The sequence below is a fragment of the Vipera ursinii genome, assembly GCF_947247035.1.
Source record: "Vipera ursinii genome assembly, chromosome: 3".
Taxonomy (NCBI): domain Eukaryota; kingdom Metazoa; phylum Chordata; class Lepidosauria; order Squamata; family Viperidae; genus Vipera; species Vipera ursinii.
This window is the reverse complement of record NC_139516.1, coordinates 164,395,183-164,530,965: the sequence shown is the minus strand read 5'-3', so window position 1 is coordinate 164,530,965 and position 135,783 is coordinate 164,395,183. Positions and strand designations below refer to the sequence as shown.

The 135,783-nt window shown below is 37.8% G+C and overlaps 3 protein-coding genes across 13 annotated transcripts in view; 2 read left to right on the top strand and 1 right to left on the bottom strand.

Annotated features, from left to right (window-relative positions):
• SMCHD1 (structural maintenance of chromosomes flexible hinge domain containing 1) overlaps positions 1–33,491 on the top strand; it is a 90,112-nt gene extending 56,621 nt beyond the window's left edge. Inside the window, exons 27-43 of the mRNA XM_083360311.1 lie at positions 2,090–2,247; positions 3,832–3,929; positions 4,641–4,702; positions 5,266–5,353; positions 7,684–7,815; positions 11,386–11,538; positions 12,312–12,438; positions 13,286–13,405; positions 15,323–15,408; positions 17,046–17,168; positions 18,230–18,420; positions 23,401–23,504; positions 24,664–24,734; positions 26,763–26,934; positions 27,832–27,990; positions 31,405–31,513; positions 33,153–33,491. Of these exons, the coding sequence (XP_083216437.1) occupies positions 2,090–2,247; positions 3,832–3,929; positions 4,641–4,702; positions 5,266–5,353; positions 7,684–7,815; positions 11,386–11,538; positions 12,312–12,438; positions 13,286–13,405; positions 15,323–15,408; positions 17,046–17,168; positions 18,230–18,420; positions 23,401–23,504; positions 24,664–24,734; positions 26,763–26,934; positions 27,832–27,990; positions 31,405–31,513; positions 33,153–33,210 (2,011 nt within the window). The 3' untranslated portion in view covers positions 33,211–33,491. The remainder of the gene's footprint in view (positions 1–2,089; positions 2,248–3,831; positions 3,930–4,640; positions 4,703–5,265; positions 5,354–7,683; positions 7,816–11,385; positions 11,539–12,311; positions 12,439–13,285; positions 13,406–15,322; positions 15,409–17,045; positions 17,169–18,229; positions 18,421–23,400; positions 23,505–24,663; positions 24,735–26,762; positions 26,935–27,831; positions 27,991–31,404; positions 31,514–33,152) is intronic.
• A 13,172-nt stretch (positions 33,492–46,663) lies between these two features.
• On the top strand, positions 46,664–91,374 carry EMILIN2 (elastin microfibril interfacer 2). Of its 3 annotated transcripts, XM_083357862.1 has the most exons (9): positions 46,664–47,166; positions 51,775–51,897; positions 60,983–61,158; positions 62,569–64,452; positions 70,457–70,927; positions 75,581–75,616; positions 76,341–76,469; positions 80,963–81,187; positions 90,507–91,374. In XM_083357862.1, the coding sequence occupies exons 1-9, from the start codon at positions 47,051–47,053 to the stop codon at positions 90,518–90,520; spliced, it is 3,174 nt and encodes a 1,057-aa protein (XP_083213988.1). In that variant the 5' UTR covers positions 46,664–47,050; the 3' UTR covers positions 90,521–91,374. The 3 variants fall into 3 exon arrangements, with proteins under 3 accessions (XP_083213988.1, XP_083213987.1, XP_083213986.1); XM_083357861.1 differs by lacking the exon at positions 90,507–91,374 and having other exon boundaries at positions 76,344–76,469; positions 80,963–83,855; XM_083357860.1 differs by lacking the exon at positions 90,507–91,374 and having other exon boundaries at positions 80,963–83,855.
• LPIN2 (lipin 2) lies at positions 83,993–129,718 on the bottom strand. Of its 9 annotated transcripts, XM_083357864.1 has the most exons (23): positions 129,625–129,714; positions 123,276–123,473; positions 121,516–121,611; positions 118,379–118,680; positions 117,400–117,507; positions 115,799–115,925; positions 113,468–113,804; positions 112,009–112,108; positions 110,481–110,668; positions 109,323–109,416; positions 107,219–107,288; positions 105,928–106,017; positions 104,866–104,945; positions 101,970–102,114; positions 100,604–100,752; positions 100,259–100,345; positions 96,935–97,087; positions 94,517–94,631; positions 90,184–90,287; positions 87,640–87,821; positions 87,115–87,222; positions 86,630–86,746; positions 83,993–84,178 (listed from the first exon to the last, which is right to left on the bottom strand). In XM_083357864.1, exons 2-20 carry the CDS (start codon positions 123,462–123,464, stop codon positions 87,677–87,679), a joined length of 2,679 nt encoding a protein of 892 aa, XP_083213990.1. In that variant the 5' UTR covers positions 123,465–123,473; positions 129,625–129,714; the 3' UTR covers positions 83,993–84,178; positions 86,630–86,746; positions 87,115–87,222; positions 87,640–87,676. The 9 variants fall into 9 exon arrangements, with proteins under 9 accessions (XP_083213990.1, XP_083213991.1, XP_083213992.1 ...); XM_083357865.1 differs by lacking the exon at positions 86,630–86,746 and adding an exon at positions 126,784–127,016 and having other exon boundaries at positions 87,115–87,821; positions 129,625–129,718; XM_083357866.1 differs by lacking the exon at positions 86,630–86,746.
• Between the last annotated feature and the right edge of the window lie 6,065 nt (positions 129,719–135,783).

Sequence of the window (135,783 nt, the reverse complement as noted above, 5' to 3'; positions counted from 1 at the left end):
GTGATTATCAGGGACGTTAAGCTCATTCTTGTATTATATATATATATATATATATATATATATATATATATATATATATATATATATATATATATATATATATATATATATATATATATATATATATATACACACTTTTTTTGGATTGCTAACAAAGAATTAAAGGGAGACTGATATAGCCATTTCAAACTTATTTGTCCTCATCAGTCAGCCACACCCTTCTGACATTTGAACCTGGGCTGATTGCACATTAGGCAGTTGTTTTAAGCTCTAGGCCACAGGCTCTTTCTCACTTTGTCAGCTGCATCAGGGAGGGAAGAGGCAGGGGAGATATGTCTTGAGTATTTTGAACACCTTGCTGCCCCAAATACGGGCCAAATTTTTTTGCCTGTATCAGCCCAAACTCAGGCCGTCTACAGGTGGTAGTCGCAACTGCGACAATCATTATTTGCGTAAAAATTTTTTGGATTGCTAACAAATACACACACACAAACACAAACACACTCCTGCTATGAAGGAATTTATGTATTTATTTTAAAAATTATTCTGTGTATGCCATAAATGGGATATAAGGGTAAACAAGAACAATACCAACAGTGAAACACACAAGAAAAACAAGATTGAAAGAAATAAAATCACATGGCTAAAAACCTTACAAATTTTCTTTAAAAAGCAGATGTTGCAAAATGTGAGATGTGAAGCCCAGGTTGAACTTTTTGATCATTTCAAAACCACATATATAATACAGCTCACAATATATTAACAGCAAGTATAATAAAAAATAGACAATCATACTAAAATCATTATTACAAACTCAATTCAGTACAAAAAGTCAATAGGTTAAATATCAATACATCCAATTCAGTATATTAAACAGGCTCACCGCTGCCACCAGACTCTCAAACATTGTTCCATATCCATGCTTTTAGGGCTTTCAAAAGGGCCAATAGAGTAGGGGCCAACTTAAGTTCTGGGGAATGACATTTCAAAGGATAGGTAGCAAGGTAGAAAGGGATCTCTTTCCGAGTCCTGTCAGATGAAATTATTTAGTAGACAGTACCTGTAACATGCCCCTCCTTCAGATTCAGTGAGACAGGTAGATATAACAGTGGAGGTGTAATTCCCTCAGATACCCTGATTCCTTACCATGTAGGTCTTTATAGGACATTTTCAGCACCTTGAATTGCACCTGGAAACACACTTTAAAGGCAGTCCTATGTAACGCATGTGACAGTAATATTTGGTAGGTAATTGGGGAGTGAGTGACTGAGAACAATGTGTCCTGGTCCAAGAAATGGTATTACTGGTAACCAACACAAAACTGCATAAAGGCCCTCTTTGAACAGGAGTCTGGAATTCAGGAGGATGTCCAGAATGCACACAATGTTTGGGGCTGTGCCACCGCATTATAAGAACAAGAGATGATAAATCCCTAGAACCAGAAGTCCCCAAAACCTAAAGCCACTCAATGTAAATAGAGTTAAGCTGAAACCTGTTGCTCCCATCCAGACCCTCACAGCTTCCAGTCATCAAGTGACAACATCAACAGCATCTTTTAGTTTATTATGGACAGAGATGTTAAGCTGAATATCATCAGTGTACTGAAGACACTTACCCCATAGTGATGAATGATCTCACCCATCAGCTTTATGTAGATGTTAAACAGGAGAGGGGAAAGTACCAAACCCTGTGGAATCCTGCAAAGCAAGGACCAGGAGCTTCAGACACAGGGAAGGAAGAGGAGAATCAACACAATACAGGGCCACCTATCCCTAATCCCTGAATCCAGTCCAGAATGATACCATGGTTGATGGTACCAAAGGCTGCCAAGAAGCCAAGAAAAGAAAGGATGATGAGTTAGCCTCATCCCTCTCCCAGCAGAGGTCATTCAGGTGCCCTTTACCATTGTAAATACATGCCAGTTGCCAAGTGTCAAAAAATTGTTCACATGACTATGGCAATATTGTGCCAGTTGTAAAAAATGGTTGTAAATCAAAGGCTACTGTACATTGGAACTCCTATATTTCTATTTAAAACTTTGAACTGTTCAGTAGAACTATATTAATGCTTAATTATTGTGGTATTTCAGGGGAGAATACACTTTGCAATTCAAGGCTTCCTATAACGAGAGTGCACTAAGCAGTCCAGTGATCAAGATAAATGTTTTACCTGACTCGGAGAAACCTGTACGTTTAAATATTACATATGATGAGAATGCTAGCTTTACTGCTGGAAACACTTTTCCTGGTGAGTGCTTTAACATTTTTTTTATTTTCTAAGGATAACCCATTAGAAAGTTGGAATGCTTTTTTCTTATCTTTTATTTATTTTTCAACAGAATATTTTGAGCCATATTTTAAAAGATAGTTTTCCCTGTCTATGTCATTTTTAGGTTATAAAATGGCTGTTCCTCTGTAGCTTAACATAGCAGTCTGCTGGTGTCTTGGTGCTAAATGCTGTTATATTGAATTATCTGAATTTAGGCTGCTTAAAACCTTTTTTTTTTGGTCCACAGCACAAAGTGTATTGAATATGATAAAAAGATTAGGGGTAGGCCTATGGAAAGAAATAAGAATTTTCAAGACCTACATTGAAGTAGTGCTAAGAACATTTTATAATCCGATATCAAATCTAAGACTCCAAACTCTGAAAAGCAATTATCTGTAGGTATTAGAAATATTGTTTCTCCATTTGTACCTTGCATTACTGAATTTGCAGTATACAGATTACTCTCCCATTATACTTCCATTGGGAATATATCTTAATATTCCATTCTTCTTTAGTGTAATCCTACCAAAGTTAAAATTATTCTAGTCTATTAATTACTTTTGGAAGTAACTTACTATTATTCTTTTCAGTTTTGTTCAGCAATTGTTCAGCAATTCAATTGTTTTTATTTGCTTCTGTAGTCATTTCTTAGTGATCTAAATCTCCAATCCAAATGAATTTATGCATCCAACTGGTAGCCCAGTTTATGACTAGCTACTAACAAAGCCCAAGATTTATGAACATATCCCTTGTAGAGAACCACAGTGGTAATTTTGGAGAAATTGTTCAGCAACAATTACAAAAACTTGTACAGCAGTATGCTTTAAACCCAAGAAATCAAAGAAGACTTAAGAAAGAAACTCAGATTGGCTATTGTCTGACTCAGGAATATAAGAGGGAAGAAAGAGAAGATGCAAATGGGCTTTAAAATTTTATTTCTATAGCCCAGGGGTATCAAACTGGTGGCCTGCAGGCTGGATACATCATGCACAGGCTCCGCCCACCCTGGCTCCACAAAGGCAAAAAAGTCATGATATGTCACAATACGTCACGTGACGCAGTCGAGTTTGACACCTGTGCTATAGCCTTTATCAGTAAAATATAGTTCCAGTCAAAATGGGGAGTCAGTTTCATGGTTTGGTTTAGGTTGAAGTGCTGACATCAGTCTTGAAGCCTGATTGTATTTTCCTTTCTGTTCACTATAAAAAGTATTTGTCCTATGATCCTGGGCCATGGCATTGGATGCTTTAAACCACTGGATGCTTTGGCACCAATGACTCGGTAAACCACTTAGAGACGGCTATTTTGAAGCCATATATATATAAGTCTAAGTGTTATTGTTACTCTGGATTATGGCACTGGATGCTTGGCTATGATGTGATGTCATTAAATGTCTGGAAATATGGTAATGCAATTTTATGGAATATACATCATTATAGTATCCATATTAGTTTCTTACATTCTTTGACATGTATTTCTGACTAATAATATTTTACTTCAGAGTTTTAATTTGAAAATTAAGTTTAGCAACATGTGCGAAAAACATTTCTTTCCCTGATGCAGATTTCATGGTTAGTGTTATTTCTGAAGATGGCACCAATATTAAAAATATAAATCCACGAAGGATTTGTATGAAAATCAGGGAAAAAGACAGTGATGATGTAAGTAACAGGAAACAGTATGTGCAACAGATAGACAGATACTTTACGTAAGCATGCAAATTTAGTTCCATTTAACCTCATCCATCAATTTATGGATAACTATGTTATTTTTCCACCATATCAGATGTTTCACATTATTGCCTTGTTCAGTAATACATAAGGTTCCAATGCATTGGTTTCACTATACTTAAAGCCCAAAGAGGTTAGAGATGAGATTACATGAAGAATCACGTCACAATTATCTACTTGGATCATGAGATAATTTTATAAGCGCTTTTGAGTTTGAAATATAATACTTTTTAGTAGGGGAGTCCAATTATCGAATTTATTCAACCGAGAAGTTTGACTAGTATCTATGGTTTATCCTTTCCTATTGCTATATCCTCATTAATTTTAATAGTTGTATGGATTTGTTCTGTATGCATTTTATTTTACACTTTTTTAAACCTAAATATCAACATAATTAACATTGAACTTTGATTTTTTAAGATAGTCCCTTGATTTGTTTTTGGCTAAAAAGTAAAAACAACAACAATGAGCTTCATTTATACTATATATACTCTTTTTTTAGATTCCTCGTTTTAAAAATGTCTATCATTTTATTAAGATTTTCAGGGATTCAAAGTAACTTAATTTAATAAAATTAGTTTTAAATGCCTACATATATAATGTGGCTTTCTCTAAAACCCTATCTTTTTTCTTTTTTTTTAGTTTGCAACATTTGAATGTACCAAAGCAAGCAATGACAAGGATGATGGCTTTTTTTCCGTCAGGTTAACAAATAATGTTGTTGTGTTATAGTAATTCTAATATAATGATGCTTAGAAAAAACTATAATCAACTTTGTTTTAAAATATAGTTTGGTTTGATATCAATAATTTCTTTTTATTAAGGTTGAAATTCATATTGCAGGTATGTTTTTTTCCTATCTAGGTATTGATATGTTGTCTGTTAAATACCTGTGTCTAGTGTTTAAAAATTGAGAATATACATGCAAAAATATAATTTTATTTGAGATTAATTAATTAAAGCATATTGATGTCACGAATGACATAATAGAAAGTTTAAGGGCTGAGAACTGACAATTTCAGGAATGGGGTATAGCAAGTATTACAGACATTAAATGTGAGGATTCCATTTATTTATTTCTAATCAGTCTGAGTATTTCTTATTTTTAGACTGAATAAGATATATAATAAAAAAGTTAACTTCAAAAAATTGATTTTGGTTCATTTGTTTCAAAGAGTAACAATGTTTTACTTTAATAATGAAAAATACTGAGAATTTAAGTATTGTAAATTTTAAAGAAATACTAACATTACTGTTTATAATTTAGGAATGAAACAGTTCCAGTAAAAGTGGGCAAATACAGCATCCATTTTGTATTTGTAATTGACAAAACAAATGTTCTTAACAGTAAACAGGTGAGTTTTTGAAATAATACGTAAAAATGTGTTTTACATTTTTAAAATTCTATTTTATTATTTATGTAGTAAAATTTTGCCCAACTATAAGTTTTGCATTGATTTTTATAACATGCATAAATAAGTTTTATCTTTGTTAGATTCAGAATTAAAAAGGTGCATCAGAAGAATCATCTAATCAACTGACATCTTTGCTGATATTAGATTTCTTGGTCCAGGACAGGGCTAAAAAATAATAATAATAAATAACAACTTTACATTGTTTAACGAGGCTACTAGATTTAAAATTGGCTGTCAGATATCCAATGGTACCACTTGTTTCAATTTTTTATCAAAAACTGTAATGAAGCCATACAGAACTGCTGATTGTTCTTATCAGTGACAGTTTATTTTTTTTTATTTTAATTTTAATTCCATTTATATCCCGCCCTTCTCCGAAGACTCAGGGCGGCTTACAAGCTTAGCAGTAGCCTTCATTCTATGTATATGCCTGCTTATTAGGGCTTTCATACACCCCCCAAGCGGCATTATTGCAAAGTCAGTTTATTGCCCCCAACAATCTGGGTCCTCATTTTACCTACCTCGGAAGGATGGAAGGCTGAGTCAACCTTGAGCCTGGTGGGATGCGAACCTGCACTAATTGCAGGCAGCTGGTGTTACTTAAGGAGGCATTAGCCCACTGCTCCACCAAGGCTCTTATACCTCTTATACTCGAAACAGTTTAAACCTATTGCCCCTCCCTCTCTATCTGCATTACATGATATTAAAACAGAGGTTGTTAGTTGTTGACATAACTGATATCTTTGCTCTGTGAGAACTACTGGCTCTTGGCTTCACATAGTTGAATACAAAATTGCTCATGAACTATCCAATTGGACCTTTCTTATACTGTGATGAGGGGGTGTGCCATAAGCTTCATTGTGTAGAGAATATTTCCTATATGCAAATAGGGATTGTTAATTTTGTAAATAAGGCCTTTTGTTTTGCAGAGAGTTAATTTTAATCACTAAGTATTAATTCAGCTATCGCCCTTCCCGGCCCTGCCTTTTATTGGCACACGTTTGAATTCTAGCAAATATGTGTCACATGCATTCTGGGCCAAAGGATCAGGACTTGTTTCAGTTGGATTTGGAGAATTTAGGCTGGCAAAGTAAAGAAGTTGGGATTTTTCTATGGCTTGATATGGATTGTCCTCCTGTTTCCAGCATTATCAGTTGACATTATCAGAGGGCAAGACTGTGTAAGCGAATAGGGAAAATAGAAATCACTATAAGATTCCTTACATAATTTAGTGTCTGTGTTTGTCTATTTGTTGATACCGTAGCCCTCAACTTACAACTGTAGTTAAGGCCCAAATTATGGTGTAACCATGCCGATTGTTAAGAGATCATCTCGTGATCAATCCAGTGTTATATTTTTGGAGCATTAATTAAATACAATGGCTATTAAGTAAATCTGTAGTTTTGGTGAGCCGTGATAGCACAGTGGTTAGAATGCAGCATTGCAGGCCAATTCTGCTGACTGCCGGTTGCCAGCAGTTCAACAGTTCAATCCTCACCTGCTCAAGGTTGACTCAGCCTTCCATCCTTCTGAGGTCGGTAAAATGAGGACCCGGATTGTTGAGGGCAATATGCTGACTCTGTAAACTTTAAACGAAGAAACCAGTCTTGTCAAAGATTATCTGTAGTTTTCAATAAGTTACACAGAAGGTCATAAATTCTTAGCTGGGCATGTTTCTAGACCATTGCTATCATGTGAAACAGTGAATAAATGCTAATAACATTCTCAGAAAATTATTTGAATGAGGGAAGTTAGTTCATGCTGCTTTTGTATGGCCAGTGATAAAATTTAGAGATGAATTAATCAACTGTGCCACTATTTTCCGGGATATATGCTTTGTGATTTTAAAAAAGCTGCAAAGAATCAAAACATAAATTCAGACAAAGTTACTTAAGCGTTGTGAAGCATTTATTCTAAAATAGTTTACAGTGTATTTTAAGCAAAACGACAAGCAGCACAATTTCAATAATGAAATAGAATTGTAACAATCATAAAATTGCCACACCACCTTTAACCAAAGTGGGATTAAACTTTAAAAGTTCAAAGGATCTAGTTCAGGCATATTATTGAAGCATGATTACCTCTTTTTGAGGAGAAATTCTGTGATACTAGTGTAGTAATACATTGCCAATTGCTTCATAGGTCCAAACTAGAAACGAGTGAAATATGACAAGAATATGAATGGGTACTTCTACAATTAAGGCTAATGTTGTTAATAAATTTCTATATTGTACATTAAGTCTCTATATTTTGTGTTTTTTCCCCTCAAGATTATAATTGATGTGGTGCCAAATCAGCCAGCACTGTTGCAGCCACTAACTTTGCCACATACTCCTGCTGTTTCTAATGTTCAGGAGGTTGACAGTCGGACCCTTGTCAAGAACTTGACTTTCATTGTAACGGTGATTAAACTGAATTGTGGTTTAAAATGGGAGTTATACATACACACACACACTCACACACACATATACAAATAGCAGGCAAGATCTGTATCAGATTCAGAAAAATCCAAAATCAAACTAGGTCAGTTTGTTAAAAGTTTTTAAGCAAGTCTTTCTGAACCAACTAGAATTTTGCAAACCTTCATGATCACTGACATTTTAAGGAGCTTTTTATAGAGATTTTACATCTCTATAAAAAGATTATTGTGTTGCTTTGCAGCTCCATACAGATATGATACCAAGATAGAGAGAAAGAAGAAAAAAATCCATTTTTGTTAGCCTACATCATTTAAGCAAAATATTATTTGAAAGGATTTGTTAAAGTTTTGAAGGATTTGCTGAGAGGAGACAAAGAGAAGATAAAATAAATCAAGTTCGAGGGCATTATTTAAAGGGATTAAAACCAAGATTATTAAAAGAACAGGGAAGAGTTTGCTTATTTGATCAAGGTCAAAATAAATATGCAGTTATTTTTGCAGTCCTAAATGGACTTTTGCTGCCTAGGAATGAGTAATGAGGCTTTAAGATTTTTTACAAAATTTAAGAGATGAGTTATGGAATCTAGACAGCATTTGTTGTATTTTAAGAGATGGTGGTACATTGCCAAAATTGTTCGTAAATTTGATGATTAAGAGGAAAGTTATTTACTTTATTCTACTTTTTTCCTTTTCTGCGCTTTGCTTTTTATTTTTCCTTTTTATATTTAGATTCTATTTTTATTTTTCTAAGTATGATATTTAATAATAATAATAAAGTTGGAAGGGACCTTGAAGGTCATCAGTCCAACCCCCTGCTCAGGCAGGAAATGCTATACCATTTCAGAAAATGGCTGTCCAGTCTCTTTAAAACTTCCAGTGTTGGAGGATTCACAAATTCTGGAGGCAGGTTGTTTCACTGATTAATTGTTGTAGGTTGCTTCTCTCTGATTAATTTCCAACCGTTGCTTCTTGTCTTGCCTTCTGGTGCTTTGGAGAATAACTTGACTGCCTTTTCTTTGTGGCAGCTCCTGAGATAGTGGAACACTGCTATCATGTCACCTCTAGTCCTTCTCTTCATTAAACTAGACATACCCAATTCCAGCACCCATTCCTTATATATTTTAGCCTCCAGTCCCCTAATAATCTTTGCTGCTTTTCTCTGTACTCTTTCTAGAGTCTCAACCTTTTTTTACATCATGGTGACCAAAACTGGATACAGTATTCCAAGTGTGGCCTTACCAAGGCATTGTAAAGTGGTATTAACACTTCATGTGATCTTGATTCTATCCCTCTGTTAATGCAGCCTAGTACTGTGTTGGCCTTTTTGGCAGCTGCAGCACACTGCTGGCTCATATTTAAGTGTCCACTAGGACTCCGTGATCCCTCTCACAGATATTACTATTGAGCAAGGTACCACCTATACTATACCTGTGCATTTGGTTTTTCTTGCCTAATGTAGAACCTTACTTTTTTCACCATTGAATTTAATTTTGTTAGATAGCGCCCAATGTTCAAGTCTGTCAAGATCCTTCTGTATCTTAAGCCTATCTTCTGGAGTTTTGGCTATTCCTGCCAGCATGGTGTCATCTGCAAATTTGATGAGTTCCCCATCTATCTCCTCATCCAAATCATTGATGAAGATGTTGAAGAGCACTGGGCCCAGAACACAGCCATGGGGCACCCCACTGCACACTTCCCTCCATGTAGATGCAGTTCTATTGAGGAACACACGCTGAGTACGGCCAGTCAGCCAGCTACAAATCCACCTGGTGGTGATGCTGTCTAACCCACATTTTTCTAATCAAGTAGTAGGTTGTGGTTTACTTTATCAAATGCCTTACTGAAGTCCAAGTAAATTATATCCACAGCATTCCTCCGGTCCATTAATTTTGTCACCTGGTCAAAGAATGCAATAAGATTTGTCTAACATGATCTGTTTTTGACAAACTCATGTTGGCTTTTGGTTATGACTTTGTCTGCCTCTAGGTGTTCACTGACTTGTCGCTTGATTATCTTTTCCAGAATCTTTCCAGGTATTGAGGTCAGGCTGATAGGTCTGTAGTTTCCTGGATCCATTTTTTTCCCTTTTTTGAAGATGGGAACTACATCATCTCTTTTCCAGTCATCTGGTGGTTCTCTAGTGCACCAGGATCTTTGAAAGATTTAGTTCAGTGGTTCTGAGATCACATCTGCCAGTTCCTTGAGAACCTTGGGGTGTAATCCATCTGGTCCTGGTGATTTGAACTCATATAGGGTGGACAGGTGTTCACTTACCATTTTCTTGCCTATCTTAATTTGTGTTTCTAATCTGTTTTTATGGTACTGTTTTTTTCTCTTTGTGCAAAGAGATGCAAAAAACGAGTTTAGTAGTTCTGCTTTCTCCCTGTTGCTTGTCACCTTCTTGCCACTTCCTTCCACTAATAGACCAATCATTTCCTTAATTTATTTTTGTTTTTTTACATGTTGAAAGAAGCTTTTGTTGTTATTTTTGACTTTTGTCACAAACCTTAGCTCATTTTGAGCCTTAGCTTTCTTCTCTTCATCTTTCCAGGCTTGGGCTATTTGCTGATATTCTGCCTTAGTTATGTGCCCCTCTTTCCACTTTTTATACTTGTCCTTTTTGTCTTTCAATTTATCAGATAGTTCTTTATGTAGCCATGCTGGTTTCTTTTGAGAGCTGTTATTTTTCTTCTTCATTGGTTTTGTGCTAGACTGGGCTTTTATAATCTCACTTTTCAAAGCTTTTCATGCTTCTTGAGTTGTTTTCCCCTTGACAATTCTCATCCATGGAATCCTTCCCAAGCTCTCTCTTATGTTTACTGAAATTAGATCTGTTAAAATCTAAGACTCTAGTTTGACTATGTTCTATTGCTTGTGCTTGCATAATATTGAATTCCAATATTGCATCATCACTTCCTCCCCCCAGGTTCCTGCGGCTTCAACACCTATCATTTCATTTCAATATGGCTGATCCCCTAGTTTCTTTTTCTATTTTTTGGGAGACAAAGTTGTCTGCTAGGTTTGTCAGGAATCTGTTTGATCTTCCACTTGGTGCAAAGTTTGTCTCCCAATTGATGTCAGGGTAATTAAAATCCCCCATTACTATTGCGATATGCTTCCTACATACCTTAGTTAACTAACTAGCAAAAAGTTCATCTATTTTCTCTGTTTGGTTGGGTGGCCTATGGTATACACCTATGACAATGTCATTTTCCCCCTTTCATATTGACCCAAATGCATTCAAGACAGTTTGTTATGCTGTATTTCTGTAGAGATGTAGTTATTTTTTATAGAGAGAGCAACTCCACCTCCTCTTTTATTTGGTCTGTTTCTTTTAAATAATTTAATAAAATGGTTTAAAAATTATAATTTTCATGTTAAACTCAGGATTTTGCAAACAGTCTGAATGGTGTTCTATAAAATTCAAAAAATTGTACCATAAGCAAATTGAATACAAACCCCAAATGTAGGTACATTTCATATGAGCTTTAAGATATGTATTAAGCATTTTTTAAAAAATTCAGTTCTAATTCAAGTGTCTTCTTAATTTAAGGATAAATACAAAAACCGTACCGGAACTGATTTTCATGGAAAAATTGTAGCAAAAATTGAAAGTTCAACTGAGAAAGACATTGATATTCCCCTGTTTCAGGGTAAAAAAAGTACAGTTGAATTTTGTTTTCATGGAGGAATTGTTGAAATTAAGGTGAGTCTCCTTAAATAATCTTCCAATTAATAGTTTAGGAATGGAAATCAGCAGTCTACTATGTTCACGGGCATATTATTTTCTTAATATTTACCTTTCTTTTCCTAATTTTTCTATAATTTAGAAAATGTTGTAAATGGACATGCTTCTATTGATTAACCACCATTCAGAGTTACAGCTGCCTCAGCAAGGGTGCTTTATGACCTGTAAAGACTTTGGGCCATCATAAAATATCATGCAATACACCCCTGCAGTTACATGACCATATTTTGGGTACTTAGCAACTGGGTCACATTTATGATTGGTTGTAATATCCTGCAGTTACAATTCATGATGTTATCTATTTGGAAGAATGGATTTGCTTACCGACTGCATGATTTACTGAATGATTGCCACTGAAAAAGCTTGTAAAAACAGCTCTCATCATTGGATGATTTGCTTTACAACCATAATGATTTAGGATTGGAATTCCAGTCCCTATCAGTCAATGATTGCCTGTAACAATATTTGGGGTTGTTGGTTTTGTTCTTCTGAGTAGTATATATCTGGTTCTGAGGACATTACTTTTGGGTTATTTTTAAATTGGGAGTAATAATAAATTTCAGCTGCTTATTGTTAAAAACGTGCTATTAATAACAGGTGCTGTTTATTTTGGAAAAACATTTTGCAGTTAGTATTTAATAAAGGTTAGGGTTATATACTAATTAAATGTATATTCATATTAGGTAAATATGTCTTAAATGTATAATGCAGATCACACTGTTCTTTTTCAGGATCTTGTGCTAGCAGAAAATAGTCCAGGAAGACATAAAACTAAGTATAAGCTTGTATTTGAGCCAGTTATATCTACTTCGAAACAATATTTACAACCTTATTGTTTACCCTTTATTTTTTGTAATGGTGAGTTTCACTAATTCCAACTTTTTATTTTCTAAAATTTATCTTTTTCCTCTATACTGTTTAAGAAACTATTTCTGAACCAAATGTACAGATATAGAGTAGATGGAACCAGTCTCAATAGTAGTGCCTGTGAGAGGGATGGAGTCCTAGTAGTCAATCACTTAAATATGAGCCAGCAGTGTACTGCAGCCACCAAAAAGCCAATGCAATCCTAGGCTGTATTAACAAAAGGATAGAATCAAGATCATGTGAAGCATTAGTACCATTTTATAGTGCCTTGGTAAGAGCACATTTGGAATATTGCATCCAGTTTTGGTCGTCATAATGTAAAAAGGGTGTTGAGACTCTGGAAAAAGTGCAGAGAAGAGCAACAGTGATGATCAAGGGGCTGGAGACTAAAACATATGAAGAAAGGTTGCAGGGATTGGTTATGTCTAGTCTAGTGAAAAGAAGTTCCAAGGATGACATGATAGCAGTGTTCCAATATTTGAGGGGTTGCCACAAAGAAGAGGGGGTCAAGCTATTTTCCAAAGCACCAGAAAGCAGGATGGATGGAAACTAATCAAGGAGAGAACCAATTTAGAATTAAGGAGAAATTTCCTGGCAGTGAGAACAATTAACCAGTGGGTGTTCCATCACTGGAGGCTTTTAAAAAGAGATTGAGAGGAATTTGCCCAGAATGGCATAGGGTCTCCTGCTTGAGCAGAGGATTAGGCTAGAAGACCACCTAAATCCCTTCCAACTCTTTTACTCTGTTGTATCTTCTTTAGGTTTATCATCATTAGTTAATTCATTGTATGTGTGTTTATTATTGAAGGAAAAAATGAATTATTTTTTTCATCTGTAGATTATGAGAGTCAACAGCAGATGGCAATTCTTACAAAAGAGAAAGACATACTTTCACAGTCAATAAAAACATATAGAGATTATTTCGATGTTAGTGATCAGCTTATTGCTGAAATAAAATGTAAGTACTATAAGGATATTCTATTCACGTACACATAATTTTGCAAATCAAACAAGCCACATTGTTCTCAAGTAACTGATTTTCATGTTTCATCAATGAACATTTTTATGTATAGGTTTTTTATATGTTTTTAGTACAACAGAGAAGCTCTAAAGTTGATTGCACCCTTACGTATATCCCAACACGTGCAGTATATCTGTTACTTGCAAAGATGATACCATTAGTTTTTGGTCATAGTACCTACTTGAAGAGCAACCAAAGCCCAGATTTACCCGAAGGACAGTCACACAGTTATATGGGAGCTAGGATCACCTACCAAACCAAAATATTGTTGCCCATAACCCATCAACTAGAAAGTATAGACAATATCTTGACAAATTTGGAAAGACCAGGCTTTTTGAAGACCAATGTATAAATCAGTATATGGATGTGGTGGAAGTAAGGAAAGAAATAAATGAATTGGTATACTGAATAATATTTGTATAAATTACTTATATTACTGTATGTTTTGTTTGATTTATACCACTTCTATTTTTTTTTCTTTGCATACAATTGCTTATTCTGAAATTAGTGATGCATATGTATAGTTCTTTTTAATAATGCTTATAGAAGTTTTTCAAAAATAGATAACAGTCTGACTCAGTTATTTCTTCTGGGTGGTCCTCAAAAACTGTCCCATATAGAATGTGTTGCAGTAATAGTAATCAAGCTGTAAGGTGACTAGGTCATGAGGGCCCCCAATCTAGGAAATGGCGCAACTGGAACACTAGGTAGAGTTGAAGGTCTTCCTGGCCACAGCTGACACCTGCTCTTCAAGTAGGAACTCTGAATCCAGGAAGACTTTCAGATTGCATGATAGTCTAGAAAGGGGGAATGCTTTGCCATCCAAGGTTAGAGCTGGAATATCCCCAGCTCTGTGTGGCTCAGTCTTGGTAGCTGCTTTTTCCATGCCAGACCAGAATAATGAATCCACAGACATTCCATAAGTAAAATATTAAATAATTCCTTTCTTTTTTCATCCTTCTTAAAATACTTCACAAAAGTAAGATCTGTTATGAAGTAATATCATTAGATTTATGAAATTCACATACCATCTAAAATTAGCTAATTTATTGTTTTTAAATTCCAAAATGATAATTACTTGAATATGATGAAGTCGGAGTTGGATTAACTGAGGAACCACAGTTGATCCCCCAAACCAGGAAAAAGAATTATCAGTTGAGGGTTTGTAAAATACAGTGTTGAAAAAACATCTCTGGAATATTTCAGAAATGTTCTTAGTGGGGGCATGCAAACTAAAACAGTAGACACACTGGCTAACTTCGCATTCAACAAAATAAAATATCCTTCAGTTCCACAGTAGTAATATTCCATGTAAATTTTAGAACTGTTATTAAACACAGTAGCTGCTCTGTGTAATTTATTTGAGCATCTACCTAATATAGATATGGCCAGTTCATCTCATAAGCACACACAAAAACAGCTTTTGGGGTAGGGGGAGTGAAATGTCTGTTTTTCACAATATATCTGGCTGTTATTTTTCCAGCTTCTTATAAATTTGCTCCTTCTTAATCTAAGTCTGTTTACATTCTAGTGATTACTTTAAATGCTATGCCTCCATGATGTGTGAAATATTTCTCAGGGTCAATTTCCCAACTACATAAACATCTCATACTGCAGCATGCATTAAAGTAGCAAATAAAGGGCAAAACATTTAAGTGATGAATTTAGATCTAAATAAAATAGTAATAAAAATATGATTAAAGAGTCCCTGCATTAATATTGAAAAAAGCAATAAAATTCCATTTTAAACCTCTGGCTTAAAAACATTAGTTTAGTTTTTCTCTGATGCTACTTTCACTAAGCAACGAATTCAACTCAACTTAGTCCAACTTGTTATGCTGATTTATTTTCCAGGCAAACTACAGGAAGCTAAAATAAAGAAGTTACAGCTCAAACATAAACTGAAAACACATCAGATTGACATACCTGAGGCCAATGTGGTATGGTCTTAATTTTCATTCATTTTTAACCATCACAACCTTCATGTAGGGTAATTATATCCGAAGAGACATAATAGGCTTCTCGTTCTTTTATACAGACAAAGTGGCCTGACTTTAATACATGTAGTCCTTGACTGCCCAACACAGTTGTAAGACACGTCACCCATATTGCCGACCCCATTTTATGACCTTTTTTTGCAGCAGTCATTACATGAATGCCATAGTCATAAAGTGGCCACCACAGTCATTAAGCATGCCCTGGTCATAAAGCAAACCAGTGGTTCGTAATGAGCTGGGTTTGCAAAAAATTGGAAATAAATACTGGGTTTGGGCAAAAACGTTACAAAACACAGTAGTGTGATTGGGGAGATTGCAATGGCCATAAATGCAAAGTGGTTGCCAGGCTCCCAAAGTGCAGGCATGGTCCTGCGGGAAGGGCCCAGCCATTGGAACTTCAGAACAGGATCATAACTACTGTCAAGGAGGTCCATTGTAACTTTGAACTATCCAACTAAGGACCAACAAAGTTAAGGACCACCTTTACATTATTTAACATGAAAGAACAGTGTTTAATAAGAAGTTAACCTGAATATGGAAAGTGCATAATACCTTATCTCTGTTAGGTTGCACGTCTGTTGGCCCTTGATAGAGTACTGTATCTTTAAAACTAGACTGCTCATCCAAGAGGGTCAGTTTGGTTAGTGCTTAAGGCAGAAGTCTTCAAACTTGGCAACTTTTTAAGACTTGTGGATATCAACTCCCAGAATTCCTGGCTGGCTGAGGAATTCTGGGAGTTGAAGTGCACAAGTCTTTAAAGTTGCCAAGTTTGAAGACCCCTGGCTTAAGGTATTAGGCTAGAACCTGGGAGACTTAGTTCTAGTCTCATCATATGCACAAAGCCAGCTGAGTGAGTTTGGGCCAATCACACTCAGTCCTAGGAAGCAAGCAGTAACAAACTTGCTAAGAAAACTGCAGGGCTTGTCCAAACAGTTAGCAGAAGTCAGCACTGACCTAAATGCACCAACTCACCCATCAAAATAGGTACACTATGTAAATCAATTTAAAAATAATTGTCAAATATAATGCGGGGTTTAGTTTCAGGTAAGCGTACATAAGATTGCAACTTTCCTATTTCTGTGTTAATACTGTAATTTGCTTATATTCCAGGATGGAAGAATTCCTAGATTCACTTACAGATCATAAATGATACCTCATGTAATTTGTTTTCATTATGGTCTATTTATGCACCTTGCACATTTCGCTTTGCTCCAGCTTTTGACTTTTTTGTTGTAATTCCTTTATCTGATTGAATCTAACACTTTGATTTCATTTTCAGAATGTAAAACCAATTTCTAAGAGTAGTTTAAAAAGCAAAAGGGAAGTACATTCCCAATTCCATGGCTACCAGTTCGTTGATAAAATAATATCAATGTGAACTATATTTAGTATCAATTCCTACTTTTCCTCGCTGTTTTAAGAAACAGCAGTGATTTTTACTACTGTCCAGTGGAAGCTTGCTTAAGTAAGATAAAAAGTCATAACAGCTTTAAATTAATTGTATGTTTGTAAGTTGTTTCTATGTGTTGTAAAGTACATTTCTATAATAGTACATAGTGTTATTCTGTCTTAATTTTTAGCTGCAGCATATTCAATCCTCAATAATACGTAAGCAGGCTGAGAAGGAAGAAATATTGAACCAACCTAGAAGAATATGCACACTTTCCAAATACCCCAAATGTGATCAGGATATTTTGGGAAAGGTCAGTTTGTTCTCAATTTTCTTTAAAAAAAACTAATATTTTTTATTTTTATTTTTCTCTCCTTTTGTTCTGTCCTCACTGCACGTTACTCTGTGTGAAGCTTGACATGCAGCCAAACCCACCTATCCTCCAATAAAGCAGAGTGCATAGTGTGTGCATAGATCTGAATGCTTTATTGAAAGAACAGGATGGATGAAATTGGAAAAAATAGAAATACATACAATAAGAACCCAAATACAGAATAGGCAGTAGTGAGTTGCTGGTGAACATAACAACAAATACAGATAAATCTAAATCTCATCAGTGATACTATGTGTATGGGATGTGGGTTTTGTTCTCAGATACACATTATTGTATATTTTCAGGCTTTATTATCAGTAGTTGTAGCAGTAGTAGTAATAGTACTATTTTTCCCAATATTATCAGCTTTAGGGAATCATAATACATGCCTGCCAATTCTAAATGAAGAAAAGAGCAGAAATGGGTATTATTATCAATATTTTAATTAGGTGTGCTTTAATATGTAATAATACCATCATAGGAGCGAGCAGTTTAGTGGAGGCATCAGGGTAGAAATCAGGAGATTAATCCTACTTTAGGTACAAAGCCAGCTGGGTGACTCTGGGCCAGTCATTCTTTTTATCCCTAGGAAGCAAAGCAATGGCAAAATCTTGCTGAGAAAACTGTAGGGATGTCCTGGCAGCTGCAGGAGTCATTATTGACTTGAAGGCTCTATGTGTGCTTGTGTGAAAAAGTGATAAGTAAAGATGTCACTTTTCTTTCACAGTACTTAAGTAAAAACTGCATAATTGTAAGTGTGAATAACCAATTCTTTTTACATTTTATTAAATGCAACTTTTTGTTGTAAGTCAGAATTTTCTTCAGTAAAGGCTTCCGAGATTTCTTTCTTGATGTTGGGAGATCTAGCATATAAAGTTTAGCCTCAAAACAGGATTGCATAATCTCTCAAATAGATTAAGCACATGGAAAGGCTAAGTTCTTACTTTTACACATACAAAATAACCCTTAATTTTTAATTCATTGCTTATTTTTTGTGCAAGATTTCACACTTAGCAGAGATTGAAGACGATGAAGTAGCAAAGGTGATTTCCTGGCATTTGGCAAGTCATATGGATTGTATAGTCACTTTGACAACAGCTGCTGCATGTCGTATCTTTGATCAGACTCGAGGTACACAACAAGTGTTGCCTCTTGATTCTATTTATAAGAACGATTTTCTAGATTGGAACAGGTAAAGTTTTGTTTTCTTTTCCAAATTTAATTAATATTTTACTTCCAAATGTAATAATTACAATTCTAACATCTTTAGATTACTTTATTTAGTTTTTTTCCCTGTTATGGGAAGTGATATACAATATTGGACATCATTAATTTGTATTCCTGCACTGAGAATGAGATTGGCTTAAATGGTCCCTTCCAATTCTGTGATTCTATCAACTTTAGTTTATTTTTTTGCTTAAAACTAGAGCTGAGTCAGAAGGGATCAGGAAGCGTGCTAGCTCAGAAATTTATTTCTACTTTTTCAGGCTATTTTTAGAATAATAAAAAAATGATTAAATCTTATTTTAGTAGCATGAATTATTGATTAGTAGCCTAATCAACTTCTTAACAAAATGCAAGATAGATAGTATTATTCTCCAGTCCAGGTTCGACCTCTTAAATATAGGTTATTTTGAGGGTAAAGGTAAAGGTAAAAGTTCCCCCACACATACATGCTAGTCGTTTCCTACTCTAGGGGCCGTGCTCATCTCCACATGACCACAGAGATGAGGACGTCTCTCTGGTCATGTGGCCGGCATGACTAGACGCCAAAGGCGCACGGAACGCTGTTACCTTCCCACCATAGTGGTCCCTATTTTTCTACTTGCATTTTTACGTGCTTTCGAACTGCTAGGTTGGCAGAAGCTGGGACGAGTAACAGGTGCTCACTCTGTTACGTGGCACTCGGGATTCGACCCGCCAAACTGCCGACCTTCTGATCAACAAGCTCAGCATCCTAACCCACTGAGCCACCGCGTCCCTTATTTTGAGTGTAACAGGAGCCATACTTTCCCTTTTGCAGGTCCTTCATCAAGAAAAGAAAAAAAAGAGGAAGGTAAAATGAAGGACTTGCTTCTGGGTGCACTACAAGGCTCTTTCAGAGTGCATTAAAAAAACCTTGCTTTTAAAATGTAAATCCCAGGATAGCTGGGAACAATTTTACCTAAAACACATCATGTTTATACCATATTTGCGCTTTACAACTATATTGCTTAGTGTCAGAAATTCCATTCCTAATTGCTGTTGCAACCTGGGGATTACCTATATATTTCATAATTTTTATAAATTTACATTGAACATTTTATCACATAGGAATTTTGAGAATAAAAACTCTCCTAGTGGAAACCAAATTCCTACTTTTAAAACTCCCTCAAATATATAAATACAGGTAATCCCCAAGTTACAAACATTCACTTAGCGCATGTTTGAAGTTACGTGATAAGTGCCCCTTAATGTTTATAAGCAAGCCCCGAAATTAAGAATGTTGCAGCACAACATTGTTCGTCCTTACAAATGATCACAGAGGCTCTGCAACATTCACCCTATATCCCCCTCCCCACAACTGTTTCCCATTCCCATCCTGCCGCGCCAGAATCACTTGCCTTGCAAAGTTCTGTTTCCCCTCTGCCATGATTTATTTGCCTTTGAGGAAGAGGAGAATCAGCCTGGGAAGGATTTTTGCGCCAAGCGTGAAAGGTTCTGGGGCTGTGATCAACGCAACTTCAGCCACCCATCCGCTTTTGCAGAAAATGGCTACCTGAAGTCACACAAGATCACGGCCCCCAGAACATTTCCCTCCCAGCGCAAAAAGCATTTACAAGCCAGTTGTGTCACTGCCAGGGTCCAGCCAGCTTGCAAAAGCTTTTCGCTCCAAGAGTGAAAGGTTCTGCAGGCCATGATGTCGCATGACTTCAGCCATCCATTCTCTGCAAAAGAGGATGGCCATCAGAAGCTTCCATTCTCCGAGGGAAAAGTGTTTGCTTCATTTGCATGCCTGTGGGGCAAAGTCTCCCATAGGCAAGCAAACGAAGCTTCCATTCTCCGGGAGGGAAAGTGTTTGCAATGCCTGTTTACTGCTCCTTCCCTCCTAAACTCCTTTACACTGTGGCAGGGACTGTCCACGCTCACTAAAATCCTTCCACTGGGGACGGAGCTCTTTCATAACCTCACTCCCATGGCCGGAGCCCAGAGAGTCGCCGTGGAATCGGAATTGGCCGGGTGCAGGAACCAATGTTGTCCATGGCCCGGGTGTGCTGCTCACTCATGTGCACCAGCCTTATTGTTTGAGGGCAAGAACGAAACCTCGAAAGGGACTTCCCCATGCAGGGGTGGGTAGACAGGAGATGGCAGAGAGATCTCAGGGACTGCGCCGTCCATCTCACCTCTTGGAAGGGACCCAATGGAATCTCTCTCCATTCCCAGCAGAAGGATTTTAGCAAGCATGTAGCGTCGCTGCCACGGCAGAGGCAGAAAGGAGTTTGTGGGGAGAGAAGCAGCACACAGGTATCACAAACACTTTTCCCCTGGAGAATGGAAGCTGCATTTGCATGCCTGTGGGACGCTTTGCCCCATAGGCAGGCAAATGAAGCAAACACTTTCCCCTCAGAGAATGGAAGCTTCTGGCGACTATCTTCTTTTGCAGAGAATGGGTGGCTGAAGTTGTGTGACATCACCACCCCCAGAACCTTTCACTCTAGGCGCGAAAAGCATTTCCAGGCCGACTCTCCCTCAAAGGCCATGGCAGAGAGGAGAAAGATCTTTGCAAAGTGAGTCCGGCACGGCAGAATTGGAGTGGGGTAAGTATGAGTATCTCAGTGGGTCGAGGAGGCCTTGGGGGCCTGTTCCATCACTAAGCTTCCCATGGCCTTTCCCACCCTGAAATACCTTAACTGCACTTAATGATCTGCGCATTTGATTAACGAATGAGTGCATGAAAGCAGAGTGATTGCATTCAAGGGACGCCATTCACTCCTACGAATCCTTGAGTTACAAATGGAATGGGCAGGCTCCATTACATTTGTAACTGAAGGGCTACATGTACATCAAATAACTCTAAACTTTCGGTTTCATCTCTGCACAAAATTATTTATTTATTAATTGATTTTTCCCCCTGCCTTTATTTTTGGTCAACTCAAGACATAGTTTCTACTTCTAATTTCCCTGACAACAACAATCCTGTGGGGTGGGGTGGGCTTCCCAAAAGTCACCTAGCTAGCTTTCATGCCTAAGGAAGGACTAGAACTCATAGCCTCCCAGTTTAGCTCAGGACTTTAGCCATTACATCTGAGTAGTTAAATAATAGCTGCCGATTTGTTTTCCTAAGTTCCTAATGGTTATTTACTTCTGAAAGAATGAATTTACAGTTGCAAGAAAAAGTATGTGAACCCTTTGGGATTATGTGGTTTTTTGCATGAATTGGCCATAAAATGCGCTCTAAACGTCATGTAAGTCACAACAATAGAAAAACACAGTCTCCTTAAAATAATAGTACACAAACATTAGCTGTTGTCTTGTTTTAATTGAAGATAAGATGGAAACATTCACAGTGCAGGATGGAAAAAGTATGTGAACCTTTGGATTTAATAACTGGTTGACTCTCCTTTAGCAGCAATAACCTCAAGCAAACGTTTCCTGTAGTTGCAGATCAGACCTGCACAACGATCTGGAGTAATTTTGGACCACTCCTCTGCACAAAACTGTTTCAGTGTAGCAATATTCTTGGGATGTCTGGTGTGAATCGCTCTCTTAAGGTCATGCCACAGCATTTCAATCGGGTTGAGGTCAGGACTCTGACTGGGCCACTCCAGAACGTGTATTCTGTTCTGTTGAAGCCATTGTTTTGTTGAATTACTTGTATGCTTTGGGTCATTGTCCTGTTGCATCACCCATCCTCTGCGGAGCTCCAGTGGCGGACAGATGGTCGTATGTTTTCCTGCAAAATGTCCTGATAAACTCTGGAATATATTTTCCCATCAATGACAACAATCCGTCCAGGCCCTGAGGCAGCAAAGCAGCCCCAAACCATGATGCTCCCTCCGCCATGTTTTACTTTGGGGATGAGGTTTTGATGTTGCTATGCTGTGCCATTTTTTCTCCACACATAGTGTTGTGTGTTTTTCCCAGACAACTCAATTTTGGTTTCATCTGTCCATGTTTGAAGTTTGCAAAAGAGCACCTGGATGTTCCACAGCATTACTGGCAAAATATACTGTGGACAAATGAAACCAAAATTGAGTTGTCTGGGAAAAACACACAACACTATGTGTGGAGAAAAAATGGCACAGCACAGCAACATCAAAACCTCATCCCCAAAGTAAAACATGGCAGAGGGAGCATCATGGTTTGGGGCTGCTTTGCTGCCTCAGGGCCTGGACGGATTGTTGTCATTGATGGGAAAATGTATTCCAGAGTTTATCAGGACATTTTGCAGGAAAACGTACGACCATCTGTCCGCCACTGGAGCTCCGCAGAGGATGGGTGATGCAACAGGACAATGACCCAAAGCATACAAGTAATTCAACAAAACAATGGCTTCAACAGAACAGAATACACGTTCTGGAGTGGCCCAGTCAGAGTCCCCGACCTCAACCCGATTGAAATGCTGTGGCATGACCTTAAGAGAGCGATTCACACCAGACATCCCAAGAATATTGCTACACTGAAACAGTTTTGTGCAGAGGAGTGGTCCAAAATTACTCCAGATCGTTGTGCAGGTCTGATCTGCAACTACAGGAAACGTTTGGTTGAGGTTATTGCTGCCAAAGGAGAGTCAACCAGTTATTAAGTCCAAAGGTTCACATACTTTTTCCATCCTGCACTGTGAATGTTTCCATCTTATCTTCAATTAAAACATGACAACAGCTAATGTTTGTGTACTATTATTTTAAGGAGACTGTGTTTTTCTATTGTTGTGACTTACATGACGTTTAGAGCGCATTTTATGGCCAATTCATGCAAAAAACCACATAATCCCAAAGGTTCACATACTTTTTCTTGCAACTGTATCTCATATTCTGTTTCAAATCCTGTACATGGTAAAGTATATTGTAACATTTAAAATGCAAACTTCTCTTTAGTATGCTAGCAGTCAACACTAATATCTAAATGGTTGCCAAATGTTTTTGTATTTATCTGACAAAAGTCAATAACGAAAGAATATCTTTGTTTTAAGCAGACCTTTACCTCATGAAAGAAACTGTTTCAATCCTATTGGAAATCCTGTATTTGCTAGGAACTTGCTAATATTTCCAGAGCACAAGGAGAGTTGCCAAATGGGTAAATACCATAGAAAGAATGTTTGTTAGGTTTTTATTCCACTTCTTTATGAGCTCATGAGTTTATGTGGGTGTCACTCTTCATTTTAATCCCACAAAACAAGTCTGTGAGGGAGGTTGGGATAAGACTGAATAACTGAGAGTTTCCATGTTTGAACTTAAACTTTAATTTGGGTCTCTGTACTTTCAATACCTGACCCGTTATCCCAGGCTGGTAATTGAAAGAGCTTGAAGAAACTGATTCTTTGGAAAGTCTTCTTCTCCATCAAATAATAATGCCATCTGGCTATTAGTAACTGCTACTGAGAAGTTTCTCTTTAGCATTAAATAAATAATTTTAATTTATCCCACCTTTCTTATAAGAAACGTATTACATTCTCTTCTCCCTTTCCTTTTCTTTTTTTAATTAAGATCTTAAACACAAGTTAGTCTGAAAAACAAAAAAACTAACTCAGGCTTACATCAGAGCAGCGCACAAACTTCCTGTTCCCCCTCCAGATTATGTTGCTCTGAACAATGGGCAATTCCTATAAATTTTCCAATATGGAAGTGATTCAAGGTATTTCAGACCAAATAGGCTTCCAACACCTCAAATCCCTTCCAGTTCAGAGGATTTACTTCCCAATACCACTGAACTTCTGCTGAAATGGCTTTATTTGCTGAAACATTCCTCTTATAGTGAGGCTTACATATCCCTAATAGCTAGTAGCACCGCTTTTCCCCACTTTAATTGGGGAAAAACCCCTCCTTTATATAAACTTCCAAATGTGACCTTTTACATGCGCTTCTGCATGAAATATTACATAATTTTGCATAGCTGACATCTTGGAATGTAGCAACTAGAGAACAAGGCACAAAATGAGTATACACATGCATGCATGCCTTCAATTTACATACAAATATTCAGTTTCTGAATACCTGTAGTTTATCAAAGGGGTCTCTATCGAATCCAATGCTTATTACACATAGTGCAGTTGTTCTTACCCTGGATTATCTTGACAAAATTTCTTTCTAATTTAGAGGTAATTCTGTTAACTATCAAGATGTTAACATTGTATTCACTATTGATGTTTCACAATAAATAGGTGTGAATAGAAACCCCAGTTTATGTATTGGTTTATATTCTAAATACTGTATTAATATTTCATATATCTTTACAGTGTTTGAGATGCTCTTGGGTAATACAATTATTATTGACAATTTGAATGCTGCCACTCACTACAGAAAAGAGGTGTGTATTACAATTGTAAGGTGCTTTGTTTATTACTTTATATACATAAGAGTGACTGAAAAAGAAAAAGGGTTAGTCAAGCTCCATTTATATTTTAGTCACAAACTTATAAAGGCCTTCTTTCCTAAAGGGCTTGTTTGATTTTGTGATGTCCATTTTCTACTATGTAGTAGATCTTCCTATGATGTACGCTCCCTGTTAAGGTTAAGCCTGTTCTGTCAAGACCATCGGGTGTGATGGCTCAGTAGTTAAAGAGATTCTTGGCTAGAAAACTGACAGCCCGGATTTGAGACCTGAGTGCCACATGACGGGGTGAGCTCCTGTTGCTTACCTCAGCGCCTGTTCACCTAGCAGTTTGAAAGCATATAAATGCAAGAAGATAAATAGGTACCACTTTGGTGGGAAGGTAATGGCGTTCTGTGCACCTCAAGTTATAGTCATGCTGGCCACATGACAACGGAAATGTTTTTGGACAACGGTGGTTCTCTCAGCTAAGAAACTAAGATGAGCACTGCTTCCTAGAGTTGGACATGACTGGACGGGAAACCTTTACTTTTTATCCAGACAATAATAGCCATCAAATACTGAGATAAGACTTCTCTAGGATTACAGTGTACAATTGGGCATCATCAACAAATACATGTTGTCCTTACTGCATGACCACAGTGGTGCTGAACTTGGCGTACTTATGATGGGCCCTTGCAGTTGCAGCTGTCACAGCGTCCCTGCAGTCCCACGATTACCATTTGTGATATTCACTGCCAGCTTCCAAAAAGCAAAATCTGTGGGGAAGCCAGCAAGAGATCACATAGTATGCTATGGCTAAGCGGTTTTGCTTAATGAAAGAGCAACTGAGATTATAAATTGACATAGTCATGTGACATTACACTTTAAAATTATATTGCTTAGCAACAGTTGGTGGTCCGAATTACCATTGTTAAGCAAGGATTACCTAGATATTAAAAGAGAGACCACTTGACTTTCAGTTCCTATCATAATTAAGTCTTGACAGAAAAACGCTCACCTGAATCTTAGCTAATCTGAAACAAGCCTAATTTAAAATAAATTATTGCAGTAAAATGTGTTCTTTTCAGCACATTTTTTTCATCCAACTTTCCTCCCAAACGCTTATTTTTTAATCCACCCAGTGTTGAGCTCTTGTATTTTCAGTACAGATAGTACATCTAGGCTTCACTTCCTCAGAAAATTTGAAGAGAAACCTTTATAAACAGTTGGCATAAGGGGAGAAGCAAATTCAAGAATAAAAATATGTTGAAAAGAATGCAGGATTCATGTTGAAATTCAGATCCTTTGGATTCTTATCCTCACTGTCAACTATAAGTGCCTTGTGCTTAGACTGGTTGCAATGTGCTATAGGAGAAGGGCCAAGCTTAGGACTGAAGGAATAGGTTTGCCTCTTGGTTAGTTGGAGTGAGATTTCCACATTGTATGTAACAGAAAGGTTAGTGTACAAAAAGGATAAGATCATGGAAAAAGAGCTATAGCCTGCTTCCAATCCGACTTGTCAGAAGCTGAGATTGGAAGGGAAGAAGCTGAAAAATAGGTGTCTGCACTGTAGAAGTGGGAGGAGGAAGGCAATTTTTTCTTCCCCAAATACCGAAAGCGTTAGAAGGTGTTCAGGTTACTTATTGTCTTCAAATATAGTCCACAAGTTTGATATTTGGGGTAGGGGTGGGAGGTCATGCTCATTCTGAAGGTTGTAGAATGGGCAGATGCAGAAAAAGGCTGCTGGTGGTAATGGAGCATGCTTTTGCACCTCTCTTTTAAATCAAACAGGATTTGTATAAAGTATATAATAGAGGAAGAGTTCTTACAGGGCCCAGTGAGTTCATACAGAGACTCCTATTTCATCCTATATCATTTATGTAGCAATTCTTTTTTTAAAAAAAAATACAGCTTGCGTTTGTTCTAACAGGATCACAGAAAAAGCTTGCAGAGTTACTTTTGAACAATAAAATACTGAATTTTGATAGTAGATTCTTTCTTTATATATATATATATATATAGGTTGTGAAAATGACGCGTTGCCCAACTTTATTAACAAGAGACGGGTACAGAATTCACAATAATGGAAAGTTTGGAGGCCTTCAGAATAAAGCCCCTCCTATAGAGAAGCTTCTGGGGACGGTTTTTGGAGCACCTCTGCCACCGCGTTGCAAGGCTATCGACCTACACATAGGTGCATTCAGAATTTAATAAATGAAATCAGCTATTACATAATATTTTCTTAAGTGTTTCCCTTAAGAAATCAATTAAAATTACTGCTAGATTTTAAGAAATTGATTTAACGAATTACTGCTGCTCTTGTTATATATTAAGCTAATGAAATAGAGGTTTTTAGCTGGCTTCCAGTATGATGCACATTGCAGCTATTAAAAAAACCAAACCATTATAGAGTAATGTACATTTTATTGTATCATAGGTGAACAAAATTATTTTGATTTTTGCTATGCATTGATATAGAATAAGAAGTCCACTGCTCTTAATTTAGTAGATTTTTTTTCCTACTTTTAGAAAAGCATTTTAAGAAAGCAACAAGGATTATATACAATTATTGAAATATAAAGTTGAAAGGTTTGTCAGGTGCCAGGTCTTGGACAAGATGTTTTTACGATTGTTACTTCACCCTCTCCCCACCCTGCTCTCTTTCACACATTCTCTGTAACAGGGGTCTTCAAACTCAGCCCTTTTATGACTCATGGACTTTCCTCAGCCAGCGTGCCTGGCTGAGGAATTCTGGGGGTTGAATTCCATGAGTCATAAAAGGGACGAGTTTGAAGACCCCTGCCCTATAAGATATGAGCTTCCTTCAAGCAGGAATTTCTAGCTTAATTATATTTAAAGGAGGAAGGGGGAGAATGAATCCAAGCATCACATGATAGCTCACTGGTAAATAAAGCACTTTCTTACACTGAATTTGTATACATTTAGCAAAAAAAAAATTATTCATCAAGCATTGTTCCATACTTTTTATTTAACGACAATGCATAGTGACTTCACTGTTTCTGCTAATTACTATTACAGATTATAGTGTTGTATTTTATTAACATATAAATCTTTTCTCTTTATATATTAGAACTCCTTCAGCAGTACCGTACAGCATTTTTCCAACATTCTAAAGTAAAGACTGAACTTGAAGAACAACTACAGTCAATTAATACTTCAGAAACGCAGAGTAAGAAAGAAGAGCTTGCTGAGCAGGAACAGAGACTTGCATTAATAGAGCAGAAATTAGGTATGTGTGTATTGACACACACATATATTACTAAAAGGCATTTTGGCACACCTTATTTTCAAATATAATGGAGTATAAATTTCTAAACATAAATAATAAAGTCATGTATAATTAGGCCCCAAGTTTTAATGAATCAAAAAGGACCTTCTATTCATATATAGGTACTCCTCAGCCATTTGTTTGGTGACCGTTCAAAATTGCAACAGCACTAAATAAAGTGACTTATGATCATTTTTCACACGGCCGTTGCAGCAATCCCATGGTCACATGATCAGAATTTGGATGCTTGGCAGTTGGCATGTATTTATGACAGATGCAGTGTCCCAGGGTCACAGGATCCTCTTTTGTGACCGTCTGACAAGCAAAGTCAATGGGAAAGCCAGATTCAATAAACAACTGTGTTACCAACTTAACAACTGCAGTGATTCACTTAACAACTGTGGCAAGAAATGTCATAAAATGGAGCAAAACTCACTTAACAACTGATTTCTTTAGCAATAGAAATTTTGGGCCCAATTTGTGGTTGTAAGTTGAAGACTTCCTGTCCTTCTAGATAAGAGAGCATCACAGGTAGTTCTCAACCTACAACCATTCATTCAACAACTGTTGAACAGTGGTGTTGAACAACTGATCCTTCAAGTTCTGGCTGTCCATGGTCACATGATCATGATTTGGATACTTGGCAACCAGTTTGCACTTATCGCTAGTTGTAGCATGCCATAATCATGAGAATATCATTTGCAACCTTCCCTGCTGGCTTTCCTAGAAAGTGATGGGGTAAGTCTTCCCAATTTATGCATCCTTCCCAGACACTCTGTGCTTGTGCCACCCAGGCCACTCACATACCGTCTCCGTCCTGCATCATACCTCTTGCATACTCTCTCGCACTTTTCCTGAGCCGCACCTCTCATGCCCTTGCAGCCTTTCGGACCTGCACCGCGCCTCCTGCACAGTCACTTGCATTCTTCTGAGTCCTTCCACTACACCATTGTAAACTGTCTCCAATCCTCCCCTGCATCCCCATGCACCCCCTGATAGCAGCCATTTACAGGTCTGCCAGCTTGGGATTTATAACTTTATAACTTTGGTTGAGGGAAACCAACAGGAGATTGTTCATCTGATAGCCATGGAATTTGATTAATAATACCAACTGGGACTCCAAGGATTGCAGTCACTAAGCAATGGAGTCACATTTTATGACAGCATCAGCAGTGGAAATTCCAGTCCCAATTGCTGCCATAAGTTAAGGACTCCTTGGAGATATTTGGAGAGGAAGGGAAGCAAAAAATATATTTTTTGCCAGTTCCCATTATATTGTAACTTTTGCCAGAGTGTTTTCCCAAACTTGTGGAAGGATTTTGAGATTGAGGAGAATAATTACTGGAACATATAGTTTTACTATTTTTGTTCCACAAAACTTTGGATCAAAGCCATAGTTCCTCTTTTTTGGTAGTATTAGAAGATAATTATTTTACCATATAATCCATAAAATAGTTTTGTATTTTAAAAAATGGGTTTTCAGTGCTAGAGATTTACTTTAAAATATGTATTGGATTTGGGTGAAATCAAATATATTGAACTGTCATTGTCACAGTTTCATAGTTATTTGTATATTATTATTATTATTATTATTATTATTATTATTATTATTATTATTATTATTATTATTAATTCAATTTCTCCCGAAGGACTCAGGGTGGTTAACGGGGCATATATAAATAACAATACAGAAGTTAAAAAGAAATTAAACAATGCCCAATTAAAATACAATAACAATAAAAACAATAAAAAAACCCATTAAAAAACCCTAACCCCATCAGGCCAGACCAGCTAATTCAAATAAGTGGGTCTTCAGGCCGCGCCGGAAGGAGCGAAGGTCCGATGCCATCCGGAGCTCAACTGGCAGTTGGTTCCATAATGCTGGAGCGCCCACAGAGAAGGCCCTCCCCCTGGGGGCCACCAGTCGACATTCCCTGACTGGAGGCACCCTAAGGAGGCCCTCTCTGTGGGCACGCACAGGGCGGAGGGGAGTTGACACCGGCAGCAGGTGGTCCCCGAGGTATCCCGGACCCATGCCATGTAAGGACTTAAAGATCATAACCAAAACCTTGAACCTCACCCGGAAGACAACTGGTAACCAATGTAGCTCGCGGAGCAAAGGTGTAACATGGGAGTACCGGGAAACTCCCAAGACAACTCTCGCGGCCGCATTCTGTACCAGTTGGAGCCTCCGAGTGATCTTCAAGGGAAGCCCCATGTAAAGAGCATTGCAGTAGTCCAGGCGAGAGGTCACGAGCGCATGAGTGACCGTACACAGGGCATCCCGGTCCAGATAGGGCCGCAACTGGCGCACCAGGCGAACCTGGGCGAAAGCCCCCCTAGTTACGGCCACTATATGATCTTCCAGAGTAAGTCGTGATGTACAGTTAACCTGGAAACATGCATAAAAGGGTAATATAATTTTTCTATTAAATTGTTATAAAGGAAAATACAATTAACCCTCCACTCTGTCTCTGAGGCTGGTAAGGTCAAAGGCTACTCGTAAAACATTAACACAAACAGTGTCAGAAAACCTTACTAGGCAAGATAGAGCAGCATAGTATAAGGCAGGGGTAGGCAACCTCGGCTCTTTTATGACTTGTGGACTTCAACTCCCAAAATTCCTCAGTCAGCACTGACTGAGGAATTCTGGGAGTTGAAGTCCACGAATCATAAAAGAGCCGAGGTTGCCTACCCCTGGTATAAGGAACCGAGGCCTACCGGAGATGGGAATTCAGAAGGTTGATTGGAATTTAGAGGGCAAAGTTCAGTTCTCTTCCTCATGCAGTCTGGAAGACAGTGCCCTGGGCCTGGGCTTGAGCCTAACTAAGCCTTGTTTCAATTTCTACAATTCACCATGCTACTTACACTCAAGAGATAGCGGTTTGAAAACAATTGTTAAGTGAATACTTCCTGACAAGTGTTACTGTCAAGTTTCCGACGTATGGGCTTTTCAGGTGACTCTGAGGCATTGTTTACCTTAACATCTAATGTTATTGCTTGACAGTTACGTGATCCAGTGGGGTGCCTGCAATTCCCACCTCATATCTTTTCTTTATTGGAAATGAAATGATGCAGAATGATCAATAGGAACAAAGGACAGGGAAGGGAGAAAGCTGAATGGGCCAGCTTGGGCGCGGTTGTTAGAGATAAATGTAATGGATTGATTTTATGAAGGGGTATTTTCCAAGCCAGTTTCACATAAATATACCACCTTTTAGCATCAAGTGCAGTTGTACATAATCAGGTATATTTGAATATGCAGAACTTTATACACACTATTCTATTTATTCTTGAACTGCCCATCTCCCTCAGATACTTGCAGCTATCTAGTATCATAAATTCTAAAATTAAAAGTAAGTTTTATCTACATAGATATGACCTCAAGTCAATGCAACAAATCATCACTCCCCTCAGAAGAGCTTGATTTGTCGGAGGCTCCAAGCCATTCAAAAACAGGAAGAGAAACAAAACGTTCATACAGGTTTGTCTATCAGGTCGGGGGTTGGGGCTGGGTGGTAGTGGAAAGCAGGCCCAATGCCTGCGGGGATCCAGTGGAGGGGATGGGGGGAAGAGAGGCAAGGGAACTGCATTGTCCCTGCAGTTGCCCGTAAGGGCAAACAATTGAGGGGGATGCTGCAGGGGCCAAAGCTTTGGGACTGGGTCACAAGCAGCTTTTGGGGAGAGTCCACGGTAACTTCAAAAGGCCTCTAAGTGAGCAGTCATAAGTCAAGGACTGCCTGTATCATTATTTTGTAGACATTGAGATGGGTATGCAAAAGCATAGTTTGCCCATCATGGGCTTCCAGAAGTATAACAAGTAAACGAGAACTTCTAATGTTGAAAAGATAATTGTAATAGAGCTATATAGTCTTCATAATATGTGACAGTGACTCCCCAAAATAATTTATGTTCTTTTTAGAAACTTAGAAAAGCAGCAGTTATGTACTGAAGTAGTCCTTATCCAGCCTGTATTTATTCGGAAATAAACGTCTGTTTGGTTATCAATGACCGACACTTGCAGATACAGAACTTTTATTATACACATTAGAAAACTACAACATTACATTACTTTTTGATATAATCGCCATTCAAATTGAGGCACTTGTCATAACATCTTACAAGTTTTGAAATTCCTTAGTAGTAGTCATTCGGCGCCAAATCTGGGATATGGGGATGATCAAAAACATCCCAACAGAACTACTTCAGAAGTTCTTGGGTGCATCTAGCAGTGTGCAGGTTAGCATTATTGTGAACCAACGCCACACCGGAAGTGGTGCCATAGAAAATCCCACCAAATGCAAAGATGGCAAAGAAGTACCACTAGTGAAGTTCATGGAGCGTGGTTTGACCCTCAGTTCAGATGTCTACAGTGAAATGTTACGAAAACTCAGGCAGGCCATCCATAACAAGTGTTGGGGCGTGCTGACTTCCAGTATGATGTTGGTTCACGTTAATGCTCGCCCGCACACTGCTAGACACACCCAAGAAGTTTTGAAGCAGTTCCATTAGGATGTTTTTGATCACACACCCCCTATAGCCCAGATTTGGCACCGAGCAACTACTACTAAGGAATTTCAAACTTTGTAAGACGTTAAGTGCCTCAATTTTTGAATGGCGATTAAGTAAAAAAGTAATGTAATGTTGTAGTTTTCTTATATGTATAATAAAAGTTCTGTATCTGCGAGTGTCATTGATAACCAAACGGAGATTTATTTCTGAATTGCCCTCGTATTTTTTAAGATTCTTTGTTGGTTGTACAAGTGAACCTGCAAATTTGATGTATGTTTATATCTAGATCTATGAAGTTCTATGGTAGGATATACAGATACTAAAAAGTATAAAGACTAATAATATGTAATGAATCCATGTTAATTTTACTTATTTTTAAAAATAAAAATCTTATGTACTTTATCATTTATTTTTCTCCTTTACAAAATGTTTAATCTGATCAATGTCATTTGCAGATTAAACTTGAAAGATATATTTGTTCATCATAGTTATTGGCATAAATGATATGCATTTATGATTTACAAACTATATTTCTATTATAAAAAGCATACATAATATTCTAAATTTAAATTATTAATAATATTTAAACTAATTTATTCATATAATCATAGTTCAAAAGAATCGGATTCAGCTCCTCCTATGAAGAAAAGAATAGGAAACAGCAACTAATGAATTATCTTCAAAGAAAGAAGACATAGATTATATTTGTTAAAATACAATTGTATATTGAAATGTGTATATTCTACAAATATATGTTACTTTCATTGATATTTTTATATTCATAAAAGAAATGTTTTTAATAAGAGTTGAGTTATTTTTTAACAGAATAACCTTTGTTTTTTATCAGTCTATAATATATATAACATATTATATGTTGCGGAAATATAACAATGCTTCGACTACATATGAACATTTTCAAATTTGACAATAAAAGTTTGGAATGACAACCATTCTCCTAGTACAATATAATTTAAATTAATCAATGTGTAACAAATTATCATTTTTAACTGAATTATGATTCATATACAGGAATGATATTTATTAACTGAAAAAGCATATTACTGAATGTAATAATACCCTGCCATGCAAAGCATCTAAATACTTTTCCTGTTTGTAGAATATGCTGAAATAAGATTATGTGTGCAATTAAGATTGAGAAATTGATGTTATATCCTTACTGATTGTTTAATACAGTAGCAGTAAGAGACTCCAGTTAGTGAATACTTATAACTTAATGAAATAATTTTTGAACAGCCTGGTGGCACATTGGTTAGAATGCAGCATTGCAGGCTAATTCTGACTGCTGATTGCCAGAGTTTGGCAGTTTGATTCTCATCAGCTCAAGGTTGACTCAGCCCTCCATCCTTCCGAGGTCGGTAAAGTGGCCCAGATTGTTGGGGGCAATATACTGACTCTGTAAACTGTTTAGAGAGGGCTGTAAAGCACTTATATAAGTCTAACTGCTATTGCTATTGCCATTGAAGTCTGTTCATCCTCATTTTCTCTATCAGCTGTTCAGTGCTATGGTAAACAACTATTTATTATGTAATTAAAGCACTTTATGGTTTTTTAGGGTTACAATACATCCTTATCATTTATACTGATAAGTGGAAAATGCAAAAAAGAAAGATATACAGAATACATTAAGTATGGGGTTCCCAAAGAGTTTCTTTGGCAATCAGAGCAACTCAGAGGTACAACTCAGCTTGTGCAAGCAAAGCAGACAGCAAAGCTTGGAGTTAATTTTGTAAAGTATCCAATGCTATGGTCCTAGTCTTTCATCAAAACATCCACAAATTGTGGCATTTAAAAAAAATACTGTTGAATTTTGTTTCTGATTGGGGGTGTTATCAAGTGTAAACACAGGATTCAGAAGTTCCTTACTGGTATGAAGTTAGTACAGCAAGAGCTCTCCTGTTTGTGGGGGGCCACTCAGAATCACACAGGTTGGGGCATCCTATAAATATATAAATTAGTTATCTAGCTATTTAAGGCTTTGATCTGAGTCAGGGGAAGAATATATTTTCCTATTTCCCTTTCTTTGAGGGTATTCTTCTGAAACTAAATATGAACATAAAAATGGGTTAAAAAAATAATTATGTGAGCAGAGAACAAAAATCATGAAAAATTTCCACACAGCTTCTTACTTGGTCCCACAAGTGTCCTTTCACTAGCTGACAAGTAACTTAATGAGTTGACAACGCTCCCTACAGTTGGCCAATTGGGAAGCCCATAAATTGGCACTTCAGTCAGCACCTCACATGTACTCCCCAACTTTGAGATTTACTGTACAGGAAAATGCTATCGGTGTTTTTGAGCTTTTACTGCTGAAAGATATTTTTCAAACATCTTACCTTGGAAAGGTCAAATTTAATAATATTTCTTTAAAACCCTGAATTCTCTTGCATGGCAATTTAATTATTATGAAAAAGATTACTGGTTTGACTTTTCAGGAGTTATAATGTTCAAATATTAACCTTACTCTAAATTGAAGAACTTAATAGTGGGAAATTACAACTGCACTTAGCAATTCTGAGAAGTGTACCAATTTTCTGTGATACAGTGGTATACCACTGTAAATTGGTACAAAATTGAGGTAAAATGACTGGATTCAGTGCTACATTGGATCATAATATTAACTGTTTGTTCATATTAAATTAGAAAAAGGTGTTATTCTGAAAAATTCATGAACAGTAGTCCTGGAAATCAGCAAAGATATTCTGCTCCGGATGTTATGTTTGTTACAGAAATCTAAATTCTCTTAGATTTCTTCTTTCCAATCCATTCTGATCTGATGATTGATGAAAATAACTCTACAGAAGTTTCCACCTATGAATCAGCACAGACTGGGCACTTTCCTTCAGGAGGAAGCCAACAGACTATATATGGGAGAAGACTAAAAGGAGGTGGTCTGAAGTCACCAAGGCTGTTTTGGCAAAGCAAACTGGGTAATTCTGCTTCAGTGAAATAAAGCATTTCAGAACATGGAGGTAACTAACAAACCAAATTGTAGTGCTTCTCAAACACCTACTAGAGACTAAAATTCCTGCACTGAGCAGAAGAACGTCTAAACCAGACATGTCAAACACAAGGCCCGGGGGCCAGATGCGGCCCGCAAAATGGTTTCATGTGGCCCGTGAAGCCATCCTGGAAACAGTGAGGGAATGGCCCCCACTGCCTTGGCCCTGGCCCAGAGACCCTCCTTCTGCCAGAGACCCTCAGATCTGTCCCATTCCTGCCCAGGCCCCCATAGGCACTCTTGATGCCAACGATGTAGAGCTGGCCACGCCCACCCACTAGGCCATATGCACTCTAGCCACGGCCACCCAGTAGGCCATGCCCTCCCTGGCCACACCCACCCGGCCCCCTGAGGGCAACCGCAATGCTGATGTGGCCCTCAATGAAATTGAGTTTGACACCGCTGGTCTAAACGATCCCTTCCAACTCTTTGAGTCTTTCATTCTATAAAATCTTAACGTTACTAAAGGTATTTCAGTAGTGCCTAAACATTCAAAATGCCTCTTTGGCTTTTTATGTCTGTTTAGGTTTTTCATTGGGATCTTGATTTGCTTTCTAAGCCCATAAAATCATCACAAACAACTCACATTGACTCTGAATTTGGCTAATTATCTCTGCTAATTTGGCCCTTGATTATGCGTCCTACAAAATCTTCAGGAACTGTTAAGAATTTTGCCCTCAAGAAATGCAGGCTGTAGTAATACTGAAAAACAATTTGGCTTTATTGCCTTGTTCAGACATGGCTTTGGATGAAGATTTATATGAGGCCTGCCAATTATATTTTGTAAATCATAGATTATGGCATAAACTTACATTACATTATGATTTATTCAACAAACTGATTAAATAAACTTGACTTTGCATGATACACCTATCCAGTTAGTTGGGAGATTTTTCAGCTAACATGACAAAATTATTTGTTTTTGGGAAGCTCACAACTAGTGAACAATTTTAGAAAAAAAATATTGTTTAGTTAATCCCAGTTCTAGAAGTGAAAGAATTTTTTAAAAAAATGACCTGATTTGATTCTGATACAACTATTCTTGTTCAATAACTCAGAACAAAATTACCTCCCATTTTTTTATTCTCCCTCAGAACATAACTATAATTGGTTTTGAAATGTAGAGAATAATTTAAATACTTTTTGTTCAACACAGATTAAGCTAGGCTGAGATATTATCATATACTGCTTGCTTGCTTCATTAACTTTTTGAAACAAACTACTTTCTGAAGAGTATTTGGAAGAAAGACTTATGTTTAAAACTCATTAATTTTTCTCAGTGGTTGAGAAGAGGTCCATAGATAATTGAAATAAATATTCATTTGTCTGTATATTATTCTTTTATCTAATCAGAATGGTTGCAATTGTAAAAAAAAACCTCAGCCTAAGATACTAAATAAAAAACTGAAGGAGACATAATAAATATATATATAAAATACTAAATAATCATAAAACAGTTCACAAAATCTGGTTGTGAAGCATTCACATCACAGAATCTTATGTGAAGAAGTTACCTTTTTACTATAACACTGTTACCAAAAAAGGAAACTGCTCTTAAAAGTTGCAGTTCTTTTATTTAAAGATTGAAATTGCAGCATTAAACAAAAAACTCTTAATTACATGTTTTTTGTTGTCTGTCTGAAGACTATCTTTGGACCATGCTTGTTATCTCTTAAATGCCACCCCCTCTCATTAAGGCAGCAGCTTAAGATTGGTGCTTCCAGTAGATTTTTTTTTTTACACCAAGGAAGGATTCTGGTTTAATTTAAAGGAAGAATGAATTTACATTATTCATATACTGGCCACATTCTGCAATAAAATCTTTTAGTTTTAGACATTGCAGCCAAGCATTATGTAGTTAAAATGGCAAAATATGTGGGAGTGCACACAGAAATCATGTTAGGAGTCTCGACGTTGAAATAATTTTTGTACTACTAAGGCCGTCTATCTGGAATTATATGTCTTTGAATTCAGGGGATTTTTTTTTTTTTGAGGCGTGTGAAGTATACTAGAAGTGGTGAATGCTCCAACACTGGAAGTTTTTAAGAAGAGACTGGCCAACCACTTGTCTGAAATGGTATAGAGTTTCCTGCCTGAGCAGGGGGTTGGACTAGATGACCTCCAAGGTCCCTTCCAACAACTTATTATTATTATTATTATTATTATTATTATTATTATTATTATTATTATTATTATTATTATTGATTCAAAGAAAGGTTATAGGTTTTCTTTAATCATTTCTACCACCAGATCAGAGATTACAGGAAAGGACCAATTTTACTGGAAAACTCTTAAAAGGGAGCTATTTATACATATTAGTTTTCTATCTATAATTTCGCATTGTTATTATTCCTCATGAAATGCACTTAATGTTTTTAAGCAGGCATATTAAATATGAATTTAGAGGGAGAATTCTTAAAAGTGAAAACCTAAAAAATTTTGAACACTCATACATTTCAGGGTGAGTAATGAAGTCGATACAGTTGTTTTCCAAAGATAGTTTGCCATTTAAGGCTGCAATCCATACTCCAGACTTCTATTCAACATGACGCAATTATTGTAGCCTTGCTACTGCCAATGGATGTGTTTTCCTTTACAGTGCAGTTAGAAATTTGGCAGCTATGTAAATATGTAAGGCTTAATATATGATATGGTTTCATCAGATATTTGTGCAGGTATCTCCACTAAAGCAATTGCATCTATAAATGAGGTACTTGTGATAAAATTTGGAAACTTAGAATGGTTTATAAGTCATAAACCATTATAAGTTTATTTATAAGTTAATATAAGTTAAGACTTGTTTGGTACTGTATTTGATTAGCACATTGTGTGATTCCAGTCATTCGTAAGCAAAAGATAATGGCTTAAAAAGTGCACAAACAAACAATTGAGTTTTATTTAATAAAACTTTAAAACAATGTCTTGGCATGATAACAAAGTGACAAGATACAAAGTAACCATCTTATTTTTTTAAATATTTCATAGAAAATGGAGGCTGTTGCTAATATAAACAAAGAAACAATAGAACAGTTTGGTATTCTGGGAACCAGGCTTGCAATCTATTCTGCAACTTAACAAGGTTATGAAGGGTGCTCTATTGAAGTATTTAACAGAGTAACAAAGTTGGAAGAGATCTTGGTGGTCTTCTAGTCCAACCCCCTGCTCAAGCAGGAAACTCTATACCAGACATGTCAAACAGAAGACCCGGGGGCCGGATCCGGCCCGCGAAGTGGTTTCATGTGGCCCACGAAGCCATCCTGGAAACAGTGAGGGAACAGCCCACACTGCCTTGGCCCTGGCCCAGAGACCCTCCTTCTGCCAGAGACCCTCAGATCTGTCCCACTCCTGCCCAGGCCCCCATAGGCACCCTTGATGCGTAGGTCATACGCACTCTAGCCACGCCCACCCAGTAGGCCACGCCCACCCTGGCCATACCCACCCGGTCCCTTGAGGGCAACCGCAATTCTGATGCGGCCCTCAAATTGAGTTTGACATCCCTGCTCTATACCATTTCAGACAAATCGTCGTCCAGTCTTTTTTAAAAAAAAAACCTCCAGTGTTGGAGCATCCACAACTTCTGAAGGCAAATCATTCCACTGATTAATTGTTCTGTCAAGAAGTTTCTTCTTAGTTCTAGGTTGGTTCTCTCCTCGATTAGTTTCCATCCATTGCTTCTTGTCCAGCCTTCAGGTGTTTTGGTTCTCTCAGAACCACTTCCCATTTAAAAAAATTATGGAGGTCGCCCCAGAGCTAATAATCAATATTATTATATTTAAAATTAAAGTTGTGGCTTTTGCTGCTACTACTGCTTCTCACAATGGATGGGATTCTAAGATATTTTTTAATATAGGCTAGCAAATAATTTTGATTTTGTGGACGCTTAAGAGGATCCTGAGGAACCCCTGTATATCGTTGGATCATGCTTAGAGAAACATTGCTCTACTGTATCAAGCTTTTTCCCAGTCTTCCATTAAAGTTCCTGTTTTTCTTCTGTAGAGGTATGCCATGTTCAGTGACTGTTGTTAAGCAAAGTGGTCGCAAAGTGGAACTGCAGTTGTGCTGATGACCTTACAGGTAGTCCTGGAGTTAAAATGGCAATTGGGACCAGAATTTCTGTTGCTAACTGATGCAATACTACAATATGTCAGATGACCGACCACATTGCTTAATATCCATAATCCCTGTAGTCCCCGATGCAGTCATTAAGTGAAAAATTGTAGGAAATTAAGCAAGTACTCCCTCTAGACCTCAGTTTTCAACAACTAAATTCAGGCAGACAAGCCAGCTGCAAGTCCCAGGTTACCTGCAAACAGGCCAGCAAGCAGGTAAACGACTACTGTCAGGTGGGACTGCTGAATGGCTGGGGAGGCATGCACAAGCACAATGGGGTTGAGGTGGCTGCTACCAGGTGGGAGGGTGTGCAAGTAATGGGGGAGGTGCAGCATGAGTGCAATGTGTCTTGGGATGATTGGTGGCAGGTGGGAGAGGGTGCGCAAGTGGCCAGGGAGGTGTGGTGTGAGTGCAGAGGGTGCTAGGGAAGTTTGGTTAAGGTGCTGGCTTAGAAACCGGGAGACTATAAATTCTAGTCCTGCTTTAGACATGAAAACCAACTGGGTGATCTTGGACCAACCATTCTCAGCCCAACCTACCCACAGGGTTGTTGTTGAGAGGGAAATAGGAGAAGGAAGTAGAATTATGTACGTTCGTCTTGTTGAGTTATTTATAAAAATAACAAATGCAGGATAACAAAAAGTTGTGATCATGTTGCGGGATGCTGCAATCATTGTGAATCAGCTCCCAAGTTCCCAAATGGTGATCATATGACTGCAAGGGAGTTGGTATGTCCAGACCTTGAGGACTGGTGCTAACCATCACTCCTTTAGCACCATTGTAGCTTTGAATAGTTGCTGAACAACTCATTAACTGAGGACTACCTGAAGTTCAGCTTTCCTTTGGTTTACAGAACTCCAAAGGTCATAAATGAGGACCCAGATTGTTGGGGGCAATAAGCTGACTTTGTAATAATGCCGCTTGGGGGGGGTGTATGAAAGCCCTAATAAGCAGACATATACATAGAATGAAGGCTACTGCTAAGCTTGTAAGCCGCCCTGAGTCTTCGGAGAAGGGCGGGATATAAATGGAATTAAAATAAAAATAAATAAATAAATAAATAAATAAATGCAAGGGCTAATCATAAAGCTACTTTTTCAGCACTATTGTAATTATGAGTGGTCACTGAAACAAAGGCAGCTACTAAACAAGGACTACCAGTATGTTTGGTTTTGTGTATTCCTCAGTTTTACAAATTTAAATACTAACAATATTATCTGTATTTTATTATGTTCTGAATTCAAGTTTCCACTCAAATTGCATGATAGCTTTTAATGTTAAAATTTATGTTTGTAAGGAACAAATAAATCCTTGTTGGTTCAATAGTAATAGCAAAACTAGCAAACATTATACTACATATGGAAAGTGTTTTTACATCTTGGGACGACTTCAAAGAAATGAAAAGAAATTAGTCGTAAGTTGAGGGCATAGGCACATTTTAGAAAATAATGTTTAGTTTCCCTCATAGCCCTAAGTAATGGGGACAAAATCCTTATGAAACAATTGATTGTTTTAAAGCTCTATTACTTCCACTATAAGAAAGAAATTGATACTTCACTATTAATTTTCTCTACTATTTTGATTATACAATAAAGCTTGCTATCTAGAATCATTGGAATTTGGATGTAATTTTCACCACAACTCAAAACAGATTGTACTTGATGGGGTAGTAAATCAAGGCAAATGTTTTCTATATACAGGCATGACAGTATTTCCTGTTATTTTGATCAAGTCACAACTGATGTTTAATCATTCAGTACTGAACATAGAAAGAGCTTCAGCAAACACATTATTTTGGCAATTACTTTGTCATAGAAGCATTTGAGTGATTTCAAAAAAGCTAAGGAAGGATTGGACCTATTTAGCATTTGGATGAGAGCCCATTGAGAAATTCCAGGGAAATGTGAAACTGGAAAAAAACTTTCCTGAGTAATGTTTTAGAGGCGCTAGAGAAAGAAAAGAGAAGTTTTAAAACTAGTAAATTCATACTTGGCGAGTAGCTGTTCTTTTTAATGGCTGCCTGAGATGAAAAAATGTGTAAAGGAACATACCAAGAATCCTTCTTTCCTTTCATTCTTGATTTCTTTGAGCTGTTATAAGTAATATAGTTTGCAGGACCTTTAAAAGAGAATTATAGTAAATTAAAAATAGAATGTTCCTGTGCTAATCTAACACAACTTATTAAGGCATGGTCTCATCCTGAGGCATCTGATAAATTTTGACAAATTTGAAGGCCTGGTGGTCTTATATCCAGCAGAAGTACAAGGAGGTGCTGCAAGCGCTCTCTCTCTCTCTCCCTCTCTCTCTCTCTCTCTCTCTCTCTCTCTCTCTCTCTCTCTCTCTCTCTCTCATTAATGTCACCCATTTGTTTATATAGTGAAAGCTTGTGATGTGCCTCTGTTCATACATGCAACCCTCCTATCTGAAGATGGAATGAGAAATTACATTCTCTTTTTTGTGGTCCATTTAGACCAGGGGTGTCAAACTCAATTTCATTGAGGGCCGCATCAGCATTGCAGTTGCCCTCAGGGGGCCAGGTGGGTGTGGCCAGGGTAGGCATGGCCTGCTGGGTGGGCATGGCTAGAGTGTGTATGGCCTACTGGGTGGGCGTGGCCAGCTCTACATCATTGGCATCAAGGGTGCCTATGGGGGCCTGGGCAGGAGTGGGACAGATCTGAGGGTCTCTGGCAGGAGGGGGGTCTCTGGGCCAGGGCCAAAGCAGTGGGGGCCATTCCCTCACTGTTTCCAGGATGGCTTCGCGGGCCACATGAAACCACTTCACGGGCCAGATCTGGCCCCCGGGCCTTGTGTTTGACATGTCTGATTTAGACGTTTGAAATACAGATGTGTTTATATACAGCTGTTGAAGAATCAAGAATCAGGTAGTCTTCTGGTTCTGAAGGCAATTCGGACTGGAATTACCATTGTTAAATGGTGTGATCATAAAGTGCAACGTCATACAGCTGTATCACTTAGCAACAAATGCTAGTTGCCACACAAGTCATGAAGTGAGAAGCAGCAGTGAGCCTAGGTAAGGAGCATGGAAGTGCTGCAGGGGGGGGAGATTGACGAGGCCCTGGTACAAGCCTTACATGAGTTGGGTGAGGCTGGGGATGAGGGGTGCTGTGGCAGGGCACAAGCACAGGAAGGCCAGGAGGGGGATGGCTTAGTGGGATGCAAGGATAGGAAGATCAGGGAATGGGTGGTGCAGCAAAGCCCAAGGTTAGGTAGACCAGTGATAGATGGTGCAGCAGGGAAGCCAGGGGATGGATAGTGCAGTGGAGCCCATGTGCTGGGAGATTTGGAGGGACATATCTGAGTGACTTATGACCTTCCTTGCCAATTTCCCCATTAACTTTGTTTGCCAAGAGCCCAAGTAGTGATCACATGAGTGCAAAGATGATGCGATGGCTGGAACTTCAAGGACAAGCATTATGTACCACTCAGCACTATCCCAACAGTCACTGAATGACTGGTCAGTAAGTCAGTAAGAATTCAAGTATGTAACTTCAATAGAAGTACAGTATTGCACTTATTGGTAATTCTGTATTGGTATTATTGGTCATGATTTATGAAATTTGGCTAGCATGTTTATGCTCTGTGTACATATGTTCAAACATTAATACTTTAGAAAACTGCTTATTCAAGCTAGTAACATCAGCATTAACTCCTCATTCCTTTCCTCCTATTTATTAAAGATATAATTTTAAAAACATATTTACACTATGATGCTGTTCTATTCTTGCCATCAAGTAAGCTCCATTGAACTCTAGGGAACATACTATTATATTGCCTAAAGATGTACTAGATTGTATTATTAATTATATGCATGCCATTCCATTTACCAGATTTCACACATTTGTCATATTTTTTTTCCTTTCAAAATAAAAACACATGCACATTCTGCAATTTGTTATAGCCTATGCTGTCACTATTTTCCTCATCAAAACTTCTAGCTCAGTTAAAGGCGTTGTTGTTAGCTGCGAAGTCGTGTCCGACCCATTGCAACCCCATGGACAACGTTCCTCCAGGCCTTCCTGTCCTCTACCATCTTCTGGAGTCCATTTAAGCTCACGCCTACTGCTTCAGTGACTCCATCCAGCTACCTCATTCTCTGTCATCCCCTTCTTCTCTTGCCCTCAATCTTTCCCAGCATTTGGCTCTTCTCCAGTGAGTCCTTCCTTCTCATTAGGTGGCCAAAGTATTTGAGTTTTAGCTTCAGGATCTGGCGTTCTAAAGAGCAGTCAGGGTTGATCTCCTCTAGGACTGACCGGTTGGATCGCCTTGCAGTCCAAGGGACTCGTAGGAGTCTTCTCCAGCACCATAGTTCAAAGGCCTCAATTCTTTGCCACTCAGCCTTTCTTATGGTCCAACTTTCACTGCCATACATTGCAACTGGGAAGACCATAGCCTTGACTATACGCACTTTTGTTGACAGGGTGATATCTCTGCTTTTTTGTGTGCTGTCTAGATTTGCCATGGCTTTCCTCCCAAGGAGCAAGCGTCTTTTAATTTCTTGGCTACAGTCCCCATCTGCAGTGATCTTGGAGCCCAGGAAAATAAAATCTGTCAGTACCTCCATTTCTTCCCCATCTATTTGCCAGGAATTGAGAGGGCCGGATGCCATGATCTTGGTTTTCTTAATGTTAAGTTTCAACCCAACTTTTGCACTCTCCTTCTTCACCCGCAACAAGAGGCTCTTTAGTTCCTCTTCACTTTCTGCCATTAGAGTGGTATCATCTGCATATCTTAGGTTGTTGATATTTCTCCCGGCAATCTTAATTCCAACTTTTGATTCATCTAGCCCTGCCTTTCTCATGATGTGCTCTGCATATAAGTTAAATAGGCAGGGCGACAGTATACAGCCTTGCCAGACTCCTTTCCCAATTTTGAACCAATCAGTGCTTCCGTGTCCAGTTCTCACTGTTGCTTCTTGGCCCACATATAGGTTTCTCAAGAGACAAATGAGATGGTCTGGTACTCCCATCTCTTTAAGAACTTGCCACAGTTTGTAGTTAACCACACAATCAAAGGCTTTAGCATAGCCAATGAAGCAGAAGTAGATGTTTTTCTGGAACTCCCTAGCTTTCTCCATGATACAGCGTATGTTGGCAATTTGATCTCTAGTTCCTCTGCCTCTTCAAAATCCTGCCTGTACTTCTGGTAATTCTCAATCCACATACTGCTGGAGTCTAGCTTGTAGGATTTTAAGCATAACTTTACTAGCATGTGAAATGAGTGCAATGGTGTGATAGTTTGAACATTCTTTGGCACTGCCTTTCTTTGGAATTGGAATGTAAACTGATCTTTTCCAATCCTGTGGCCACTGTTGAGTTTTCCAAATTTGCTGGCAAATTGAGTGTAACACTTTTACTGCATCGTCTTTTAAGATTATGAATAGCTCAGCTGGAATACTGTCACCTCCACTAGCTTTGTTGTTGCTCAGCTTTCCTAAGGCCCACTTAACTTCACATTCTAGGATGTCTGGCTCGAGGTCAGTGACCATCTCATCGTGGTTATCAGGGACGTTAAGCTCATTCTTGTATAGTTCTGTGTAACTTTGCCATCTCTTCTTAATGTCTTCTGCCTCTGTTAGGTCCCTGCCATTTCCTTCTCCAGTGGATCACGTGTTATCAGAACTCTCTGCTATGACTGGTAGAAAACCTTAAATTCTTTCTTCAAAGTATATTAAAAACTAGCTTTAAAATTACTAATACAAACAAATATTTATTGAGATGGAGCCTATGTGTAATTGCTTTTCATGGAGCAAATATTTCCTCACAACGTACAAATGTGTCCTAATTTATATTCAAAACATCTTCTACATCCAAAGTAGTAATTTTCATGCCTTCAAGGACATTGTTCTGTTATACTGAACTAATTTCTTATTTCAAGTTTTGAAGAGCCAGGGTGGTGCAATGGTTAGAATGCAATATTGCAGGCTAATTCTGCCAACTGCCAGAAGTTCAATTCTCACCAACTCAAGGTTGATTCAGCCTTCCATCCTTCTGAGGTCGGTAAAATGAGGGCCCAGATTGTTGGGGGGCAATATGCTGACTCTGTAAACCGCTTAGAGAGGGCTGTAAAGCACTATGAACCTGTATATAAGTCTAAGTGATATTGCTATTGCTATTGCAAATTGTTGTCAACAAGCATATAGTTCTAAGTTTATTCAGCTAGACAAGTTTGCATGCTTTTGTTCAGTAACTTTGTATTTGATGTAAAAGCAGATGATTAATGAGATTTCTTCAAGTAAGAGGTCTTATGACTGTGCAAAAGTTTGCAGATTATTACAATAATTAGACTTTTTAAAGAAATGAACCATAATGTATCTTCAAGGTATGACAGCAAAATAAAGTGTGCAGCATATGCATGCCTTTAAAGGATAAGGAACTTTCTTTGGCCTATCTATGTACTACTAAAACACTTATTGTCATGACTCATGACCTTTAAATGGGGAAAATGCTGCATCACGGGGCAACAGTTTTTGAGCCAAGGCATCTCGAAGTGACTTTCTTACGGAATATGTCCAAAATCCTGAAACAATGTCCCAAGGAGGCAGGGGTTGTCTAGCTGCTTACTAAAGTGCCTAAACATACTGAGCGCTTGTTTTGGACGTGTTTGCTGCATTGTGTAAGAGTATTCTTGGAAAAGGAAAAGGTTCAACCAGTCCTCAACTGAATGGAACGAAAAGGGCCAGGGAGGGGACGGTTTGGAAACTAAAACTCCTTCTGGTCGGAAACTCGCAAAGCTTTCCCCAGCAGAGAGAGATTAAAGAGGCCTCCTGACAAAGGGCTCCGTAAGCGAGGGGATGGAGGCGAGGCATCCGGGGTGCTTGCGTGACTGCTCGAAGAGCCAGGAATAGGCACCAGTCTCAAACCCTTCACTACCACTTAGTTTCTCACAGCCACCACACGCTGTTTCTCCTCAACTCTCCACACGCTCTTCTCAGAAGAACGCCGAGAGCAATTTGTGCCTTTCTGCTTAGCAAGAATGAGAAAGGGTTGCACGCTGTTTGGTCAGAGAAGAAGGGGGGGTGGAGGAGGAGGAGGAGATGGAGGCTAGCCACCCTTCGGGTAGGATGTGCGAACCGGAGGGCGGAAACTTTGGAGGAAGAAGAAGGGAAGAAGCGAGCGGGCTGAAGGGAGAGTCGGTGGGATTTCTTGCGCCGGTGGAAAATCTCAGCGGGAGAACTGAACCGAAGTGAAGCAAAAAAAAAAGTGGCGGGAGAAGAGAAAAGGCGTGTTAAGAAGCGACGAAGCGACGAACAGAGTAGCCAGCGGGCAGGCGAATCCCACCACAGCGGCTCTGCATCTTCTTCACGCCTCGTCGCTTCCCACGCGAGTCAAGTGAGCGGGTGGCGCGCCAGTTCGAGCGGAAATGGAGCTGCTTGGGAAGCCCTTCGGCTGCGCTGTGGCGCTCGTCTTGTCTCTCGGGGGCTGCCTCAGTCTGGTCTCCCCCCACTCGGCTCCAGGTCGTTCGGGCGCCAGAAACAAGTAAGACTCCTTCCGCCCCTCCGACCCGGCTTTCCCCAATCCACCTTCCCTTCTCCGGGCCTCGGGAAAACTATTTGAACATTTCAGGTCTGCCTCTGGGCCGCGTACAGAGACCTCTGGGGGCTCACAGATGATTTCCCTGCCATTTGCAATGCTGCAGGGTGAACAATGTAAAACCCAGAGTCGACGGGTGGAGTTCCCCCGTCTCTTGGATACCCGCTGACTCCCGGCTTTTCTCCCTGGTCTTGACAGGTCGGAAGAGGCGAGGTCAGAGGCGAGTTTGATACTCTCTTCTCTGTTATGTATTAAGCTACCCACTACACAACATTCTCAAACCTGCCAGTTTGGAGCAAATGGTGGCAAAATGGAGAATGGGTGGATTGGCGAGCCTAGGGAACCTCTTCCCTGATCCATGTAGTCAGTTACACCTTCTGGGCTGGGAAGCACGGCCTGCCGGAGCTGCCATCTTCTGAAAGAACTTGGGCTGAGTTCACACGTGCCTTCCATGAGTTTCCGTGTACGACTTGAATTGGCTGATTCCTTCTACAACGTTTATTTTGTGATTCATTTCTTCCTTTTGAATATTTGTACAGTGTCATGCCTTTGACTGAATTTAGAGCTCTGGTTCCTTTTTAGCCAACCCAAAACAGTTCGCCTGCCACTGAATTTCAGTACCAGTCAGGTACTTCTGCTTATTTTGACATTGTTGTGCTTTGTCCCCGCCCGCCCACCAATGACTTAAGGTTAGGATTATTGATTGACACCTGACAGTTCTCCAATGAATTTATGTACATACAATGTACATACAATGAATTTATGTCATACGAATCTATGGCAGGCCAAATTTTCTGGACAAATGATTTTAGCCCTAGTGGCTAACAAAAAACAAACAACAGTGGAACCAATTGCAATGAATGCAGCGTATGCACTCTTCAGCACACAATCCAATAGTTATTCTCTATGTGATATCTAAATTCAGATTGTGCTTCTTGTCAGTTGGAGATTATTATTTCTGATAGCAAAAGAATATTCTCTGCTGTTTCTATAACGTATGAATACTATCAGGCTGGTCTTCCCTTTGGTGAAAACACATGTTGACATTGCTTAGACTATATGTTTAGCTGTCAAAGTGTCTTGTCTTTATTTATTAAATTTATATGTCACCCATCTTGCCATCCAGAGATGGCATTTTTTTATTGGTTAATCAAGGAGAGCCCAATCATCAATTGATATCAGTAATACTTGAGTTCTTTTGAACATGAATTTAGTGCTATTCCCAGACAGCACTAAACATGTTCCAAAGCAGAATGAGCACCCTGGATGCAATATTTATCACACTTGGAATACTGCATCCAGTTTTGGTCACCACAATATAAAAAAGATGTTGAGACTCTAGAAAGAGTGCAAAGAAAAGCAACAAAGATGAGGGGACTGGATGATAAAACATACAAAGAACAGTTGCAGGAACTGTGTATCTCTAGTTTAATGAATAAAAGGACTAGGGGTGATATGATAGCAGTGTTCCAATATTTGAGGGGCTGCCACATAGAAGAGAGGATCAACCTATTCTCCAAAGCACTTGAAGGCAAGACAAGAAGCAATGGATAGAAACTAATCAAGGAGAGGACCAATCTAGAAGTAAGGACAAATTTCCTGACAGTTTGAACAATTAATCAGTGGAACAACCTGCCTCCAGAAGTTGTGAATGCTCCAACATTGGAAATTTTTAAGAAGAGACTGGACAACCATTTGTATGAAATGGTATAGGGCAGGGGTCGGCAACCTCGGCTCTTTTATGACTCGTGGACTATGCTGGCTCAGGAATTCTGGGAGTTGAAGTCCACGAGTCATAAAAGAGCCGAGGTTGCCGACCCCTGGTATAGGGTTTCCTGCTTGAGCAAGGGTTGAATTAGAAGACCTCAAAGGTCCCTTCTACCTCTGTTATTCTATTATTCCCTCTTTACAATCTGGATTGGAAATAATCAAGGAACAAGAATCCAAGAGCTCTAAGAGGATTTATTATAAATAAAATAAAAGTTACAATACAATTCAAGCAAGTATCTATTCTCAAATGGAACAAGTATATATAGGTAGTTTTAGGGCAGCAAAACACTTGTCTATTTTCTCCTACTGTTTCTATGGAGAGTGCTAGATACGCTCTTAGCATTTAGCAATATCAATGGCATTTAGGCTTATATACCACTCCATTGGGCTTTACAGCACTCTCTGAGCAGTTTACAAAGCCATGATATTGCCCCCCAAAATATAGGTCCTCATTTTATCAACATCGGAAGGATGGAAGTCTGAGTGCCCCATCAGGATTGAACTCCAGGCTGTGGGCAGAGTTTGCCTGCATTCTAACTGCTGCACCACCAGGGCTCTTCTTTTGTAATAGGCAAAAAAAATAGAAAAAAGAGTATGGAGTATGTCCTGCCATGGTTATGTGCAAGCAGGGAAAAGTCCTGAGTAGAGCCGAATGCCTCTTGCTACTGGGAGTTGTAGAGTGAGGATAAAGCAGTTGGAAATGGTACTGTGCAGATGTATAAGATAAAAAAGTACACAGTTACACTGTACGCATTAAGATATGTTTCATCTATCTATGCTTACATGAAGAAGCCATAATTTACTAGGTGCCTCTGTTTTGCTAATATCCCATAGTCAAATGAAAATGTATATCAGTGTTCCATATTTTGGTATTCGCCAGATGTGAAACTATAGCTTCCATAATCCTCAGCCTGATTTACAGCATACACTGTAAAGACACCAAATTTGTGAACATTGTCTTAGATGACTTTATTAAGTGTTCTTTAATTTTATCACATTTTTGTCGTTCCATCTAGATAGTGTTGACATCTGAAGTAATGATTTCAATAGAAATTTATGTTTCACTTTGTCTTTCTAAATGGTATTCCAGTTGGGGATGAGATTTTTTTGGTAGTCTCTCTTGCAGGAGGTCATCCGAGTAGGCAGGTGTAATTGTTGAGCTACCCCCATGTCACTTTTGTGTCTATTGTTCCTCATTTATATAAAAAGTTGTGTGAAAAATCTACATTACTTTAGATAGCACTTTATTTATTTATTTTTTATTTTAATTCCATTTATATCCCGGCCTTCTCCGAAGACTCAGGGCGGCTTACAAGCTTAGCAGTAGCCTTCATTCTATGTATATGCCTGATTATTAGGGCTTTCACACACACCCCAAGCGGCATTATTACAAAGTCAGCTTAATTGCCCCCAACAATCTGGGTCCTCATTTTACTTGGCACTGGAAACCTACCATTTTTGTATAACATTTATATGTAGTCCTCTACTTACAACCATTTGTTTAGTGACAGTTCAGAGTTTCTGAATGGCACTGAAAAAAGTTACTTATGACCAGTTTTCACATTTACGACCATTGCAGCATCCCCATGGTCACGTGATCAAAATTTGCTTGGCAACTCGTGTGTATTTATGACACTTGCACTGTTCTGGAGTCACATGATCACCATTTATAATCTTCCCAGCTAACTTCCAACAAGCAAAGTCAATAGGGGAAGCCTGGTTCACATAACAACCTCAGTGATTTGCTTAACAACTTTCACAATGGTTCGAGTCAGGGATGTCCAATCTTGGCAACAACAAGACATTTGGACTTCAACTCCCAGTTGGGTGAGGAATTCTGAAAGCTGAAGTCCACAAGTCTAAACGTTGGCAAAGCTGGACATCCCTGGTTTACAAAAAATAATTTGTTTTAAAAATAATAAATATATCTACTGTTTTGGAGACTTGAATTCTTGAATGCCTGTTCATGCTTTTTCCAGGGCTATTGTTATTGAGAGTAGCCTGACACTTAAGTTTTTTTTGTTGTAGTTGAATGTTTCAAAATTTTATTAAGCAAAATTCCACACAGATGGCAATACTTAATCTTTAAAGAAAAGAATAGAGTTCTATTAGAATAGGAAAATTTAATTCCATCAAGCAAAACAGTAAACAAAGGTATTGAAATCTGATTTATGTACTTAAAATATTTGCCTTTTTTCATTTAGTTTCCTACAGTTGTTTGGCATGCAGAGTTTGCATCGTGATGTATTTGTATCATTATTACTCCACCTGTTCTCACCCCCACAGACACTGTTTGACCCACTGATAATCAGCCACAGCTTATAAAACATAAACGTTACATTAGTCCTTAAGTAAAACCATATTATGATTTAGCACAATGTGTACGAATCCTGTCTCTTTTGCATTTTGGAATGGGATTTATGTCTCCGTATCTCAAAATACAAAAACACAAATTCTGTGTCTACTTATCTGGGAACATGGCTCATCTTGCATTTGAGTAGACATACATAAAATGAGCTCTTATCCTCATACATTCTGTTAGTCTCTGAATTTTATTTAACTCCTATATTTGCATCCAAAAAGAACACATGCATTATAGCTAGAGGATCTTCTGTGTTCCTCATGTGTTGGACCAGTGGTAGGAAGTGGAAGAAAATAATTGCTTCTCTGCTTTGATTCTCTCTTGGGTAAAACATTTGACCAATGTTACATATTTGATTTAGACAAATAGTTTAATAGTATGTACTGTAATGTGTGCCTTTTCTGTTCTTGCTGTCTCTACAGAAACTGGTGTGCCTACGTAGTGAACAAGAATGTGAGCTGCTCTGTGCTGGATGGCACTGAAAGTTTTGTTCAAGTTCAGCATGTATGTCTTTGGAACCAAGAACCCTGCCCACATGCTCCTGTGTAAGTAAGAATACCAATCTAGAATGGGGGAATATTTGATTATCTTTTTCAGCAAAGCAGTATGGCCATAAGCAGCATATCATGAGGATCTGTACCATTTTTTTAAAAAAAAAATTGAAACTGCAGCATAAAATATTTATATTATAGTCCAAGACAGCTGAAGCAAATTAGAGAAGTTGACTCAATAAATCATTGAACAATTTATTGTTACATTATTCAGACTAAAGAAGGAAATTGCACAAATATTATAATTACATAACTAATTTAAGACTAATACCAGATAAGAGTTTTTTCATAATACTTCAATCAGAGTTAACATATTTAGTACCTAGCGTTTTGTTCAGTTTACTGTTCAATCTGTGTGACCGCTTGTTGGTGGAAACAATTTTATTTTTCAGCTTTTATGTTTTTCATTTGCAGGTTGCAGGTATCCTGAGCAGTCATAAACTTTGTTGTAAATCACTAGCAGTCTTTGAAATAATTGGGATGAAGCCAAAATATACCCATAATTTTTAGTCTGTGTGTTTGAAATGTGTGTTCCCTTGATATCCAGAAATACATATTTTGGAATGTAAAGTGTTACACTTTTATTAAATAGAAACCACAAACCCATTGGAAGAGTTGTGAAAATAGAAATCTTAGCTAGCCATCTGACCAACAGCTAGCCATTTGGAAGTAGTGGCAGGGGATCGATGTCAGACTGATGTGAACAGCATAATAACACAAGCCTCACCCCCTTTTTTTTGCATGTGTGACAACACATGCTCAAAAGAGGCAGAACTTGTAGTGAAACTTCATGGTATTGTTTTCATCAGAATAATCCTGTGGGTGCCATTGCATCTGTCCAAGTGGATCTTCTATGAAATATAGTACCAGAAACCATTCCATTACTTTGTTCTCAAATTGAGAAATACTTAGAAGATACTTTATTCCCATATTTGAGAAAGTATAGCAAGTAAATCACACTGTTTCAATGCCAAGAGTCTTGACTATGGTACATAGTCTTGGTCTGGCTCTCAATCTACTAACCCCAATTTTTGTAATATTCTGAATTTCAAATATAAAATTATATCTAAAGCAATAGCAGAATTGCAAATGTGATTGTAACTAGCTTGTTGCTGACAAGGGAAGTGGCAGTGTGACTAATGGAAGGCACAGGATCCCTCTGTCTTTTCTTTATGTCAGTTGCCTCTCTTCTAATTAAGGATTTGGGGATTTGTTTGCCAAACAGGTAAGGCAAAGTGTCTGAGTTGTTCCTGGAAAAAGTAGGGAAGAAGTGTGAACTGTCCTGTCTGCTTCTCTAACTGCCTCCAGACACAAAAGTTCAGCTGTGGTTGATGAATCCCATGATATCACCATAGGTGCATTTTAACCTCGAAAATATGTGTCCAACTACGGCTTGAGAATTCTAAAAGAATGTAAGGAGGGTATATATTATATACTCTTTCCCAGGGGTGGGATTCAAATATGTGAACAACCAGTTCTATGTGTGGATGCCGCTTCCGGAAGTCCATTCTGGGCCTGGGCAACAAAGAATTAGCTACCGGTTCTGCTGAACTGGTGCGAACTGGCTGAATCCCACCACTGCTCTTTCCCTGTGGTGTTTTTTTTTCCTTTTGTGTCTTTTCCTCTGTAAATTACTTTTACCATAATCAGTACTACTTAAAAGAAATTTTCTGTTGACTGGGTTGAAACAATGTAAAGCTACATACTCAGAAGTGGAAATAAAACTCTCCAGTTTCCTTTTTAGCTTATAAAAGGGAAAGAAGGGGAGGGAGGAATACCTGAGGCTAAGATGTTACCTTACATCAGACATGTCAAACACAAGGCCTGGGAGCCGGATCCGGCCCGCGAAGTGGTTTCATGTGGCCCGCGAAGCCATCCTGGAAACAGTGAGGGAACAGCCCCCACTGCCTTGGCCCAGAGACCCTCCTTCTGCCAGAGACCCTCAGATCTGTCCCACTCCTGCCCAGGCCCCCATAGGCACCCTTGATGCGAACGATGTAGAGCTGGCCACGCCCACCCAGTAGGCCATACACACTCTAGCCACGTCCACCCAGTAGGCCACGCCCACCCAAGCCACACCCACCCGGCCCCCTGAGGGCAACCGCAGCGCTGATGCGGCCCTCAATGAAATTGAGTTTGACACCCCTGCCTTACATGAACATGAACAAACTTGGATAAGGGTTACATTTGAACAAACAGCATTACGTATGCATCAATTTCTAACATATCTCTGTCTTTATAGGTGAAGAATTATATCATTTTTAATAATGCATTCAAATAGCCCAATATGTTTTAAAATACACACAAGAAAATATTGTTGGAGAAGTACTAGAATGTACCAGAAAGAACCAGGAATAGATTTTTTATATATTCTAGCTTATTAACTAAGGCATTAAGTATTGAAAAGACAGAAGATGTAAAGTATTTTAAACACGTATTTCAGTCTTTTGAGATTTTTGTTTATAAATCCCAGATTGCTGGGTGGAATGAACTTTTCATCTTACATCCTCTGACCTAATATTACTTATCTCTATCTACAAAGAGCAACAACACACCTCTTTTATCTTATTTGCACAGAGGTTTATACTCTTATGCATCATTCACAACTAACCATGAAGTTCACACTAGTTTCCCTTTTGTCCAAATGAAACATAGACATCTGTATTTGAGCTTTAATGTTACTTGATGTTTTAAAGAAGAGGATAATGCTCTGTTAATGTTTAAAATGATAATAGAGTGCAAATATAAAAATTTCACAATGAATAACTTCATGTAGCGGTATAATTGAATGGCTTAGTGTTGCTGGCTTAATGTTCTCTCCATCATGGTGACCCATAATCCTTATTATATGACTTTATATGCTTTGAAAAATGGACCATACTCTCTGGATGTAATATATATATTCCAGACTCCGCTTTGTTTTAGCATATTTATGACTTGCTTGCTATGGTCCCTCATTCTCATGTAGTAGATGGTGTCCTTTTGAATAAGGGGGTTAACTTGCCCAAAAGAACTTCAGGTTAATTCAGTGCATGCAAAGAAGAGGAAGAGGCTCATTGCTCTGCTTCTTATTCATGATTATTTTGGAAGAAAGGAAGGATAATTCACTAGCAGACAGCATTACTTGCACATGCAGAAAGTTGGTTGAACACATTGCATGCAGCTGGAAGGGTGAATACATTCAGTTTTCCTTTGGTCAGTTCCTGCTTTAAAATTATATACAAGCCAGAAATGGAAGTTTTGACCAAATTAGCTGATTGAAGCCAGTTATAAATCCTGACGTTATTTAATTGGCTTATTTAACTAAATTGCAGAAAGAATAGAAAAAAATGAGCCCAGTGTTTTTTTCCCCCCATGGGTTTCTTTTTATTCTGGCACATGTATTTTACTAAGATAATACTGTGTAATGTTGTAAACACCCTCTGAAAAACTTAAAGCTACATTTTTCTATGAATAAGTTTTATATAATTTATAATACTGTAGTATACAAAGTTCATAAAAACAGAGCATACATATTCATTATACTACAGAATGGCTGGAGAGCCTGCTTGGTGTAGTAATTAAGGCACCAGGCTAGAAGCCAGGAGACAGTGAATTCTAGTCCTGCCTTAGGCACGCACCCAAACGGGTGACCTTGGGCCAGTCACTCTCTCAGTTCAAGGAAGGAGACAATGGCAAGCCACTTTCCAAAAACCTTGCCCAAAAAATTGAAGGGACCAGCCCAGGAACCAAATTAAAGGCAACCTCCCCAACAACTTGACTACTAGCATTTCTCTCCTAGTGTATGTTGCAATTTAAAAAAAATGAACAAAGAAAGCAATACATTGGAAAACAAAGTCAGAACTTTCTGTTCATATGATAAGTTCTCAAGATATGTATTATCACATCTCTTGATGCCACTATATTTGATTTCAGGAAGGCAGTGCATCTTTTCAAGAGAAACCTTAGATCTCAATGAAAAACACAGGTGGTAGATGTTATAACTTCAAACACTCCTGTAAACTATCACAGAATGTTTCTAAAGGAAACTAACAATTAAGAAACCACAATATGTTTCTAAAGGAAACAATTAGGAAATCCCCAATAGACTTTAAAGGGGATCTTTAACTCTTCTGTGAAAAAAAGCTTTAAAAAGTACCCCTGATCCTCTGGATAATTGGAACACTTTAAATAGTACAATGCTTGCCTTTGTGTGATTTTAGTTTCTCATGCTTTATAGTTAAAAACACAGTTTGTTAAATCTCATGGGAAATATGATTCCATGGTTTGGGAATGTTTTAACTGCTGTGGATTCAGCAATAAGGGAGTGGTTCTGTTTTCAGCAGTTACATAACACTTCACATTTCTACTGTGTTCTGCAATAAGCCCATTTGTGCACTGATGTGGAAAAGATTCTCTTCTCCATAAGGGGTAGAGCTATTTGGCTGAATGCAAGGAAATAATGTGTGTGTGTGCATTAGATAGCTCATGGCCCATTAGGTCATTCTTCTTTCCACATATAATAGAGGCATGCACCATTTTCCTTCCCCTCATGACCTTCAGGAGAGTCCCAGTGAAGCCTCTTCCTCCTCCTCCTCCTCAGCTGACCTGTAGAACTCAGCTGACCTTTGTTGGGGGAAGGGGGAACAAAAAACTAAGGAAAACTGACTCCCCACTCCCTATTCTCCACCCTCTCTCAGGTGAGGAAGAGGTCCTCCCATTATTGGCATTCCTACCCAACCCTGCCTCACCAACTGGCATCTCACTTGCTCTCTGTTCATTCCTCTTTTCACATAAAATATAGGCTTGTGCCATTTTCCCTCCCATCACAACCTTCAGGAGAGCCCTAGGTGAAGCCTCCTCCTCCTCAGCAGAACTGTGGAGCTGTAGGCCTCTTTCTGGAGGAAGGAAGGACCAAGGGAGCTGTGGACCATGAGGAAAACTCTACCACTACTCCCAATTCCAGCCTGTCCCCAAGAGACTCCTCCCTCCATGGAAAAAGAGATTTCACCTTTTGACCCCCATAAATCAGTAGACTAAGTACTGAGTGAAACATCGTCCTTAAGAAAAATATACTGAGGTTGTTTTGTTAGGATAGTGATTTTCATGAGTGTGTGTGTGTGTGTGTGTGTGTTAAAGACATGAAAAGAACAGACTTTAAAATCGCAACAGTTTTATTGATATTTATTTATTTATTTATTTAATTTATATACCGCCCTTCTCTCAAGAGACTCAGGGCGGTGAACAGGGCAATACATAAAAATAGGATACAAAAATTAAAATTATTAAAACATAATTAAACAATGCCCATAAATAATACAGATTTAAAATTGAAGTAGTAATAAAATCCCACCCCGTCCCATCAGGCCAGGCCCGCTTGTTTAAAAAGATGGGTTTTAAGATCGCGCCGGAAGGAGCGGAGATCGGGCGCCATCCGGAGCTCTACCGGAAGATGGTTCCATAAATCCGGTGCACCCACAGAGAATGCTCTCCCCCTGGGGGCCACCAGTCGGCATTCTTTGACCGGCGGCACCCTGAGGAGGCCCTCTCTGTGGGATCGTACTGGGCGGAGGGAAGTTGACACCGGCTGCAGGTGCTCCCCAAGGTATTCTGGACCCATGCCATGGAGGGCTTTGTAGGTCATAACCAACACCTTGAACCTCACCCGGAAGACAACTGGCAACCAATGCAGCTCGCGGAGCAAAGGTGTAACACGGGAGTATCGGGAAACCCCCGATACAACTCTCGCGGCTGCATTCTGTACCAGTTGGAGCCTCCGAGTGGTCTTCAAGGGTAGCCCCATGTAGAGAGCGTTGCAGTAATCAAGACGAGAGGTCACGAGCGCATGAGTGACCGTGCGCAAGGCATCCCGGTCTAGATAGGGCCGCAACTGGCGCACCAGGCGAACCTGGGCGAATGCCCCCCTAGTCACAGCTACAATATGGTCTTCTAAGGAAAGTTGTGCATCCAGTGAGGACTCCCAAGTTGCGAGCCCTATCTACAGGAGGTAATGACTCACCCCCCATAATGAGGGGTGGGATATCCTGAATATCACGGGATGCCGGTACGCACAGCCACTCCGTCTTGTCAGGGTTGAGACGAAGCCTGTTCCTCCCCATCCAGACCCGGACCGCCTCCAGGCACCGGGACATCACGTCGAGGGCATCACTGGGGTGGTTTGGGGTCAAAATGAAAAGTTGGGTATCATCAGCATATTGATGATACCCAACTCCAAAACCACGAATGATCTCACCCAGCGGTTTCATGTAGATGTTGAACAGAAGGGGCGAGAGGACCGACCCCTGAGGGACTCCACAAGCGAGAGGCCTCGCGGTCGACCTCTGCCCCCCTGCCAACACCGACTGCGAGCGTCCCAGGAGATAGGAGGAGAACCACTGAAGAACCGTGCCTCCCACTCCCAATCCCCTGAGACGCCGCAGCAAGATACCATGGTCGATGGTATCGAAAGCCGCTGAGAGGTCTAATAGGACTAGAACAGAGGAGTATCCTCTATCCCGAGCCCTCCAGAGATCATTCACCAGCGCGACCAATGCCGTCTCCGTGCAAACTTGTAAACTTAGATCAAAATATAAGCATTTGGGAAACATTATCAACATTATATGTTACTTTCCACTGGTAAAGCAAGTGGTACAATGGATTTCATAGCTTTTTTAATTATTTAAAGTTCAGTTTCCAACCATCCATTTGAACTAATATAACACACTAAAAGGAAACCCCCCAATACTACTAAGACATCAGTTTTCCAAATTTTGGTAGACGCTTGTACAGTCAATGTAAAAAATAAAAATCATTTAAAGCATAAGTGTAACTATACATTTTTTTTGAATTTTGTAAAAGTTTCGTTATACAAAATTTTAATCAATTTTCTTATCCCTTATATCAAAGTCTTAATATAGAAACAAGTTTATGTGCATGAAGCCCATGCAAGCTTAAATAGTGTTAGTGATATCTCTCTAAACCTCTAAATCAAACATCATATTCCATTCACTTCAGAGAATTTTTTAAAAAGTAACCTAAATTACTTGTGCAATAATAAGTGGGTATATGTTGTGGGTAAGAACAGAACACGGAGAAAGCTGTGGGTGGTCAGGATATTAGGTTTTCCACCTTGTTCTCCTTCCTCACAACTATTGTTTACATATTTCTACATTTCAGCTAAAAGTTAGTCTTGTATGTATCAGATACTGGAATTTATTCCTGAATGAACATGCTCTATACATAATTTTCCCCATTTGTTTATTTAATTAATAATAAATTGTTTTTCAGATGTCTTAGCAATGCTTATAATAGAACATTTTATATAACTGGAATTTATTTTTGCATTTTGCTAAGACTTGTGCTTAGTGTACATAAATAGAATTTTCCTGTTTTCAAATAATGCAGAAAAGTCAGAAAAAAACGATGCGACTAGCAATCACATAGGTTCAAAGCTGTTTCTAAAATGCTGCAAAGATTTGTCCCTTAGTTTTCAAAAGGAAAAGTTTCATTTGATATTGAAGGCAACTTTAAATATTATATTAATATTTAAATTATAAGCTTAGATCATGTAAACATTAACATTTGCAAAACAGTATATAGATAGTCCTCAACGTGCAACAGTTTGTTTAGTGACTGTTCAAAGGTACAACAGCACGGAAGAAAGTGATTTATAATCATTTTCCACACATGACCATTGCAGCATCCCCATAGTCACATGACCAAAATTCAGATGCTTGGCAACTGACTCACACTTATGACAGTTGCAGTGTCCTGCAGTCATGTGATCGCCTTTTATGACCTTCTGACAAACAAAGTCAATGGGAAAGCCAGGTTCACTTAACAGTCGTATTGCTAACTTAACAATTGCAATGATTCACTTAACAACTATAGCAAGAAAGGTTGTAGAATGGGGCAAAACTCACTTAACAAATGTTTCACTTAGCAAGAGAAATGTTGGGCTAAATTGTGTTCATTAGTCGAGGACTACCTGTATGTGCAGTGATTAGATTGATAGGGTAATATAGGTCAAATGGGATCCTACGTCTCATTATTCAAATTGTCTTTCAAGCCACTTCCATTTTACAAAGTAGTTTAAAACCTTTTCATATGTTTTGAAGATTTAGGACAGTGTCCATCCCTTTATCATATGCAGTAGTCAAGCTAGTTTGAAAATCCAGTCATGAGTTCAGTATTCTGAGAACAACAGTGTGATTTAAATCCATACAAATAATTCAAACAGGTCCTTTGCAACATGTAGAGACATGAATGAGGCTACTCTTTCAACAGTTAAGGAATTGATATCCTTTAAAAGGTTCACATTCCTGTTTCCAGTTATCCCTGTAAGCTTGTTCATGCACAACATGTGATACATTATCAGCATCACAATGTATTTGCTATTTTCTATTAAGTGAGCCTCTTCAGATGAGTTGGAATGCTGCTGCTACTATCTCTATCCATCTATGAATGTGTAAGTGTATCTCTCTGTGTACCACTGTCTCTGAAGAAAACAATTATTATGTTCACCATTTTCTTCATACACACTGCATTTGTGGTAAAAATTCACATTTTCATTTCACTCAAAAAAAGAAAGAAAATGGATTTGTTGCAGTCATAGGCCAGAGTTCACCGAAATAATTACAGAGATAGAAGGGCCATTTAAACCATCAAGTCCAAGATCTGATGAATAAAGGGGTCCAGATTAAAGCATCCCTAGCAGATGGCTATAAAGGCCTTGCAAGAACACAATCAGCAAAAGATAAGCCATCAGCTCTCTGGCAGTTGATTCCACAAACAAGCTACACAATCTACATCAGGGGTGTCAAACTGCCAGCCCACTGGCTGGATGCATCATAGCGAAACCGCGCTCACTCCATTGCCGGCAATGGCAAAAAAGTTGCGCTACGTCATAACACGTCACGTGATGTTACGAGTTTGACACTCCTGATCTACATTAAGGAATGATAAATACATTTTGGTATGAGTAAAAGATAGTAAACTCAGGTTTCTTAATTTTAATTATTGTATTTATTCTGCTTACATGGTTTGCTGAAAGGACAAAACAGTAAAGATAGTTCAACATGCTACTTTTAATTAATTACAGGTATCGAACAATTTTGAGGCCTAAATATACTTTAACCTACAAGATGGTAACCGAATTAGAGTGGAGATGTTGTCCTGGATACATGGGTATAGATTGCAAAGAGGCTGTAGCAGAAAAGCCAAGATCAATAGCTTATCCAGCAGAACTTCCACCCAATGATATGAAGCCAAGCTTGGGTAAATGTTTCTTTAGCTCTTGATCTGCATGGTCTTTTTGCTAAATTTTACACCACCCTTTTATTGTTTAATGTGCTTTGCTATGCTAGCTAGATTTATTAGTTCTGTTAACTCTGTGAGGTAGGTTATTCCGACATTATTTTATGTGTTATTTTCTACATCATTTCTACTTGTGCATGTAATAAAATCATTTCCCATGGCAATAGACAATTCTTAACCACTAATTGAAATTTAGTAGCTATGTTTTTTAAATCTATATTAATCAATGAAATTGTTCAATAATTAGCACATGGCATATAATCTTTATGATTTTGGCATAACTGCAATATATGTTTCATTAAATGAAATAAAAAATTCATTTTCAAAATTCATACAGAATTTGATTATAGAGCTGATTAAGTTTAGGGCATGAATTAATAAATATTTTATACCATTCCACAGAAAAGCCATTCCATTACTTATATTCAAAAATATCTTTTGATCTTATTCATAGTCGAAAGAAAGAGTAATAAACATTATGAGGTATCCGCTGTGAAAGGTCAAGTTTTAGCTTTAAAATTCTTTAGATTTTTCATCAGATACATTATCAAATTTATATCATAAATCTGAATAATATTTTAAAAATTGAAAGTATATGTCTTTTGGGGATTATATACAGGTAGTTCTAGGTTAACAATTGCAGCGTTCAGCAACTGTTTTAATTTACGACAATGCTAGAAAAGTATTTTATGATCAATCCTTAAACTTATAATGGTTGCAAGATTCCCACTGTCCAGTGATTGCCATTTGCAACTTTCACAGCCGGCTTCCTACAAGCAAGCCAGCAGTACACTTTCAAGTCACAGATGCCACACTTAACAACTACAGGTGCTTTACATAATGACTGCAGCAGAACTAACACAGTCACATGACCTTTCACTTAATGATGTGCCATTTAGTGATGGAGCTGCTTATCCCAATTGTACTCATTAAGTGAGGACAACCTATATCTTATTTTTAATAGCTATAACTATTTTGCCTTTTTTATTTCAGTCAGTTTCCTAAGATTCTACTGGGTCTTTTATAATTTTCCCAGCATTTTTGATGTAACCATCTTAGAAAAATTAAGTTTTCTATGATAAGGTGTTGTTCAACTCATATTTTTCTGTATATCCATTAATAATCTGTTACTATTAAAGAGAAAAATTTTCTTTTTGCCTTTCAAATTAGTCTCTTAGTTGGTTTTGAGTTTCTAACATGATGCATAGATTTAAATTTTCTTATGACTCCTTTCTTTATGTGGTTTCTTAGTAATGAAATGTTTGAAGTTGCAAAAATGTGAGTATGTAAACAATTTTTTTCAGTGTGCTCATTTTTATTGTTCACTACTGAAAAATATAATTAAAAGAGTGCCACACTTTTCCTCTACAGATTCTAGACCAAAGCAAAAACAAGAAGATTTACAAGATAAAAAAATACAGTTTCTGGAGGATGAATTATTCCGGCTTACACAGACTGTGCTAGAACTTCAGTCTATAATCAGTACGGATAAAAATCCAAAAGTTACCGTGCAAGAATCTGCAAGTGAGAGAGTAATATCTTGGTTGAATAATCTTCATGACCATCCAGGGCTGGACAGTACTTTGGAGGGAAAAACAGCGAATACTTATCCATTGAACACTAATGACTCATACAAATCTGGAACAGAAAGCCTAACATCTGAAGAAGATGAAGTAAAGGATGACTTGAAAGCCAAAATAAATAGGTTGGAACAACAGAATGGGAAAGTAAATGACTATGAGGGGCAATTAAAACAGCTCCAAGAAGCAGCCCAAGGACCAGTAATAACAATGCCCAACAATCAGTTGTATGAGGAATATATAGATGCCAAATTTGAAGCCCTGAGACAGGAAATATTGGAAGGATTTGAGAAGAAAATGGCAGATCTGAAAAATTCCTGTGAATACAAGCTGATAGGTATACAACAGCGCTGTGATGATTATGAGGCCAATTTCTTAGGACTAAGAGAATCTGTTGCAGAAAAAGAAAATGACCTAAGAAAACAAATTCAAAATCTACAGAATGTTATCAAAGCACCATTAAACCAACCATGCTGCAGTGATGCTAAAACCGATGATATTACAGAACAGATGAACACTTTGGATAAAAAGATAGAGAAAATTGCAGAAGCAAATAAAATTTTAAATGCCAGGATAGATAATGAAATAAAACATATTTCCATTCCATATTCAGAAGACAACTTTGATGAAAAATGGGAGGAAATAGAAGCAAGGATTAATGTTACAGAGAAAAATGCTGAAGAACACTGCTTTTATATTGAGGAAACTCTTCGTAATGTTATAGCTACTAAAGTAGATGAAGTAAGGGACTTATTTGACAAAAAGTTCCAAGCAATAGAAAGCAGACTAGGTTCTTCTATTCTAGATATTGCTAATGTTACCGGTCCAGATGATATATATACTACTAAAGGATCAAGATTGCGGAACAACTCAGAATCTGAAAATAAGCATATTGTATTGGAGATTAATCTTATGAAGAACAAATTACAATACACTGAAGATTTTTGCCAGTCTTTATCACAGTATTTGGAAAGTCTTCAGAAAGGAATAGAAAATGCTAACAGTAAATATGATCGATTATTTTTGAAAACAAAAGACAATTCTGATATTTTAAAATCTCTCAATAGCTCTTTCAGTGAAAAGTTCAGTTTAATTAAAGGCACTCAGCGTGACATTCATAAACTTCATAGGGATCTGCGAATAGTTCGGTTTGGTCTGAATGCTGTTGATAAAAATGTAAAACACCTTCAGAATGACTTAAACAGCTATAAAGATGAACTTTTAGGTGTTAATTCTACATATAGGAAGATACAGCTTGAGTTACTCAGAAAAACAGATGAAATACAGAAAATGATGAACAATCAAACAAGTCATCAAAACAATAATTGTTGCAATCATTTAAGCAAAAAGAAAAAGTTGAATGGGGAAGAGTTTTTTAATTTGACCAAATGTAGGGATAAATTACCTGGCATCTCAGACTTGGAAGATAAAGTATCAAATGTTGAGAAAACTTGCAATAAATTAGATTCTGTCTCTAGCAGTCTTCAAAGGATAAAGGAAGGATTAAATAGACACATCTCCAGTCTTTGGAATTGTTTCAATCAGATGAACATAACGGTAACATCCCATTCAAAAGATATTTTTAGCCTCAAAAATTTTACCCAGCAGTTCAATAGCCAGTTCTACAAATTTGCCATTGACCTTCAGGACCTGAAGAAAATTCAGCCTCCTATATGTAAGTTGGCTTGCCTTTTCTATAGATTAATTTTTAATTAGAAATGTAATTAATATTGTTAAACCAATTTTAAAAATTAAGTGGCAACTTTATTAGAAAACAAAGGAAATAGAACAAAATGTCAAATTATCCCTTATGTTTTGCATAAATGCCAAAGTCCAAACCTTCACTATTATGCCAGTTTGTGCTGTTGGCCCAGGTTCGAATCTCAGAAGGGTATGTCTGACTGATGAGAACAAATAAGTTTGAAATGATGATATCAGTCTCCCTTTATTCTTTGTTAGCAAGCCAAAAAATTTACATAAATATGAGCTGCCACTGCTGTGGCTACTGCCTGTAGATGGCCTTGGGCTAGGCTGAAACAGGAAATATGATTTGTCCCGTGTCTAGGACTAAAGCAAGTGTATTCTGAATGCTTAACAAACGTGTGTATGTGTGTGTGTGTGTGTGTGTGTATTCTGAATGCTTAACAAACATTATACATATATATATATATATATATATATATATATATATATATATATATATATATATATATGTTTTCGTAGATTCTCGCGGGTGTCTGTATGTGTAGATCTAGAGTCTCGGGTTTCTTCCCGCGTTCCTTTCATCTTCAGAAAATTGTGGCGACGTTTCGACGAAATCCCATCCGTCATCATCAGGCCGGAGTGTTCCTCCTGCTGCTTCCAGGAGCAATGCGTGGTCTGGCTGTTCCTTTCCTTCCAACTGCCGGTGGGGCTATGTTCTGAAAGCAGCCACGCCTCCACCCAGTCAGAACATAGCCCCACCGGCAGTTGGAAGGAAAGGAACAGCCAGACCACGCATTGCTCCTGGAAGCAGCAGGAGGAACACTCCGGCCTGATGATGACGGATGGGATTTCGTCGAAACGTTGCCACAACTTTCTGAAGATGAAAGGAACGCGGGAAGAAACCCGAGACTCTAGATCTACATATATATATATATATATATATATATATATATATATATATATATATGTAAATTTTTTGGCTTGCTAACAAAGAATAAAGGGAGACTGATATCATCATTTCAAACTTATTTGTTCTCATCAGTCAGCCATACCCTTCTGATGAGAACAAATAAGTTTGAAATGATCATATCGGTCTCCCTTTATTCTTTGTTAGCAAGCCAAAAAATTTACACAAATATGAGCTGCCACTGCTGTGGCCACTGCCTGTAGATGGCCTTGGGCTAGGCTGAAACAAGAAATATGATTTGTCCCGTGTCTGGGACTAAAGCAAGTGTATTCTGAATGCTTAACAAACGTGTGTGTGTGTGTGTGTGTGTGTGTGTGTGTGTGTGTGTGTTATTTTTTCAGTACCTTCAAGTCAGTCTTGAACTTGGAGACTAAATGAGAAGATGTGTGCAATTTTCTTCCTAATATTTTGATAACATTTTTGGAAGAGGTTTACCATTGTTTTCTTCCCAGGACTGATAGTGTGTTACTGGCCTATAATCACCCAGTTGACTTTCATACATAAGGCAAGGCAACAACTCATAGTGTCCTGGCTTTTAATCAAGTGCTTTTAATTACTACAACAAACTGACTCTCATCACATAATATACTCAATATTTAAAAAATTGTATTTCAGACCATCTACATATACTTTTTATATCATATATTCAAAAGTGAGTGTACAACATTTTAATTTTTTTATTTTCTTGTATTAAAAAATTCTATCGCTTGCTTCCTGGTTCTGATTCTCTGCAGTTCTTTTCTCTAGGCTACAAAGTGTATTTCGTTCTTCTAATAATTTATTTTATTTATTTGAAGCACAATAGAGCCAAGGACATTTTAAATGACTCAACTCAAATATATGTTGACAAGTTAATAAATATTGTTGAATAGACTGTATGTATAAAACATGGACCAAAGCCTTATTTGGTTGCTTAGTCAACACTTCCATTTAAGGTAGTGAGATGCTTGGTCACATAAAGATGATTCAGCTGATTATGGAAAGCATCCTTAGAATGACAAAATCTGCTCATAATGTGAAGTTTTAGGTTGGGAGCAAATTTATTTTTCATAAGATGGGATTTCTGCTCAAAAGTGCTAGGCAAACCACTAAAATAGGATTAATTAATGGCAAGGATTCACAATACCATAGTTGCCTGATTGTACATGGAAATTCATGTTCAGTATATCAGAAGAAAAGGATTACCGTAAATCATGTCAGCTTTCAAATAATGTTAAAAATATATAAAATGTGTGATAGATGTAGTTAAATATGGTTATTTCTCCAGTCGTTCCCATTATATACAAATATACAAAACAGCTGTATAAATATAACCTCCCTATCTAGGAAAACAAGGCATGTGTAGCTCAATATTTATTTTTTTATCTGTATTAGGCTCAAAGCTTGTATAAAAGCTGTGTTCACATAGTACATTTACAGATACTTAAATATGGTTTATGGTATTATTTCAGTTTTCAGTTCCTAACAAATATATTGTATTTAAGTTATCAGTCATTTCATGAGAAAGCATACCTTGATAGTTATAATAAGTTTCATTTCAGAATTGTAGGCACAAATCATGGCTTTTCTATATTTTATATAAAAGAATTGTTAACTGTTTAGCCGATGTTATTTTGCATTAATTGGTAGAGAATGACAGGTATTAATCAACTGCTAATCGTGTAAATAAAGCATTTTGTATGTAAGTACTGACTTCTAGCTGCTTTGTGTGTGCTGTTGTGTGTGCTGTTTAACATCACACAAGAATGAGCTTGCTATGGAAGTGGATTGACACCTGAAATAAGCTTTGTCCTTTTTAGATTATTAGCAAATGTTTTGCCTATAAATGGGGACTGCTTTATCATTTGGCCTTTCAATGAAACTGTGTGTGATATAAAGCGGCTATATTAGACATCCAAAAGGCCAAAATAGCATTTAATGCAGTGTTGTGGCATGGATGGGTATGTACCTGTCTGTTTTTCAGTGCTGTTTGTCAGTAGCAATCCTTCCTGGAGAGGCAAATATATCTTTAAATTTAATCTCTAAATTTAATATTTGATATTTATAATTCTGCATACATCTGCCTATTTGGTAAGGCTTCTTGTTACTGACCAGGGAACCTGACTCATGCTATTTTGTAATTATCCTTGGAACAAAGGAATTTGTGATTCCTTTTTATATTTTCCTTATTTCTTCCTTGCCAAAGAAAATATCTTTTAAAAATTCATAAAAATAAGTAAATATGAACCTGAGAACATAATGTACATGCTAAGTACAAAGAAAAATGGAAAGCTGAGTAACTTTGCGACAGTCACTCTCTCTCAGCCCACCCGTTCAGGGGAAAATAGGAAGAGGAAGGAATATTATATATGTTCGCATCTTGAGTTACTTATAAAATAATAAAGGAGGGATAAAAATAAACGGTAATGTTAAGAGGCACTTTGGCCCTCAGTATTATATAATAACATACTTCTATCATTTTAAAAATTCACTTTCCTTCAGCTTCCTTTCTTGGCATCATGTGAGTCTTATCTTTCCATTTGCTTACCAGTAACATGGATCTCTCTTTTACTCTAGACTCTGGGAGATTTTTCTCCCTACTTCAATAAGTCTTATATTTCTTTTCGAAATTGTACTGAGGGAAGCAGGACTTGACCTCTTGTTCTTATACTCAGCTATGAATTACATCATGCCTTCCTTCAGATGTGAAAGTCACATGGGTGGATTGTTTTTCTTGGCACATTGAATGGCAGCTCATCCCATGTCCATCCTTTCCTTATATTAGACAAATAAGAACTAATTTCCAGTTGCTGTATTAGACGCAAAGGAAGCATGTGCAGTTTTAAATTTGTATCTCTTTCAAAGTCTATAATGGGAATATATAATGAAGATTGGAACAACTTAGAGAAGCTTTAGGACTACTTAAAAGTTATCCTTCGATCTGGTGAAAATATAATCAAGTAAAAATATGTGAGAGAAACAGAATACGATGGTCATAGCAAACACTCTTTTCCAACAACCCAAGAGACGACACATGGACATCACCAGATGGTCAACACAGAAATCAGATTGACTATATGCTCTGCAGCCAAAGATGGAGAAGCTCTATACAGTCAGTAAAAACAAGACCAGGAGCTGACTGTGGCTCATACCATGAGCTTCTCGTTGCAAAATTTAGGCTTAAACTGAAGAAAGTAGGGAAAAGCACTAGGCCACTCAGGTATGAATTAAATCCCTGTTGAATATACAGTAGAGGTGACAAATAGATTTAAGGAATTAGATCTATAATAGTTTGCCTTGATCTATAATAGTTTGCCTTGATGTCTCTTCCTTTAAAAAGTCATTTAAGTGGAGACAGGAAAAAAGATATTTAAAGAGAAAATAATTTATAACTACATGTTGCCTTAATAATTGTTTATTCATGTCAGATGCATCACAATTAAAATAAGTCATACTATATGACATAAAATTTAAATATAAAATGCAAGGTTAAAATTTGTACAAATTAAACAGATCTTGCCCAGAAACAAGCAACATTAATTGTGTTCTGTCACTACATTAATTACTCTGCCTCAATAACTAGTGCATCTTCTTAGTAGAACTACAATATTTGGGCTGTCAAAATTTGGATGATAAATAAATCAGGAGTCCCCAGCCATCAAGCCGTGACCCACTACTGGGCCATGGCCCACTTGGAATCAGGCCACGTAAGCAGGTGAATGTGTGCACACGCATGCAGCTCCACTTGCAAAAGTGGTGGGGCTTGCATGCAGCTCCACTTGCACGAGCAGCAGGCGCTCATGCTCATGCAGACCTCCACCTGTGCGAGTGATGAGGGCTCACACTCACGTGTGAAGCTCTATTTGTGTGAGCAGCAGGCGTGTATGAGCATCCACCATTCACACAGGACCATCCCTTCCCTCCCCACCCCACTGGGCTGCCATGCCAGAAAGGTTGGGGATCACTGCAATAGATGACAACAAAGAGATACAGAAAACTAACTCATTTCTGCCATCTAAGTGTTGGTATATATTTTTGCTAACCTGATCTAATAGCCCTCCTTATTCATATCCTTTCTGAACTTTTGGACATTACCCAAATGCTATTTAGGAAGGTTCCTCGAGTCCTCAGAGCAGATTTGATAGATGATTATAAGAATAGTTCAGAAACTATTCTGCTAAAGATATTTTTTATTAGTATGTCGGCAGCATACAGGTACTCTTTGCTCAGTCCAACAATTCACTCCAACAATGTGGTTGCTAAGCAAAGTGGTCACTAAGTAGAAGCATCATATGACCACAACTGAGCTTACTACCTTACTTCCCCTTCAGTTATTAAGCACAGCGACGTAGTTAAGTGAAAAGTCATATGACTATAATTTATTATTTTATTTCCACCTTCCATACAGTACAATATTAACTTTGCTTTTAGGCAAAAATGTGCACCGGTTGTAAAGCATATGGATGATCTTGTGATTGACAGATATTCTCCACTTGCACTCCTACCATGCACCCACCAATCTACACTCATACACCCACTCACGAGCCCCTGTCTGGGGCACCCATCTAGCCACTCATATTCTCTGGTTCCTGCCCTTAGCTCTCGTCTACCAGCCTGCTAGCCTGGGACTCCTGCCTCTTCCCATGTCATGATCATGGGATGTCCTTGTATAAAGATAAACATGGTCCTGGGATTATGAAGGCAACCAAGACTTCCAGAATTGCTGTTGGTGTGCTCATGTGACATCATACTTTACAACCATATCGCTTAATGTCATTAATTCTGCCCCAATTGCCATCACAACCCAAGGACCAGTTGTATCTGGTTTCTATTTGAAAAAAATCCTAGATCTCTTGGTTAATACATATGGTTCATTGGTTGCTTGATGTGATCCTTTTATTATAAAACAAAAGCATATGATCAGCCTTGCAATTTTGCATTATAATTAGGTTAATGTTATAGATTTTGTTATAATATAATCTATAATTTTATCGATACAGAAGAATTTCTATTCTCTATATATTTTTAGATGAAAAGCCATCAGTGCTGCTACCAAAGGAACCGCAAGGAGAAATTCCTCAGCTGCAATCAGATCCAAGAAACCCATTACAGTCATCCCAGCCAGACAAATTTCCAGCGCCATCACACCCTAGGATTCCTGAACAGTCACAAACAGAGGTGTATCTGAAACCATCACAACCCCAAACATCAGTACAAATTCCAGAATTAAGAATACCTCTGCAACCATCACGCCCACAAATAATTATACAGCCCCCCTTGCAAGGAATACCTCTTCGGCCATCCGATTCCAGAATTCCGATGCAGCCATCAAAACCAGGGTTCTCTTCTTTGCCTGGATCAGGTGGATTATTGATGGAAGCTGGACAGGCAGGCCCTCCTGGTAGACTTCTAAGGTCAAGAAAAGGACTGCCTAAAAGAATAAATGGGCAGGATGGCCAGAATAACATGCTTGTATCTGAAGGATATGCAGGGGCACCAGGTGAGGAAATCAGCATTTTTAACTGTGATCAGTTCTTTCAAATCGCTGATGAAATCAAGTTAATACTCATTGTAATTTGATGTTCAGATGCTATACAAAAAAATTGAAATGAATGTCATCAGTGTTGATTAGGCATAGATAAACATAGACAATATTATCATAGAAAAGATGTTAAATGGGAAGCCATACTTATATTTGACTTGAAGTGTGTGTGTGTGTGTGTGTGTGTGTGTGTGTTTGTGTGTAATATGACTAAGGTTTCCAGTATAAGTGCTTTCACTCAGGTTTTCAGCCAGCTTGCTTTGCATTCTGTTTTTCTTTGCTATATATTGAATTATTTTTAACATTCCATAGCTCAGTCCTCATTATGACATTTTGGGGATGTTTACCTTATTAATTCCCCTTCATGGATTACTGCCTTGTCATGGCGAAGGGGGTTGCATAATTCAATGAAGCTATGAGCTATGCCGTGCAGGGCCACCCAAGATGGAAAGGTCATAGCAGAGAGTTCTGACAAAACGTGATCCACTGGAGAAGGAAATGGCAACCCACTCCAGTATCTTTGCCATGAAAACCCTATGGACAGTACCAAAAGGCAAAATGATATGACGCTGGAAGATGAGCCCCAGGTCGGAAGGCGTCCAATATGCTACTGGGGAAGAGCAGAGGGCTAGTACTAGTAGCGCCAGAAAGAATGAAGCGACTGGGCCAAAGCCGAAAGGACGCTCAGCTGTGGATGTGTCTGGTGGTGAAAGGAAAGTCCGATGCTGTAAAGATTTTTTCTCCATAGGAACCTGGAATGTAAGATCCATGAATCAAGGCAAGCTGGACGTGGTGAAACAAGAGATGACAAGACTGAACATTGACATCTTAGGTATCAGCGAACTAAAATGGACAGGAATGGGTGAATTTAATTCAGATGACCATCAGGTATACTACTGCGGGCAAGAATCCCTCAGAAGAAATGGAGTAGCCGTCATAGTCAATAAAAGAGTAGGAAAAGCAATAATGGGATACAATCCTCAAAATGACAGAATGATCTCAGTTCGAATCCAAGGCAAACCATTCAATATCACAGTAGTCCAAGTCTGTGCCCCAACCACCATTGCTGAAGAGGATGAAATTGACTGGTTCTATGAAGCCCTACAGCACCTTATAGAACTAACACCAAAAAATGATGTCCTTATCATCATGGGGGATTGGAATGCTAAAGTAGGAAGCCAAAAGATAACCGGAATAACAGGCAAGTTTGGCCTTGGAGTACAAAATGAAGCAGGGCACAGGCTGATAGAATTTTGTCAAGAGAATACGATGGTCATAGCAAACACTCTTTTCCAACAACCCAAGAGACGGCTCTACACATGGACATCACCAGATGGTCAACACAGAAATCAGATTGACTATATGCTCTGCAGCCAAAGATGGAGAAGCTCTATACAGTCAGTAAAAACAAGACCAGGAGCTGACTGTGGCTCAGACCATGAGCTTCTCGTTGCAAAATTTAGGCTTAAACTGAAGAAAGTAGGGAAAAGCACTAGGCCACTCAGGTATGAATTAAATCATATCCCTGTTGAATATACAGTAGAGGTGACAAATAGATTTAAGGAATTAGATCTGATAGTCAGAGTGCCTGAAGAACTATGGACAGAGGTTCGCGACATTGTACAACAGGTAGCAACCAAAACCATCCCAAAGAAAAAAATGCAAGAAAGCAAAATGGCTGAGGAAGCTTTGCAAATAGCTGAGGAAAGGAGGGAAGCGAAAGGCAAGGGAGAAAAAGAAAGATACGCCCAATTGAATGCAGAATTCCAGAGAATAGCTAGAAGAGATAAGAATGCCTTCTTAAATGAACAGTGCAAAGAAATAGAAGAAAACAATAGAATAGGGAGGACCAGAGATCTCTTCAAGAAAATTGGAGAGATGAAGGGAATGTTTCATGCAAATAAAGGACCAAAATGGCAGGGACCTAACAGAGGCAGAAGAGATTAAGAAGAGGTGGCAAAATTACACAGAAGAACTATACAAGAATGAGTTTAACGTCCCTGAAATCAACAATGAGGTGGTCACTGACCTCGAGCCAGACATGCTAGAATGTGAAGTGGGCCTTAGAAAAACTGAGCAACAACAAAGCTAGTGGAGGTGACAGTATTCCAGCTGAGCTATTCAAAATCTTAAAAGACGATGCAGTAAAAGTGTTACACTCAATTTGCCAGCAAATTTGGAAAACTCAACAGTGGAAAAGATCATTTTCCTTTCCAATTCCAAAGAAAGGCAGTGCCAAAGAATGTTCAAACTATTGCACCATTGCACTCATTTCACATGCTAGTAAAGTTATGCTTAAAATCCTACAAGCTAGACTCCAGCAGTATGTGGATCGAGAATTACCAGAAGTACAGGCAGGATTTCGAAGAGGCAAAGGAACTAGAGATCAAATTGCCAACATACACTGGATCATGGAGAAAGCTAGGGAGTTCCAGAAAAACATCTACTTTTGCTTCATTGACTATGCTAAAGCTTTTGATTGTGTGGATCATAACAAACTGTGGGAAGTTCTTAAAGAGATGAGAGTACCAGACCATCTTATTTGTCTCTTGAGAAACCTATATGCGGGTCAAGAAGCAACAGTGAGAACTGGACACGGAACCACTGATTGGTTCTAAATTGGGAAAGGAGTCTGGCAAGGCTGTATACTGTCGCCCTGCCTATTTAACTTATATGCAGAGCACATTGTGAGAAAGGCAGGGCTAGATGAATCGAAAGTTGGAATTAAGATTGCCGGAAGAAATATCAACAACCTAAAATATGCAGATGATACCACTATAATGACAGAAAGTGAAGAGGAACTAAAGAGCCACTTGTTGCAGGTGAAGAAGGAGAGTGCAAAGGTTGGGTTGAAACTTAACATTAAGAAAACCAAGATCATGGCATCCGGCCCTCTCAATTCCTGGCAAATAGATGGGGAAGAAATGGAGGTAGTGACAGATTTTATTTTCCTGGGCTCCAAGATCACTGCAGTTGGGGACTGTAGCCAAGAAATTAAAAAAATGCTTGCTCCTCGGGAGGAAAGCCATGGCAAATCTAGACAGCACACTAAAAAGCAGAGACATCACCCTGTCAACAAAAGTGTGAATAGTCAAGGCTATGGTCTTCCCAGTTGCAATGTATGGCAGTGAAAGTTGGACCATAAGAAAGGCTGAGCGCCAAAGAATTGAGGCCTTTGAAGTATGGTACTGGAGAAGACTCCTGCGAGTCCCTTGGACTGCAAGGCGATCAAACCGGTCAGTCCTAGAGGAGATCAACCATGTCTGCTCTTTAGAAGGCCAGATCCTGAAGTTGAAACTCAAATACTTTGGCCACCTAATGAGAAGGAAGGACTCACTGGAGAAGAGCCTAATGCTGGGAAAGATTGAGGGCAAGAGAAGAAGGGGACGACAGAGAATGAGGTGGCTGGATGGAGTCACTGAAGCAGTAGGCGTGTGCTTAAATGGACTCCAGAAGATGGTAGAGGACAGGAAGGCCTGGTGGAACGTTGTCCATGGGGTTGCGATGGGTCGGACACAACTTTACAGCTAACAACAACAACAACCTTATTAATTTAAAGAATTTGTTTTTGTATATATATGAAAATCTCAAGATCATTAAGGGCACTTATATCCTCCCTCTAGTTTTCTAGTGATCATTTGGGAGCCCAGTTTTGTAAGCTTTAACTGCTGAGTTCACTATCAAGATTATCACTGTAGTCCCTGATTGAAACAGGTAATAGATACAAATGGAATGTAAAGAAAGTGGGACTGAACATTACTAAGGTTTTTGAAATACCATTCTGGAGTTTGTCTAAATCCGTTAAGAAGGGAGTTAATTCTTCCTGTACTTCAGAAGTAGATAGTTGCTTGGGGTTAATCAACAGTAAGAAAGAGAAGCGCAGCGTGATTTCAGCACACACAATCTGCTATTACCTGCTACTAGTTCAGGATAAATAGTGGTCTCTAATTATAATATTAATGTATTAATAAATTATAATTTATTTATTTTTCCATTCACGGCTGAAACCCCAAAGGACTCAATTGCATAAATGACTTTTTTGCAGGGCTTAATGCTAAATTTGACTAGCTTTCACAGAGTAAGTATTAAATATTATTGTGCAAATTCCTTAACAAAATGACCAGACTTGAAATTCAGTAGTCAGAAGTAAAACCCCACCTCAGAAATTCTTCCAACAATTCATGACACATTTGTCTTTGAATTAGAGTGTGGGTGTTAAGATAATAGCTACTAACTATATCCTTAATTGCTGTTTTGCTGAGAAAGGATAGAATTTTTCTCAATCTGTCTCCCACCCCTCTCTTCTCTGAGAAATTACTTTAGAGCAAGGATACCCAACCTTGGTAACTTTAATGGCTAGATGGGGAATTTGCAGAATTGAAGTCCACAGGTCTTAAAGTTACCAATGTTGGGCACCTCTGCTCTAGAGCAAAAGGAAAAGTTATTTTTGCCGCAATCCAACTTCTTCATTTCAGATAGCAGTTCTCAAATCACTGAGTTTAAAAAGACCACTCCTTAAAATTATTTGAAGGCTGCACTAGTAAAATGGGTAGAGAAGAGAATAATAGTTTTTAAAATATTATTTACATATATATTCTTTTTACTTTATAGGTTATCCAAACCCACCAAAATCTCCATCTCCACAAGGTAATGCTGTTGCTTCTCTTAATCTCTTGAAGCTAATTTCCAATTATACTTGCTGAGATCTTGAAACAATTTATACCGTAAATGGTATTTTTGGAAATCTTATCTGAAGAAATCTTGTCTTAACAAACAAAGAAATCATCTCTTAACATAATTTCAAAATATGAAATGATCTCATACTCTACTTAAGGATAATGGAAGCAAGTGGAGAGAAAAATAAATGCCTATTTTTTGCTTCCTTTTTGTTTACAAAGAAAGTTTGCAATATTCTTTTTTATCCTGTAGTTCAGCGAGTAATGCTGAAAATGGATATGTGGCACAACAGCTTGGGAAAGAATGAATGAAAAAAATGTGATTTTTTTGTATAAGTAAACATGTAATTTTTGTATGTCATACATTTTGCACACATAAAAGGGTGAATGAGAGTTTAAGCATGCAAAAAATGGCAAATAGAATTTTTAAAAGGTGCAGAAATGTGTAGCATATAAAACCAAGATCTTCTAAATCAAAGCCTTGTTAATTCATTGTTAATCCTAATGACGATACCTAGAATCTTTGGATTCATGTCTTGAACAGGCACTCAAAAATTGATTGGCATTATCCAAAGTTTGTATATAGTTATGGACTTTCCAATTTTTAGGGGGAAAATAGGTGTAAGACAAAATCAGTGCTGTTTGGTGTTAATATTTTTCTTAAACATATTCAAATTATATTTTTTCCATTTTAGTAGGAGCTTTTACTTCTTTGGTGTCTTTCTCTGCTGGCCTCACAAAGAAGCCTTTCCCTGAAGATGTAGGTGTGATACGTTTTAACAAAGTCCTTGTAAATGATGGAAATTATTATAACCCTAACACAGGTAAGGGACAAGGTTGGCCTACAACTTGGAAATTGCTTGGGAATGTTAATAAATTATAATAGTAGACTTCAATTATTTAGATTATTCACCTTTAATTTTCTGATACTTTATATTTTCCCATATTTCTGGAAGTTACTCAAAATAGAAAGTAACAAGGCAGTCTAGTTGCAGCCTGAATCTGACTTGGGTTTCCTTATCAGTTGACTCTGAAAACCATCTCATTATCTGTTCTGATTAGTTTTTGATATCGTTACACACAAAGTTTATTCTGTTGCAAATGCCTGCTACAGATTGAAGGGTAGGGCGGTGTAGCTGTTTCACAAGTTTATATAACTTTTCTCCACAGAAAAGATCAGTAGCAGACTTAAGCCAAGTTTGGAAAAATATTTCCTGGGCGAAAAACAATTTTCTGCTTTTTCTGTTTTCATTTTATTTGTGCTATTACAATGCAATTGGTTATTGTACAAACTTTCAACTGTTTCAGTTTCTTCAAGCTGTATATTTTCTATTTCTGTCTGCAGTTATATAGTATAACACAAGCAAGTGGTGCAGAAATAGCTTGATTTAAACCAATTAATTTGCATTAAGTATGAGAAGCAGCAGTGGCGTAGCGTGGGTTGTCAGCACCCGGGGCAAGGCAACCGGAAGCGGAAATAGAGGGGCGGGCGGGCGGTGACGTCATGGCACTGCTGAAAAGACGCGCCCCGCAGCGGCGTAGACTTTCCAAGAAGAGTCGCGCGCATGCGGGATGCTTCCGGGTCCTTCTCGAGGGCGGCTGTGTGGGGCTCCGACCTGCAAGAGCCGCTGCATTCAAGCTCGCACGTGAGCCCCGCTAAATAAAGCCACGCATGCGCACGAAACTAGGCCGGCCGGCCAGCGGGTCCGTCTTCGCTCGGCCAAACCTGCCAGGGCGCCTGCGGGGCGCTTGCGGTTGGCCTGAGCCTGGGCGGAGAGTTGGCCGCTTCTATTTATTTTATTCAGTTTATGTGGCCGCCCATCTCACCTGCCGAACTCATTTCGCTTTGCAAGAAAGAGCAGCTCAAGAGCGGAGCCAAGCCAACTCTGTGCAGCCCTTGGGGCTCCCTGAGCAGCTCAGTGCGAGCGCGCCCCCCCCAGATGTTGCGCCCGGTGCGGCCGGCCCCCCCTGCACCCCCCACGCTACGCCACTGAGAAGCAGTGTATCTGTGCAGTATAATTTTTTTGCCTCATCAAATTGATACATGTAGTACTGTTTCATTGGCCTAAATTCTTCTGGATTCAAAGCATAAACAAACCAAGTTAATTCAGAGTAAATTAAGTCAAGACTATAATTTTAAATTCTGGACTAGCCAGAATGAGCAGTTCTGAAGTATTCAGTACTTGTGGTTCCGTTTAGTACATGGGTGATCTTTTTCCACCCTGCATCTCTAGGGAAGAGTCCTTGGTGCTCTTTGAGCTTGGTTGTTTTCTTGTAGATATTTCATTACTCAAACTAGGTAACATCATCAGTGTATATCAGCTTTCAACTTCAGAGGTGCTGCTCTGCAGGTCACTGGATGTGAAACCTGTACATTCAGTTGGGCTCTAGGGATCAGTTGGGATTGTTACTGTGGTACCAGCCTCCCTGCCTGGGCTTCTTGATTCCATCTCTGGGTTGACAATAGAGTTCCCCAAACTTATGTACTTGGGTCTTCAATTTGCTTTCTCAGGGAGTGGTCTGAGGTAGCTCAGCAGTTCATGGCCATCATAAGGTCCTATCCCCATGTCTTCCAGAGCCTGACATAAGACAGTGATCGCACACTAGATCTGGTGTTTCTGTCAGAGCAATATTTTATTTATTTTTATTTAATTTAATTTCTATACCGCCCTTCTCCCGAAGGACTCAGGGCGGTGTACAGGGCAATAAAAATACAATATACAAAAGTTAAAAATAAGATTAAATAGAGCTAGCCCATTACAATAAATAATTAAAAATACTAAATAAAATACCCCAAACCCATTAGACCAGGCCGGCTTGTTCAAATAGGTAGGTTTTCAGATCACGGCTGAAAGAGCGAAGGTCAGGAGCCATCCGGAGCTCAACCGGTAATTGATTCCACATGACCTTTGATTGGGAGGGCTTTAAGTGTCCCCCTTGTCATGGTCAGATCAGGCCCTGATTACTGTGGGACTCTCTGGTGCTGTGATCCACTGCTGGGAGGTTGGAACCATTAGATTGATCCTCTCCTGGTGACTGATAGACCTGGAGGGGTTTCAGAAGAAGATGGAAGTTATTCCTGTTGATCTGCTGCTTAGTCTCCTGACACCTTGGTTGCCATTTGGAATAAAGGAATGGCTGAAGCATTGAATCATGCTATGCAACAACTCCATTCTCATGGATCCTATCACTCCCTGTGGTTTATGGCAGAGTTGAGATGAAATGGGAGAAGAGACATGTAGAACACTGCTGGCACTAAACTAAGCACAACCCAACATGGATTAGAACCACAATTAAGGCCCACCTTGTTGCAGCAAGGATGGCAGTACTTCTGCACCCTTATTGCTTCCATAGATTGCTGTTCCACAGCCCTGTTTCAGGTGACACAAGTTCTCGAGTAAAGAAGACCTGGGGAACTTTTTGCAAGGATGCGCAGAGCAATTTGTTTAACATCTTTTGGATAAAATTGCTCAGATCACTCACAGTTAGACCTTGGCACTGTAAGTCCAGAAAAGATGGCTCAGATAGAATCTTGGATGGTTATCTGGGAGTGGTTTGAACTTGTTGAACCAGAGGTAAGCAGCACACAGGGTGTTGCATGACTGGATCCTAGTGGTGGCTAGTGGGTTGTTTCTTTACCTCTCTTAAGGAAGCCTTGGTTCACTGCCTTCTCAAGAAGCCATCGCTGAACCCCTCAATACCAGATGATTTTCACCGAGTATCTAACCTTCCCTTTTGAAAAGGTGGTCTAGAAAGTGGTTGCACAACAACTTTAGAGGACCCTAACTGAAATGGATTATCTGGATCTTTTTTAGTCAGGTTTCAGATCTGGATGTGGAACACAAGCAGCATTGGTCTACTTTTGGCTGATCTCTAGTGATTGGGTGTCCGTCCTTATATGACCTCTCAGTGGCTTTCAATATCATCGACTCAAAGGATTAGGAGTGGGAGGCATGGTAGTGTGCTTGTTCACCTTTTTTGTGGGCTGAGTTCATTTAGTAGTGATTGGGAAGAAGAGACCTGACCTTTGCCCCCTTCCTATGTTGGGTGATGCAGGAGTAGGTGGTCTCCACTCTCCTGTTTAACATCTAAATGAGACTGCTGCGTAAGCTCATTTCTCGCCATGGAATGAAGTATCATCCATATGCTAATGATACCCAATTGTACATCTCTGCTCCTGGTGAATTAAGAGATGCTATGGATGCCCTATCCCAGTGTCTAGGGGCTGTGAGGGTCTGGATGGTGAACAACAGAGCAAGACTGAATGGCTTTGGTTTGGGGGGCTATCTGATTTTAGGACTAGACAGTATCTGATGCTAGATGGAATCACATTGCCTCAAATAGACCCTGTGTGCAATCAGGGATCTTCTGGACCCACAATTCCTGCTCAAGAAGCAGGTGGCAATCATGGTTAGGAGGGCCTTTACACAACTTTATATTGTACAGTCATATCTATTCCTGGATCAAGGGGCTCTACTCACAGCCCTTCATGCCAAGTCAACTCTCGGTTGGACTATTGCAATGCACTGTAGATGGGACTGCCCTTAAAGTGGGCAGCTGGTGTGTGCAGTTATGTGAGCTTCTGGTAGATTTCACGTTACACCTCTGCTGTGTGAGCTGCATTGGTTACCAGTTTGTTTCTGGGTCTGGTATTTTAAAGATCTAAATAAAATGAGATCAGTTATTTGAGGGAACACTTCTTCCTGATTTAATCTGCCCATCCCATCGGATCCAACAGAGTAAACATGTTACACATTCTGTCATCTAAGGAGTTACATTTGGTGAGCTCTAGGCAAGAGGTGCCTGCATCATGGAATCTTCACTCCAGAAATGAGGTCAGCCTTTTCATCCCTTTGAAAGTCCCTCAAGGTCAGATTATGTCAGCAGGTGTAGGGACATCAGGGGATGGATGAACTTGTGAGATGGCTCATCATTTTTAACATCCCTCCATCTTATTATTTTGTTATAGTTCTTTTATAGTTTTAATGTTAAATGTTTAATGTTCTTTTATAGTTTTAATGTTTTAATAATTATATGTTTTAAGTAATGATCATTTTATATATTTACTGTTTTATTGGATTGACTGTTGAATGCCTCCCAGTCATTTCTGAGGTGGACAGCCATATTTATTATTTTATTTAATTAATAAATAAGAAATCTAACTATTATGTGAAGAACTCTGCTTTACTACGTAGGTCAATGAAAATTTCACAGTAAAACTGTAATGTTTTCTTTGTCTTGAAAAATGCTCCAATAAATATGCACTTGTCCTGTTTTAAGATTTAAAGGATGTTATTTACTGATACTTTTTTTGCAGGTGTTTTTACATCGCCATATGAAGGTCGTTATCTGATCACAGCTGTTCTAGTGCCTGAGAGAGGTGAATATATTGAAGCAATGCTGTCGGTCTCCAATTCAAGTGTTGCTCAGCTTCACACAGCTGGCTACAAGAAGGACCTACCTGAATATCGCAAGCCAAGATCAGGAAAACGGATTTGTGGTGGAACTGGGGCTTTTCATCTTGTTCTCCACCTCAAAACAGGTGCAGAAGTAAGCGTTGTAGTTACTGGGGGCAGGTTAGCCTATACAGACTCTGATGAGATGTATTCTACATTCAGTGGAGTATTTCTATACCCTGAAATTTCTTAGACCTGAGCAGAAAATAGATAAAATTGAACCTGAAGGAAATAATGAATTGAAAAGTGTTAATATTCCTCTTTCCATTTTTCTCCATTTCAATAATTTGGCCCCTATATGAATCTTATTTTCCTTCTCATATTTCTTTTATTTATAGAGTATGGTTATTTATGTGTAGACCCAATTTGGTGTAGTAGTTAAGGCATCAGGCTAGAAACCAGGAGACCATGAGTTCTTCTCCTATCTTAGACACAAAGCCAGCTGGATGACTTTGGGCCAGTCATTTTCTCCCAGTCTAGGAAATGGAGAAGCACTTCTGAAAAATCCTGCCAAGAAAACTGCAGACACATATCCAAACAATTTCTGAGAACTGGACACAACTGAATGTAAGAAAAGAAATATGCATACCAAGAGAAGCTATAATTTAGTCACATTACAAAATATTCAAAATACATGTTTTGCAACATTTGCTAATATCTGAGAAAGCTATGATGATAATGTAATGGAACTTTATTCAGATTTATATATACAACTGTTCTTATGAAACAGTATCTTTGATATCTTTTTATTGTCTCTAGCAACTCTTCCTCATGCATTATTTTTATTAGCTTCCTTTAGCTGTTGGGAGTTTACACTAGTAGTATAGATCACAGGGATACTTTGCATATGATTTAAAGGGGACTTCATTCCCAAACAGATTTCATGACACTTGGCTATATCACAAAATCTGAAAATCTAGTGAAGGGCACCCATCACTGCCTTCCAAAATTAAAAATGGTCGAGATTTTGAGTGATAGCCACATTTCATGAAATCTTTATATATGCACCAGAATTCTCATGAAGATTTGGTCATTTGCATTTTAAAAAATACAAGCATTCTGTTGCTTGAAGGCTGCTTATCTCATTCAAGGATGGGAGCTTCATTTCTGTTCCAAGGACACTTCATCTTGGATAATCTGTCATGGTCCATACCCAATGCTGAATGCAGTAAGAGCTAGAACTGCAGAAGGCTATCTTTTTTCTACCTCTTATTCTCTTTTTTAATGTATTTTGTCAGAAAGTGAACAGAATACTTCCAGATGGCTTTTAAAATTCAGCTTACACCCATTTTTCTATTCCTGAGTTAGCTATTTAGATCATTGCAACAACTGTGTAATGAGTTGTATTGTCCCTCGTGTGAAGGCTAAAATTGAGAAGTTTGCATGCATGACTGCATAAATCATACAATTTGTAAATTATAGTTTATAGCTTTGCAATGTGAAAACAGCCATTATAAATGGCATGTGGCTTAGTAGTTTCTCTGACTCTGCTCAGTTGTGCCTTATTTAACATACAAAATTAAAAGAACACAATTTTGAATCGTAACATGTTTATTGCCTATATCTAGTATAACACAAAAGAAAGATTAAAATTAAGAACTTCAGTCTTCATAGCTGTCTCATCTCTATAATACTGTTTTCTTCCCCAGGACTTCTTTATTTAGCATTTTAATAATTTACAAGCTCACAAGAGAACACAAAACAGTATTATTCATTCGTAAGGAGTACTCTTAGAGCAGACTATGGTAATAGCAGCCTGCCAAATAACACTTTATTTCTTCTACTTTGTAAGTTACGAATGATGCTAAGAGCTAGATTTATTATTTCTCATTAATCTTCCCTGTTGAGGTCTCAGAAATAGTTATGTCTTTCATTGTTCCATGAGCCATCCCTGAAGAAATGTTTCTAAGCAACATAAAGCAAACTTCCTCCTGAAAGATGAACTCATTTTTGAACTGATATGCAGAAAAATGTTTTCTATCCTCAAAACTAGAAACACTTATTTTCTTCAGAATTTTATGAAAACATGTACCAAATTGTTCTTTTGCAGTTCACTCGAGTAAAATTATCACCACCCCATAATCAATCTTGATTGCTTTGATTTACCATTTCACCTGGATCTACTTGAATGCAAAGCTAGTCATTTTAATTTCTAAAAAAAGTAATTAATCTATTCAGATTTATTTAAAAATAACACAATGCTGTCAGACAATCATAAGGGCCTAAGAGGGCCACATTGCTATACATTTTAGAAAGATTTTTATTATAATTAATCATTGTGAATGGGTGCTTTGTTTCTTTAATATTTGAAGGCAAAAAGCAGCTTTTAGAATTAGAAAAACTCTCTCCTGGGAGTTACTTCTCACATTTAGAAACAATATATTTCAAGCATTTTAGGACTAGTTAATAAAACTCAAAAGTGTATTATTTGTCCAGGCTGCTAATGTATCATTGCTTTCAATAGAAGGGCCTATAACTTCTTATAGAAGGGATGACAGACCTGGAGTGGAGTGAAAAGGGTGATCTGCCTAGAATCCCTACATAACCACAAGAAAACTACATCCAATCCCCCCTTGAGTGCTGTTGACCCTTATCTAACTAAACAGGTGTTAACCCTTAGTTGACAAGATTCCTGTGCACAGGCTTTTTGCACTAAATCAGTTTTAATTGAACCTTCATGTGTGGGCCTGGTCTTTCGTGCCTGATATATTGTTATTCACAACATTCTGTATGTCATTTTCAGATTTGGTTTTGCATGAATGTTTTCCAATTTTATAAGCTATTTCAGCAAAATGAGAATGTATCCATTTGTATTTGGTCTTCCACAAAACTGATTTTGCATATTGTTCAGTTGTTCCTTTACCATGAGTGTATTCAAAAGTAGAGCAATGTTTCAGTATCAAGTGTTTATTTTCAATTGGAAATTTTCTGCATTATACAGTATACTTTAATGAAGAAATAGTTCCCATCTCTTTTTCACCATCCAACTTTGTCAAGTCTTCACCTTTTTTCTCCAATAATTGGCTTCATCTTTGAGTTTATCTTCATATTTTATGGGGTTTATGCAGTTCACATTTCTAGGAAAGGTCAAAGGCAAATCACTTTATATGGTTTTCACCATAGTTTTCAAACATTTTCATATAATAGCTGAATTCTTACTGATGCTTGTTGGACTCAGTTAAAAACATTCTAAATATTTATTGCATATGCAATAAAACATTCAAGTGGGAGAACAGTAGAAATGGTGGAGTATTTTTGTTCCAATTTCTAGTCCTTATATTCTTTTTTCATATCAACTCAGTATTTTGCATCCCAAGTATGCACCATGCTCTTTGGATTCTCCCCAGTACTTCTCCCCCCACCCCCCTACTTTCCTCCAGTAGTTTTACTGTCAAAGGATTAAATTATTACTTTATTTATCCTGATGGCAGTGTTTATATTTCCATTGCACACTGACAATTTTGCTAATATTACTACAACTGCCAAACAACTGTATAAGCTATAGAATATAGCACCAAACCACAAGTGCAACCACTAGAATGTGAACTATTTTTATACAATGGCAAAAGCTGTATTGTTCTTATTTAGTTCTTCAGTAGAACAAAATTAACATCAAAATGGGTTTTAACACACTCATTTTTCATTCTCTTGTCCTATCCAAAATACTTGGCACTATAGTTTCTCCTCCTGCATTTAGAATTGAATTTTAATCCCCATAATATTTGTATGTATTTATTTATGCTATAAACATTTCTATAGAAACACTAAGACACTTAGGTGCAATTTTACTATAAACTTTATTAAACAATTTGATATGACATTTTTCCTAATACATCCAGTTTGTACCAAAAATCACTGTTCTGGAATGTTTATTGATTAATAAGTAAACAATGTTGTATCAAAGCAAAAATCCAACTAGAGTTAACAAGAATGTTCTCAAGTTTTCTTCTTTCTCAAAATCTGAACTGATAAAATGTAGACCTTGTTTTTAAAGTCTCAAGATTTTTGCCAACGTTCGTACTTGCAAGGTCAGAAAAAACTTATGTTTTCAGGTATTTTTATTGTATTTGGCATTATTTTAAGACCTTAGTTTACAGATTCTAATAACCAATCTATATATGATACATCATACTAATTGAACTGAATTTAGAGTTACCCAATTCTGAGTTATGAACTTTAGTGAAATATTAATTTTCCAAATGAAGACATATTTTTTCAACCATTAACAGTAACATTTTTTTTTTAAAAAAAGCCTATCTATTCATTTTTATACGTTTTTACTGTCTTCTGGACAGCCTGAAAAGAAATAAATAAGAAAACTGAGCTTTGTCTGACAGTACAAAACACCAACATTCTGGGTCTTGTTTTATGTTTGTTTAAAAAAAAATCTGCAGAGATTCAGATCAAGATTTTCAGCTCATTTAGATTGCAGTATTTATTTATTCCAATTGACCGGTGCAGCAATTATATTCCTAAAGTAAAAGTAATTACTCTTGAAAAAAACAGACTGACATAGTAAATAAACATAAATGTCCATTTCTTTCACAGAAAGAATTAGCTTACATGTACTGATCCAAAACAGAAACAGTACAAGGATTGTTTCCCAACTCATCAGTATTTGATACCAGGAAATAGATTAAAGATGAGCTCTATCAGAAAGTGAATACTGAGAAAAGGTTAATCACTGGCCAGCTCAGGCAAAATCCAAACTTAATATGTACTTATCTAATATGTTATCCAGAAAGATTTAAATAGATAATAAATAATCACCAAGTTAAGACTTGTATACCTGTTGCAATGAAAAGTAATGTTTAGATCAGGATGACTCAAGCACTTTATAAATTTAACAAAGAAAAGAGCAGAATTCTGAATGTATGAAACTGTGTAATGGAATTCTTCCTTGAAAAGGAATTTGGCAATTCTCAATATTCAAAAATAAGCCATAGGTTTTTTCCATACCAGCCACTTTATCACAGAAAAAAATAACTTCAGATGACTTCATTATGTTGTTAGAGATTCACTTTATCAAAATGAACTTATAAAACATTACTAAAATGCAAACTAAATACCACTGCAGTGTAGAACAAATATCACATCTTTTGAGGATGTTAATGGAATTTTTCTGTTTTACTGAATTTTAATCTAAGAGAGTGCTTTATCAAATATGAATGTGATTACATAATACACTAATGAATTTGATATAGTACAATTGGCAGTGACTAATCAGAATTATATAATTTTAGCATACATTGAGAATATTGTTAATCTTCCAACAGGATGTATATTTGTTTCAACTATACTACACTGCAGCCCAAACACTGTTTATGTCATTGGTGTTAAGAATCTGTACACTTAAAACAGAGTAAAAAATGCCATACCTTGAAATTTCCAATTTTTTCCAGATATATTTTCTATACAAATCCAATAGAAAATAAGCCATTCCTCCTAATATTGTGAAACATTGTTTCTAAACACTACTGCAACATGAACTCAAATCAATAGCAGACCTGATTGTTTGATATATTTACATGTTTCAGTGTCCAGAGAAAAGCACCCATTCACAGGTTTTGCCTATCTATTCTTAAAATCTGAGATAAACTTTGATAGTCTTTAAAATTATTTTGCTAGGATGTAAGAGTAAAAACCTGCAGCAGTGGAAAACAAATGAAAGAATGTAAGACAACTGCTACTTAATCAGAACTTTGGTTATTTTTTTAGATTTACTGTGCAGCTAATACAAAATATTTTATCAGAAGTGACATTTACAGCTGTTTCAAAATAATTCACTGACCTGCACCTTCTATCAAATTGAAAAACCCTGATGCAGAGGTCCTGAAAACCAAAGCAGCAGTCCCAGTTTTAAAAATTGACTATACGTATTGCCTTTTATTTAGAAAACAAGTTTATTCCTGAACATTTTCTGTATGTGTTGCCTAGTCACTTTTCGATCATGCATAAACTAAACTTAATTAGGAAATGGCAACAATCCCCCATTTTGCAGCAAAGTTCTTACCATTCTGTAGACTTTCAATTTCAGGTAGTAGAAGAAAGTGCTGCAAGTAAAAAGCTCAGGCAGGTCTATCATACTGTGTAGGATTTAAACAAACTGCTAAAGGCAAACCTGCATAAATGCATAATTAAAAATAGCATTTTACTTTTGATTTCATTTTTCTAGATTTACCCATTAACCACTACATTCTTAAGACACACATAGAAAATTGCATGATATTCTCAGTTGTTGCATCTAAAACACCTTAAAAGCTATTTTGAGTATTATCCAGAATTCTTATAGCAGACCAAACAGAAATGCTATGAGTTCCACATTTTTTTGTATTTCATATACACTTGAAGATGAAAAGCTAAATTCATCCATTTTCCTGAATTTGAAAATTTGCTACTTCATTTTTCCCAGTATCTTTAAAAAAAAGTGGGCTTGAGTAAAGAACAAAGGAAATAGTTTTGCATTTCACTAGTTTGTATCAACCAATAGCTCTTCTTGCATTTAATAAGACATATGGTACCAAAATGGTATAATGACCTCTCCAGTAAGAAGCTCTGTGTATGAGTAATGCTATTTAAGCTAAATCTTCCATATTCACTTCAGGAAGTAGTTTTCTCCAGTAGCAAAAGGAGCTGAATTCTGGGCAGACAAAAGCAGAACTCTGTTCTTTATTAATTAGTGGAAACAAATGCTCCACAAGTTCATTTAATCTGTAGTAGCTGTGTAGAAAACAAATTAAAAAATATTAATGCATTATCTTGATTTTATAGCACAATATTTTATATCCTTACTCTCAAGAAGCTTGTCCCACTAAGTTTAATTGTACTTATGCAAAGGATAACACTGATATTCAAGACTTAGCAAATGCTAAATTCATAAATGTACATCTGAAGGTTATAAATACAATTGTAAAAACATATAAAACTCAGAAAAAGAAAAAAGTGCAAAGAAAAGAAGAAACAAAGGAAGAAATATACAAGAAAACTTACAAAGAGCAGCTTTCAATCCTCTTAGCAGAAGTTATAAATGGGTTTATATTTATCCTCTTTCTCTAAGGGTACATAATTTCCTTCTTTCCATAATCTATTCTTTCTAATGATCAAATCCAAAAATCGCAAATTTATTTTTTTCTTTTTGTCAGCCAAAAGCCCATGTTAGCCCATTCGCTAAGAAAAATAGTAGTTGATTTTCTGTAAGCAAGCAAGTTTCTTTTGCCTTCTTTGCTAGTTTCATTATCTTCATCAACCATTCCTCCACTGTAAGTACAGCTAGTCCTCAATTTATGACAAGTCATTTAGCAACTGTTCAAAGTTACAACAGATTTATTTACCTTGGAATACTTATGACCTGGATTCAAAGTTCTGACAGTCTTGTGACCAAACTTCAGGTGATCAGCAACATAGCCACTGTTTGCAGCATCCCATGATCACGTGACCATGTTTTACAATGGTTTTGCTAAAAACCAGCATTTATTTCCAATTTTTGGCAAAACCATGCCCATAGCAAACTAGTGGTTTGCTTTAGCAACCATAACATTCACTTAACCAACACAAAATAGTTACAGACCAACCCGTTTCACTACTGTCATGACTCAGAACTTTGATGGGCAAACTCCATTACAGTTGTAAGTTGAGGACTGCTTATATTTCAAAGTCTTTCCATTTTGTGCCTGTAATAATCTTGCAGCAGTACTCATATATAATAATATTCTTCGGTGGCTCTTCTCCAGTTGTTTGTTTAGTTATTAATCCCAGCAAAAATAGTTACTTCAATTTGTAAAAATCTTGTATCATCATCAACCCTACATTTTCTGGCTTTTTACAAGTCTACCAGGCATAATAAAATAACACTAACAAATGTTAAATTTTATTGTCTATTTGCACGTATGTGAACAGAATTGTCTGTTTGCACATATGTGAACACCATGAACATGGCGTGACAAATCCAAAGTTCCAAATGCTCACAATCCTAGAGCTCAAGCTAATCAGAAGGTGAAACATCCATGAGGTAGATATGTACAAATTTATCACAGATATCTAGTGAATTTAGAGAAAACATCTGAAAGAGTTCAGACGTGAGTTAAAGGGAAAGCAACATTCTAACTAGTGGGCAGAGAGAATAAAAACCCTGAGCAAACCAGGCACCAGTCATTAGAAGCACGAATGTCCTAGTTTTCTCACAGGTGAAAGCATCTCTTTTGGTTCAAAGTCATGTAGGTAATAACAATTAATCAGTGGAACAACCTGCCTCCAGAAGCTGTGAATGCTCCAACATTGGAAGTTTTTAAGAAAAGACTGGAAATGACTTTCCTCTTTATAATTATAATTTTAATAATAAGTATAACAAATTATGTACTTTCCATATCCAATCTCTTATCTATAAATAAATCCTTGAAGTCTCATTTCAGTCCTGATCAGCAAAAGTCCATTAAGGATTACCAAAGGCAGAATATCTACTTTGTTTTCTCTTTGTGCCTTTTTTTTCCAAATTTAAATCCAACATAAGAAAATCCAGGTTACTCTCTGGGTTTGTTGTTTTAACCAGAACCCTTTTAGTTATTAGGGCATCAGCCAATTTCTTTTGTATGCCCAGTGTAACATCTTTTTCCATGTTATTCTTGTTGCTGTAATTTGTAAATCCATTTTCAATTCAGTCTTGATTTTTTTTCCAGGTAAAACTTGTTCTTTTTCCATAATATCTTTTTAGACTGAGATTATGCATAGAGGCAAAGACTATTAAAATTAACTTCTGGGTCCATTCTACAGAAATATCCTTCAACATATTCAGTGTTAAGAATATTTTGCTTCGTTCTGTAATTTTTCAAAAATAAAATCAAGACAAAAGCATTTTGCTACGGGAAGGATATAATAACTGTAATATTTAATTCTAAAATCATATTTAAAATCCACCTGGACAATTAAACTTTCCAAAATTAAAGTTCTAATAACCCCTTTTGCGCTAGATTAAAGAAATGCAGTTCTTTAACTATTAGTCAATTTACAATTACACATTTTAATAACAAACATGACTTCACACAATATTGTAATCTTGCCCAGTCTGTTTTTAAAATCCTATACTTACGAAGACTTGTTTCCTTTTGTTTGTTCCTGGATAAGTTCACCCTTGGGGTTAACTGTAAATATTCTGCAGGCTGGAACTCCAACTTGCACATAGGCATAAACATCCTGCAGATAAACAGAACTTAATTGTATTTCAGTCCATAGGAGATGATACCAATTTTATTACTTATCAATATTATGGTAAATTACATAGGCACTCACAATAATTTTGACAGAGTTCTAAATTTGGTTAATTTAAAAAAGTTAGTTAACTAATTACTGTTGAAAGATATTAATTTCTAACATTTCTACCCTCCCAATCTTCTGACAATCTTCTTTGCTCAGTGTTGAAAAAATGAGTTGACTGGAAAAGCAACTATCAGCTGAAGACCTGAATCCAAACAAGGATGTGATTAGGAAAATGTTACTTTTGACTTCCAGTTTTGTGTCGCGGTGGGACGGGACGCAGGAAGGCAGGGCTCTGCCTTCCATGCCCAATTTTACCCTGCTGGGGGTGCTAAAAATAGCCTAAAGTCACCCTGAAGAGGTGATGAAGAGGATGGGTGCCTTGTTGATCACAGAGAGACGGTGGTCTTTCCGTTTGATCCAAGGAAAGCCCTCCAAACCGGCAGGGGAAAGACTGGCTACATTCTTGTGGCTGACCATTAGCTGCTGACAACCAAAGAATAAAAAGCACCAATTAACACATTGTAAACAGCATGTTTGGAACTGGGTGAGAATATTGACCCTTTCTTTACTATTTTACAACTGAACTGCCTGGGAAAGGGTCCCAAAAAGCTAAAAACCTCCAAATTTTATGGGGGACAGAAAAATACAATACTGAAGTGGAAGTTACATAAAGCTACAGTTTTGACAAATTTGAAAACTAGGATAACCATTAAGATTTTCTCTTTAAAAAAATGAGGCAAAATATCAAAATCAATCCTGTGACTTAAGAGTGGAAAATGGACTTTGAATGGCATCTAGTTGTGAATTTGTGTACATCACTATAATTTGCTTTCTGGCTGCTTGGTGACTCCTAGCTTGGGAGAACAGTTGGCAATAAAGAAAAATATTTTGGGATACTTGTCACCCCGATCTTCTTGGATTATAAATACCTACTGAGCTTGGACTTTTAACCTCAAGAGCTAGTGGGACAGAAAAATTTGACCTTGGACTACGTCTGGATGGGAGAGACTTTTGAGCTGTTTTCAGGGAGGTTGAACATTTTGAACACTTTGAACATTGTGAATTACAACCTTGCCTGACTGACAATTTTTGGATACTTGAGACAAAGGATCATTATAAAATATTGCTTTCAGGACTGAATCTATACTCTGGAATCTATTGGATTATAAAGGCTACATATAAAGACCAGAAAACTAGAGGAAATTTTAATCTACTCTTACAGAGACGTGATACTAGAGGATCTCCAAAAACCATGCCTCAAGAAAAACAAACACCTTTCAGAAGGAAATATACTCTATGCTACAACTAATTTACCAAACAAGTTGCATACAGTACAAAAAGGACATAAAAAGAAATCATGAGACTAAAAACAAATCTCCAAATTAAATCTACAACTAGAAAGTTCCCAGATAACAACCACAAAGTATGAACAAATAAACCAGAAATCTGAAGACAAAACAGAGGAAATGGTTTTAGAGACGGAAGAGATAAAAGAAGAAAAATATAAACAACCATATACAAACAAAATACTGCAAGATTTAGCCATCACAATGAAAATGCAAAAGACCCTTTACCCCTTAGGTCTGCAAAATACATCTGATGGCAAGGAAGAAGATTTTAAAAAATGGACTATAGAGCTGTTAGGGGAAATGTCACAACTTGGGAGACAAGGAATGAAAAGAGAAATTGAGAGAGAATTAAGGTGTTTGTTAAGGAATATAAATGGGAAGAATTCCCCCCACCAAAAATATCCTACCTAAATTGTCTTCCTCATGCCAAGCAATTTTCACAAAAATAGAAAGAAAATTCCTAGGCAATCTAATTGCTCTGGCTTGGAAAGCTACTTGGCAAAGAAAGCAAGCGAGAGTCAGATTTAAAAAACCAGAAGATTTCACCTTTTAGAGGAGGCATTATATGTTTAAATAGTTGTTTGAATAAGATTAAAAGAATGAATAATCATTAGGAATAATTAGTCTTTTATAATGAAAGATAAGATTTAGAACTAAAATAGCATATTTTTTCTTTCTTTTTTTGATATGGAAAATATAGAAATAAGAGGAGGATTGATATGAATAAAACCTTTAGCTATATAAATGTAATTAATATTGAGAAAATTATAATTGACAAAGATATTTCAAATACTGATGGGAAATCAAGCCTTAACAAGGATATTGATTTATGAATTGATATTATTGTTATTTGTATATTACTAAAATATGAGGATGCTTATATCTAACTCTGTATACATCACTAGTACCAAAAATTGTAACTGTAAGAGGGGAAAAATATGGGGAAGGAAGGAGGATCAGGGAAAAAATACAGGATTGTGTAGTACTGAACAGATGTTAAATATCTGAACCAAGACATGTTGTTTACTAAGCACTAAAGATTGTAATTCTTACAAATCAATAAAAAAATAAAAAAAGAAAATGTTACTTTTATTTGCAATAATCTATAAATGTTATTCTTGTCCGCCATCAAAAGAACCTTCTGGTAGATAGGTGTCTATATAGTTTAATTAATGAGACACAGAAAATAAAATATAGGACAGATGTAACTAATTTTATAAAATAACATTATTAACAGTGAAAAAAGATAGTGACTATATAGTGAAGAAAAACTAGGCATGATTAAAATAAAATAAGCATGACAAAAAGAAAACATTTTACAGAAAAAAATACACATAATACTATAGATTTAAAGTATCTGAAGATTCTTTAACTCATTTGATTAGATTTTGTCCAGCTGTAGCCTTGTTTTGGTTTCAACTTACTATATATGTCATTACATTTTTGGAATGAAATATTATACTTAAGCAGCTCAATGTGATATTAAATTATATTTTCAAGCATGGAATTTGTCATCTTATAAAAACCTTTTGTTCTATTGAACTTAACTCACAGCAAAGAGTAATTTTACATAATTGAGAAAACACTTACTGTCCTGGTTTTAAGAAATGGATCCAGAATATGAGTTTGTCATGTATTTCTGAAAACTATCTGTGTTCTAAAAATAAGGAATTGATGCAATTCATTGCTATACAGCAGGGATCTCCAACCTTTTTGGTTTGGAGGCCTGGTGGCAAAAGGAGAGACAAGCACCTTCATGTGTGCATGTGCACACATGCAAATGTGGCACAAAGGGGGGGGGCAAGCACATGCACACATGCACTGGCCAGCCACTCATGCGGCCCGGTGGCCAAGAAACCACATCCTGGTAGTGGGCCACAGTCCATAGGCTGATGACCTCTGCTATAGAGTCTAGATTTAATGGAAAAATTAAGACCAAATTAACTTTACAGGTAAAGTAAAGGTAAAGGTTCACCTGCACATGCGTGCTAGTCGTTTCCGACTCTAGGGGCTGGTGCTTATCTCCGTTTCAAAGCCGAAGAGCCAGCGCTTGTCTGAGGACGTTTCCGTGGTCATGTGGCCGGCATGACTAGACGCCAAAGGCGCACGGAACGCTGTTACCTTCCCACCATAGTGGTCCTTATTTTTCTACTTGCATTTTTTACGTGCTTTCGAACTGCTAGGTTGGCAGAATCTGGGACGAATAACAGGCGCTCACTGTTACGTGGCACTCGGGATTTGACCCACCAAACTGCCAACCTTCTGATCAACAAGCTCAGCGTCCTAACCCACTGAGCCACCGCGTCCCTTATACTTTACAGGTAGTCCTCACTTATTAAAGACTAATTGTGACCTGCAACTCTGTCACTAAGTGAAGCAGTTGTTAAGCAAAACATCACAGTAAGCCTCACTTAGCAACAGCTGTCCTGACAGCAATCCTCAAACAAATACACCCATCTGACAAGACTTGTGACCTTCTGCTAGTTTTCCCATTGACTTTGTCGGAAGCTGGCTGGGAAGGTCTCAAATGATAATCATAAGACCATGGAAAGCAGCGATAGTCACAAGTCCAAATAAAGTCATATATCACTTTTTTCAACATCATTGTAATTTCATAGAATTGCTAAACAATGGTTGTTAAGTGAGAGGTACTCGTATATTATTATTTGTAGGACGGAGGAAAGTCATTGGATACAGAATGGAAATTGCCTAGTTTGCATTCTTCCATAGTAGGAATCTGTCTCATAACAATTAATAATTTCATTTCAATAATATAGTTTAATACAAAAGGAAACATTGTAGGATGATGTAACTTACATTAGGTCTGTTCCCAAAAGCTGCATAAAAAGGCTGTTCACATGGAGCAAATAAGTTCTTAATATCATTTAAACATTCAATTTTGAATTTCTCTGGCTTTTTTTCTATAACTTCCCTACAAGGAGAAATACGAAATGTGATTAGTTCCATTTACTGTCAGAATTTCTTGTGAAATTTAGAAACAATTTTCTTTATTTTAAATAAGTTACAAATATTCTGTAGGTGATATTAGGACCACTTTACATTTTTTGAAAATTTATAAGAAAATAAATGTAACTTAAAAAGATGGTAAATGAACAGGCATGTTTTTCACATAAAATAGCCAACAGCATCACTAATTTAAACATAAGGCAGAAACAATGGAAATGCATGCTGTTGGTAGAATTACTATCCATCAAAACAGTTCAAGTTGATACTGTTAGCTGTTGATTTTTTAAAGTTTATATTATTTGTAAGCAGCTCAGAGCTTTCAGAAATAGTGGCAAACAAATTAATAAATATGTACATTAAGTATACCTCTGAATTAGTTAAATGTAAATAATTTTATGTTGTCTTGCCAAGATATTCTCTAGAGATGTGAGCTTGGACAGACTATTTATGAGCATGTTTAGCATGAAATTGAACTTTGACTCTTGTTTGTGCATGCTGGCTAAAATGTGCTAAAATTGACTGGTACTGTTATTAGCAGGAAATGCTAGTAGTAGCAAAGTGAGAATTAAGCCTAGAAATCTATTCTATGTCCAACCCATGTCAATATTAATCATAATGCAAAAGATTGAAACCATGGTAACTCAGACTCAGAATATTTGAATATCTGTGGTGACACCCATAACATATGATTATCTACAAACTTCTATTATGTCAGCTACTGGCATGGTAGCTTTGTTCATAAATTAAAAGAGAAAGGATGCAACTGATCTGACTAAAGGTGATTTGAGCTTGTAGAATGGAATTGGTGAATCATGGGATTATAAATGAAAGAACTAAAATTACATCAGAAAGTATGAACTGATGTCATTAGGAAAACATGGATAGCTGACTTATTTTCCTTTGAATGGTAATAAGGGAAGAATCAGTCACATGTTTGGCAAAAACGATGGAACATTCTAAATAAATGCAATTCATGGAAAAAATATTTGTAAGTAAAATAAATAGATATGGGGAAAAATAAGAAAATATGAAAAAAAGCTATTGAACCATTCAAAGACCTTGTAAAGAGTGATTGCTGAAAAAAATTAATATGCTTCAAGCATATGGTTTAAAACATACTGTAAGTCTTTATAAGTCATCAATTGTAAGTAAGTGAGGCAAAGAAATGAATATACAGGTAGTCCCTAACTTACAACCACAATTGGGACCAGAATCTGGATCACTGAGTGAAACATTCATTAAGTGGGATGTCATGTGATTGTTTTGCTCAACGACTGCAATCATTCAACGATTGCATTCCCATTTGTGGTTGCTAAGCAATTTTTCAGGTTATTAAGTGGCCAGAGTCCCAGATAAGGAATGCCGGGTACCTCGGGGGGTGGGGGAGCCTGAGGGGCAGTGGCAGCTAGCTGAGGCTGCTGAAGACCCCAGATCTTTACTTTAAGCCCATCCCTGGCAGTGCTGCAGATTAGTGATGTGCTACAGTACAGAATGGCAAAATGGCATAGAAATGGGGTAGTCACATCATAGAAATGGGGTAGTCACATCACTCCTACGGCCATAAATGCAGGAAGGCTGCCATGCACCTTCCTTTTGATCATATAACAGCAGGGGTGCTGCAACAGCCATAACTTCAGTCACAGACTGTACGTTCCTTCGTACGGTGCTGTTGTAATTTCAAACAGTCACTGAATGATTAAGTCAAGGACTACCTGCAAAACTAAAAGCATGACTGACTAACTGGGTTTTAATATAAAGTATATGTAACTGAATGACAGAGGAGGTGGTGGCTGGATGGAGTCACTGAAGCAGTAGGCGTGAGACTAAATGGACTCTAGAGGATGGTAGAGGACAGGAAGGCCTGGAGGAACGTTGTCCATGGGGTCGCGATGGGTTGGACATGACTTCGCAACTAACAACATATGTAACTGAAACCACACATTAAAATAATGCCACTATATCATAGTTTAGTTTAGTTTAGTTTTATTAGACTTATATACCGCCCTTCTCCCGTAGGACTCAGGGCGGTTCACAAGGTTTTTTAAAAGAAACAATACTACAGTTACAAAAGTTAAAACAATTAAAATGATTATATTAAACCTTGTATATAAAAAACCTAGTTAAAACCAGTTAAAACCCCAATTAATACCCTCAGTCCAGACCAGAAAGCTCATACCAGGATAAATGACACAAGCAATTCTCGCAGTTCCTAAAGTTGTATTGCACAACAGTAAATGATCAGAAATAAGATGTGTTTCACTTACATACCTATGGAAGGCAGAAAACAAGCTGCTAGGTGATAACATCAAAGGACCCTTGGGTAAAATTGTTCCTTTATCATTAACCCAATGTAAGTATCCTCTTGTCATATCTGCCATTCCAATAGCACGAGCAGAACAATACAGAAACTTGTAGCCATTCCTAGGAAAAAAGGGTTTGTTAATATATGACAATCTTACGTGATAAAGTAGACCAGAAAAAAAAACTCCTTTGATTAGTAATGATTGGGTAGTTGCAAAGATAAAGCAATCTTTTTTTAATCCTTTAACCAGTAATATAGAAACTAGCTCACTATATTAAATGGGTATCTTTGAATAACATATTCATCAACGATTTGGATGAGGGGATAGATGGGGAACTCATCAAATTTGCAGACGACACCAAGCTGGCAGGAATAGCCAATACTCCAGAAGATAGGCTTAAGATATAGGAGGATCTTGACAGACTTGAACACTGGGCTCTATCTAACAAAATGAAATTCAATGGTGAAAAAAGTAAGGTTCTACATTTAGGCAGGAAAAACCAAATGCACAGGTATAGTATAGGTGGTACTTTGCTCAATAGTAGTTACTGTGAGAGGGATCTCGGAGCCCTAGTGGACAATCACTTCAATATGAGCCAGCAGTGTGCTGCAGCTGCCAAAAAAGCCAACACAGTGCTAGGCTGCATTAACAGAAGGATAGATCAAGATCACGGGAAGTATTAATACCACTTTACAATGCCTTGGTAAGGCCACACCTGGAATACTGCATCCAGTTTTGGTCACCACGATGTAAAAAAGATGTTGAGACTCTAGAAAGAGTACAGAGAAGAGAAGCAAAGATTATTAGGGGACTGGAGACTAAACTATATAAGGAACGGCTGCTGGAATTGGGTATGTCTAGTTTAATGAAGAGAAGAGTGAGGGGTGACATGATAGCAGTGTTCCAATATCTCAGGGGCTGCCACAAAGAGGAGGGAGTCAAGCTATTCTCCAAAGCACCTGAAAGCAGGACAAGAAGCAACGGATGGAAACTAGTCAAGGAGAGAAGCAGCCTAGAGCTAAGGAGAAACTTCCTGACAGTTAGAACAATTAACCAGTGGAACAACCTGCCTCCAGAAATGGTGAATGCTCCAACACTGGAAGTTTTTAAGAAGAGACTGGACAGCCATTTGCCTGAAATGGTATAAGGTTTCCTGCCTGAGCAAGGGGTTGGACTAGATGACCTCCAAGGTCCCTTCCTACTACTACTACTACTTACTTTATTTTACTCTGAAATAATGTATGTTCATTCTGAAATGCTGCAAGAAACTGAACCTGTTATTGTTCAGGTTGCCTTTTCTTTCAAATTTCTACAGAAGCTACTTTTTCATCAAACATCATGTTGCTCCCCAGTTAACTCAAAAAGAAAAAGGAATATAAAAGCCTTCTCTTTTTCATGTTTGCTATAAATTCTTGCACACAGAATTCACAGCAAGGCTATATAACATAGTTCCTGAAAGTCTACAAAATACATTCAAAATATACTGATACTCCAATTGTTAGAATTCTGGGATGAGGAAAGAATGAAATGAATGAGATTGCACCCTGAAGTCTGGATCAGAAAAGTCTTGACAACTTCTGCTTTACAGCATATTGCAATAATGTTGTGGTATATGATATTCAAAGTAGCATTTACTTGTTTATATATTATAAATGTATCATATGTAATTTTTGAAGATGGTAGAGGACAGGAAAGCTTGTTGTCCATAGGGTCGCGATGGGTCGGACATGACTTCACAGCTAACAACAAATGTTAGGGGGTCTGGATGGGGAGGAACAGACTTCAACTCAACCCCGACAAGACCGAGTGGCTTTGCATACCTTCATCCCGGGTTTATTCGGACATTCCACCTCTCGCTATGGGGGGCGAATTATTACCCCCCGTAGATAGGGCTCGCAACTTGGGAGTCCTCCTAGATTCACGGCTCACCCTGGAAGACCACATAGGAGCTGTGACTAGGGGGGCTTTCGCCCAGGTTCACCTGGTGCGCCAGTTGCGGCCCTATCTAAGCCGGGATTGTTCTGAACCAGCCCTCTTCTCGCACCCCTAATCAAAAGAAGAGACTGGAAAGCGTCCAAGACCAAAAGGCTTCTGCCAAGTTTTAATTACACTGTTACAAAAATACAAGAGCTTGACTTCTCAAACGGAAAAGAGTTGCTTTCAGCAACCAGCCCCTCCCCAAACACTCCTTTTATAGAGAGCTCAGGGCGTGGTCTCCCTGTGCCTCCTCCCGAGGAGTCCCATAGCCTTTCTTTGTTTGTCCCTGCTCGTCTGCCTCCTGCGTCGGGCGTCCTTGAACAGGGCCAGCTGTGGGTCATCATCCTCCGCACTCTCGGGCTCACACAGCTGAGCAGAGGTTCCCGGCTGAGGACTCTGCAAAGTCTCCAAATCATCATCAGCCGGTTCGTTTCCCTCCTCCCCCACATCTGAGTCCTCCGATACATCGGACCCGGCTGTCGGACCCACAGGCTGGCCCTGAGTCACAACAGGGATGATCTATGCACGGTCACTCATGCGCTCGTGACCTCTCGACTAGACTACTGCAACGCTCTCTACATGGGGCTGCCCTTGAGGACCACCCGGAAGCTCCAACTGGTACAGAATGCAGCCGCGAGAGTTGTGTTGGGAGTCTCCCGATACTCCCACGTTACACCTCTGCTCCGCGAGCTGCATTGGTTACCGGTTGCCTTCCGGGTGAGATTCAAGGTACTAGTAATGGTATTCAAAGCCCTACATGGCAGGGATCCGGAGTACCTGAGGGAACACCTGCTGCCGGCATCGACTTCCCTCCGCCCTGTGCGTTCCCACAGAGAGGGCCTCCTCAGGGTGCCACCGGTCAGAGAATGTCGACTGGTGGCCCCCAGGGGGAGAGCCTTCTCTGTGGGCGCCCCAGAGCTATGGAATCAGCTACCGGTTGAGCTCCGGACGGCGCCCGACCTTCGCTCCTTTCGCCGCGAGCTAAAAACATACTTTTTTGAACAAGCTGGCCTGGCCTGATGTAGGGATTTGGGGGGGGGTTGTTATGGTTATTTTATTGAGTTTTAAAGATGTATTTTAGTATGTGGGCATTTATTTAATCTTGTTTTAACTTTTGTAATCTGTATTTTTATTCTTGCCCTGTTCACCGCCCTGAGTCCTTCGGGAGAAGGGCGGTATAGAAATAGTATTAAATAAATAAATAAATAAATAAATGTAATTTTCAGTTTCCATGTTAGCACACAGAAATGGAATAGAAATGGTTATCAACACAACTCAAACACAAATTATTTTACAAACATGGATAACTTACTCATTAATAGAATGATAGAGTTTTGCAATACCCTGATGAGTCCAATCTTTGCCAAGCTGTGGTAAAATCTGCCCTAAAGCATCAGATCTAAACCAGAAACAAATAAAAACAATCAGTGGTCTTAACTCATATTACCAGTTCTTAACTGAATTTATTTTTCTGATTAAATCAGCAGGTCAAGTAACTTCAAATGCTTGAACAGAATTAAAAGAATGAGGGCAAACAAAATAGGATTTAAAAGCAGTTATTTTCAGTTACAATTATTCAAAGTGTATCTTTTGGAAGCAGTTAAATGATAACATCATTGTAGAGTTTTGTCAAAAAGAAAACTGTATTTTAGCTTACTTAGTTATTGTCCCATCAATATCAGAAATGATTATTTTGTCATTCCAATTCCATAAATATATTGTCCCAGCACAACGACAAGTTCCTTGATACTGAGTTGTAATGCTGAACACAACATCATTTGGTCCATCTCTAAGCTTCAGTTTCTCCTTTAACATGAAAAGATGTAAACATGATAATTAAAAATAACGTAGTTTCTTTCTAAATTATTTTAAATTTCAGATTGTCCTCAACTTATGACCACAACTGAGCCCAAAATTTGTTGCTAAACGAGGCAGTTGTTTTGCCCCATTTTACAATGTTTTTTGCCCTAGTAAGATGAGGACTACATGTACCCAACTTTTAAAGATTTTGGAAGTTATGTTAGCATTATTTTTCAAACAGTGCAAGCCTTAATAACAGAACAATAAGATGCAAGGCAGTCTTAACTCTAAAAGAACATTAAAAGCGGACTGATGTACAAGATATTTTTAAAAACTGTTTCTAGTTTTGTACTTATTCACTCAGCATAACATTGAGACAAAATTGAGATATTGCGAATTTTACTACTTAATTAGTACTAATTAAGTAATAATTAATAGCATTAAAATATTGTGAAATAATTCATAATAAAGGTTTCCCCTATCCAGTTGTTTCTGACTCTAGGGGGCAGTGCTTATCTCCATTCCTTAGCCAAGGAAGTCAAACACATTCCCATTGTCATGTGGGCAACATGACTATATACCGAGACATATGGAACATTGTTACTTTCCCACCAAACTGATACCTATTTATTTACTCATATTTGAATGCTTTCAAACTACTAGGTGGGCAGGAGGTGGGGCAAGTAATGGGAGCTCACCCCATCATGTGGCACTTGGGTCTCAAACCTGGGCTGTCAGGTTTCCAGCTAACAAGCTCAGTGTTTTCAACTGTGGACCCATCGCACCCCTTAAAATAATCCATACATTATGTACAGTGGTAGGATTCAAATATGTGAACAACCGGTTCTCTGTGTGGATGTCGCTTCCAGAAGTCCATTCTGGCCTGGGCAACAAAATATTAGCTACCGTTCTGCCGAAGAGGTGCAAACCGGCTGAATCCCACCACTAATTATGTATTAATATCCCAAATACTTTTAAATTCCTATTATTCATTATTATAAATTTTCCAATTAAAAAACAAATTGATGCTTGAAATATAGTTCTTATCAAATCTATCTAACGATCAAAATCCAAATAGATTTTAAAAATCTCAATTGCAATCTCAACAGTAACCTAATGTGGAAATTTTTCACTGATCTACTTGTTTCATCAAAACTACTCTAGCTAGGTTTTATTAAACTAGATTAATAAATATTTAATGTTGGAATAAAATAACAACTTACAATTTGATCTGAAGACAATCTAAGTGACTTTCTATAAGACATTGTGTTCCCGGAGGTTGAATGTTCAAATGGAATGGGATCTGCCATTAAGGATTGTTTCAGTTCCTGGGAACTTTCATCACTAGAAGATTCATCATCTGGAGGCCTGAGATGACATAGATATACCAAGATATATCAGACTTTCAGAGATTTATTTAAATATAGCACCTGGTAGTTTGTAATATGTATCAAAAACTTGAATCCTAGGTATATTCATTTAAATACAATAGAACCATTGAACTCTGGGATAGAAAAATCTTTTTAATAACTGTAACTTATCTTTTGTCAATCCTCTGTTGACATCATCAGAGTGTAATCGGTGGTTAGAGAAATAGGAATAGAAACACTGGAGATTCAGGATGTTTAACCATGGAAAGGCAGGTCACAGTGAATAGAGAAAAGGAGATACCAGCACAGCCCTTTGCGGGATCAAGGGAAAGACTGCAAACCAGCACGATCGAGATGGGATGCGCAGGGGAGGACTGCTACCGGATATGACTATACGGCAATCTAACGAAAATGCCGGACAAGACACTGGTGCGGCAGGATGAGTGCAGCCGGCGGGTGGGACAGGTGGGGGGAAGGAAAATGTTAAACACCGGCCAATATGGCACAATTAGGAATAGGATGGCCAACTGTGGGAGAGTGGACGGTGCTCCATGGCTAGATCGTTAAACATCTAGCTATATAAGCAAGTTTCTCTAACCACTGATTACCACTCTGACGATGTCAACAGAGGATTGATGAAAGCTGTTATAGTTATTAAAAAGATTTTTCTATCCCAGAGTTCAGTGGCTCTATTGTATTTTTATATATTTTTATATATTGTTAAAGGTAAAGGTAAAGCTTCCCCCGCACATGCATGCTAGTCGTTTCCGACTCTAGGGGCCGGTGCTCATCTCTGTTTCAAAGCCGAAGAGCCAGCGCTTGTCCGAGGACGTCTCCGTGGTCATGTGGCTGGCATGACTAGACGCCAAAGGCGCACGGAACGCTGTTACCTTCCCACCGCAGTGGTCCCTATTTTTCTACTTGCATTTTTACGTGCTTTCAAACTGCTAGGTGGGCAGAAGCTGGGACGAGTAACAGGCGCTCACTCTGTTACGCGGCACTCAGGATTCGACCCGCCAAACTGCCGACCTTCTGATCGACAAGCTCAGCGTCCTAACCCACTGAGCCACCGCGTCCCTGTATATATATATATTTAGTCACACCGGTGACAGCTCATATTTGTGTAAATTTTAAATTGCTAACAAAGAATTAAGGGAGACTGATATGCATTTCAAACTTATTAGTTTTCATCAGTCAGCCATACCCTTCTGAGATTCGAACCTGGGCTGATTGCACATTAGGCAGTTGTTTTCACCTCTAGGCCACAGGCTCTCTCTCACTTTGTTAGCTGAGAAGCAAGGGGAGATATGTGTCAAATGCTTGTTAAATGCATTTAACAAGCGAGAGAGAGCCTGTGGCCTAGAGGTGAAAACAACTGCCTAATGTGCAATCAGCCCAGGTTCGAATCTCAGAAGGGGGGGAGGGGGGGAGAGGAAGGGGGGGAGGGAGAAGGGAGGGGGAGGGGGGATTTTTAAGGGAAAAATTGTATGTTAAAACTTTTCAATAAAAAAAAAACAACTAATAAGTTTGAAATGCATATCAGTCTCCCTTAATTCTTTGTTAGCAATTTAAAATTTACACACACACACACATATATGTATGTATGTATGTATGTATGTTATGTATGTATGTTAAATGTTTGTTAAGCATTCAGAATACACTTGCTTAGTCCCAGACACGGGACAAATCTTATTTCCTGTTTCAGCCTAACCCAAGGCCATCTACAGGCAGTAGCCACAGCAGTGGCAGCTCATATTCATGTAATTTTTTTGGCTTGCTAACAAAGAATAAAGGGAGACCTATATGATCATTTCAAACTTATTTGGCTGAAACAGGAAATAAGATTTGTCCCGTATCTGGGACTAAGCAAGTGAATGCTTAACAAACATTTAACACATATCTCCCTTGCTTCTCAGCTAACAAAGAGAGAGAGAGAGAGAGCCTGTGGCCTTGGCCTAGGGGTTAAAACAACTGCTTAAGACGCAGTCGGCCCAGGTTCGAATCTCAGAAGGGTATGGCTGACTGATGAGAACAAATAAGTTTGAAATGGTCATATCGGTCTCCCTTTATTCTTTGTTAGCAAGCCAAAAAAAATACATATATATACATATATATATATACATATATACGTATACGTATATACATATACATACACACACAAACACACACATAACGATCATTTGTTCTGAAGTTCTCAAGGATATTCCTGTAAAATCAGTGCCTCAATTTAAAAAGTGGATTTATAACATTGCCTGAATTAAGCCTAGCTAAGATACTGTTTAGTCATAAGCATTCAAATATATAGAACTTGTGTAGCTATTAAGGTGTTTGATTAGGACCTAAGAGATCCAAATTCAAGTTTATCCTTAATCATGGAAGTTAACCTTTGATAATTTTCTCAACTATTTTTTTTTATTCTGAATTTTAGAAAAATAAAAAATGCTACAGTGGCCATAGCTTTCTAGCACTTTTTGAAACGGCAAATAATTAAGATGGAGTATTGTCATGAAATTTTCTTAATCTATGTAGCTCAGAATTGATAACCACATTTCAGAGTTCAGGACAGGGATTTTAAAAGTGTTATTAGAAGATTCCACAGACTGAGGGTAAAATCTTTTTTTTTATCAAAGACACTATCAATACCTACAATCTTGCCAAAATATCACAACATTATGGATTAAAAAAATCCAATTTTCTAGAAAGGCAAGATACTCTCTTTAAGCACAAATTGATTTTCAAAGTGACATACTGGTTTTCAAGTTGTTCCTTTATAGTTGTTGATTGATTGTCTTTTGGAGCCTCAGATTTCCCATCCTTTGTTTCTGGAAGCTAGCATCAGAAGAGTATGTTAGGACCACATCATTTTGCATTGCCACCTGAATAGAAAGATAACTTGCATTTCGGAAATACGTATCAATCTAGCTGTAAAAAGTTGTAATAGCATCAATTATTGTATTTAATCATTTGTTTAACATCACTCCTAAACCAAGAACAGGATGCAACATTTATAGAGCAGACTCCAAAGTTATAAATAACACACATGAATACAACAAATTTTTAATTACACTTACAGACACACAAAAAAGGTGTTTGATATGAAAAACAGAGCAATATGGCAGAATAGATTTCATTACTAAAACAGAATTATTACAAATAGCATTCTTACAGTATTGGTTGTAGGGTTAATAATTACATTAAAATAAAATATACCTGTCAAAATTAAAGCAATACAATTGATGAATAACACCCAACTAGGAGCTTTAGAAAAGAATGCCTGCAATTCCTTATGCATTTTCAAAATGTATTACTTTTTCTGGTATTATGTTGAAAGTTTCCTTCTTGACAGTTGTAGACTGCTAACACCAAAGGAAAAAATTCAATAACATGTGAAGATGTGGAGTAAACAGTGTTGATGGGGGAATGTAATAAAGATGCACTGTAGCATTTCTGATGTTGAGCTAATTTGCAATTGTCAGTTTCAGTTAAACTTGACATAGATTTTAATATTGCAAAGCGTCACATTGTCAGCAGTTTGAAGTGACTAATAAAATCACTGTCTTCTAACCTTCCTAAACCTAGCAGATCTCTGCAGCCAATATATTTAATGACAAATAATTTAAAATTAAAGATAAACTCCATTAAATTAATATTAGAATATGTGATGCAAGTGACACAAAGTGAATTATACAAATAAAAATTCACTCCATACCTGAATGTGTTTAACCTACAGTACATTTCTGAACTATGAAGTATACAGCTTACAATATAACCTCTAAACTAATCCAGATTTACAGCAAATGTGTTTTTTTACCTGTTTAATCAAGCTGTCCTTTTTTCGCCAGAACCACCATCTTCCAGACTTCTTCGGCATCTTATCTTTAATCCAGGATTCAATTGTTGTCTAAAGAATTTTTAATGTACATTCACAATATCATCTTTTTTGCAATACTACATAACATAGTACATGCATATATATATATATATATATATATATATATATATATATATATATATATATATATATATATATATATATATGTCATTAATATTAAACTTTCTACTTCTCATGCTTAAATTTGGGGACAATTGTATAACCTTCATGGATTTTCTTCTCCTTCCTAGAAAGAGAGAAACACCTCCCTCTGCCTGGCCACATTTCAGTATATTGCAGGACACTGTCATATCAATGTACACTAATTTCTCATAATGTTTTCTGATTTGCATATTATTATTATTATTATTCCAGCTCACTGGAAAAAAAGAAAATAAAAAATTCTTCTACAACTCAGAACTTGGGAAAAAATTATCCAACCTCATAAAAATAATGGGCAAAGATCTATCAATGAATATGGCAACACCAAAACTAGGCCTTCATTTAAATATATCATACACCTTCCACCATGTATTCATTAATGTGCGCACAACAGTGGTGGGATTCAGCCGGTTTGCACCACTTTGGCAGAACCGGTAGCTAATTTTTTGTTGCCCAGGCCCAGAATGGACTTCCGGAAGCAGCGTCCACCAGTTGTTCACATATTTAAATCCCACCCTAGGGCGCATGTATGAATGCAGTTCCAAATTATAAGTAAAGCTGTTTTCAAATGATATCAGAAGGGATTGCAATTTTGAGGATGATAATATTTCAGTGGTAACAACAGCTCAAAGCAGGTTATATGAGGCCTCCTTAGATTTTTATACTCACAACATTTTCTCAAGTGGTCTGGACTGAGAACAACTCATCTTGTGGGTTTCACAGATAAATATGGAACTGAACCTTGGTTATCTTTCATATATTGTTTACATGGGCATCCAATAAACTGCATTCTTGAACAATGACAAAATGTGAAGGACAATGTCATAACCCATACCCTTGCCTTTTGCCTTTGTATCTCAACATTTCATCCCCACCTTACCTGTCTCTAATCACATCATGCACACCAGTACTGTTTAGTTGGCATTTTTACCTTCACAGAATATCTCTTTGGGTGTGTTTTCTGTCAGAGATTGTCCCTCCTGAACACTTTCTTGTTGCAAAACTTTGATATGTCTCTGCATCTATGACAATGCGAATAGTCATGGAATATTTACTGTCATTTAATTACCTGTGGTAAGCTTTTCTGGAATACTTGCAAGCTGAGAATCATGGGAGCAGCCAATGCCCAATTATAATACCTATTGTAAACATAACAGTTTATCAAAATGTTTTATTTCTTGTAGTCTTTGCTCAGATTTCTGGCAAGTACAGGTAATCCCCGAGTTATGAGCATTCACTTAACGCTTGTTCAAAGTTACGTGATCAGCGCCCCATAGTGCTTATGAGCAAGTCCCAAAATTACGACTATTGTAGCACCACGGCAGTTGTTTGCCCTTATGAGTGACCGCAGAGGCTCTGCAGTATTTACCCTATTCTCCTCCCCCCTCCTCACAACTGCTGCCCCCTCCCTTCCTGCTGCGCCGGAGTCACTTACCTTGCAAAAACTGTCTCCTCTCTGCCGTGGTTTCTTTCCTTTGAGGGAGAGGAGAAAAGCTTGCAAATGCGCTGCTTGCTTGTGTGCGCCAGCTTATTGACAGGTATCCTGCTGCTGCGCCTCTGCTTTTCATCATTCAGATGGAGCCAAGAAACCCAAGCCGCTGACCTTAATAAACTTCTTATTCAAAGGGAGACCTTGGGGAAACTGGATTCTCCTTCTCTGAGCAAACGGGGCGGTTCAAAATGAAGCAAATCGCTTCATTTTCAAACATCAGATAGGCACACATAAACTTCTTATCCAAAGGGAGACCTTGGGGAAACTGGATTCTCCCTTTATGAGCAAATGGGCGGTTCAGAAAAAAGCAAATTCGCTGAGTTTTCAAGTGTTGCATTCATACAGAGTTGGAGCTCCCCATCTCCCCAAGATCTCTGTTCAGATAAAAGGTGTTTGAGTGCCTATGGGAGCCTTGGAAACGCAGCAAATGTGGATAAGAAGTCTATGTGCACCTATCTGGCATTTGAAAAGGAAGCGATTTGCTTCATTCTGAACAATCCCATTTACGCAGAGGAGAATCCAGTTTCCCCAAGGTCTCCCTTTGGATAAGAAGTTTATTAGCTGTAGCGGTTTGGGTTTCTCGGCTCCATCTGAGTGGAGGAAAGCTAGAGGTGCAGCAGCAGGATTGCTTCCAATAAGGCTGGCGCACACAAGCAAGCAGCGCACCCAGGTCTTATTGTTTTGAGAGCAATCTTGCTGTTGTGCCTCTGCTTTCCTCCACTCAGACGTAGCCGAGAAACCCAAGCTCCTGATGTCACTTGAGTGAGAAAGACGAGGAGAAGAATGTTGAGGATTTGTACCAGCCGCCCAGCCAGGCAAGGACTAGGTTGAGCAGGGTGGGTGGCTGGCTGGGAAAGGAGATCATGGCCTCTCAGGTGGTTGCCGCCACTGCTGGCTTGGATCGGGTGCAAGGGACCTGACCCCACAATGCCTCCTCACTCATTTGAAGGCTTTGTTCCTGTCCTCAAACTAAGTTCGGTGCACACAAGCGAGCTGCTCAGCCAGGCCATGGAAAGTATTGGTTCATGCACCTGGTCGAGTCCGATTCCACGCTTTTCCCCATAGCCATGAAAATGAGGCAAACACTGCTCCTCTCCCAGAGAATGGAAGCTTCCATAATCTCTTTTGCAAAGAATGGGTGTTTGAACTCACATGATATTACGGCACCCACTGTCAGCAAGAAAAGCATTTGCAAGCTTTTCTCCTCTCCCTCAAAGGAAAGAAATCGCGGCAGAGAGGAGACAGATTTTGTAAGGTAAGTGATTCCGCTGTGGCAGGAAGGGAGGGGGAAGCATGAGGTTTCTTAGTTTGTTGGTGAGGCCCTGGGGGCCTGTTCCATCACTAGGGGCCTCATGGCCTTCCCCACCCTGAGATACCTCATGTGCTCTTAATAAGCTGCGTGCGTCTTAACGAGCAAGGGAGTGATCTCGTTCAATTTATGAGATTCACTCTATGAGTTTTCGATTTACGAGTGGAATGGGCAGGCTCCATTACACTCGTAACTCGAGGACTAACTGTATAAGACTGCTACAGTGCCTCATTAACTTTTCTGAGTAAAATTAAACTTTAATTTTAAATTACTTTAAGGATAAATATCCAATAAGTATCCAGTCATAGTATCTGTCAATACAGTAAAATTAGAATAAAATAATTTAGCAACAGAAGACTTAGATAATATTACCTGTTGTATATCTTTATTACCAAGTTAGGATTATCTATAAGACTTGGATTTTCAGCAAATTCATGATAAGTAATTATGTGTTCCATGAATTTTTCTGCAATGCAAAGATATTCCATCAATTGAACGAAACATGTTTCATCTTCTTTACGAACAATCTCTTCCTTTAGCTCCTTTTATATAATTATGCTCTTTTTGCCACAGTTATGCTCATTGTGCCGTTGAGTATATTTCCATTCGTTATGCTCTGTCTATACCCGCTGCATGCACTTTCTAGTACAGGGAGAAGTATATACGTTCCATTATAGCATTATATATTTTAACTACTTCAAGGAGATAGTAGGGAATAAGAGCATATAAATCTAAAAAGTGCCTAAAACAATTTAATAACAATAAATAGTTAAAGTATGTATGCCACCCTTTAAAACAATGAATAAAAATAATGAAGAAAGCTGCAAGGAAAAGAAAGGCTGATATATTTCTTGCAACTCTATGTAACTATTTATATTAGAGGTTCCCAATCACCAGTCCATGGAGTGTTACCGTCCATGGCCCATTGGGAACCAGCTGCACAAGCGGAAGGCAAGCATGCAAAACTCCATTTGCACAAGCAACGTGCATGCACATGAAACCATCCCATCCCATGCAGCTGGACAGGTTGGGACCGCTGATTTACATGACCTTACTATGTTTAAAAATTTGGCAGCAAATAAGACATAACTTTTGTCCATATATGGCAGAGCTTGTTTGTATCAATTCATCAATTCATTGCACCAACTATAGGAACATAATCCACAAAACACTCATTTCTATTATAAGGTCTAAAACATTCAAGGGAAAAAAACAAGGATAATATGTTAGGGGGATTCTCTCCCTGAACATTAGGGATAAACATATAATTAAACTAAATAAAAATAAATACGGTAAATTTCTGTTTCTATATATTCTAAAGTTTTCTGTCACAGGAAAATAAACAGTACAAAACACTTCCAGTAGTAGATACAATTAGACATTTTACACATTGCGCATCTCAATAGAAATAATCTTCAGAAAGAAAGCTTCTATCTTACATGTAGCATACTTTTGTAGCTTCATACTGGAGATTCTTGTATTCATTTCATCTTGCCAAGTTATATAAGTAATAGCATGATAAAAATATACCTTTAGATATCTCTCCATTTTCACTAAGACCTCCACAAAGAGATAATGTAACATCAGGCAAGTCCATTGCAGAATCAGACATACAGTCAGTACCACTGTCTGCAGCAGCACTTCCAACTGATTGGGGAGACTGGGAACCAGAGAAAGTGTCAGACTCCAACCACTGTCTAGTACCTGGATCAGAATCACTAAAGAGCATAAAAGAAGCCTTTTACAACAATAACAATAATAATAATCATTCATTAAACTTGCATGCTGCCTGACTCTCAACTACTGCTCACCACAATAAAAGAAATTAGAATAAAATCAATGAAAGTTAAAATAAAAATTCTTTATATATAAATATACAAAACTGACAATAAAAGCACCGGTTCTAAAACAAAAAAAACCTTAAATGTTATTTATACAGCCATTTTAGATCATTTAGATGTTCATTACATTGTAAGTTCATAGAAATTATTTTATGCAATTAGAACAAAAGATGATCTGCTCAAACTCTTCTTGCTATGAGTGACCATTCACCTATCAAGTATGGCACCTAGACTGCCATTGTATTTTATTTTCTGTTATTTGAGTTTTAGAATTATATATAATCCTCATTTACCAATGATAATTGGGACTGAATAGAGTTAGCAGTGTTGCTAACTGACGCAATCCTAATTATCCTAATTATGACTTATGATGGCAATCCCAGCACCCCGAGTTGCCATTGTTAGCAGAATGCTACATGGTTTCAGCCTCTCATAGTCATATGATTACCACTTGCAATCTCTTGCCAGCTTCCTCATTCACTTTTCTTGTTGGAATCCAGCAATGAAAGTCATAAATGGTGATCATGTGATCACCACGACATTGGAATGTTATAATTGCAGGCCTGTTGCCTAGCACCCAAATCACAATCATGTAACCACAGGGAAGCTGCAATGGATGCAAGTATATGGACCCATCATAAGTCCTCATTCATCACCAACCTAACTTTGGACAGTTAGTGAACAAGTGGATGTGTAAGATCACCTGTATCTGAATAGCAGAGTCTCACAGTCAGCTATGCAATTATTAAAAAGTCAGGGAGGACATTCCCACCCTCCATATCTAATAATTTTTGTCTGAGGAACTATGATGAATTAAAAATTTATTTTTCAAACTAGCCTAAGATTTATTCATATGTATTAGGGTAATTATAAAAAGGATGCATATTATTGAAAAGAAAAATAACAAGGTGAAAGATACACTGCTACTTAAAGAGAGCAGTTAAGCAGTTTAAGACATCACAGAGTTGACAATGCCTTTGGAAGCTTCTCTTTGATCCCAAAGATGCTTTTTCACAAGGCAACTGGACAACCAAAGACCAGTTCCCTCATGAAAAAGCACCTTTGAGATAACTATGACCTGGATGACTGAGAATCCCCATAGACTTCTCTTTGATTCCATACATATTCTTAAGAGATATTAAATATACAGCATTACTGAAATGTGTGCTGCAATATTTATATTTTTATCAAATACCTTTTATATTTTTGTCAAATACCTTTTGGGAAAATAAAGAGCAGCAACCTCAGGTTCTAGAGCCTTCAGATCATCCAAATATATGTCATCAGGTCCTTGGTGCTGACTTCTTTTATGTATCCCTAAAAAGAAAAAAAGTATTATATTGACCAACTGAGGAATCTAAAAAATACAGTAGGAAAAGAAATTCAAGGGAAATGCTTCTGTAAGAAAAAAATTTTTTTACCGTTAAGTTTTCTCAATTAGAAGTTAACCAGCAAGCTAAGCAACATGTTTCCACGTGATCTGGGGTATTTTTTCTCTGAAAACCCTCTTATATGGAGTCCTCCAAGTTTGATTGTTTCTTTGCAGATATTTGAAGATGTTACCTAGTCTGGTAACAAAACATCCGCAAGCAATGAAACATCTGCAAGCAAACAACCAAGTTCAAACAACAACAACTGCAGTTCAAACTGAGCTGCATATATTCTATTCTACTGGCAATACTGTTGCATTCTATCCCATATTGTTCAAAAAGAATCTGACTTCCTTCTATTTAGGCTTCTTAAGAAGAGAGACATAGAGATATGGCTGATAAACAAAATTCTAAAATTTGTAATTTTAAGAGCACATATTATACAAGTAGTCCTTGATTTATGACCCTTCCTTTAATAACCATTTGAAGTTATTTATGACTAGTCCTTGCACTTAAGATTGTTGCACTATCTCTGCAGTGACATTTAAAATTCTGGCAGTTGGCAACTGGAATGTATTTACAATGCTTGAAGCATCCTGGGATCATATGATCACCTTTTACAACATTCCTGGGGAGTTTCCGACAAAGTAAACAGGGAAGCCAGATTCATTTAATGACTATGGCAAAAAGCTGTAAAATCTGGCATGATTAACTTAATAACTGCATTGCTTAGCAATGAAAGTTGCAATTATGATTGTAAGTTTAGGACTACGTATACTAACAAAATGAGTATGCTGGTAACTTACAAAATGGCTGCCATTACCAGTCACAAAAGGTTCATTCACTGAAAAGCAAAACAGCTCCCTATGATGATCTCTACCATCCCAGTCATAGGCATAACTATAAATAAAGATAATACTGTCTACTAGTTGGAGCTCTGTAGTAGGTCTGCTTCCTATTTACATTTTTATAACTAAAAGTATCTTAAAACATATGGACAGGGCCACTAATGAGTATTTGTGGGGACACTAGTGCAACTAGCACCAAGATGGCTACCACGGCTAAGGAGATGAATATTTTCTTCTGTAATGTTTATAGAAAAACAATTACACTATGTTATATGTGAAATCAAAATACTCATATCTGAGATACAAATTATTCTTTATCCTAATCTAAAGGAATGGTTGCGAGTAAAGCTACCATATACATTTGTTACTTACCTCTCAAAACTGGTTATATATCTGAAAGCTAGGAAAAATGAAAAGCATTTCAAAATGTTACAAAGCAATTAGTTAAAGGTGTATACCTTTTTTCTTTGATGGAGAATCAAGCTTTGTTTGTGGCTTAATTTCTGATGGTGACTCCACTAGTGGGCTGGGGAGTACATCAGTATCTAAGACAGGAGAATGCTCAAGAATTTCCAGAACAGGCTCTGTTACTGCAGAAGCAAGTCTGTCTTTGATATCTAGCTCTTTAAGTAGAGGATGTGTTCTTGGCTCCGGTTTTAAAACTGTACAAACTGAATCATTCATCAGAATGTCATCTTCAATTATATCATTGCTAGATATAACCCTAAAATGAGTCTTCTCTGATGGAGTGATGGTAGCTGTTCTAAGATGTTCCAGTTTTTCCTTCTTGCTTATCTGAAAAGGAAAGCATCCTTTTTCTAAAATGGTCATTCATCATCTGTGTTGTTCAGTTCAGAACTGTGTGAACTGATCAAACCTATAAATTAGCAAAGTTTGAAGGATATTTGACTATGATGATCTATCATAAAATAAGTTATAGAAAGTATAGACATCTTGTTTGTCCCAATTTGGATATGATGTTTATTTCCACACTTTCAATATATTTTTCAGTAAAGGTTTCTCCCTCTTCATGATTCTGAAATAGATACTACAGAAATAGATATCATGGTAATGAATTGGCTGAGCAGGAGGCAATCTCATATGAAGAGTCAAATTACTGATAAAAATATAACTAGTTTTCCCATACTGCAAATGGGAAATTTAATCAGTGGAAAAACTTGCAATAATGTGCAAGCTGCTTGTCCTTTAACTCAGCTTCATGAAACTTACAAGCCATTGTTTCTTACATGTATAATCTATACTCATGTCTTAAAAAGCAAGTAAGATTGTTTTAATATTAAATATTGTTTTTAATCAATATTAAATGTAAAAATATTTAATACTGATTACATGTCAGTTTGAATTTTAAAAACCCCTTTCTATAATTTGAAGTAGGAAAAACCAAAACGAAAACTTCAGCAATTATGAGTCTCTGCAATTAGCCCGTTTAAATGGTTAAACTTCTCATTACTAGGCTCATATAAACATTATTTTAATGTTTACATTAACTTGTTTTACAGTTTTTATATAATATCTATATATCATCAATTTATATGAGAAAAAAATCATTCACAAATAAAACAATACATGAATTTATCATCAATATTCATATCAAAAACAGAAAGTAAAATGTTGAATCCTGGTGTTTTACTGATTTATAAGCTATTCTGTACCTTAAATTCCCTCTTTCTATAAGATGCTCAAATATGTTTATTGTTTATACCACATGCAACAAACTTTCAAGATCCCATTTCTATTTTCACAAAACTTTATTTGTAAAAATATAGTGACAGAAAATGTGTGGCCTAAGACCACCTTGTTACTCTATAGTTGGTTACTTCTTATATTTATATCCTACCCTTCCTGTAAGAAGACCATAGTATATTCCTTACATATTTATCAATGAGTAACTAATAAAACTAATAGAACACAGTACAATGAGTAACTATAGTTACTCTATAGCAGACATGTCAAACGCTTGACTTCATGTGACGTCGTGCAACGTATCAGAGGTTTTTCTCCATTGCCGTCAATGGGGTAGGCGCGGTTTCCAACAGTTTGACACCCCTGCTCTATAGTTACACAGAGAAGCAGCTGCATATTTTAGTAAGATGTAGCTTGATCCTGACAAACCATGTTCTTTAACTAAAATATAGGTAATTCATACAGAATCCTCTAGGTGGCTCACACTTGTGTACTGGTAGCATTCTAATTCAAATGAAATCAAGCCTTTGCTAGTGTTTGCTGAATAGGCTTTATTGATGAAGTTAAGACTTCAATAACTTTTAAATCACTGCTTAATACTTCACTAAGCAAAATATTCCCTGCAAGCCTAAATAAAATTCTAAAATCTGAAACTGGTATATATTGTGTCTGTATAAAACTGCGAGTTAAACAAATCAGCACTTCTAGCACTATGTTACTTGCTGAGCTTATGGCTACTTATATTAAACATTTGCAAAGTTTACTTAGTCACAAAGATCAGTGATATCAAATTTCAAGGTTTAGATCAACAAGAATCATTACAATAACCAGTAGAATTATCCAAATTGCTCACAAAAGCAAATGTTGAGGGCAGGGAGGTGTTGTTGCACTGACCTTAACACTTTTCCAGACATTTCCTTTAAATGTTTTGACTATTTTATAAAATGAGCTATACTGAACCACAAGAAGCAGCATCTTTCGTGTATTTCTTCAGAAAATTATTCATAACATTACTACTGATAAACATGTTCCTACTGTATTATCAAGAGTTTTCAGAAAACAGAATGATATGCAAAGAATTTTACCTTGGTAGATGCAGGAAAGCCTCCCCATGTCCATTCCATGTGAGATTCTCCTCTAATAAGTAAGTTCTCTGTAGGCTTAACTTCCAGTTCTGAATCACTTTTAGGACAAGTGGGCTGGCTAAAAGGGCTGTTTAAACAAAGGAAAGACATTTATTGTACAAGGTTATACAAGGAATGTTCTCTAATTAACATTCAGCGGCAAAACAGAAAGCCAAGCTGATGTTTAGACTGATCTAAGAAATTAAACTAAAATCATAGCAGACAGTGTGAACGCTTATCTTTTTCAATTTTTTATTATGTTTTGCTGCTTTTCAGATTAAATGCTCTAAAAGCATATTTGAATTCCAAAACAGCTTTATCTACAATCGCTTGCCAATATCATTGTGTAACAGATTTAAATAGAAACAAAGCAGTATATTCAACAGAATTTTAGCAAAATCTGCAGAAGCCAGAATTCTCTCAAACCAAGGGCTACTGTACTAGCATTAATTCAATTATATGAAATGAAATGTTCAAAACCAGTTTACATCTTTTTACCAGCACAACTAACAGTTCAGACTTGTAAGTGTCTGGCAGATAAGCCTCATTTCAATTTACAGGCAGTTTACTTCCAGTGCATGCAGAACTCTTTTTTCATACATAAAAAAGATTCAAATGCAATTTTTAAAAAAATCACTGATTTGACTGGTATGACTGAAAATTACACATACTTTACACTGAAATATAACTTATTTTGGGAGGAATATGGGAGATTGGCTAGATTCCTGTTATTATTAACTTTTACCCTTTTGCTCAGCCTCTCTTTCAATCTCCTCAATATTAATCTTTTCTGCTTTTCTCCACATATTTCAAAAGGGCAGTAAAGAGAGATCAATGTGCCTTGAGATGTGCCCTAACTACAGTTTGAATATTTTTTATTTTTATTTATTTTAATTCCATTTATATCCCGCCCTTCTCCAAAGACTCAGGGCGGCTTACAAGCTTAGCAGTAGCCTTCATTCTATGTATATGCCTGCTTATTAGGGCTTTCACACACACACAAAGCGGCATTATTACAAAGTCAGCTTAATTGCCCCCAACAATCTGGGTCCTATATAATATAATATAGGAATATAATCATATAATCTAATTATGATGCAAAAATGTTGACTATGCATCTTGATATCACAACACATGCTATGTCCTTTCATATCTGCATTGCAATGTAACACATAGGTATATAAGGGGAAGTTGAATTGTAAGAGAATTTAAGGATATGTGAAAAGTGCCAAAAAAATTTAAAAATACTTTATTTATTTTATTTAATTAAATTTTTATACCGCCCTATTCCCGAAGGACTCAGGGCGGTTTACAGGGCAACATAAAATACAATATAAAAATAGTATAAAATTAAAATGATTAAATTAATTAAGGCCAACAATTATGCTTTGTCATAAAAGTTTCTACAATGAATCTTAAGAATCTTAACAGTAATGTGTCAAAATGCATGATCCCTAACAGTACTGAAAAGTTGAGGCAGCTCACAGTTACAAATTTAATGTCAAAAATATTTAACCTTTAATACCATTTTCGTAAAAGAATGATACATGAAGATGACTTACCTCTCTGAAACAGACCAATCTCCATCTGACAAAGGGTAATCATCCTTTGAAGGATAAATCAATGTATCTTTATACTCTTCAACCTTTGGTGGAGAATCTGCAGGGTTTCTGTAACACAGAATTGATGTATTGATGTACTTTTATTTAGTATTGAATGACAGCATTAAAGGACTATCGTAACAATCTGTTTTACTATATAGATTCACATGGGGAAAAGGGTAAGCTGGTAAACACTTTCATCCCAGTATCAGCAGGTAAGTATCTATTGTTTTAACTTTTAACAGATCAAAGCTTGAAAGATTAGTTAATTGTCTTTGGTCCCTGATACGCATTCAAGTCTATATAGCAAGATCTCTATAGAATGATGTATATTTGGGGGTATTATAATTACTTGGCTTGTGTTTAAACGTATGTTTTCTTAGTGGATCTGGAAAAATAGCCTATATATATGCCTGCTTTTAAATAATTATTAATACATCCTAAAATGTATGGAGAAAAAATCTATCTATACCTTAACTGCTGTAAATATAAAAGTCTTTATAGAAATTTTAGATTTCAATTACAATCCTTACAAAGCTCCACAAATGGTTACTTAATATTAACTAGATATATTATTTAAAGTTGTATCCTTACAGAAAGATTACCTTTTCATTTTTCTTATTTTATAATAAAAAAGTAATACTTTTTTACTTGATATAGCAGAGTTACAAAATCTGCTTTGTAGCAAACATACCTACTGGTATTTAATCTTGCTTATTACTTATTCTACTAGCTACTTTTAAAGTCGTTATTACAGATATTACCTTGAATATGAACTTTGAAAGATAAGTTAAACACCTAAACAGTATTCTAATAATTGAATTTATAAAATAAAAGTTACTTTTTTAGTTTAGGATTTTATATAATATAAAAGAAATATTATTACTGAACATTTAACAATGTGACAGTCTGACTAAACAGAACTTTTTGAAAAAATTACCTCAAAGGCAGAATACACCTGTCATCATCTGAACTTATTTCCATTTCAAAGATTTCCTCAGTTCCAAGAGAAGAGAATTGTTCTTCTTTTTTCACATCTTGTTTACATTTTCTCTTTCTTCGTTTTTTTTTCTTCACTGACACACAGGGGAAAAAAGGCTCTGTTTCTAAAATTTGTGGAATTTCTGAACTTAAATCTATTTTTTCATTTTCACCTGACTTCATCAAATTGACATCATTTCCTTTGAAGAACTGATCTTCTGTAGGTATCGGTGATGTTGCCAGATAGGCCGGAACATTTTCCTAAAAGTCAATTAGGTGAATGTGAATTTTGTACATTATATATATGATACCTAATTATTACAATATTTAACTCATAAATTAACACTGAAGACAATAAAAACCAGATATAGAAGTATATTTTATGATGTCCAGCAAAAACTTAAGTTTGAGTTGTGATAGTCACTTTAAAATTATTATTCACATATATTAAGAGATGGGAAGATGGACATGCATAGGTTAACTGTTCATACCCACATTCAAATGAAGATGTGTTTTGTATTGACATTCACTAAGATTTGGATACTCAACTTTCTCTTTTCTCATAATGAAAGGTATAGTTGCCTAACAGAACTAAGAGATAAAGCTCTGAACATTTTTCTAACCAATGTTTAGTTTTATATGCAAATCCTCAATACAGGGAGTGCAGAATTATTAGGCAAGTTGTATTTTTGAGGATTAATTTTATTATTGAACAACAACCATGTTCTCAATGAACCCAAAAAACTCATTAATATCAAAGCTGAATATTTTTGGAAGTAGTTTTTAGTTTGTTTTTAGTTATAGCTATTTTAGGGGGATATCTGTGTGTGCAGGTGACTATTACTGTGCATAATTATTAGGCAACTTAACAAAAAACAAATATATACCCATTTCAATTATTTATTTTTACCAGTGAAACCAATATAACATCTCAACATTCACAAATATACATTTCTGACATTCAAAAACATAACAAAAACAAATCAGTGACCAATATAGCCACCTTTCTTTGCAAGGACACTCAAAAGCCTGCCATCCATGGATTCTGTCAGTGTTTTGATCTGTTCACCATCAACATTGCGTGCAGCAGCAACCACAGCCTCCCAGACACTGTTCAGAGAGGTGTACTGTTTTCCCTCCTTGTAAATCTCACATTTGATGATGGACCACAGGTTCTCAATGGGGTTCAGATCAGGTGAACAAGGAGGCCATGTCATTAGATTTCCTTCTTTTATACCCTTTCTTGCCAGCCACGCTGTGGAGTACTTGGACGCGTGTGATGGAGCATTGTCCTGCATGAAAATCATGTTTTTCTTGAAGGATGCAGACTTCTTCCTGTACCACTGCTTGAAGAAGGTGTCTTCCAGAAACTGGCAGTAGGACTGGGAGTTGAGCTTGACTCCATCCTCAACCCGAAAAGGCCCCACAAGCTCATCTTTGATGATACCAGCCCAAACCAGTACTCCACCTCCACCTTGCTGGTGTCTGAGTCGGACTGGAGCTCTCTGCCCTTTACCAATCCAGCCACGGGCCCATCCATCTGGCCCATCAAGACTCACTCTCATTTCATCAGTCCATAAAACCTTAGAAAAATCAGTCTTGAGATATTTCTTGGCCCAGTCTTCAGCTCCAGACGTTTCAGCTTGTGTGTCTTGTTCAGTGGTGGTCGTCTTTCAGCCTTTCTTACCTTGGCCATGTCTCTGAGTATTGCACACCTTGTGCTTTTGGGCACTCCAGTGATGTTGCAGCTCTGAAATATGGCCAAACTGGTGGCAAGTGGCATCTTGGCAGCTGCACGCTTGACTTTTCTCAGTTCATGGGCAGTTATTTTGCGCCTTGGTTTCTCCACACGCTTCTTGCGACCCTGTTGACTATTTTGAATGAAACGCTTGATTGTTCGATGATCACGCTTCAGAAGCTTTGCAATTTTAAGAGTGCTGCATCCCTCTGCAAGATATCTCACTATTTTTGACTTTTCTGAGCCTGTCAAGTCCTTCTTTTGACCCATTTTGCCAAAGGAAAGGAAGTTGCCTAATAATTATGCACACCTGATACAGGGTGTTGATGTCATTAGACCACACCCCTTCTCATTACAGAGATGCACATCACCTAATATGCTTAATTGGTAGTAGGCTTTCGAGCCTATACAGCTTGGAGTAAGACAACATGCATAAAGAGAATGATGTGGTCAAAATACTCATTTGCCTAATAATTCTGCACTCCCTGTAATCATTAATTATTATGGTATGGTAAAACAAGCCACTTTTATAAAATTTTGATTGAAATAGGTTTGTTTAAAACAAAGGATTAAAATTAAACTATGTAGGATTCAGAATAAAAAAACAAAAGCAAAAACAGAAGAAAGTTTCAAAATTCTTCTTACCTTGATGCCGCAGCAGGAAAATGGTAGATGAATGCATATACCCCATCTATATGCACTGTTGTATTTCATTATCTATTACCCTTATTTACATAAGCTAAACATGACAAAGGTTCAGCAATTTTGCATTCCACAACTACAATTAGCTTTGCTAAATCCAAAGAAACGCTTTTTGCTTTATTTGGAAGTGCATTTAAAAAAAATGGAAAGCAAGATCATTATAATTGGTTTCTCCTGTTCTATTATTTTGGAACTGACAAAAAATAGAGTGGGATGATATTTCTCATCCTCAATCCAGTTAATATTGAGAAACAGAAACTGAGACGGGCTTGATAAAAACATACAGTCTTTCTTTGTGTTACTGTTTACTTGTATTCATGAATATTTTTAATTGCTGTCTTGTGTTAATATTTTTATTGCTGCTTTGAGTTATAATCTTTAGTATTCCTGCATATTCTTTGATTGTTATCTGATGTTCTATGCGTGTGAGAGAAAATATATGGAAGACTTAAAACATCCAGGAACAAAAATAAATAAGAGAGGGGAAAATAAAATAAAAATTAAGCTAGAGATGGAATTAAAAGGAAAGAAAATGATAAAAGATAAAGGTTGAAATATTCCATTGGCTTGCAAAAAATCAGTTTCTTCTAAATAAAATACAAACATCTGCCAAAATATTAGAATTGGAATAAAGCTACATTTGCTAGATGACTTACAAATTTTTCTTCTGTTTCCTGCACAAAGAAGGCCTCTCCATTATCACCCAGTTTCATGTGAAGATCAACTGCTTCTCCATTAATTTCAATATCAATCTAGAAAAAATACAACAGAACACTTGCTGCAATAAAAACACACGTCAAAATGTATGTTTATATTTATTTATTTATTTTTTAACCTAAATCACTGAAAGAAAAAAATTACCAATATACTATGTTTATACCATGTTTATTTATTCATTTGGTAACTTTACAGAGCTGCTCATCTCTGAGTGGTGCACTAAGTTAAAATACAAATAATACAACAAAATAACCCCAAATAACCACAATAGTGATTTTAAAAGTTTAAAATAATACAAAACTATTTAAACCATAAAAATAATTTGTGGGAGATTGAAATCAATCTCACTAACAGTACAGCCATTTTGCTGGCTTCACCCCACCTCACTATCATCAGATCTGGAGGCTAGCTGGCAAAGCCATATTTTCACTTTTGTTTGCCATTCTTCAAACAATTATCAATGTGTTATGAGTTACAAGCAACAAAGCAACTCATCCATCTGACTTAGCAGCATGGATATCTGTAGGGATGTAAGCGATGGGCAAGTGACATTATGATATTATAACACCATTGAGACAAACTATGTAATCTACCTCATTTATATCATGATGTGAATTAAATGTGACATAATTATGACATAATGATGTAAGTGATGTCACTGGACTTCTACTAAATGTATATTAGGTGGTAGATGAAAGCAACACCGTAAATCTCCAATATATATCAATGCCAAGAAAAGCATCAACTGCCCCTTCTGGAACAAAGGAAAGAAGTGGCAATAAAATAAAGGAAAATATTTTGTATTTGGCAATTAGGTAATCATTTTTTTTATCTTAATTGCAAAATGTGATGTCATATTCTCTAGGAACCACATTAGGATTTGATTTTTTCATGTTGTCCATAAATAACCTGTGAAGCATGCATAAAGATCAAACAAATAAATAATAATAGTCAAGGGTTCCTGCCAATTTAACATCTATTTTTGCTCTTAAAATGATTCCTCTTAAATCAATGTCCATCTCATTAAGAAAACAGTGATTCCAACACAATATATAAATTCTAATTTTGGAAAATTGCTACAAATTTTACATGTATTGTTTCTACTTTCCACATACCGGTAATTCTATAAATGTCTATATTTCTTTTTAAATGCTACTGTCCCAAAACACATGAATTCCTGTTTTAGGAAAGTGTTCCACTTTCTGAATCACTTTATTCTATTCTTGATTCTTTCCAGTGCTTTAAAATTTTTGTTGAAATGGAAGAACCAGAATTTTATACATCTCAGAATGGTTGTTTTGTCATACATTTATATGGGGATGTGTGATTGCATCCTCATGTGTACTTACGCTTAATTGCATTTAGTATCATATCTCATTTTTTAATTCTCATGATGCAGTTGTTAATAGCTATGAGTGTGGAGCACATCAGTTACATCATTACATAGCTATTGTTAATGTCCTTTATTATTGTTATACTTTCTATGGGCAGACTTAATAAAGGCCTCTATTTGGCCATTCTGAGTAACTGAACAAAACTTTGCTACTGTATAGCAAAGCTCTCCTCCCTATCCTACCTTACAAGTATTTACTGAATCTGGAAAAATCATGTGTCACAAAGAACAGCATACAAGTACATACATGTGGCAAAAAAAGAAAAATATTTTGTTTCCCTAGTCTCTGACATTCATGGTACTCACCACTTTCTCTTTTGAACGTAAGACACCAAGTTTTCCAAATCGGACATGGAATGGCGAGCACAAATATGTACCATCTTGTTGACGAACTACAATTACATCAATACATCCTGAAAGTGTAGCTTGATTAATGCCTTTATACAACTCCTTCATAGTAACCAGAAGTCCAGCAAGCTGTCCAACATAATTCATATTTTAAAGCTACAAAGAAATGTTGATTGAAAATATTATTCCAAATACAATGAAGTTTAAATTAAAAAAATACGTGCACAATCATGTTATCATAAATTTTAATTTTAATTTAATCTGATAATTGTGATCTATGGTTATATGTGAAAGACATTGAAAGTAAAAGATTAATCATAACTTCAGAGTAAAAGAAGTAATGTGTATTGTCAAAAATGTCAAAAGTACACTTTCAATTATTTAAGAATTTTGAAAAATCTTACAAGTTCAAGACCATTATAATGAAATGCAAAATGGTAATACATGTATAGGGCTCTAAACAAATCAAAAATTACAGTTACACAAAACACATATTATATGTACCTGATTCAAGTGGAAACTCAAAATTAACACTCAGTTTATAAACTAAGGAAACTGCAGACAATCATTGTTCTCTGCTTATGCATGATAAAGTTACCCTTATTAGTCACAGGTGCATAATTACTATTGTGTATCTTTTTAGGCAAGGATCAACTAAAAGCCTTAATGTCAAATATTCATTTGGTTGCTAAAGGAATTGATTTACTGGCTTTTCATCTGAGCCTGACATGACACTCTGGCTGAGAAAGTCACTGTGGTTGAGAAAGTCACTGTGGCTCAAAGTCACCCAGTTGATTTTCTTGTCTAAGGTGGGATTCACAGTCTCATGTTTTCTAGCCAGGTGTCTTAATTGCTAGACCAACTTGACTAAGTTATGTAAGTTCTAACATGTAGCCTCCAGTATAGACCCATCACAACCCTGATTTAATGAAATCTTTTCTAAATCCTCAGCTCCACTCATGCTCTCATTCTTGTGGTCTGCTTAGAGCAGTGATTCTTAACCTGTGGTCTGCGGATCCCTGGGGGACCGCGATGTCATCACAAGGGGTCTTGAAGAAGAGTTGAAGAAATGTTATGATTTAAATCCTGAGTTAAGTCTTGGTGATCTGTGACCATGGTCCATCGCCACAAAAGGTGTTTAAAGGATATCCATGGTGAATAAAAGGTTGAGAACCATTGGCTTGGAGAAAGTGCTCTCTTACTAATGTCTTCTCTTCTCCATCAACCTCTGTTTACTTTCAGTCACCTCCAACAATTCACTAGCTGCTCTTGGCAATATGGACAATTTTACAGCCACCATGCCATCCTAAATGCAACCACCACCACCACTCAATAACCCCCCCTCTTCCAACTCCATTCCCACAAAACACAGAATTCAGACTCTCGGCATCCACCCACACATCCCAGACTCTGCTCTCATCAAGGTTTTCTTAGAGCTTTATTTCAGCGATAGCTAAAAATAAATGGAAGTCACAGCATAAGCAAAAGAAATCCCTTTTAGTTAATATTTAAAGGCATACAATATTGAAGTACATGATAAGTTGTTCTATGCTTTCACAACATATTTATTATTCAAGATTTTATTTTTAAAAAATCCACATCTTTACTATTTTATGTAGATCTGATAAATGTTTCTGTTGCCACTAGTTATGTTATAACATTATAAAGGAGAAAATGTGCAACAGTTAGGACAACAAAAACAAATTAAAATATCCCCATTCCTCGTAATCTACCCAGGGACTTAGAAACCATGAACTCTGTCAACTCAGCCATAAAACAGAAGGTCAAGGAATGTATATAAAGCTGGAAGGAAGATACTGGGTACAAGCATAAGATCTGAGAAGCAAGGTCATTATATGATAAAACTCACAAAAACATTCCCTAGAGAGAAACTACTCCATGTACTGCTTATCTATTCTGTCAAATATGCCACTGTCTTGGTAGTACTGTCCTCATTATATCATAGTATTACTTTAATTATTTTTACATAACTAAGCACAGGATGTACTGCTATATCTAATCCAATATATTGTGGCTGTCTACAACCATGTGTACAAATGTGGCCACAAGTATTGGTATTGTATTGGTATTGTATTGGTATTGACCACTCTACTTTTTCTCCCAAATAATGTCAATTTCCCTTAAAGTAAATTGAAACTGACACTTGTATTATAAATTTAAAAAAGTGGTGACAATCTATTTCATTACTGTTCCCCAAAAATATACATAAAACAGAATTTGGGCTTGACTGAACTGAGTATATACATTTTTAATTATTGAACAAGAAACACATTTAAATATCTCAAAGAAGTCAAGCTTCAGTGTATTAGCATAATGAAACGCTTTATTCAATCTCCTTATCTTTCTTAAAAATGTTAAAGCATCATCATCATCATCATCATTATTATTATTATTATTATTATTATTATTATTATTATTATTATTATTATTATTATTATTATTATTATTATTATCTTCCTTTAAATCATGTCTGATTTTTGGAAATTGCCTGGACAACTTCCTGCAGTTTTCCTGGAAAGGCATTTCTGAAGTGATTTGCCATTGCCTCCTTCCTAGAGAAGAGAGAAAGTGACTGGCCCAAGGTCACCAAACTAGATTTGTACATAAAGTGAAACTGACTCATAATCGCCTGACTTCTAACCTGATGTCTTAATCAATATACCAAACTGGTTTTCATTAATTATTAAACCAATACAAAAATAATTAAAGCAATACAAATAATAACAGTTGCCAACCAAACCACTACATTTCATTTCATTTATTACAAATAATAGATGAACAAAACAATAAAAACTATGAAACAGAAATGAAGAGAAAGGGGAAAGAAAATAAAAGAGGGAAATACTACTTTTCCTACAGTTCTAAAATAATAATGATGATGATGATGATGATGATGATGATGATGATGTCCTTTTTGTCCAAAAATTAAATCTGGGCCATATGGAATAAGTTAGTACTTGGGTTACGACAGTAACTGGGACTTGAAATTCTGTTGCTAAGCAATATACTTGTAAAGCACATCACATGTCTACATTGCTTAGTGACAGAAATCTCAGCAGTCCCTTTGCTATTATTAACCAAATCCCACCAAGCAAGTATTAGGCAAGGATTCACCCTGATGCAAGACATTCCTGATTGGTCTCTTCCGAGTCCCCAACCTTGATAAAGAGACTGCCTTTTCTTGAACTCCCCCCCCTCACCAATCTCTCCCACATGTCTGCTATTTTGGCTGCCATGCACAGCAGCACTCATTGGTAGTAGTAGCAGCACTAGTGGCCCTGGGGTTGAAGCAGTCTTTAGGCAACCACTGCCACCCCAAGTTTCTATTTCAGCGCCAGCGCCACTGGTCCATTGAGGAGGGCTGCTCTGCAGCCAGCTACCTCAGTGCAAAGCCCCAGCCATCCTCATTGTCCTGCACTCTGCTGTCCCTGCCATCCCAACTGACCTTCAGTTTTCCTCCTTCCACTGCTGATGAGGAGCATCAGCCCTGGCTCCATGTGATGCAGCTGCTGGCCATTCCGGGCCTTCTTCCTAAGGGCATGTAGACTATTCTTCAGATCAACTGTGCTCTTCTTGTGATGCTTTCGAATGCTTCTGAGACCATATGGAATCTCGCAAGGCGGCCATGCCCACCATTCTCCAAATCACAGGCAGCCTTCTCAGAAACCTTCCAAAGCACTGCAAGGACACACACAATTTTGAAAGCCTGCTCAGCTTGGGGAGTAGGTCTGGCATGGCCAGCCACTGCCTCATATAGGCATAGGTCAGTTGGGCACAGCAGGGGCGGCAGAGGTGGCTGGTACTTTGTACTGGATTGAGGCAGCACTCCTCAGTGGAGGCACCAGTGCCACTGAAGCTAAAGTACAGACTGAGTGGTGGCAGGGGCTGACTGAGGTTGCTGAAGGCATCAGTATTATTCACTTAGTGCTGCTATATTTTTCAGTCACTGAACAAATGGTTGTTAAGTAAGCACTACCTGTAATAGGATTCTTACTATATTTCTGGCACTAAAGGAAGTAAATTTTTCGGCTTTCTACAAATTGGAAAGGAAAAGATTTTATATCTTACGCCAAATGGATATTTTGAAATAATTCTTACTTCAAATGGCAGGAAAAGCTTTTATTTTTTTTAAAAAAAATCTTACACTGGATAGTGATAGAGATAGAGACAGAGAGAGAGATCTGCTCCGCTCAGAGCCTCCGAACTCAGAGCCTCCTGATTGTGAGGTGAGAGGTCTACCTCTAGGCCACCATTCCACTCCCTGAGCAAGTCTGGTCTAACCCTCTGAAATTCATTTTTGTATCTGTACTGGAAAGAGTTTTACTTAAAAATGTATTAGTGAAGTCTGAAAAAAATACTGAAAATTCTACAGACAAAAATTATGGTTATTAACAACAAAAATAATTATAGATCATTAATGCTTGAATTTGCAAAACATTTTCTGTAATTGGAATGAAGCTTGAAAACGTACCCCAAAATATGGCCCAAGTGTAGCATACATTTGCTAAATGAAAGTCCCTACTAGATGTTAAACATTATGATATATTTCAAATATTAGCCTAGTTTCCCATTTTCAGATTTTATATTAAACTGATGCAAGCATCGGATTAGTTTCTAGATGTTCTAGAAATACCTTACAAAAACTACTCCAATCTCAATAAATTCCTTAGCCATGGAATAGCAGGCTGGTTTTATAAAACTTTCTAGTTTCTACATTTCCATTACCTGAAAATTTTAAGCCCAACTATCACTATGAAATATAACTGTTTTCAAGCAAAACAGGCACCATTATCGTTGTTTTAATGAAAGACTGGGCTATCCAGAAGCTAGCTGGGCAAGGAGGACAGATGACAAGAATGAAAGCAAAAGTAACAAACCCTCAAAACGCAACATTATCCTGGGGGATTTAATCCTGTCTGAAACCAAGATGACACCAAAGGCTGCTACAAATCGAAAAGCCATAGTAGTTCTTTTTAACTTTAATAGCAATTTTAGCAATAGCAAGATAAAACATTGCTCTGATGACAATAAGGAGCTAATTACAGTAGGTGCATTGTATACTGTATGAACAGGGGAGATGTCTCAATCATATGCCCAAAGCATCCTTCTGTTTTTGTTTTAAAACTGGACTTCAACCATTTAGTTCTATCAATTGTTCTTCTACCTCTTTTTTCCCCCCATTATTATTATTATTCTGGTTATGATGATGCCATGCTTGGAATCAGGCACTTGAGGAGTACCAGTTTTCCCAGTTGGCTTACGGCAGGGGTCAGCAACCTGAAACAGTGAAAGAGCCACTCGGAACCGGTTCCCTCACAAAAGGAAAAACTGGGAGCCGCAAAAAATGTGTGCGCATGTGCGTACATGCACGCATGCGCAGAACAGGGTTTGACTGAACAGTGGAGACAAGGCGAGATATGTACCTACCCTGCATATTTGAATTGATTGAACTTTTTTAGTCCCACTTTTTTTTGGGGGGGGACTGCACATGGCAGAGGACTGGGAGCCGCAGGAGACGGCTGAAAGAGCCGCATGTGGCTCTGGAGCCGCGGGTTGCAGACCTGTGGCTTACGGAGAGGGAAGAATCCATGCGGGAGAATATTTATAGCTTAGGGTTGAAATGAGGGGTCCTTAGGGGCTCTCCGAGCTCGCTTGTTTTCTTGCAGACGTTTCATTACCCACACTAGGTATCATCATCAGTGCTGATGAGGAGAGAATTCCCCCCACACACACCTCCCCACTCCCAGAGGGAAAATCCCACCCAAGCCTTCTCCCTGCTCGGGCTGAAAAACCAGCGCTTGGCTTGTGGGGATGGCGGAGGGGGCTGAAGGAGACTTGTCGGGAATGACTTCTCCCGGGTATGAATGAATTCACGCAAACGACCGAAGCAGCACAAACACATCTAATTAGGGCAGGGGTCTTCAAACTTGGCCCTTTTATGACTTGTGGACTTCAACTCCCAGAATTCCTCAGCCAGGCACGCTGGCTGAGGAATTCTGGGAGTTGAAGTCCACAAGTCCATAAAAGGGCCAAGTTTGAAGACCCCTGAATTAGGGCTTCACGGTCGTCCGGGTGAGTTAGCCAGGTTCACAGGAACGCTGGCCCAGGAAAGGGACCAAGAGGCAGCCCGTAAGGAAAAGGATGGAGGACAAGGACAGGACCCGGAGCGGCAGGGAGGAACGGAAAAGAAAGGAATGCGGCCCCTCCAGCCCGCTCAGCTTAACCAGCCACCTCACACAAGGTTGCGTTCCCGTCAAGGGGCAGCAGGACCTCCCCCGTTCCTTACCTTTTTCTCCCTCTCAACCGGGAACGGAACCGGGAAAGACGCGGCAGCCAAGCGACCGTTAGCGGCGGCGGCGGCGGTGAAATGGAAGCGAGTGGGCTGGCCAGGCAAGCCAGCGCGGGACTCGCAGGGGGTGGGGGAAAGGGGGAGAAGCAGCCGTGACGCACAGAACGCTGCGGAAATGCTCGCTCCTCCCCCTCCTGTTGGGGCTAAGCCAGGGGTAGGCAACCTCGGCTCTTTTATGACTCCTGGACTTCAACTCCCAGAATTCCTGAGCCAGCTTTGGCTGGCTCAGGAATTCTGGGAGTTGAAGTCCAGGAGTCATAAAAGAGCCGAGGTTGCCTACCCCTGGGCTAAGCTAAAACAGCAACGGGGCGGTTCGCAGTGTGAGGGAGGCGGGCGGGCGGGCGGGGGGGGGAGGTGAATCACACGTGACGGTTGGGGAAAGGCCACGTTGTTCGCCCTACCCACCCTCGCAGTTTGAGGCGACGTCTGGCGACACGGTCTAATTAGTGGGTGTGATAGCAGCCAGTGGGAGGAGCTTCCTTTTTCTTTTTTCCGAGAAAGGTTCCTTTTGGCCAGGGGTAGGCAACCTCGGCTCTTTTATGACTCCTGGACTTCAACTCCCAGAATTCCTGAGCCAGCATGGCTGGCTCAGGAATTCTGGGAGTTGAAGTCCAAGAGTCATAAAAGAGCCGAGGTTGCCTACCCCTGCTTTTGGCTCACGAGCTCTTGGTTACAGAGGGTTGGTAGATGGCACCGAGCTTGGCATGAGTTCAAGGATCCCTTCCGCTCGAAGATGTCATTATAAACGTTACATGTAAATGAACATTCCTGCTATGTTACAAATACAGGTCAGGATTGTCCCAAAGGTGCTTTTTCGAAAGGCAACTGGACCCTTGTGTTTCCGTAACTGGAAAAACAAAGTCCAGTTGCCTTTCGAAAAACCACCTTTGGGACAAATAGGTCTGTGACTCTGTCATAGTTCAAAAGTCCTTGTGTGTAAGGACTAGACCAGGGGGTAGGCAACCTCGGCTCTTTTATGACTCATGGACTTCAACTCCCAGAATTCCTTAGTCAGCATAGCTGACTAAGGAATTCTGGGAGTTGAAGTTCATGAGTCATAAAAGAGCCGAGGTTGCCTACCCCTGGACTAGACTGTGGTGCGATCTGCCTCGAGATGCTTCATCTTCGGAGATACCTGTACTATCTTGACAGAGAATCAAGTCTGTGCATCCCACCATAGTACTTGTGATTAAACTGGGCATCTGCTATACTTTTTACAAATCTTAACTAGAGATACATTACATATCTTGTCATAAAACAACATCCATCTGGGTATATAGAAAGATAAAAACATAATTTCGCATACACAGCTTGTAACATCTTGATGTACAAGCTGGCTTCATAGCACTAGAGCAGATCAAATAATGTAATGCATATTAATAATGTTTGTATTGTTACACCCAGGGTAACATCAGGAGAGAGTGTGTGTATGTGTGTATGTTTATTTAAACAGTTTAGCCTCTATTCTGCTTGTACATTTAGAGAGTAATCAGAAATTGAATTGGGTTGAAAGAAGCTAAACTTCCCTAAGATCACCTTTGATTCATTTATCTTGAGACAAGTGTGAATCAAAATACTATGTTGGTTTTTTTTATTTCTAGTGAAATACATTTAGTTCCATAGAAAACCTAAAGATAAAGCCCATTTGTGTCTGACTCTAGTGCGTGGTGCTCATCTTCATTTCTTAGCCAAAGGAGCCAGAGTTGTCCAAAGACATTTCTATGGTCATGTGGCCAGCATGACTATACGCTGAGGTACACGGAACACTATTTTCCCACCAAAGTGGTACTTATTTATCTATTCTCATTTGCATGCTTTTTAGGTGGGCAGGAGCTGGGACAAAGATGGGAGCTCACTCCATCGCATAGTGCTCAGATCTTGAACCCAGGCTGTCACCTTTCCAGCTGACAAATTCAGCGTGCTTAACCATTGAGTCATCGCACCCTCTTAGAGGGAACCTAGAAGCTGGTAAAGGATTGAGATTTCATCATTTGGGCTTTCTTCTTTAGGTGAAGTAAGATACTCTAGCAGAATGTATATTCTATATATTAATTGTTTAATGATCTCATAGAAAGATAGACACAATTTTCTTCTCTACACCACTACATATAGTACAAGTTATAGTGACTTCATCTGCTCTGAGAAAAACTCAATATCCTGAAGTGATGGATAAATGCAGTACACATTTCAGACACATTTTAAATATATTAGCTTCTTTTACAGATGGCCAAACAGATACCAGGGAGACAAAATAAGAACTGCTAATCTGAAGAGCAACATGACTCATGATTAGGAAAGTGAAAGAAGCAAGTCACATGTAGTTCAGTGATTGGTGTGTCAGTATGGCAGCAGTTATGGTGACCAACTCTGTAGATTCCTAGTGAACAGTAAATGTAAATTATTACTCATATGTTGCATTCATTTCAAATGGATTCAAAATATTTTAAATCATGAAATATTTTTGTGCACAGAAATAGCCACTAGCAGGCTATCCATATTACTGACCTTTTAAAAAAACTGGGGTGGTTTAAGGAAAACTGCTTGCTTGAGCCATTCTGAAGAAGTTTCCAAAGCACTTTTCATCCAATGATATTCATGTTGGTGGCCATAGTACAGTAGTTTAAAACCACAGAGAGTCCCCAAAGTAAGAGATCTCTTGTTTACGCCCTTGACATCATAAAGTTTTGAAAAAGGAAAAAAAAATGGCAGACAATATTTCGGTCTCTGATTCCTGTCATTTTGGATACTCCAATTGCAAATACTGCAGTAAATGTAAGTATGCATTATGAATAAAGCATTTAGCCTCTTGGATGCAGTCATTGTTTATTGACATAAGACAGACACAAAAAGATACAGTACCAGTTCTGAGACTGATTGACTGAACTGCGGTGGTGCCTTTTTTTATGGATCTTGGTCTGGTGCCAGTAAAGCACTTCACATATTATTGCATAAATTTGTAGCTCTCATACATTTAGAAAACTCTTTTGAAAGAGGCCTTCCTCAATGGCTGAACACCAAATGCAGATTAAAAACATGTATATGCCAAAGCTGGATGTTTAAAGCTACGACTTATGTCATTTTCCAGGATTTTAGCTTTAACTCGTGAAATTTTAATACATGTACCCTTGTTTTAAGAGAATCAAAAGAATGGAGATTAGATGTGCCCTTTTTTCAAGGCACTTTTTAAAAAATGAAAATAGACTGTGGCACACAAGACTTGTGTTAGTAATTTTTTAGTAGTATTACATCCTTGATATTCAATAAAAAACAACAGCCATAATGCTTAAAACAGATCTTTGCGCTGGTGAAATCTGCCAAATTGATAGTACTGTTTGTGCAAACATGTACATGCAGATGCATATATTTTGCATCAAAACCTCTCATTTTTTATTGTCTATTATGTTCAGCACTTTTTTAAAACAACAAGCATAGGCAGTACAGTATATGAGAATTTGCTTCATATTGTAGACACTTTAAAAGGTAAAGGTAAAGGTTCCTCCGCACATGCGTGCTAGTTGTTTCCAACTCTAGGGGCCACTGCTCATCTCTGTTTCAAAGCCGAAGATCCAGCGCTTGTCTGAGGATGTCTCCGTGGTCATGCGGCCAGCATGACTAGATGCCAAAGGCGCACAAAACGCTGTTACCTTCCCACCATAGTGGTGCCTATTTTTTTACTTGCATTTTTACGTGCTTTCGAACTGCTAGGTTGGCAGAAGCTGGGATGGATAACAGGCGCTCACTCTGTAACATGGCACTCAGGATTTGACCCACCAAACTGCCGACCTTCTGATCGACAAGCTCAGCGTCCTAACCCACTGAGCTACCGCGTCCCTATAGACACTTTAACAAATGGTTTTGGTAGTTAGCCCTACAGTCTCACATTATCACTGAGCCTGTTTATTTCTAACTCAGGTTCAACTGTGGTTTGGCTGGCAAAGAATGTGCTGCCATTGAAACTAGGGCCATGGTGGTGAACCTATGTCATGTGTGCCAGAGGTGGCATGCAGAGCCCTCTCTGTTGGTACGCATGTCGTCACCCCAATCGTAGCCCTTCAGCTGGGTTTTGCAAAACCTTTTTGCTTTAGGCATCCACTACCATGTGCAAAAAGAAAATAAAAATGGTGATCTCTATTTTGCGGTATGAGTTCATGGTGACCTAACCCTAAGTGGAATTCTCCTCCAATGGGACTTTTCCATGTATTTTACAAGGAAATATAGATAGGTCAGCCTAGAAAGGTAAGTGCCCTCCTAACCATTCCCAAGCACTCTGAGTTTGTTGGCGATGTCCATTTTCCTGTATGAGTTCATAGTGACCTAACCCTAACCCTAAGTGGAATTTTACTCCAATGGGATTTTCTCATGTATTTTACCAGGAAAAATAGATAGGGCAGCCTAGAAAGGTAAGTGCCCTCCTAACCATTCCCAAGCACTATGATTTTGTTAGCAATGTGCATTTTCCTGTATGGGTTCATGTTGATGTAACCCTAACCCTAAGTTGAATATTCCGCCAATGGTATTTTCCCATGTATTTTAGTATTAAACAGGGATAAGGCAGCCTAAAAAGGTATGTGCCCTTCTAACCATACCCAAGCACTCCGATTTTGTTTGCAATGTCCATTTTCCTGTATGGGTTCATGGTAACCTAACCCTAACCCTAAGTGGAATTTTGCACCAATGGGATTTTCCCATGTATTTTACCAGGAAATATAGATACGGCAGCCTAGAAAGGTAAGTGCCCTCCTAACCATATGCCAGCACTCCGAGTTTGTTGGCGATGTCTATTTTCCTGTATGTGTTCATGGTGACCTAACCCTAACCCTACGTGGAATTTTCCTCCAAAGAGAGTTTGCCATGTATTTTACAAGGAAACCTAGACAGGGCAACCTAGTAAGGTATGTGCCCTCCTAAGCATGCCAAGTACTCTGTGTTTGTTGGCGATGTCCATTTTCCTGTATGAGTTCATGGTGACTTAACACTAACCCTAAATGCAATTTTACTCCAATTGGATTTTCCCATATATTTTACCAGGAAACCTAGATAGGACAGCCTACAAAACTAAGTGCCCTCCTAACCATACCCAAGTACTCCATGGTTGTTGGCAATGTCCATTTTCCTGTATGAGTTCATGGTGACCTAACTCTAACCCTAAGTGGAATTTTCCGCCCATGGGATTTTCCAATGTATTTTTCCAGGAAACATAGATAGGGCAGCCTACAAAGGTAAGTGCCCTGCTAACTATATCGAAGCACTCCGAGTTTGTCGGCGATGTCCATTTTCCTATATAAGTTCATGGTGACCTAACCCTAACCCTAAGAGGAATTTTCCACCAATAGGATTTTCCCATGAATTTTACCCGGAAACATAGATAGGACAGCCTAGAGAGGTACGTGCCCTGCTAACCATACCCAAGCACTCCAAGTTTGTTGGTGATGTCCATTTTCCTGTATGAGTTCATGGTGACGTAACCCTAACCCTAAGTCGAATTTTCCGCCCATGGGATTTTCCTGTATAAGTTCATGGCGATGTCCATTTTCCTTTATGAGTTCATGGTGACCTAACCCTAACCCTCAGTGGAATTTTCCGCCAATAGGATTTTCCCATGTATTTTACCAGGAAACATAGATAGGGCAGTCTACAAAGGTAAGTGCCCTCCTAACCATACCCAAGCACTCCGAGTTTGTCGGCGATGTCCATTTTCCTGTATAAGTTCATGGTGACCTAATCCTAACCCTAAGTGGAATTTTCCACCAATAGGATTTTCCCATGAATTTTACCCGGAAACATAGATAGGACAGCCTAGAGAGGTACGTGCCCTGCTAACCATACCCAAGCACTCCAAGTTTGTTGGTGATGTCCATTTTCCTGTATGAGTTCATGGTGACGTAACCCTAACCCTAAGTCAAATTTTTTGCCCATGGGATTTTCCCATGTATTTTAACAGGAAACATAGATAGGGCAGCTTAGAAAGTTACGTGCTTTCCTAACCATACCCAAGCACTCTGAGTTTGTTGGCAATGTCCATTTTTATGTATGAGTTCATGGTGACCTAACCCTAACCCTAAGTGGAATTTTCCTCCAATGGGATTTTCCCATGTA

Bases quoted from the DNA above. Each gene is read 5' to 3' on its own strand.
- EMILIN2 (XM_083357860.1), top strand. From the start codon at position 47,051: ATGGAGCTGCTTGGGAAGCCCTTCGGCTGCGCTGTGGCGCTCGTCTTG. The intron at 47,167-51,774 runs GTAAGACTCCTT...CTGTCTCTACAG, and splicing joins CGTTCGGGCGCCAGAAACAA to AAACTGGTGTGCCTACGTAG. The intron at 76,470-80,962 runs GTAAGGGACAAG...CTTTTTTTGCAG, and splicing joins TTATTATAACCCTAACACAG to GTGTTTTTACATCGCCATAT.
- LPIN2 (XM_083357865.1), bottom strand. From the start codon at position 123,464: ATGAATTATGTTGGACAGCTTGCTGGACTTCTGGTTACTATGAAGGAG. The intron at 109,417-110,480 runs GTATATTTTTAT...TTTGCATTGCAG, and splicing joins AAATGGAGAGATATCTAAAG to AAAAATTCATGGAACACATA. The intron at 94,632-96,934 runs GTATGTAAGTGA...TTCTCCTTGTAG, and splicing joins TTGTTTTCTGCCTTCCATAG to GGAAGTTATAGAAAAAAAGC.